Raw genomic sequence first — 123,996 nt, 5'->3', positions numbered from 1 at the left:
GCTGCTTATGCTGACCAGGGCCCCGTCGTGCCAGCAGCCTCGTGCCACGGTGTCCCCATGGCAGGGGAGGCTGAGCCCCATGGTCTCACACGCCCAGGTGCTCTGCCATGCCCACGGTGACGGGCTGTGCCATGGGCAGGGCTGCGGACCGCGGTGCATCGCTCCATCTTTGCAGGCAGTGACACGCAGGTGAGTGGTGTCCCAGTGGGAGGACGCCCGGCAGCGAGCGGCGGTGCCGGCACAGCACAGGGCGAGCCGCGGCTCCGTGTGGAGCGCGGTGCCAGATCCCAGCCTTCGGGAACATTCAGTGATGGATTAAATGCAATCTGACTACCACTGTGGGAGGTTGGAGAGAATTACTTCATACAAATGCACTTCGGAAAGTATTTAGAGTCAAATTTTCAAAAGCCCCTGAACGATTTAGGAGCCAAAATCCCATTTTCCAAAGTCACTTAAATGAGCAAGGAAAGATCAGTAAAGAAAACACACCAGCCAGCCGGGGCCGGGGGGTGGCTGCGGTGGCCATGGGCACAGCACTGCGGGGCGGTGGGTCACAAGGTGCCGGGTCAGACAGTGGCACAGTCGGCCACTGCAGCCTTCACCTGGGAGGCAAGAGGATGCCTTGGCCTCCAAAAGCATTCCCTGCGTTTGTGCTCCCCCAGCAGCCATGGGGATGCTGTGGCCACTGCTGGCACCAATACTCCAAGCACAGATCCTGCCAGGGCAGGAGGGGTCCCTGGCTGTAACGGGAAAAGGCAGAGCTGCAGCTGGGAACCGCGCAGCTCCTTCCCTCACCCCACAACCGCTGCAGCTCCTCAAAGCATCTCTGGTTCCCCGTTCAGCATCCTAATGAACCGCAAGGGCAGCTGGGACCCTCTGAGGCAGCGGCCACAGAGACTCGACCCCCCCAAAGAGTAAATCCCAAAGCAATTAGCTTTGCAAGCTTCGGCCAGGCTGGTGGAGGTTCCACATTCCTCGGTGGCTATAAAGCTCTTTACTGGGATTGTTTTTCTGCGAAAGCCCTGCCCGGGGTACACATGGCCATGGCTCCGGCTCCCAGCGCCTTTGGTGCATGTCATTAAAAAAACACTCTCAGCACGTTGACTTTGCTAGAGCTAAAAAGAAGTGAGTTTATACACTTCCCCTGATAGAAAGCATAAAGGATCTGAGACAGAATTCTTGCTCCAGGATCCTTTACAATTCCTGGAGGACATTTTTGGAAAGGGAAGGGTAGTATTTACTTTGGCAGCTGCGGCTGCTCCTATATACATACACATGGAAAAACTGCACTCACCTAACATTTCCACGGCTCCCTTTTCGGCGGAGCCAGCCCAGGTGGGAGCTGGCGGCTCGAGACCTCTGTTTGGAAATGGCACAGAGAAGCCAAAGGTGGCTCCGGAGGCTGTTGGCCCTTGCCGGGCAAGTGCTTGCCCAGAGAAAGCTGGTTCCACCCCTTGGACATGGGGCTCATGTCCTGTCGGGGCATATGAGGAGGTGGCGAAACACAGCTCCCCAGCGAACAGCAGCGCTTGCCAGCGTGAAATCAGCTGCAAAACACGCTCTTCTCCCGGTTTCACCTGACCCAAACCAGCAACTCGAGGCAGCAGCACGATGGGAGTGCTGGGGGAGATTTGGCAGCCCCAGGGCTCACTGCGGGCACAAACGGGGCCAGGCACCATCCCCACGTGCCCAACGTGTCCCCCGCCACCCTGCTCCCCAGGTGCCTCTCCCTGTGCTTTTCTGTGGCTGCTGTGATTAATTCACTGACAGTGGGTTGGGAATAAATCCACTCATTGGCACGTTGTAAATTAGTCACGTGCTGGAGACGCTCATTCCAGCCCACCATAAACACCCCTGGCTACGAGCTGGTAAATCTGCCTCCAGAGCCGAGGGGGAGCGGGGTCCCTGAGTCCCGGGTGCTGCTCCGTCCCGGGGTGACCCCTGGATGGGGGTGGCTCAGGAGAGGAGCTGTCAGGACCAGGTTTGTCCAGCTGCTATCACTCCCCAGTTTGCATCCCTCCTCTCCACACCATTCCCGCACCAGTGCTGCAGTCTGCACACTGCTCCCATGGGTGCCAGGGACCCATCCCATGGGACGAGGGTCCTGCAGGTCCCGTGACCCACCTGGAGCATGCAGCAGCATGAGAGGCGGTTTGCTGCTCCTGGTGCTCTGCTGTGCTGCTGAAACATTTATGCAGTAAACTAGCTGTAAAAGAGAAAAAAAAATAATGTTTTATTATCCACCAAACAGCTGCTGCTTCGTTTTATGGGGGTCATTCTCTGAGGAGGTCTGGCCGGCGGAGCAGAGGCACAAAGCTCAGGTCCTGGTGGGCTCCAGGCTCCTGGCACCCCCCAGCTTGGCTCCCACCCCCAGCCAGCCCCAGGCTGGGCGCTCAGGGTCAGGCAGGCACCGTGGGGCACAGCCCAGGGAAGTGCACTTGTTGCTTTATGATTTTTATCCGCCACGCTATTGTTGGGGCTGTCAGCAGGTCGCTCTGGGGGAGGGCCATGCTCAATGGGTGCCAGCACGGGGCTGCATCCTGCGGCACCCCGAGAACCGGCTGCCAGGCCAGACAGTGCATGAGCAGCTCCGGAGGGCAGGGCAGGGGAGCGGGGGCCTGGGCTGGTTCCCAGCGCCTTCCCCAGCAGGGAAGCGGGGGCACAGCGCAGGAAGCCAGGCGCCCGGGGAGGTGGCATTGCTGGGCAGGCAGGGCTGCAGGATGCAGATGCCAGCCCGGAGTGCCAGGGGCCAGGGCTGCTGCAGCCCCCAGCACCGCATGGAGCCTGTCCCCCACCCAGAGAGTCAGCTGTGGGGCTGGGGGTCCCCGAGCATGGCCAGGGAATGGGGTCCCCATGGCAAGAGCGAGCACCAGCAGGGACAGGTGACTGTAGGGACATGGCAGCCCTTGTCCCTGGTGCTCCCCTTCCTCCTTCTCCATCACTTGTGCCCCTTTGCCTATGCTGGTGGGAACCGTGGGGGCACAGCTTGGGGACCCCCAGGCACGTGCCAGCACTGGGGGTGCAGGAGCTGTGCCGCACCACGACTGGCCTGAGAGCTCCCGGCAGCTCCAGCCCTCTATGAAATAATTTGTTATTTTAGTTGTAAAACAGTAAGTGGCCCCTTTCCAGGCGGCGCAAGGGAAACGCCAAACGAGCCCCACTCCGGTAATGACTGAACCATTCAGCCAGCGGGCAGGGATGGGCAGGAGAGTGGGCGCCCACCTCCCCCTCACCGCCCTGGCCAGGCTGCCAGAAGGACCGAGGTAATGACTAATTACCCAATTACCGGGGCTGCCACCTCTCTGAGCAGCTTTTGTCCCAGGTGAGCGTGCCAAGGCCACGTGTACATGTGCAGGGCAGTAGCACACAGATTGGGAACGCTCACCACCGTGGGCAACCCAAGGGGCAAGCACTGGGCACTGGGGAGGAAGAGGAAGAGGTTTAAGCCTTTCCATGCCCAGGGGTAAAATCCCCCTCCACATCGGCGCATGAAGGCTGGTGTCAGGGGGTGGGACAAGGCTCTGGGGGTGCTGTGCTGGCCAGGGCAGGGTGCAGGCAGATCAATCATGGGCAGGGTACAGGCAGGGCACAGCTGGGGCTGACAGCCCTCCTCAGCTGGGGGCTATTTGGGGAGCCAAAGGCCCAGCCTAGAGCTCTTTGCATGGCTCAGGCTGCTGCTGAGCAAGGTGGGGATATTGCTGCTGGGGTCTCTCCTTGGGCCACTGGGGGTTCTTTGCCTGTTTCTCTGCAGGGCTGTCGTGATGCTGCCTTCCAGCCCGGCTCAGAGCTGGTGCCTGGCGCAGGAGCAGCCCTGGGCTCCCGCGGGCAGGCAGGGCTGAGCCTGGGCTAGGCAGCGGCCGCAGCAGCATTGGGCTCTGCCCGCAGCCGAGGATCCAGCCTGCTGGAAAACCCTCGGGGCCCCTGTCCCAGCAGGGACCCCCACCCTGTTCACAAAGCCAGGTGCTCTGCCGTGACCCCCCAGCTTTGAGCAAGTTGACGCAACAGTCAGCGCAGCTTGACTTTTATCCCAGCCCAAAATCAACACCGAGACTTTTCTGCAGACACTTGGGGCCAGGTGGGGGAAGTGTGGGGTGGAAAAGGGTCTTTTCCTTCATCTGCTCTTACAACAATAAAGCTGAGAGCCTGCCAGCTTGTTTGAGGGCAGGCTGCCCCAGGCAGGACACCGTGCCAGCTGGGGCTCTGCTGACGCATCTGCCTGTGCCTGCTGCGGGATGTGCAGGGCTGAGCCTCGCCCAATTAACGTAGGTTAGTTAATGTGGACTTTCTGCTGCTGCCCCCTGATACCTGTCATTTACCCATTGCAGACACAGAGATGTGGCTGCTGCCTCCCTTGGCTCTGGGGCTGGACAGACCCACGGACACAGGTGGGTGCTGACGGCGGTTTTGGGCATGTTTGCTTCATCCTCTGATTGCTGGGGGAACTGGAGCAGCTGGAAACTTTGGGCCAGGGTGAGACGGAGCCCCTTGTGACGCTGGGGTGGACGAACGGCCAGGTCCAGCCATGCCATGGGGCACCTGAAGCCCCAATGGCGTTGCTGTGGGCAGGCGCGGGTGCTGATCACTTCCTGGTGTCTTCCTTGGCCCCAGGGATGGCAAGACCTGAAATGTCCCCTCCTGTCATTGCAAGCAGGAGACCCGGGGTGCCGCAGGGCCCTGCTCAGGGATCTTGTCCCCCCTCCAGCAGAAAGGGGGCTGGCTCTGTGTACTGGGTACAAAGGACCAGCGGAGCGTTTCCTTGGGGCTGTTCCCTGGGGTCCCACAGCGATGCCAGGAGTCTGGCAGTGCCGCAAATGCTCCTGGGCTGCGCAGCAACACCCCTCCCCGCTGTCAGGTTTTAGAGTCGAGTCCTCAAAAATGCAAAAAATGCAATGGGAATCAAGGTTGGCCTGAAGATTTTTGATCTTTTCGCAATTGCTGCAGTATTGCTGTAAGTACATCCAGATGGCTGCAGACCACACAGAGGCAGCGCGTCCCGCTGCCGCCAGCACGGCCACCTCCGGGCCACCCCATCCCACCTCACCTGTGGTGCTCGGGGACTTCAGGGGCCTTTGGGACGTGCCAAGGGGCAACGCTCAAGGATGTGGCAGGTCGAGCTATGTGTCATTAGGTTTCACCCTAACAGGTGACTGCATAGTGACCTGTCCCTTGGTGCTGGTGGCTTGTTGCGCAGCTCTGAGGGATGCTGCCCAGGTTCATACCTGGGGCGAGGACGCAACCGCACACAAAGCCTTGCTAAATGTAACAGGGAGCTGAGCATCGGGTCACTGAAACTACAGATCAGCTGCTGGGAAGTGATGCTAAACTGTGTCCCCAAACCACTGGCTCTGTCCCCTTGGCTTTGGTGTGATGAGCTCCTCAGTACGACAGGTCTCAGCCTGGCTCTGGGAGCTGGTTTGCTCTTTATTCAGCCTGAGCGTTGTTCTTGTGAAACTTCAAACCAAAGGGAAAAGGGTCGGTGTGATTTATGACAGGTTAGCGGCTGTGTTGCAGACCTGGGCTTGTTTTGGTGTTTTTCCTGATCTCGGAGCTGGGGATGGAGGGTGCGATGGCTGCCTGGTCTGGCTGATGCAGCAGCGTGCTTACCCAGAGCTCCATCCCCAGGGAATAAACCCGTGGTGGCTTTGTCGAAGAACAAGAGCATTTCTAGGGAGACCAGAATTTCCTTTTCCAAAAGCCAGTTCCCATTAAGGAAAACATGTTTTGACCAAAAACTGATGCCCAGTTCTCTTCTCTATGGTCTAGCCTGGAGCAGAAGATAAAGCGCTGGTGCTGCAAGGCGGGTGCCTTGCCCGCTCTGGTGGTCCCCAGCGCAGCTGAGCCCATGGGGGCAAGAGGCTGCTCCCCACAAGCCAGCATCACCCCAAACCCCCGGCTGCCAGCACAGGGCTCACGTGGTACCTGGCAGGGATGTTCCTGGCACTCAGCATGTTCCTCCCCACCACCCAGGGGAAGGACCCGGTCCTATCCCAGTTCCCCCATCACCTCTGGTCTCAGCTGAGCACCGGGGGCCGGTGGCCGTGCTCTCCCTCCCCTCCACTGCCCACCAAACCGAGGAAGTCGCAACCGCAGAGCTCTTGAAAGCATTTTTTTGGTGGAGACCACCGGTACTGAGAGATTAAAATTGCTGTTGTTTCTTCCATTACTCAGCTTTCCTGAATTATGGGGTGTAATACTCGGGGAGTGGGAATAATTAGGGGAGAACAATGGCAGACTTGAAGGCTTAAATGCGCCTGTGTGGTACTCCCAGCCCGGCCAGCCTGCTGTCACATCTCTCTAGGCCTCCATTTTCCACAGCCTGTGCCAAGCCCTTTCCACTCCGGGTACCCACTCCTCGGCTTCCTCATTCCTTGGGCTCCGCTCCCCAGCCCAGCTGCCCCGGTTAACGCTCCGTTCCCCGGCACCCGCGGCACGAGACCTGCACCCTGCCCGGCCAGGATGCTGCAGCCTGGGGATTCAGGAGGGCAGGGGATGCAGGAGCCTGGGGTAAGGGGATGCAGGAGCACAGGGGATGCTGGAGAGAGGGGCACGGGGATGCTGCAGCCCAGGGCAGCCCTGTTGCCTCTTTGCTCCCTCCAGGCTCCTCTGCGCCGGACAGGCAGAGGTCCCACCGGGTTGTTTCGGTTCTCTGTGCTCGAGGAAGCTGCTGGGTTTCTCTCCTCCACGGGGGATGTCCCTCCGGCTCCTTGGTGGCATCTTGCTCAAGTGCCTTCCCAGCAATGGCTCGCCGCTGCGGGACTGGGGGAGCAATAACACTGTGGCCGGGGAGCTTGGGCAAGAGGCCGTGGTGCTGGCGCTGGCCCTGGGGCAGGCGCTGGCTCCAGCCGGGGCACGGGGGTGGCCCTGGGGAGCTCCCTGCCCGGCGCTGGGATGGGGACGTGGAGCCACAGCCTGGGACAGAGCCGGCCCTGTGCCCAGCAACTTCTCTCTGAGCTGTTGGATGTCAGCGCTAGCACTAATTAAAACAAAATCAATATTTTTTTGCTGAAAAAAGAGACATTGTTCTGGTGAACACTTTCCCCAAGTGAGCTCCCCCGTCTCCTCTGCCCACGCGTGATGGGCAGGGATGGCCAACGGGATCCCAGAGCTGAGATGAACGTCTGGGGCTTTGATTCGTTCGGGCATGGGATTGGTTTTAAACTTTCAAATCATTATGCTCCTCTCTCCATCAACTGAACCACTTGGAAAAATCGACTGCAGCCAATTCCTGGCCATCCAGGCACCTGGTTCTGTCCTGCTCGTGACAAGCTGCTCACCACAGTGGGGACAGGGCTGGGGATGGGCTGTGACCTGGGAGACCCTTGGAAATCTTGTACCTTTGGCAGAAAGTCAGAAAGGCTGGGCTGGTGCTCCTCTGCTCTCCCCAGGGTCTTTGTTTCTGGCTTCAGTGTTCAGTGTGTAAAAGGGCTGCACGGGCTGTATCCCATCCGGCGGGACCCCAGCACCATTTCGGATGGAGCCCGGCCCCACAGGGGCTGTGTCCCCGTGCCGCATCCCGCACCGCCGGGCACAGAGCACGGCTTTGGAGAGGACGGGGCTGCTGCTGGTGGGACCAGAGCAGCTGTGGTTTTAATTATTGGGGTTTTGTTGTGTGAAGCGGAATGAGAAACCAAGAGCAGCAAAAGCACAGGGAGAAAGGTGGAAAGGATGGTCACACCATCACCCGGGGCTGTTCCCATCACAGTTTGGCATGATCTGCTGCATATGGAAATGAAGCGCTGTGAGCACGGACCTGGATGGGTGCGGAGGGAAGGAGCACACAGAGATGAGCTGAGGCCAGTCTGTGTCTGGGAATGGGGATGTTTCTGCATTTCCATCGCCCAGCACTTTAACAGAATCCTTCAGTGTGGAGCTGACTTTCAAAGGGCTGGACCAGCTCTGCAGCGGGGCAGAGCAAGGGAGGAGGGTGCCTGTCCCACTTAGGAAACACAAAACAATACAAGAGGAACAATGGAGCCTCCTTCCCTTCACCCAAAATATCAAATGCCGCCAAAGTGTGGCAGAGTTCCAAGCAGCGCTGCTGGGGCAGCTCTCGTGTGCTGCAGCCAAGCGGCAGACGCCTCCTCCTCTTCCTTGGCCTTGGCAAGGGATGCTGCAGGAGCATCACCAAAGGGCTGCCCTGACCTGACACTGCTGCCAGTGGGCAGTCCCGGCTTTGGAAACCATGTTTGGGCCAGGGCAGTGGTTGTGCAGCGTGGCGGTGCCTTGGGGAAGGGTTTTGCAAGCTGCCTGGATCAGCTGAACATGCTTTGCAGCCTGGGAAGGTTTATAAAAGCATCCATGCTCCCAAATTTGTCATGACTTATCAGGCAGAGGACACATTCATGTGGTGTCAAGTGTGGGGAGATACTCAGCTGGGTTTGCCAGAGCTGGCAGTCCTGATGTAGGGACAGATCTGTTCCCCACCCCAAGCATCCTCACCTGGCCCCAGTGCTGCTGGTGGTCAACAGCTCTTCAATGTGGGGCTGGAGCACCCCGAGGGGCTGGGGCTGAGCATCCTGGGCATGTGGGGCTCTGGGGGGACCGTTTGTTGAGCTGTGAGCGGGTGGTGCCAGCCTGTCCTGAGGAGCTGCTGTCCCTGGCGCACAAGCCCTGGTGGGTGAAACATCCTCCGCACGGCCCCAGCAAGCACCCGGCACCCCGGCCAAGCACATCTGGCTGAAAGCTGTGGGAGCTGCCCCGGCAATGAGGACACCGGTCCGGAAACGCTCCCTCCAGGAGAGATTCCCCCGTCCCGGCTCCTCTCCTGGCACCGTCCCTGCCCCTCAGTGGGTGCTGGGCCAGGGGGCCTGCAAAGGGACAGAGGGATGGTGCCCAGGGCTGCCACTCGCTCACAGTTTAGGTGGCAGGAGCAGGTGCTTCCCACCGGTGAGGGGAGAAGATGCTGTGGGCAGACACGAGAGTGTGAGCAACGGGGAGCAGGAGCACTGTGGGGGTGAACAGGTTTATCCCTCAAGCTAGACCCTGGCAAGTCACACGTGGGGCTCAGCTCCCACCAGTGTGCACCCTCATGACAGCAGACAAAGCCCCACTGTCCCGTGGGAGGAACCGGTGCTGGAGGAAGGCGAGGGCTGGAAAAGCTCCTTCCACCCACCGTGGGCACCGCGGCAGCTAAAGCTGCTGTAACGCGTTGCTCTGGGAGCCCGGATGGGGTTGGGATGCGGCACCATGGCTGGAACCCCGGTCTGGGCGATGCAGGGTCCCTCTGCTGCTGTCAAGGTGGGGCCAGGCTGGCCGGGCACCCAATATGGGTGGGGGGTCACCCCATGCACCGCCAGGTTCTGCGGCATCGCTCCCCGGCAGCGATCCCACCCCGTGTCCCCCCCTTGACTTGTCGCTATTGTCATCTCCAATATCGCGCGGAGATATGAAAGGCTGGAAGTCGCCTCTTTCCCTGCCAGGTTCAATCGCTCCCCAGGAATGTCTATTATTCCCACAAGTCAACTTTCCCCTGCGCGGTATGTGTCCAGGGGTCAGGCCTGGCGCCACATGAAAGCAGAGGGTATTCAATAACCTCGAGCCGTGGAAAGGCTGGAGTCCAACTCCAACCATGTTGGCTTTATTGATGCAGCATGCCTTTCCCCATTTGTTTCCCATAAACAGCACATGGTAATATTTAGTAGGTCTCAAACAGAGCTTTTTGCATATTCTCCCTTGTCTACAATGAGCTGCTCGGTAGTAGACAGTTTTAATTTACTTAATGTAATTTTTGCTTTTTGTTCTTCCAAAGGGTCTGGGCTGGTTTTGACTGAGTTGCCCCAGCAAATGACTGCACAGCACTGTCACTCCTGGGGGGCAGCAGTGGGACCTGCTCCCCGTGGGGACACACGTTCCCTTGGTCACCAGAGGAGGGAAAAGGCCCCGGTGTGAGCTGACCATTGCAAAATAACCCCTTTTATTTGCAGCATCAGCAAGGACACGGGGCCTCTCTCCCCCAGGGACACAGTCCTGGGGCAGCCGCTGCACAGAGCCCGTCCCAGGAGCCAGAGGGTGTCAGCGCTGTTTGGGGACATTCTGTGGGGACGAGCTTGGCTCTTGCTGCCAGCCGGGCACGTGATGCTCACCAGCTCCAGCCAGAGAAAACACCACTTCACTGCAAAAGCCGCTGCTCCCCCGTCCTCTGCCTTGGGCTGGGGTAGCAAGTCCCTGCTCGTGTCAACGCACAGGGCAGCAAAAGGCCAGTCCCCAACCAGACATGGCCAGCTGCTGTCCCAGCGTGCCCGTCAGCCCCGAGTCCCACCGTGCGCTGAATGTGGGGCACATTTCCCCCAGGCTTTCACCCGCGCCGGGAGCCGCATTCCTGGTGCGGTGCTGCCGTCGCCCTGCCAGCCCGCGCAGCCGCTGCTCGCGCCAGCACCCGCGTCACCAAACAAGAAAAGGCAAGAGGAAATCAAAGAGTTGACACCGGGATTCCTTTAATGCAATTGCTTTTAAAATGCAGCCTTAGGATGACTTGTAATGGCCAAGAACGAGAAACAACAGATCTTTTTCACCTCTGCAATGTGACCGTGCGACACCTCTGCCTGCAACACCCACCAGCCACCGCTGTTCCTCTGGCGTTCCCCGGCTGCTTCGGCAGCAGCTCTGCCCCTTCCCAGGACACACCGCACACGGGGCATCCAAACCCACCAAAGGGCGAAAGAACGGGATGGTGTGAGCTATGCAGCGTTCCGATGAGCAACATTCACCCGGAGAACCTAAACAAGCGGCAGTTCTCTCTCTCACTTCACGCTCCAGCACAAACCTACAAAGGTACCTGAGTCCCGGCTCCGGGGAAGACAGCAAGAGCCGTCGGCTCTAAGCTCCTGATAATCTCTGCAGGTCTGAGCCTTCATGCTATGTAAAGTGATCTGAGAAACAAACATCTGGCTGCATTTTCTGGCTGAATGGGATGGTAGAGGAAGTTGATTTTCCAGCATCTTGCTTTTTGAGATACATTACTTGGTGTATTTATTTTACAGAGCAGCAGGTGCTACAGCCTGCCGCAGCCTGCCAGTTCCAGTAACGGGAAATTCTGTTGCAGCCTAAACATCTGTGAGAACACCCCCCAGCACCACCTCCACGCTGCGCAGCGTTTACACACCCTAACGGAACAGACTCGACTTACTGAAACGCATTTAACACCTCCCAGGCATTACTCTGAGCTCTGTTTCTCATTCCGTGGACTCACCCCTTGGCTGTACGCACTGTAGAACACCGATGGTACTTTATCCGCTCTTTCCTTCTCTCCACTTAAAATATTTACTGCTGCTCCTTTGCGATTTAACGGTCCCTTCCAAGCGGGGAGTCGTGAGGCTGCTGGGGAAGAGAATCTGCGGAAAGGCCCAGGGTGCTGGGACCTCGGGAACCTGCCGGTGCTGTGCGATGCCGCTGCTCTCCAGCAAAAAGAGCCTCCCCAAACAGGCACCAGCGCTCACACCGCCCTCCCAAGTCACCCCTGTGTATCAAGCTTGTATTTTACAAGTAACTTCAGAATCAAATACGGGAAGCCAGTTTGGTCTAGAGAAATACTACATGAATGAATCTTAAACGCCTCTCCTTAAGGACAGCATTTAAATCAGTGGGGTCTCATAGCTTGGTCTCCAATTCTAGTGATAAAAGAAAAATTCAGATCTGAACAGACGGGAGCTCTGTTTGAGCAGTTTGAGCAGTAGATCTTGCACAACCAAATGTCACAACTAGAAACTGAGTGTTGAAAGAGTCCCCAGGGGAATACGAAAAAGACATTACCTTATGAAAAAGCTTCAGAATGAACCTGTGAAATAAACAGCAACCGGACAATCGTCTTCTACAGAAGACGGAAATAACAATAGAAGAATATAATAACATCTTAGTGAGTCAGTCTGCATGTACAGGGGCACTAGATCCCTATAGATCTGTGAGGAAAGCTAACGGCCAAACCCAGCTGGTCCCCTCCAGTCCCAAAAGGAGAAACGATTCACTCTTCACCAGCGGGAAGATTGTCTTCGATCCGCCTGATGAACTTCATTCTGATTTCTGTGACACTGTCACCCTTCAGCGTGTCCTGGACGAACTTCACATCGACAGCCATCTGAACCTGGGGGAGGGAAGAGGAAAGAGCCGTTATTCCCCTTATAATAGAATCAGCTGAAGGACTCTGAGGGCGACAGGCAATGGGGAAGCTCTCATTTTCACGATTACATCCTCCTTGCACACAGATATTCCTGTATCTATCCCGCTGGAAGAGCGACATGGGCTCACCATTTCCAGGGCGCCTCGCAGCACTCCACACAGCAGGTTGGAATAGATGAGAGACGAGTGGTTGTCCGGGAGCTCAACAAAGTCCACCAAGGGGTTATTCTCCAAGATCAGGGAGAACTCATCGCCTCCAGGACTCCAGTTGGTGATGCTCGGAGTGATGCCCAGGTACATCTTAAACGCTATCTGGTATGTCAAGCAGAGTAGGAACAAGAACACGTCCCATGAAGCAACAGCACAGCTTTGATCTTTGCATAATTACAAGGGGTTTTGCAAACACCGCTCCTTTCTCCCGCTTCCCACCAGTCAGCAGTAGTCAGGCACCTAATTCTCTCTTTTTCTTCCCCAAAATCTCCGTCAAACTCTCAGAACAGTCCTGTGAGCAGCAAACCATGACAAAACCCTTTGAGAATTACCTTTGCAATGACATCCGCAGTTTCACGGAAATCGTGGCATCTTCCCACGTTGGACCGGGCCAGGAAGTCTTCGATGAGCCGAACGCCGATGTTGTAACCCCTGTGAACGTACCAAAGAGCAACGGCTACAGAGGGGGATGAGCACAGCTTTCAAAAGACAGCTCATGCTTATAAAAGAAGACAGTGGAGGAGGAAAAAAAAATAATCTGAGAAATATCAGTATTAAAATTCAGCCTACAAGGCTCCAGAGCAGCAGATTCACTTACATTTTGTCAAGCTGCTTGTTGACGTCCTCGTCGTTCTCATAGTCCTTGCACAGCTGGGTGACCAGAGCGCCGTACGTCAGCGTGAAGAGCTCCGAGTTCTGCACAGAGGCAAAAGGGATTCAGCACAAGGCAAAGAGAAAACTGAGCACTGCTGCATCTGTCCAGCGCTGCTTCCATTGGCACGGAGCGGGGACAGAAACCTGCTGGCCCAAAGGAATTTGCTGCTTAAGAAGGAGAATCCCAACCCGTATTTTGGCAAAGCAGCTTCGCTCTCCTTGGAAAGTGGAATCCTCTCCAACCAGGAAGGACCGAGCGCTTTCTTTCTGTCCCTCTCTCCGCACACACAGCAAGAGGCTGCTCACACTCTGTAGCCATTCTTAGCAACTCTCATCAGCTGCCAATTAGCATCTCTCTGCTTTAACGAGGACATCCCCAGTTACCTGGAATGACACCTCCAGGTCACTTTGTGTGCCACTGGCCACAACGTGCGGTTGCCAGGGACCTGAATTCACCTCAACCACTGACCTCGAGGTGCAGAGTGGGCCAAGTGTGTTCTCTGTGCTTCACTGATACACTGCAAACGAGCAACACTTGTCAGGCTCCATTTCTGGTCCTTTCAACAGGACAAAAAGCGCTTCTCCATTCACAGATGTGTCCCTAGAAAGTTCTCCAGGCAGAGGATTGGCGCCCTGCATTACAATCAGCTCTCAGACCCCGCAGAGGAACGGCACATCTGCTGCTTTCTGTGCCTGGCTCGGATCGGAGTTACTTGGCTTCCCTCTGCACAGCTGATTCGCAGAAAACAGGGAGGGAAGAGTCTCCTCTCCCAGCCACCACCTCCCCCGAGCCTCAGCCTGAAGTCAACACATGTTTTCTGGGGAGCTGTTATGCCAGACCTGTGATTAACGTGGTCATCAATGGCTGCGGAACAACAATCTACAATCGGCTTTAGCTTTTCACGGAACCCGAAGGAGGTGTTTTCAGGAACAACTAAACCATCATAATTTATTTCTGCTTTCAGTTTTAGCATTCAGAAACGTTACAGAGAGTCTAATCTCAGATTAAAAGCCTATCACCTACCATGAGATGCATAGATGCGGAAGGTGAAATGAATGGCAAATACCAGTACTACAGAATGAGAGCAGGAGGCAGGAAGGAAGGGAAAAGAGACAACATACATCAGAGTTAAGTGACAGCACCCATCACACTTCATTCCGAGCAAGTTTACACAAAGCCAAGACAAACACGGGGAGGAACCACTCCCAAACGGCAGCATTCAACAAATACAAATTGGGTTTGTTAGAAGACAGAGGGAATTCCGCCTTGTCCTAATTCATGAGGTCAACAGCAACCAGCTACCGAAAGGCTTTAAACACGTGGGAAGAACCAGTCAGGCTCCTTGGGGCTTTTGCCCAATTTCACATCTAAAGAATTGACCCATTCTTTGGGTTTTTTTTACTTCAATTCTGCTTTTATCTTGGAAAGACAAAGGTTGTGCAAGTTCACATCATTCGAGAGCGAAAGGCAAGGCAGAAGTCTCCTTCAGCTCAACAGGCAGAGAGTTTAACGTGCAAAAAAGTGCTATTTTTGAGGATTTCAGTCATTTTAGTAAAGACAGGGCTTGGCAGCTGGGGAGAATGGGGGGAATGGATGGAGGAAACCCAGCTGCTCCCAGGCAAGGACGGTGACTGGGAAACGAAGCCGTCACCTCCCATTATCAGCCCAAAAGTCTGCAAAGCCAGCGCTGGTCATCGTTATTGCTGCTACTTGGGGAACTTTAAAGCGTTATAACAAAGCAAACTTCTAAATTGGTATTTGTAAACAAACTGTTCATTTTCAGTCCACCTAATGGAATTAAAATGTCCTGTACTTTTCCCACTATTGATATTTTTTTGTCTTACAGACTAGTGTATAGCCTCAACACTATAGCACCGTTCTGTGGCTAAAAGATGTCAGAATACTAATGAAGTGATATGAATTTGTTAAATAAAAATCACTGCATCGAAGGAGCTGAATCCCTCGCGGTGCAGGGGCGAAGCAGGAGCCACCGCTCAGCCCAAACCAGCCCATCCGCACGGCCAAGTGGGGCGAGAAAACAGTTTTATCTTTATTATTTGCTTTCAAGTACTGATATAGCACCAAAAATGAATTAATCCGAACAGTTTGAACCCAGGCTGAGGCCGCAGTTCTGCAGTTTGGTTCTTCATCCCTTTCCTCGGTTCAGCCGGGCTGATAACGCGGGATCGGGTTAGAGGGACGCGAGAGAAGCTCCGCGTCCTGACGGTGAGTTCCCGTGACCCGCCCCGGTCCCCCAGCCCGGCCCTGCCCGCCCCGCGCCGCCCGGAGCTCCGGTAGAGCCGCCGCGGGGCCCGGACGCCCCAGGCCGAACCGACCGCGGGAAGGGGCGGCCCGTGTCCCCCTGCAGCGCCCGGGGAGCGCGGGCGGTGCTGGCGGAGGGGCCGGTCCCGCCGATCCCACCCGTGACGAGGCGGCAGCGCGGCCCAGCGGCGGGCGGGCACGGTCGGGCCCGGGGCCTCCGCCTGCCAGCTCGGGCCGGCGCCTCCTCCGGCACCCCCCGCCCCGGGCCCGCGCCCTGCGATCGCCGGGGCCCGCCCGGCCGCTCAGGCTCCGCGGCGCCGCCGTTACCATTTTCTTGCTCTCGGTGCCGCGGCCGGCCTGGCGCGACATCCTGCCCGGCGCGCTGCTCCCCGGCCCGGCGCCTCCCGCACCGCGCCGCGCCGCGGGGCACCACGGGACTCGCAGTCCGCTCCTCGCTGCCGGCCCCGCCGCGCCCGCGCCGCCGAACTACAAGCCCCAGAGCGCACCGCGGCTTCCCCAGTGCGCATGTGCGCGCTCATGACAGAAAGGGGCGGGGCCGCGCTTCCCGGCGTGCCTGCGTCACGTGACGAGGAGGCGCCTACAAATCCCGGCGGGCGAAGCGCGTCCCCTGACCGCCGCTCCCGGTAGGTGGGGCTATGCGGGGCGGGAACACGCGTGCGCGGACACACGTGCGTGCCGCCAGGGGGCGCGCCCGCCCGACGGGCTGCTCTCCCCGACCGGTACCGGCTCCGGGGCCGCCGTGAGCGCTTCTCCCGGTCCTGGCTTCCCCCCGGGAGGCCACCGGGAGCGGCGTCTCAAAGCGAGAGTTCCCGAACCGGCGGGTTCTGCCGCCGGTTCGGCCCCGTGCTGCCCTTTCCTGCCCAGTCCCGGTTCCCGGGGCAGCAACGACTGAGCCCCCGGCCTCCCAGTCAGTGCGACCGGCAGTGCACCGGGCTCTGCTCCCCGCTGGGCGCTGCCTCGCGGTGGTTGATTTATTTGGTTTCTCTGTTCTAGGCACGTCGCTGAGCCAGCTCCGGTTGCTGCCCCGCCATGTGGCGCAGCCATTACCGGGACCTCCACGCCAGCTGCTCGGGAATCCAGCAGCTGGGCCATCGCCGTCACCGCTGAGCGGCAGCGCTGGGAGCTCAGGGGCCGGCCAGGCTCCCGCTGGCTGCAGCCATCCTGCTGCCATCTCCTTACATGGCTGCAACCCCTGCTCGCTGCGCTGTGAGCCCCTAGGCCTGATACCAGAATTTGGTGAAGCTGATCCAGGCTGGGGACCCGCCAGCATCACCTCCATCCCCGGCAGGAGCAGGACACGGTGCCAGCGAGAGGCTGAGTTATCTGTGCTCCCCCATGTTCCAGCCCTAAAGCTCAGGGGAGCAGCCTGCGAGTGCCAGTGCACAAATGGCTGTTTTATGCTCTTCTCTCACCTCCTGTGCGTGTCCCAGCTGTGAAGCTACATCCAGGCAATGGCACATGGTGCACAGCCCTGTGGCCATGATGCTGGAGGGGGCACGAGCCCCCTGAGCAGGGGTGTGAGCCCAACCACGTGCAGATGCAGCAGGTAACGGGCCCGGGCTGCCCGGTGCCAGACCAAACCCTGGCCGCCACCACACGGTTTGTCTTATGGGAGTGACCGTGTGAAAAAGCCACAGAGCAAACATTGCCACGTGCCCGGCGGCTTCCTGAGCCGCACATGCTGCTCCGGGACACACAGCGCTGGCCCTCACTGGCTGGGGAGTCACCTGGCCAGGTGCCGGGACACGTGCCAGCTCCAGCCACAGCCCTGCCGGCATCCTCACACCAGAGCCACTGCCCAGCCCTGTGCTGTGTCCCCAGGCTGCACATGTGGGACTAGGGCAGCATGGCTGCAGGGACAAAGAGCCTCAGCCCCCAGGCACTGAGAGTGTCACCGTGGCCACTGCGGCTGCTCCTGTGTGTGGGTGCCCACTGGAGGTACCAGGTCTCTGATCACCACATGGGTCCCTGTCCCATCCTGCTGAACTGGCTGGACACCGAAGGGCACACAGGGGACCTGTGCTGGCACTATGCTCTGTGGCTCTCGTTAAAGCAGAGCATGCTGATGAAGGACCTTCCCCTTGTTGCCCTGGGTCTCAGATCCTGGACAGGAGCAGCGACGGGGCAACTTCTGTCCCCAGCCCCAAGTGGGAACCGTGTCCCCCGGCCCTGCCAGCCCCGCTGCAGCCAGGGTGATCCTGGGAGCCGGTTTGGCTGCACCGAGCAGTTCTGCCACTTCCCACTCCCAGCCGTGCCCACGCCGGGAGGTCCCAGGGTTGAGAACCAAAACTCTGCGACCTCCCCCTGCGGGGAGCCCGGGGACGGGAGCTGGGGCCCTGCCGCACGGTGCTCCGGTGCTGCCGCTTTCTGGTGTGTTCCCGGGACAGCGGGGAGTGCGGCTGGACCCTCGCATCCCCCCGGCACCGGGATCGCCCGCCCCGCCCCGTCCGGCGGGCTCAGGATCGAGCCCCGCCCCGCTGCGCGCATCGCCCGTGGCCGCGGAGCGGGGTGCCGGGACGCCAGCCGTGCCATGCCACGCCGAGCCGGGCCGGGAGCGGCGGGGCCGGGGCTGGCGGGGCTCCGGGCCGCCGCCGTGCTGCTGTGCGCGGCGCTGGGACCCGCCTGCCCGCAGCCCTTCCCGTTCCGGGACCCGACGCTGCCCTGGTCCCGCCGCCTGGACGACCTGCTGGGCCGGCTGAGCCCCGCCGAGATGGTGCTGCAGGTGAGGGGCGGCGGGGACGGCCCCGGGACCCCACCGGGACCCCCCGCTCAGCAGCGCCGCTGGCCCGCAGGTGGCGAGGGGGGGAGCGATGGGGAACGGCCCCGCGCCCCCCATCCCGCGGCTGGGGATCGGGCCCTACAACTGGAACACCGAATGCCTGCGGGGCGATGCGGAGGCTCCTGGCTGGGCCACGGCTTTTCCCCAGGCGCTGGGGCTTGCTGCCGCCTTCAGGTACCAGCACTGGCACCCCACAGGGTGCGGGACACGGACCCCCACATCCCCTGACACCCCCGTGCTTCACCCTGCAGCCCTGAGCTCATTTACCGGGTGGCCAATGCCACTGCCACCGAGGTGCGAGCCAAGCACAACGACTTCACCGCCTCTGGCCACTACGATGACCACACAGGGCTCAGCTGCTTCAGCCCCGTCCTGAATATCATGAGGCACCCGCTGTGGGGCAGGAACCAGGTGCCAGCACGGGGGGGAGTCCCTGGGCCAGGATCAGGCCACGCAGCACTGTGGCTGACCGGCTGGAGGGTGGCAGCAGCTCCCTGGGGTGCTGGCTGCAGGGGTGGGGGTCCCAGCAGTGACCCGTTGGCGCCTCGGCCAGGAGACCTACGGGGAGGACCCGTTCCTGAGCGGGGAGCTGGCCCGCAGCTTCGTGCAGGGGCTGCAGGGCCAGCACCCCCGCTACATCAAGGCCAGTGCCGGCTGCAAGCACTTCAGCGTGCATGGGGGCCCTGAGAACATCCCTGTCTCCAGGCTCAGCTTTGATGCCAAGGTGAGCGCCATGGGGTGCCGTGGGGCCACGGGACAGCAGGTGGCCCTCTGGGCACGGACCTCTCTGCTGTGACACTTGCAGGTGCTGGAGCGGGACTGGCACACAACCTTCCTGCCCCAGTTCCAGGCGTGCGTGCGTGCCGGCTCCTACAGCTTCATGTGCAGCTACAACAGGTACCGAGCGTGGCGGTGGCTGCGCTGCCCGCGGGGTGGCTGGTGCCCGGCTGGCCAGGCTGCCCCATCCGCTCTCCAACAGGATCAACGGTGTTCCTGCCTGCGCCAACAAGAAGCTGTTGACGGACATCCTGCGTGGCGAGTGGGGGTTTGAGGGTTACGTGGTGAGCGACGAGGGGGCCCTGGAGCTCATCATGCTGGGGCACCACTACACGCGCACCTTTCTGGAGACGGCGGTCGGTGAGCTCATGGGATGGGCACAGGGTCCCCAGGAACCATACAGGCATGATGGGTGGTTTCCCTTCTCTCTGGCACGGCAGCCTCCATGGACGCTGGCTGCAACCTGGAGCTTTCCTACGGTATGAGGAAGAACGTCTTCATGCACATCCCCCAGGCTCTGGCCATGGGCAACATCACGCTGCAGGTGAGCGGGGGGCAGCAGGGCCAGGGGTGCGGGCAGGGAGCCAGGGCTGCCCCCGCCAAGCACAGCCGAGGTGTCAGTGTTGGGGTCTTTGCAGATGCTGCGTGACCGGGTCCGGCCCCTTTTCTACACACGGATGCGTTTGGGGGAGTTCGACCCCCCAGCTATGAATCCCTACAGCACCCTGGACCTGAGCGTCGTGCAGAGCCCCGAACATCGCAACCTCTCGCTGGAAGCTGCTGTCAAGAGCTTCGTGCTGCTGAAGAACGTGCGGGGGACGCTGCCCCTCCGGGCCCGAGACCTGCGTGGCCAGCGCCTTGCGGTGAGTACCGTACACAGAGGTGGGCAGGGGACACGGTGACCCAGGAGTGCCCACCCTCACCCCTCTGCCCTCCGCAGGTAGTGGGTCCCTTCGCTGACAACCCCCGAGTGCTGTTTGGGGACTATGCGCCAGTGCCAGAGCCGCGGTACATCTACACTCCCTGGTGAGACAGCGCGGTGCTTCCGTCCATCCCCCAGTCCTGGGCATTGCCCAGGGCTACTGCTGGAGCCACTCGACCCTTCGCTGGGGACTGGGGCAACTTGGGGTGTCCCCAAGGTGCCTGTACCCTGGGGCTCAGCAGCCCCTGTGCTCTCTGCTCTCCCCTGCTGCAGGAGGGGGCTGGAGACACTGGCAGCCAACGTCAGCGTGGCGGCGGGCTGCCGGGAGCCACAGTGCCATTGGTACTCGCAGGCAGACGTGGTGAGGGCGGTGGGGGCAGCCGATGTGGTGGTGGTCTGCCTGGGGACAGGTAGGTGGGAGTGGGGAGGGTCCTCATCCATCCTCCCTCATCCATCCACGGTGCTCTGGTGGGTGCAAGGGCCTGTCCTCTCCCTGTCCCCATGCAGGGATAGATGTGGAGACTGAGGGGAAGGACCGGAGTGACCTGTCCCTGCCAGGCCACCAGCTGGAGCTGCTGCAGGACGCGGTGCAGGCAGGTAGGGGCTGTGTGGGGCTCAGCTCCACCAGCACCTGGGGGCTGGCTGGGGTCCTAGGGGTCAGCGCCAGCCCAGAGGGGTGGTGATGGGCTGGGGCTCAGGGCCACAACTCCCCCAGGTGTTCCCCGTCCACAGAGCCCCCCTGAGCTGTCTGAGCAGCGCTGGTGAGGGGTTCTTGGTGACAACTGTGTCCCTGCAGCCGCCGGGCGCCCCGTCATCCTGCTGCTGTTCAACGCGGGGCCCCTGGACGTGAGCTGGGCGCAGGCACACGAGGGTGTGGGGGCCATCCTGGCGTGCTTCTTCCCTGCGCAGGCCACCGGCCTCGCCATCGCCAGGGTGCTGCTGGGCGAGGCAGGGGCCAACCCGGCTGGCAGGCTACCGGCCACATGGCCCGCAGGCATGCAGCAGGTAAGGCCAGGGCAGCTGGCAGCACCCGGAGCCCTTCCCTGCCTCAGTGGCCGTGGGAGCCGCAGGACATGGGGCTGATGCTTGGCTGTGCCCACCCAGCCTGCTCCACATCCTGCAGGTGCCACCGATGGAGAACTACACCATGGAGGGGCGGACGTACCGGTACTATGGGCAGGAGGCCCCACTGTACCCCTTTGGGTACGGGCTGTCCTACACCACCTTCCAGTACCGGGACCTGGTGCTGAGCCCCCCGGCACTGCCCATCTGTGCCAACCTCTCCGTGTCCGTGGTGCTGCAGAACACAGGGCAGCGAGATGGCGAGGAGGTGATGTGGCTGTGGGGGTATGGGTGCAACCAGGGTCCCCCCCTGCCAGGGGGACAGCAGGGGAGTCCTGTTGGTGCTGACTCCCATCTTTCCGGGCAGGTGGTGCAGCTGTACCTGCGGTGGGAAGAGTCGTCCGTGCCAGTGCCCCGCTGGCAGCTGGTGGCTTTCCGCCGCGTGGCTGTGCCGGCTGGCCGAGAGACCAAGCTGTTCTTCCAGGTGACAGCAGAGCAGCGCGCTATCTGGGCACAGGGCTGGCACCTGGAGCCTGGTGCCTTCACCCTCTTTGCCGGCGGGCAGCAGCCAGGCCAGCAGACGCGGGTGCCCTCGGAGGTGCTGAGCGCACGGTTCAGCGTCACCGGTGCAGCCCGGCCCCTGCGCGGGTGCTAGAGATGGGGGTGATGGCAGAAGGGAAGGGGTGTGTGGTGGCTGCATGCGCTGTGGGGAGCACGGTAGTTCGCCTTGCAATAAAGTGCCAGGTGCTGCTCCACAGTGGCTGTGTCACCAGGCTGGCTCGCCTGCCATGGGGCCCAGGCCTGCCCACCCTCCTGGGGATAAGGCAGCGCTGCTGGTCCCCTGCCCCCAGCACGGGAATGCGCTGGAGCAGCCCAGCAGCTATAAATAGAGCGGGAGCCACAGGCGTCACTGGCCCGCACACGTGGAGCTTGAGTGGGGTGTGGGGCTGCAGCAGATGGGGACAAGGGCAAAAGCCCTGGGCAGGGCAGTGCTGTCCATCCATGGGGAGGCACCCAGCCCTGGGCTGAGGGGACAGGAGGGAGACCCATGTGCACCCCAGTGTGCACGAGTGCTGCCGTATCTGCTCCCCTGACGTCATCCCAGGGTCCCCTCCTGCCACCAGCGCTCGGGGTTTGAGAGCCGCCTGCCCAGGACTGTGCTCAGCCCCTTGGCAGGAGCCGCAGGGACCCCTCTGTCCCTCCCTGCCCTGGGACAGGGATCTGGCAGCGATGCTGGCAGGGGATGTGGGGAGTTGAAAGTCAGCAGTAGCTCCAGCCCTGTGGGGCTGGGGCTGCCCAGGCCTGACACCATGACATCAGGCACTAATTACAGATGCGGCCTGGGATAATTACAGAGCAGGCGAGGGCTGCGGCAGGACAGGGCAGGGCAGGGCTGAGCCCATCGCTGGCCTCTTTGTCACCTGCCCCCATGGGGAATCGTCCTCCAGCAGCAGGGCTTTGCGGTTGGCCGTGATGCCAGCCCCCATGGCAAGATATTTGGGGGCTGGTGGCTGCCCCAATGTGTCACCAGTGATGGGCTGGTACCGCACCCCTGAGCTCTGGGGCAGGATGCATGGACAGATTGTCACCCCCGGCTTCCTGCTGGGTCACTGTCCCATGGCTAGTGGGGGTCAGCTGGAGCATTTTGAGGGGATGGGGTTCAGATCAGCCCTCCTGGCCACGGTACCGTGCTCAGTGCTGGCCCTGCGTGGACACTGAAACTGCACACGTGGAGCCTGGGGCAGGGGCAAAGTCCTGGGGATGGAGGAGGGAGGTGTGGGGCAGAGGGGTGGGGAGCAGGTGGGATGGGGTGTCCCCTGCGGTACTTTGCCCAGAGATGTCGGCAGGGTTTGTTTGCCGTCCTCATCCCTTTGCACTCAGCCTCCCGCAGTGCCGGCTCGTGCTGACAGGGCAGTGGCCACGCCGCGGCTGTAATCATGCGTCACTTTTGGGGTGCTCGGCCCCCGTTGGCTCCCCCCCAGCATTTGGGTGAGGCACTGGGCACACTGCAGGGGTTAGAGCCACTGCTGGGCCCCAACCCATTGGGTACAGCCCCTCCCCTGGCTGTGGTGGCGTTGCCCCGTGTGCGAGGGCCTGAGGAGCGCGGGGAGCTCTGGGCGCGCAGCTGCTGGGGCCGGGCAGCATGATCGTCATGAGCTCATCGGATTTTCCATCAGTGCAGGAAGGCGGCTGTTCTCAGGAACCCCGACGCGGCGGGGCTCTGCCTGCAGCAGAACGATCGATTGATGCTCTGTGTGTTGTATAAGCCCATCGACTTGGGCTGGCAGGAGCCCCCAGCATCACTGCCCACACTGGGGGTGCTGCAGGAGCAGCCACCCTGCAGTGGCACAGAGCGGGGCCACCTCATCTGCAGGGGAGCCCGCTCCCCTTCCCCTGAGTCAGAGGAACACGCTTCTGCAGGAGAGGGCTGGGATTTCGGGAGACCTGTTTGCCTGGTAGGCGAGGGAGAAGGGATGTCAGGGGATCTCCTGGCCCTGCGGTGACATCATCCCATAACCAGGCATCTCTGATGGGCGCTGCTGGAGCAGACAGACACCCGTGCACGGGGTGCGTTTGCTCCAGGATGCTGCACGGGGCAGGGACCGCAGCCGCTCTCCTGGCCCACTCCTGTTTCTTGCAAGGCCAAGAGGACTTTCATCCCCCAGCAGGGCTGAGCCAAGGCCTCTGCCCCTACCCGGGGAGTGGGGGAGGCCTATTGTTATCTGCCTGTTATCGAGGCAGGGTGGGATGTGTGGGAGCGAAACCCTCGCCCCAGCAACGGGGGCGGCTGCTGGCGGTGACTAAGGCTCACGTGTGACCGGTGGGTGGTGGGGAAAGCAGCTGCGAAGCCTCACGAGCAGCCGAGGTGGGGCTCTGGGACGGAAATCAATGTCTCTTTGGGGTGTCTGGGAATCGGGCAGCTGATCTGAGTGGTGCTGGCTGTGGCTCTGGCTGCAGGGCCATCAGGGGGTGTCTGCTGCAGGGCCAGCACCTCGCAGGTGACCAAAACATCGTGAAATGTGGGGAGAGGGAAGGGTGGGTGCAAGCCCCAAAATGTGGGTGAGGAGAGGCTGGCACGCAAGGCTGGGGGATGCTGGGCATGGCAGGGATGGGCAGCAGGGCAGGCCTGAGGCCGGGGTGATGGGCGTGGGGTCCCACCCTGGCTGCGGGAGGATGACCAAGACCCTGGAGCTGGAGCTTGCGTTTGGGGCAGGGGAGAGGCAAGCCCGGGCAGAGCATCCTCTGCCCGCCCGCTCCCCCCAGCTCGGGCCCGCGGTGCCGGGCGGGATGCGCAGCCGGGGCCGGGGCGGGGAGCGCAGAGCGTCCTCCCCCGCCGGTCCGGGGGGAGCGGGGCGGCGCGGCTCGGCTCGGCTGGGCCAGCCCTCTGCGCCTCCCCGCCACGCCATGGAGAGGAGCCGCGCCGGGCGGGAGCCGCAGCCCCGGCCCCAGCCGGCCCAGGGTAAGGCTTCGCCGCGGGGACCGGCTCCGGCGGCCGCCCGGGGACCTTCCCGCACCGCGGGGCTGCGCCGGAGTCCGTGCTGCGGGATGCGGCCGTGGGGGAGGCGGGAGCCGGGCCGCGGCGGGGAGCGGGAGCCGGCCGTGGGGGTGCCGGATCCAGCCGTGGCGGGTACCGGACCCGACCGCGGGGGTACGGGATACCGCCGTGGGGGATGCTGACGGGGATGCCGCGGCGGTCGGGCGCAGGGAGCGGAGCGCTGCGCCGGGCCCGGGGAATGCGGCAGGGCCGCCCGCGGAGCCGTTCGGGCGGCAGCGCGGGGCGGGGGCCTGGGGAAGCGGTGGAGGAGCCGGGAGGATGCGTTACCGGGGCCGGGGGCTCTTTCCGGGAGGGACAAAGCCCGGGCACGGCCCCTCCATCTTGGAGTGGGACGGAGCCGCGCAGCCCCCGGCGCCGCCGCCGGCGGGGGTGCAGGGGGAGCTGCATTTGTGGAGCCTTCCGGGGGCGGCCCCGCCATGGCGGCGGGGTCCGGGGCGGTGGCGCCTGCCCCTGCCCAGGCTTTTTCCCGGCAGCCGGTCGGAGATGCTGGCTGGACCCCCCCCAAGTGGCGCTGCCGGGGGTCCGCTGCCACATGTGGTAGCGGCTGCTCTGGGGCGTGGGTGGCCCCGAGGTCTGTGCCCCGGTTGTACCGGGACCCCGCCACGGCCCGTCCCGCTGCCTGCACCCAGAGCCGGCTGGCGCGGCCCGGGGCAGCAGCCGGTGCCGGCGGGTCGGGGGCTGCAGGCGCTGCCCCCCGCCACGGGGACTCGGGGCACGTCCCGGCTGGTCCGGTCCCGGCGCTGCCCCGGGATGAACTCGGCAAACCGGGAGGGCGGCGGCCGGGGGGGGGTTTGTTTTGGCTCTGCCCCGCAGGGCTCCAGCCAAGGGCTCTCTGTCCCGCCGGGCGCTGCGCGGGGCTGTGACTAAGCAGTGAGGGCTCCGTGGTGGAGCCGCTTCCCACCGATGGAGGAAGAGGAGATGGAGGAAGAGGAGCTGCGGCTCTGCTCCCATCCCCCTCGCTCCCGGTGCCGCCGTGATTCACCGCCCGGGCCCTGGCAGGGGGGCAGCGATTGCTGCCGGCTCCCGGCGAGGCCCAGATGCCACTTGTCCTTTATCAGCGCCTCAAGAACAAACTGGCTGCAGGTCCCCGGCTGTGCCGCCCGCACGGCGCGTCCTCGCTGCGGACATGTTGTCTGTGTCCCCTCGCTGCCTCCACAGCCCAACGGGGCCTTCCCCGTCTCTCTCGAGGCCATTGCTGCCCGGGGAGGAGGGATGGCGGCTCCCGGTCACGCTGACCCCCTGCACCCCTGGCTGGTTTGGTTCCCCGGTGCAGGGGGATTCTTGGCTCTATCGCCAGTGGAGGATGGCACTGGGAGAGCGTGGGTGGCTCTGCAGCACATCCTGCTCTGGGGACCATCCCTGGTCCTTCTCATTTGGGAGACCCACATAGCTGTGCAGCCCAGGCTGCTCCACGTCTCACTGCCCAGTGCTGGTCAGAGCCCCCGGTTCCCTGCGATGTGCTGTGTGCTGGGTGCTGGTGGGGCAGGGTTGTCCTCCAGGGACCAGACACACCGCGATGTGGGGCAGCCGGTGGTACTGGTGGGGCAGGAGCTCATGGAGCCGCCCGTGTGGAATGATGCCCCATGGGCAGGCAGGGGGGTGAGGACCAAGGCAGGGAACAGGCAGAGGTTCATTCTTATCTGGGTTTCTGCCAGCTTCTCCTGCCATTCTGCCACTGGGACGGCAGGGAGGGAGGGTGCAGGGTGAGCTGGTTGCCAGTCAGTGCCTGTGTTTGGGCACCGGCAGCTTGGGAGCTCTCCCCGTACAGGGACACCCACAGAGTCGCTGCTGCGAAGCTGTCAGAGCAACGTGACGCGATGTGTGGAGCAGTGATGTGACAGTCCCGTGGTGCCATGTCCAAAATAGTGCAGCTCTCGCTCGTTGGAGGGCTCGGAGCAGGGACGGGCGGCAGCACAGGCAGCCGGCTGGGAGCAGCGCCGGATCCTGCATGGCCCCAGCCCTGGTAGGTGCCACATCCGCGTCATGAGGCTTAGGACCCATTTTGGAGGTGTTGGAGGCTGGATCCCAGCAGATGCAGAGCCCGGTGCCCTGCCTTCGAGCCGGGTTTCTGTTTTCCTGGTGTGATGCTAGCAGACAGGTTTTTGGGAGTGTGGCTGGGCCAGCTGCCCTCGGTGTTGGTGGCTCCGTGTGGGTCGCCCCAAGGACGAGGGCACCTCCTGTCGCCACTGCCAGCGCTGCCCAGATGGATGGCAGGCAGGTGCTGCCTGCCCCTGCCCTCGCTGTGTTTGGGGCTGTGCCATCACTGCAGCCAAATGGAAAGTTTGCCGTGGGGGTGCTGAGGTGCAGCAGCAGCTCAGGCTCTTTCCTCCATGTGTGTTTTAAACCCTGGAAAACCCCCAGCTCTGGCCCCGCTCTGGCCACGAGATCCCATCTCCCAAGTTCCTCTTGTTGCTTTCTGGCTTGGCATGTCAACGCCGGCTCGGTGCTGAGCCACAGGAGCTCGGTGACCTCTGCGAGGGACAGCACGGTTCCTGTGTGGCTGCCCCACACCCCCCGTCCCAATACCTCAGGGCAGGTACAGACCCTGAGAAGGGCAGCAGCAGCACCATGAGATCCCTTCCACTGGGATGGGGTGTCATTGCTGTTGCATTGCTGTGCACTGGCCATCCCATGGTGTAGGGCTGCGGGTGCTTGCGTTGTGTATCAACCTGCCCATGCACATGAGCCAGGGCCGAGGATGTGCGTCAATGCTGCGCCCATGGCTGGGACGTGCTGGGACTGTGCCGGGGGTGCTTGCTCACCGTCCGTCTCATCCAGGTGTGCGGGTGTTGCGGAGCGGGGGAATCCCGGGAGCTGGGTGGGACTGGGCAGACTCAGCGGTGAAGCACATCTGAGACATGGCAAGGCGGGGTGAGATCAGGGACAGTGCCAGGGCTCCGAGCACCCCAGGGCTCTAAGCACTCCTGTACACCCCATGGCACTGCGGTGGCTTCAGGCAGCTGCTCTCCCTGCCAGACACCAGCACCCACAGAGCAATCCTGACCTCGGGGTGCAGCTGCTTCCCTGCTCAGAGATGGTACCTGGTGATGATGAGGAGAGGCCCTGGGGACGCATCCTTCGGGCACTGCCATCAAGGTGAAGAAGGGTGGCAGCTGGTAACCAGCCACACCAGGAAAGGCCCAAGGGCGCACTGGGTACGCGGGTGTCCCCATGAGTGGTGGGGACCTGCCCTACAGAGCTGGTGGTGGCTCTGGGGGCTGTGGTTCCCCTTGGGACCTCATCCCTGGGCATCACAGGGACTTGTGCAATGACCGGGGTTCCACTAGCCGGGCGCTGTGACACCAGCCCTTTCAGGTGGCTTTGCAGTGACCACCAACAGGTCCCTGCTGCACCGGCCAGCTCTGCTCTCCTTTCCTCATGGGGCAGGGATGGGCCCTGTCCAGTGTCCCGTGCGCAGGCACCGCATGCGGAGCAGCCCATGGTGGTTCCAGCCGTGCCACAGAGCGGGAACATGAGGATATGGCGGACGAGGGGAGCTGAGGTTAAAGCGTGGTGGGTGCCCCCCCGCCCTCGTGGGAAGTGCCCCGCGGGGATGTGCAGCGGACGGTTAACGATGGCTGCTGGTTAACGATGGCCGCTCCTTCCGACTGGAGCACCCGCGGGGCCTCGATGTGCTCTCGCTTCACAGCACCAGGAAATTGGCCTCTGCCTGGCTGAGCATCCCCAGCCATGTGCCGGCCACGGAGCCGTGCCGCACCGGGCAGTGCTGGGCTGGAGGTGGCAGTGGTGCTTGGTGGTGCAGGTGCTGGTGCCACACGGAACACAGGAGGAGCCGGGATGGGCTGGGTGACGCGGCGTCGAGGGGCAGCGCCGTGCCAACCTGGTGCCAGCAGCAGGGTCAGTGCCGCGCAGGCTCGCCTGGGCTGGGGCTTCAGGGGAGCCATGCCTGCACGTCTGGGGGGCTGGGGAGCTAATCCCCTGCGGAATGCCCTGTCCAAAGGGAGAGGGGACGCCCGCACCGCCTGGGCGCAGGCAGCGTTGGGTTTCAGGGCAGCTGCCGCGCTGGAGCAACGACAGGGACAGATGGCGGCAGGGCCGGCCCCAGCCGCGTGCAGGAGTTTTGGCCGTGCCCGTCAGCCCTGCCCTGGCCGCGGGCGCTGCCGTCCCCTGGCACCACTCCACACACACCCAAGGCTCCCAGAGGTGGTGCCACCATGGGTCTTGTCCTCAGAGCTGGCACCTGGGGGCTGCCAAGTGCCCAGCCTGTGGGTGCCAATCTGGGGGGATGGGGCAGGGGAGCCCCCAGCTGCAGCCCCAACATCTTCCCAGCTGCACATCAGACTCATGGCTGCCCTGTGGGGTGCAGCGACAGGGACGCGGGATGTGCAGGATCGGGCCAGAGGATGGGCTGGCTTCCTGCGGCAGAAAATACCCGGAAAGCTGTGCGGGTGTGCAGGGGGGCTGGGGCTGGCTGTGTCCCACAGCGAGGGCTTGGCGTGGGGCGGGGGAGCGGCGCCAGCGCCTGTTTGCAAAGCCCACACTTTGCCCCTCTCTGAGGACTGTGGAGAGCTCGGCAAACATGGCTGAGCCGGCACGTGATGTCACCCCTCGGCAAGAGCCGCGCATGGGGCCGGTGGCTGCCAGTCGCTGGTGTCCTTGCCGTCCCTGGTCACTAGAGCTGGGGCCATGCGCTGCAGCGGTGTCTGTGGGGCTGGAGCCAGGTGCCCAGAGCCCTGGTGTGGGTCAGGCATCCTTCCTGGGGCAGGAGTGATGGCCATGCCACTGCATGGGGCTCGGGCTCTGATCCCGGTGGGTGCTCAAAGCTGTGTTTGCAAAGGTCTGGTTGCCACGGGGGGGTCACCACTGCTGGCCACCGCAGGTGGTCCCAGCACATCCACTTCTGCAGAGGGCACGTGCTGCGGCTTCGCAGGGCGGGAGGCACCGTGTCTCTGTCCCCAGCGCTAGGGCATGCAGCAGGCACCCCCCATGGCCCCTGGGGGTGCCCATGGTGGGAGGTGATTCGCCAGGCACAGAGCACCGTGTCCCCTGCCAGCCCCACGGCGGGGCAGCGAGCGGCCGGGCCTCGCATGGGGAGGGGGCTGTTTGCTGGCGCAGCCTCGTGTGCATTCCTGGGCCATGAGTTCATGGCTGCGGCGCAGCGCGGTGCTGGGGGACATGGGCCGGAGCGGTGACGTCAGGCCGTGGGGCCCGCGCCCATCCTGCTTGTGGCTGTGCCGAGAGTGCCGGCGGAAGCGGCCGCGCATCCTCCAGGGACGGCAGTGGGGACACATGTGGGTCCCCATGCCTGCGTGGGGCCTTGGTGCCCACGTTCCCCCATGGCGGGGCTGGCGTGGCAGCTGCTGGGGGAAGAAGGGTGGCTTTGTGGCAGTGGTGCCTGGCAGAGCCCCGGCCGGTCCCTCTGTGCATTGTGCACCCAGTGCCTGGCACCCGCGTGGGTGCCCCCTGAGACAGGGGCAGCAGGAGAGCTTGGGTAGGGGTCCCGCTGCCTTCCCCAGGGGACATGGGGACTGTCCCCAGCTCCTTGTTCCTATGGGCTGTGTTTGGGGAAATCGGGCTGCTCCCGGCTCACCTGCTGAGTGACTGTTTGTTCTGCTCTTCCTGTGTTGCAGGGAAGCCACCGTCCCTGATGGGAGACAGCGTGCCCCCCCCCACCCCACCGCCCCCATCACCTGGGGGTGTCCTGCAGGGAGAGCGCACTGCCCCCCAGCATGACCAACCCATCCCTCCAGCCACTGTTCCCTCCGAAAAGACCGTCTCGCCCGTCCCTCCAGCCATCACTGCCTCCGAAAAGAACATCTCGCCTGTCCCTGCAGCCGTGACCCCCTCCAGGCAGCCCGTCTGTCCCCCAGCTGCGGCGTCCCCCGCCAAGAGCAGTACTCCACAGCATGACCGACCCATCCCTCCAGCCGTGGCACCATCAGGACAGCCCGCGTCCCACACCCCTACAGCCATGGCCCCCTCAGCAGAGAGCGTCCCCCCCTGGTGTGACAGTTCCACCCCTGGGCCCCCCCAGCCCCCCACCATGGAGCACCCCAAAGAAGAGGCGTCTCCCCACGCTGCCGGCCAGCCGGTCCCCGTCCTTGCTGCCCCGTGTCCGGCAGAGACGGTGCCCCATGGGAGTGATTCCCCAGCCCCGGCTGCCGGGAAAGGGGTCCCCTCTGATGCCAAGAGTCCCCTGGGCGGCGCAGCTGGGCCATCAAAGGACGTGCCCCCCCGGAGTGACCGCAGCACCCCAGCCGCAGCCTCGCCAGCTCCTGCTGCCAGCCCCCGGCCCAAGCAAGGTGGGTGCCCGCGGGGGCGAGGGTGCTCCGGGGATGCTGGTGCCAACGTGGCACAGGATGAGGGTCTGGGGGCTGCTCTCATGGGATCTCCCCCCACAGATGCCCAGAAAGCCCAAGCGAGGCACAAGCAGGCAAAGGAGCGGCGTGAGGAACGGGCCAAGTACCTGGGTATGGGCTGGGGGGATCTGGAGGGATGCGGGGCTGGGGGGATCAGGACACGGGGCCGGTGAACCCAGGGCGCGAGCCAAGAGGGAAAGTGGCCGGAGGGAGGCAGGAGCTAAGGAGCTTTGCTGGGTCGCGGGCAATCCCATTAGCTGCCATGAGCTGAGCCCGGGCAGGAGCTGCTGTGCCGGTGGCTCTGCCCCCCCAGCATGGCTCTGCCCCCCCGGCATGCCCCTGCCATGCTCCCCCGGCTGCTCCCTGCCGTCTGGATGCCCCCTGGTCTGTGCAGGTGCCACCAGCGCAGCGCCCAGCTCTGTCCCATGTGCAGGCAGCAGCAGGCAGCCCCGCAGCAGCTCGGGGTGGCGGGCGAGCGGGGCCCTTGCGCCGCGCATGGGGCCTCCTGGTCCCCGCGCTCTTTCCACCCTCATTCCCCCATTGTTTGCCGGCGCGCTCGGCGGGCTCCCGGCCTCCCTTTTGTCCTGGCCCAAACCCCTCCCTCGCCGACCGGCCGCGATGCCGCCTGCCCCGCGCGCCCAGCGAGCCCGGCTGCCTGCCCCGGCCAGCCCACAACCCTGTGCCACCACCGGGGACACGCGTCCCCATGGCGGGGCTCCCCGGGGCTGTGCTGCGGGTGTGACCCCACCGCCCCCACTCCCCCCTGCAGCCGCCAAGCGGGTGCTGTGGCTGGAGAAAGAGGAGAAGGCCCGGTTGCTGCGGGAGAAGCAGCTGGAGGAGCGGCGCAAGCGGCTGGAGGAGCAGCGGCTGAAGGCGGAGAAGCGCCGAGCCGTGCTGGAGGAGCGGCAGAGGCAGAAGCTGGAGAAGAACAAGGTGGGGATGGGCAATCTGTGAGCGCAGCAGGCGGGGGGCTGGGGACGCGCTCGCTGGGGTGACCCTCTGGCTCCAGCAGCCCCTGGGAGCTGCCCTTATGCCCGTCCTTCGTGGTGTGGAGCCCCCGCTGTACCCAGCTCCTTGGGCACACATGCCCTGGCCAGGCTGGCATCACTGCCCTGTCTCTCTCCAAGCATCCCCATCTCTGTGATAGCCTCATGCCGATGGCACCAGTCGCTCCCAACCCCCTTCCCCAGGCCGCTGGCCTCACCCATCCCTCTCCCTCGGCAGGAGCGCTACGAGGCGGCGATCCAGCGCTCAGCCAAGAAGACGTGGGCAGAGATCCGGCAGCAGCGGTGGTCCTGGGCAGGGGCCCTGCACCACGGCTCCCCCGCACACAAGGACGGTGAGTGCTGAGCTGGGCGCTGGGCCCTGCGGCTCTGCCGGCGGTGGGGATGGCTGGGCACGGCTCTGCAGGGCTCTGTGCGAGGGGGGTGAGACCCCCTAAACCTGGCGCAGCCCCGCTCTGCTCTGAGGTCACGCTGCTGGGCTGTGCTGGGCCAGGGCCCAGGCGGGTTCTTTGGCTTTTCCCTGCTCTCGTGGGGCTGGGTGTCAGCTGGGACTGTGCGTCACGGTCACCACTCTGCAGGGATGTGCCTGGGGACAGCCCTGGCTGCCTCTGCGGAGCCATGGCCGCGGTGCCCGGGGCTCTGCAGTCAGCTGTGGGCTGTGGAGCCACGCGAGGTTGTTGCGGTCTCTCGTTAGGGTCTGTGCTGTAGTGTGTCCCCTTGTCCCCTGGCTGGGTGGGGGCAGCACTTGGCCCCTCCAGCCTCAGCATGGGGGTGACTGTGGCTGGGTGTGCGTGGCTGTACCGTGCCTCGCAGTGCTGTGTCCCGTAGCAGAAGCACTGAGCCCAGCTGGACCCTCAGGGGCTTCTCAGGGACACCCCACAGGGTTCATCACCGTGGCTGGGTGTGTGGGGGTCTCCCGTGTCCCCTGACCACCAAGGGGACAGGGCTGCACTGGCAGGCACTGGCACTGCTTGGTGTGGCGGATGACAGCCGGTGGTGTAGAGGGGAGCGCTGTGCCCAGGGTGCGTCTGCCCGCCATGTGCTGTGTCCTGGCTGTGCCTGGCTGGGCTGTGTGTGCCAGCACCGTGTGCCCAGCTGTACCTGTTGGGGCTGTTCATGCTGGTGCAGAGTGTCCGGCTGTGCCAGGCACTGTGTGTGTACGGGCAACGCGTGTGTACGGTCACCACGTGTCGTGTTGTGCTGCACTGTGCATCCAGGTGTTTTCTGGCCAGCTGTGCCCAGACAGGCTCTGTGTGTGGGCACCGTGCAGCTGGCTGTGGCTTGTGGCACGTTCAGGTGCAGTGCTGCGGTGCAGCACCCAGCAGGGACTGGCAAGGGGACACTTTCCCCTGCAACTTCCAACACGGGACGTGCTACTGGAGCTGCTGCTGATGCTCTTGCTCACCGATCTCCCGGCTGCCGCCTCTGCCGGCAGCGATCTCCTCTGGTTGTTCTCTCCAGAGGAGCCTGGCCAGGGCAGGGCGGTCCTGGCACCCCATGGAGGCACTGCCAGCCACCAGCACCCTCCTGGCACTGCCATAGGGACCCAGCACCTGTGTGAGCATTGTCTCGTGTCTGTCTGGACCTGCTGCCCTCAACCTGCTCCCTGGGCTGGCGGCTGGCCCGGTGCTGCCGGGGTCCTTGGCCACCTGGCTCCTGTTTCCCAGGACTGCATTTGGGGGACCGGCATGGTGGGGCTCCCCGAGGATGAGATCCCTGCATGATCCCAGCATGACCCCCAGCTGGGGCACTGTGCCATGCTGGATGCCAGCGCAGTGTGTTGCGTCCCCAGACACCAGCACCTCCCAGCTCCGCTCTCTGTGCCACGTCCTCCTGCCCCGTGCCCCTATCGGCCGTGCATGCTGCATGCGGGGGCCCGGCCCCAGCCCTGGGACCTTAATGCCCTTGTGTCTTTTCCCTCCTCCAGGTGCGAGCCGCTGCTCGGTGTCCGCTGTAAACCTCCCCAAACACGTCGACTCTATAATCAACAAGCGGCTCTCCAAATCCTCTGCCACCCTCTGGAACTCTCCCAGTAGAAGTAAGAGCCCTTTGCATTTGCCCCAGCGCAGGGGGCACAGCCCAGCTCCTGCCCCGCGCTGGGGACCCCCAGGCCAGGGTCCCCCACCCCCAGGCCCTGCCTTGCAGCACGGTGCCCGCAGAGAGAGGAGAAGCCGTTTGCTGTTTGCGGGAGGAGGCTGGAGCCGGCCGGCAGCTCCTTGAGGCTGTGTGCAGGCTGGGATGAAGAGGAGGAGGAGCAGCTGGGTTGTGGCAGCCCCATGGGGCGCCAGGACAGGGACTGGGAGCCCTGGCTCCCTGCCCCAGGGCAGCTTCGGCAGGTGCAGCTGCAGCCGCAGAGCAGGGCTGTGTGTCACCGGACCCTCCTTGGGGCTGGGCACGGTGCTGGTGCCACCGCTGCAACGCCTGTCCCCACCGGCACTCGGGGCTTGGTGGCACCGAGCACCGTGGGCACGGTGCTGCGTCGTGTGCTGCAAGGTCATCCTGGTCCTGGGCGAGCTGCCTGAGGCTGCTGGCCGCGCCGGAGGGCTGCGTCCAGCACCGGGGCTGCTGTTGTGTTTCGGGGTTGCCTGGCGATGGGCGCGCGCCTTCCCGGCTGGGTATAAATAGCCGGAGCAGCTGACGTGGGCGGCTGCGGGGCCGTGGTGACGCAGGCGGCTCCTGCCAGCCCCGCACCGGGGGCTCAGCCTGGGGAGCGGCACCTGGGGCTCTTGGCACTGCCTGAGTGGGAGCAGCATCTCCCTGGGCTGGTGCCAGCCTGGTGACCTGTCCCCCCTGCTGCACCCAAGGCTCTGTTTGCTCCTCTCCTGGCAGCAGGTGCTGCTCCTGGCCTGACTGGGGGCCACAGTGCAGAGGGACAGAGGGGCTCTGTCTCTGCAGGTGCTTCCCATGTGTCTGTGGGGTGTTTGGTACCAGTGACATGCACTGGAGGGCAGCCACTGGCAGCCCCGTGCCCAGCCAAGCTGGCAGCATGGCCAGGAACCTCCATTCCTTGGGTGCCTTGAGCCTGGCCTGGCTCCCGCGGCATGCTCGGCAGCTTTGGTGCAGCTCCCTTGGGGTGAGGGCACGCTGCAGTGTCCTCGTGGCAGCTGCAGCATGCTGGAGGCTCGATCACAGCACAACAGGGGACAGGGAGGGCACACGCCGATGTTGGGCACAAGGAGAGGGCGAGTGGAGGGGCTGCATGGCTGCATCCTGGCGCTGCTCACCATGGTGCTGCACCGTGGGTGCCGCTCGCTGTGGGTTCATGGTGGTTGGGGTGTCCGTAGGGCATGGGGACACCGTCGTCATTGTGCCACAGCACCGTCGCACTGGCACGCAGCCGCCCCCACACCTGCGCCCTCACAGCCCCCCGTACTCCTCAGCCGCCGTGCAGGGCGGTGGAGGCCCCTCCCCAGCGTGGCTGAGCTCTGGGTGCCCACAGGGCCGTGCATGTGCCCAGGCTTTGCTGAAACTGCACGGCTGCTCCTCCCGGTGTGGCCATGGGACTGGGGGCAAGGCTGATGTTTGGGGGCTCGGGGACACACTAAGGGCCCCTCTCCCCCCACAGACCGGAGCTTGCAGCTGAGCCCATGGGAGAGCAGCATCGTGGACCGGCTGATGACGCCCACCCTGTCCTTCCTGGCGCGCAGCCGGAGTGCAGTGACGCTGTCTGGGAATGGCAAGGAGCAGGGTGAGCACCCGGGGGACAACTGGGTCCTGGCACAGGCAGGGGACTGGGACGAGGGAGCCTGAAGCCAGCAGAGAGCTGGTGCCAGTGCCATGCCAGCTCTGTCCTGACGGCGCGGTCACTCCTCCCGCAGTGCCTGTGTGTCCCCGCTCAGCCTCCGCCAGCCCCCTCAGCCCCTGCCACAACCACCGCCTGCAGCACCGCTGCCGTGACAGGCGGAAGGTGGCCACTGGCAGCCCCGACGTGACGCCACGCCGTAGGACCGAGTCCTCGCCTGTGAGTGCCACCTCCTGCGGGGACCCCGTGGTGCCAGGGTGGCCGTTGGGCACAGTGTGGCTCCTGGCCGAGCCAAGCACCTGGTGCTCATGCTGCCTCTGTCTCTCCCTGGCCGGAGCAGAAGAAGAAGGAGAAGAAGGAGAAGGAGCGGGAGAACGCCAAGGAGCGCAGCGCCCTGTCCCGCGAGCGCAGCCTCAAGAAGCGGCAGTCACTGCCGGCGGCGCAGTCCCGGCTCCTGCCCGCAGCGGACAGCAGGTCGGGACCCATCACCACGGGGGCTGCAGGTCCCTGCCTTGTCACCATGGGGGCTGCCAGTCCCTGGCCCATCACTGCGACCATCACTGCGGGGGCTGTCTTGGCCCCGCTAATGCCATCTCTCGCTCTGTTTGCAGCCCCGGCCCCAAGAACCGTCCCTCATCTCCTGCCACCCCCAAAGCCCGTCCGGCGTCCCCCAGCCCGGCCCCCGGCTCCCCCCACAAGCCGCCCCTGCCCCGCAGCGCCCACTCCTCTCCCAAGGTGCGGGTGAGGGCGCGGGAGGAGCCGGGGGAGCAGGAGAGCAAGGTGAAGGTGCGTGAGAGGAAGGAGGAGGAGCGGGGCCCAGCTCCCCCAGCACCCCCCGAGTCCCCCAAGGTGCCCACAGAACCAGCAACAGGTGGGTAGGGGGTGGCTGGGGGGGCGGTGGGGCTGGGGGCAGCAGGAGCAGCTCTCATCCTGTGTGCGCGCTGCAGCCGCCCCCGCAGCCCCCAGCCCCGCGCCCGCCACCCCCCCGGGCAGAGCCCCCGCCGGCACCACGGACCGGGAGGAGGCCGCGCGGCTGCTGGCGGAGAAGCGGCGCCAGGCCCGTGAGCAGCGGGAGCGCGAGGAGCGGGAGCGCCGGGAGCAGGAGGAGCAGGAGAGGTGGGTGCTGCCCCCTTGGTCCCCCGCCCTGGCCTCCCCACCGTGCTTAGGGACCCTCCCTGCAGGCGAATGCAGGAAGAACGGGCGCAGCGGGCGGCGGAGGAGCAGAGCCGCAGGGATGCCCTGGCGCGGCAGCGGGAGGAGGAACGGCGGCTGCAGGAGGAACGCGAGGCCCAGGAGAAGGCACGGGCTGAGCGGGAGGAGACGGAGCGGCTGCAGAGACAGGTATGCCGTGGCGGGTGTGGGGACAAAGCAAGGGTGGCAGGGACAGGGGAGGAAGAGGTGGGATGGGGGATGAAGGCAGAGATGGAGGGGAAGGCAGGGATGCTCTCCTGTGGTCCTCACCCTTGTGGGATGCAGGGCTGAGGACCAGCCCAGCCCCTTGATGCCCAGGGGATGTGGGGCTGTGCTGAGCCACCCGGGCAGCCTGTCCCCACTGTCCCTGCCCCATCTCATCTGTCCCCGCTGTGCCACAGAGGGAAGAGGCCGAGGCAAGGGCGCGTGAAGAGGCTGAGCGGCAGCGCCTGGAGCGGGAGAAGCATTTCCAGCGGGAGGAGCAGGAGCGGCTGGAGAGGAAGAAGGTGAGGGCTTGGGGCACCCATGGGCATGGGGCATGGCACGGGGGGCCCTGCACGGGGTCCTGCTGGCGAGGGCTGTGCACAAGCCCCTCTCTGCCCCACAGCGCCTGGAGGAGATCATGAAGAGAACACGCAAGTCGGACGCAGCAGATGCCAAGGTGGGTGCCTGTCCTTGTGTCCCCCTTCCTGGGGACATGGGGTCCATTGCAGAGCCCTCACGGCACTGCTGCTGTCCCTCATGGCTCTTGTCTCCCTGCAGAAGAAGGAGGACAAGAAGGTGGTGAATGGGAAAGCGGCCGAGCAGGAGGATGTTCCAGGTATGCAACCTGCCACGGCTCTGGGGTGCCCGCAGAGACATGGTCCTGTCCTGCCCCCCAGCCGTGCTGGTACAGGGGCCGTGGCTGAGCGGGGACTCTGCTGGTGTCCCCAGGCCGTGAGAAGCGCACAGGGCCGATGCCAAAGGAGGAGGAACTCCCCGAGACAGAGACACCGAGCGCAGGGACACCGGGGGGGCTGAAGGGCCCGGCGGGCGAGGCGCTGCAGCAGAGGTGAGCACGGGGGCGGCTGGGGGGGCTGGGGGTGGCAGGACCCTGGCTGATCCCAGCCCTCCCACCCCACAGCTCCCCGGCCAAGGAGGTGGCATCTCTGGTGAACGGCGTGCAGCCCGGCAAGCACGAGAACGGCTTCTCTGGCACGGGGGGGCCGCCAGAGCTGCTGGAGCTCTCCCATCACGGCACCAGCCCCGGCAGCATCATCCCCTTCGGCGACAAGGAGCCGTTCCTCAAACAGGCCGTGGTCAAACCCCCCCAGGTGACAGGTGAGAGATCGGGGGTGTGCAGGGGGGGAACAGGGGTGCTGTGCCACTGTGGTCTCACTGCTGCCCCCTCCTCCTCTGCAGAGGTGCTGTGAGGGCCAGGCCCCGGCTGACGTCCCCGCGGTGCCACCGCACACGTCCCGACTCCGGACGCCCGCGCAGAACCGTAGCTTTGTCACAAGAACCTCGCTGCTCCCCCCTGCCCGGCCCTGCCACGGGGCGCCGGGGGGGGTGTGGGACCCCGGCGGGGGGGAAACCTGGTTTCTCTCTTCGTTCTTGTTTTTATTTTGTTTTTTTAAATATGCACCTTATCAGACTGACACCCCCACCCTAGCCGCCCGCCAGAGCCGCCCCAGATGTGTGGTGTAATACTGTAGTTATTTAACTCGCTGGGTACAATGTATGTGAATACTGTAAATAGAGCTCGGCCGGACACGAGGGACACCGGCCTGGCCCCGCGCGGGACGGGAGGATTCGGGGCTGCTGGGGGCCACAGCCCGTCCCCACATCCCCGTGTGTGCACTGGGGGCCCCCGGCCGGCACCACGCTGCTCCCCGTGCCCTTGTGACAGTGTTATGCACCCGGACAACCTTTGCGAACAATAAAAGTGGACAAGTGCCCTCGTCTTGCCGTGTCCCCGAGACTGGAACCGCGCTGCCTGCGGGCAGAGCCCGTGCCCGGGGTCTCGGCCGCGGGGCCGGGCTGGCAGCTCCGGGGAGGGGGCAGTCATCCCCGGCCCGGCCCCGAGCCGGCAGCTGGACCCGCCGGAGCCACCACCGGCCCGGGGCAGGCGGGAAATCCCGGCAGCTGGACCCGCCGGAGCCACCACCGGCCCGGGGCAGGCGGGAAATCCCGGCAGCTGGACCCGCCGGAGCCACCACCGGCCCGGGGCAGGCGGGAAATCCCGGCAGCTGGACCCGCCGGAGCCACCACCGGCCCGGGGCAGGCGGGAAATCCCGGCAGCTGGACCCTCCAGAACCACCACCGGCCCGGGGCAGGCGGGAAATCCCGGCAGCCGCCGCCAGGCTCCTGAGGCCGCGGCCTGAGAAGCGGCGGCCGCTCACACACGGTCCTTGCTCCGCGGCCTCACTGTCCGGCAGCGCGGGGGCAGCAGCCGGGAGCGGGCGGTGCGGAGGAGGCCGGGCGGGGAGCGGCAGGCGCAGGGAGGCCGGTCCCGCACCGGGGGGGTGACCCACGACCCCGCCGCCATTTCCCGCCGCGCCCGCCCCATGGCCCCGCCCCTCTCCACCGAGGCCACGCCCCCTCCGTGGCGCCAGGGGCGGAGAGGGAGGAGACGGAAATGACGTAACCCCAGCCCCGAGCCTGCTGGGAGCCGCAGTCAGCCTGGCGCTGCCAGCCAATCAGCGTGGAGGAAGGGCCGACTGCGGCTCCCAGCAGCCCCCGCGGGCGGGCAGCGGGCGGGCGCGGAGCGGAAGTGCGTGAGGAGGAGGTGGAGGCGCTCGGCCGCTGGGGAGGCCGCGGGCGGAGCGCGGTCCGGTGAGTGCGAGTAGGCCCGGCCTGGCGGGGCCTGGCTCTGCCCTCCGCCAGCGGAGCTCTTCTCTTCCCCTTCTCTTCTCCCGCCTCGCACCGAGGGTCCTCTGCGGCCGCGCCGCTCGCCGCGGCCGGGCCTTCTCCGCCTCTCCCTGGGCCTCGGCGCGGCGCTGCTCCCCCGCCCCCCGGCGGCCGCCACGTGCTGGGCGCGGCCCCACGGCCCCCCCGGGGGGGCTCGAGCGCGGCGCGGCGCCCTCCCGGCGCCGGTTGGGCCCGGCCCGAGTGGAGCCTCGTGGCTGGGCCTCACCCGGGCCTGGCCCCGGAGGCTCATCCCCGGCCCAGCCCGTTCCGCCATTCCCGCTTTACGCCCGGGCCTCTGGGCCCCGGCCTCGGAGATTCCTCCCCCGTTCCGGACCTTGGACCTGTCCCCGGTTCCCTCCCTCCGCCGGGGTCACGGGGCGGTGTCCGGCTGCGGGGCGGGGGGAGCGGCGCTTTGCGGGGTAGGAGCGTGTCCGGGCCGCAGCGTGAGCCGGGGCTGGAGCCCGGTGGCGTGTGGCTCTCACCGGATCCGTGGCGGCTGCTGAGCACTGCTCGGTGCAGCTGGATGGATTTGTTCTTTCCACACCCTGTGCCTTGTTTAAAAGTGAAGTTTGGTAGAACCTCAGGCGGTGTGCTGCAGTGGGCTGCGCAGAGACACCTGTGAGCCCTGAATCTTCATTTTCACCAGGCTGACGACAGCTTGTTTCCCCAACTCTTGTTGGTTTGGGGAAGTTAATATGTTTGAGATTTCTATAAGTGTGTTTCAAAGTCTGCACAAGGCAGTTGTCACTGTAATTGCCTCCTGAATGACTTTTGGAGTGTGTTTCTACGCCAGGAGGTGTTGCGGTGAGTTTGGGATAAACAAACCCCGCGGAGCAGCCGTGGGAGGCGCAGGTTCACTCGCCTGCTGGCGGGTGTGAGGACTCCGTGGACGCGGAGTGGGTGGTGGTGCGTGTACAGCAGCGTTTCCACAGGACGCGTTAGCACTGGAGTGCTCAGTCCTGGTTTTGAGTACGCGGGGATGTGTCTGATGCTGCTGCGTAAGGACAGCTCTGTTCACTGAAAAACGATACACAAAACAGTTTGGAAAATATTGTACATTGTCTAACAGCTGAGTGGGGAAGAAGAGTCTTCATCTGCTGCTCTTGCATCAGCACAGAGTGTGTGAGAGGCTGCAGGGTCACATCAGCAAATAGGCATTGTCAGGATGCCCTTTCCTCAGAGCACAGACAATTAAATCATCCGGTTACTCTCTGCAAAGGGCTCCTGGGGTGTTCCTTCCCGCTAGCGGCAAGGGCGGGTGGTTATGTCAGGTTACGCCGAGGCCCATGGGACGATTTAGGTGTGTTTTTAATGTGCCCTTTGTGTGGCCGCTGCCCTCCAGTGCAGTGGCTGCAGAGATCTGTTCTTTGGGTTGGTGTTGTGTAACCTGACTTCCAGTCATTGCAAAAGATACATGTTGAAGCTCAGCCCCTCTGATTGCCTCGAAGGGAGTGTGTTGCAGAGACAGAAAAAAAGAGCATTTAGATGCAGCAGTGCCTTCTCCTGGAGCATTTAGTGGCTGGTCTGGATGTTTGCTCTGGCACTTTGCAGGAGTCCAGCTCAGAGCGAGGAAGTGGCTGACTTTGTCAACTGCGTTATTAGTTACACAATCCAACAGCAGATAAGAGGATAAAATAAGGCAGTTATTGTAGAGAGCTGTCTAAAATGCATGGTGTTGTGACACAGGATCCTCTGTGACTGTCTAAATGTTCTTTGGATCCCACTGTATGCTTTTGTTTTGCATCTTCCCTACTGTGGATTTAGCGGAACAGGAATGGGCACCTATGGCAAGTCAGTGTTAGGAATTATCACTGAAGTCTTTCAGTCCGTTCTGAGTGAAAATGAGAATTCTGCTGCTAGGGTTGTGAGAGTGTAACTTAGCTGTCAGCTGGTTTCTCCAGCTTATTTGAGCCAGGAACCTTTGTAAACTATTTAAGAAAATAGCCAAGCCAGGTCTGTGCCCTCGGGGTTCACGAGTGAGGTGTTTGGCATTGATGTGCTGCAGAAAAGCTGGTGAACACCTTCTCACATGGCTGGTGCTGTTAGAAAACAGAAACATTATATGCGTAAAACACCAGGGTATCAAATAGGTGACAAACCATGCAAGCCAGCAGGTGTTTTGTTTTGTTGTTACCTGGTCTTCCTTTCTCTACTGTAAAAGAAATCTTGTTTTGAGAGGCTTTGGAAGTCCTGGGTGGGACTGGTTAAGTCCGAGGATGCTTTTAATTTTAAAATCATGGTGTTCCTTTTGTAGTATCACTAACTACTTAAAAGAATAGCACAGTTTTGCCAAAGCTTGATTATTTTTTTTTAGCTCACTTGGCTTTGTCTTTGCAAAATGACAGTTTGCCGTGTCAGAGCTCGTTAATTGTTTAAGCAGCTATGTAGCCCTTGAACTTTCTTCCATATCTGGAAAAGTTTACAATATACTGAGCTGTGTTTAGTGGCTGCGTGTGCCAGTACAGCAACGTGGGGTTTGGGCTGTATGGTTTCCTCTGAATGACGGTGGTACAGAGAGTTCCTCTGCGTGGCAGGATTCCTGCTGCGTGTTTGACCACAGAGTTCAGGGCAGGGGCACCGAGGGAGCAGTGCTGGGTGTCTGTAACGGGGCCCAGGCTGAGGACAAGGTGTTAGGTTTAGCGCAAGAGCTCATGTCTCCTCTGTTCCTGCTGGACTAACGCCCAAGCGGCGCCTGGGAGCAAGTAGGTGCCATTTTGTTTCTGGGTGACGCGCTGGGTTTGTAGGTCTGGAGTCTCTTACTGTAAATGAAAATATCCTTCCCCTCTGCACAGCGAACCAGAGCATTAGCAGAGGCTGAGTCTTTGCTGTTAGGCTTGAGAAAGTTAAGAGCTCCTGCTTAATTTAGCTTTATCATGTCAGAGCTATGAATAGTGAAATCATGGGATCACATTTCATGCCAGCTGAGAATTGTGTTTGCGCTGTTTCACTCCATGGTAACCGGAAGCTGTCGCGTCCATTAAAAACCAGAGGCACAGAGAGATGCCACCCAGCCTCGCCGCGGGAGCGCTGGCTCCTTGGGGGGTAGTTTCCTACCCGAGGAAGGGTGTTTCTGTCAGCTCCCCTCTTTTCCTGTCACATATGAAAATACTTGGTACGTTTATCCCCTTTTGTAGGGGAATGGGGCCTTTGCAAAGCCCTGCTCGTAGCTACTCCTTTGATACCGGAGCAAATGGACTGCTCCTAAGTTCATCTCCAGATTTGTCATCTGGCCATTTTTAGCCTGTCGTGATGTACAGTGTAAGGTAGCTGCACAAACCCCGAAAAAGCCCCTGCTGTCATACGAGGGGTGCTGGAGCTGCGCAGCCGGCCTGCGTCCTCCCGCCCGCCTGCCTTTCGCTTCTGGTTTTGCTTCGGTGGAAGGAGGAAAGGGAGCTTGGCCACTGACCTGCAGGTTTCTCTGCTCTGGGAGCACAAAAGGTGGTGGCTCAGGGGGCATGGCGGGGGTTAAGCTGAAATTATTTTCTCAAGAGTATTAGGTTCAGTATTAACGATGTTAACTTGTGCCTTAATAGAGGGCTATACACATAATACCCTATGTGGGCTGTGTACCTGATTATTTCAAGCTGTGGGTATCTGGGTACGTTATTGCAGTTAATTGCTCCTGTAGGGCTGTGGATGAGGTTGGTTTCCTGCGTTAAGGATCTGTGTATGTACTCGTTTTAATGGGGAACAGTGCCGGAATGAATGGCCAAAATCAGAATCCTTTTCAGTGCTTGCAAAATGTGAGGATTTGCCTGTATCTTGATTGGTTTAAATTTGATTTTCCTTTTTTTTTTTTACTTAGGTGAGAGCTCAATCGCTTCTAATAAAGCAGTATTCAGACACATAATTGATGGGAGACTTATACAAGGTATGTAAACACAGCACTGAAAACTGTCTGTTCAAATAAGCTTGTTCCATACATACGAGATTTCTGTGGACAAGCATTTGCCTCTGTTGGTAGCCAGGCAGAGTGTCGGGATAACCTGTCCTGATGGCTTGTGCTTACAGTAACTCCATGATTTTTACTTTTTTTTAAAATGACTTTTACTGTTACATCAAGTGCTTTTCCTTGTTTTCCCCTGTGCTAATGAGGTTCAAGTTAAGGTAGAGATAAATAAGGTGCTGGCTTGAGAATAGACATATGAATGGGTTTGCTTTTTGCTTGTATTTTCATAGTTAAATGTAAGAAGTGTAGTTCATTCTTTAGGACAGATTCAGTTTTGGCTGCAAGTGTACCATGAATTTTGGAAAATATTCCAAAGTGCCCCGGATTCAATTGTTTTTTTTCCATTATTTGCTGTTTCTTTGGAAGCAGAACTTCCCCATTTTTGTAAGTGCATTGTGGTCACTAATGAAGGAAATACTGGTGTGCAGAGTGTGCGGGTTTCCAGACTGCAGTGACCTGAAGACTTCACTGGAGGTCACAGTTTATTCTTGTGGGGAGTAGCACAATAACTCCCATTATGCACAAGTTTGAATTCTTTTGATTAAATGATTTGTGAATAGTTTTCTTACATAAATCGGACTGTTTCTTGTTTCTCTTGGGGGTTCTTAAACTACAGGCACACGGATTCAGAGACCCCCAATGGTTTTGACAAGGGTTCAGTTCACATCCAAAAACTGCCCCAAATAGTAAGGCTCGCAAACACTAAACGGATGACAAGACGCCCAGGCAGGAATGTGTTCTCTAATGAGGTGCTGTCTTGTTTGCTTTGGGTCTTACAGTGAAATAAACTGTAACAGTTTCATTAAATGCTGGCCAGAAAAGAACAAGTACATTTTTGTTTTCCTACCACAATTATATAGAGCTTTCTACAAATCCTTTTTCAAAATAGTTAGTAATTGCAGGTTCGTGTTTTGTAAACACTGCAATAAACTGAAACTACTGTAACAAGGTTTGCAGTGTTGTGCACGCTTCTAAGGCATGGACATAAGCCATTTCACTTGTTTCCAAATGTTCTTAGTGTTTGTGCTCAGTGTATTATAGACAGATATGAAGACAAATTAACTGCTTCTTCTGGCAGGGACGTATCTGCTGTGTTTTCCTCTCAAAGCTGGCGAATTGTGGTGCTACATGGTATAGCGATCCCCGATGACATGCTTGAGATGGAGTGATTGCTGCTGTAACGTTTTGTTAGATGGCTTTTTTCGCACAGGGCTGTGGTGGTTCTGTTCTGCTTTAACATCTGTGAAAGGTCTGAAATAATGATGAGTACTGCTTGAAAGACTTCAAACCATGGAGTGGAAGATGGAAAGAGACAGTCGTAAAGTAACGCAGGCCAGTTGGAAATAGGAAACAAATTCCTGGAAAAAGGCCTTGTGAAAACTAGAAGTGTTCTTCATTTGACCCATGTCTTGGCGTATAGAAATGTTATTTACAGTGTTTTGGAATAAGAAACTCCTGGACTATGATTTCTGCTTCAGCAGAGAGCTCTGAGCATGTTTCCTACTTTCCATATCTGGAAGAAAGGTTAGCTGTTCTTGCTTGTTGTGTCTTGTCTTGGTTGTTATTTTTTGTAGTACTACTCTGAATATGAGAACAGTATTCTAAAGAAGAGAATTCAGTGAGCTGGATCACACCTCTGGAGATGGCGATATGCTGGTGGATGAATCTGTCAGGAAAACAATTGTTTCTGTCGGCTTGTGGATTCTCTTTAACAATACGGGAAAATCCTTAGTCCTGAGTCCAGTAAGACCACGCAGATGAGCTGCTTCAGTGTGTTTTCTTCTAATTTCAGGTTTGCTTCCTGATTTCATAATTGACAAATCTGAGACGGTGAAACCTGACTGTTGAAGGGTGCAAGGTGTGAACCTGCTCAAGCAGGTAGGCACAAAGACAAGATAAAAACCTCCAAAGTGGTGAAACTGCCTACCTTGGGATTTGTAATATACCTCCTTATATCCCTTCCATCCGTGTCATATTGCGAGTAAAACTATCGGTTGAATTATTTTTTCCACCGTTGCTGTGCCAAAAGGACAGTACAGGATTTGAAGAAAAAACGCAGCCTTACCTCTTGGAATGTTTTGGCTGGTAAATAGGAGGGTAAAATAGAGCAATTTTGTGACGTAATCTTGCGTGTCCAGAACAACCACCTGCTTTAGGGGGTTTTTTAATGCTGTGTTGAGTGATATTTAGATTTACACCCTGGTGTCTTTAGTGACAAAAGCAACGCTTCCCCTGTATACCTGACAGGGGCTTTTTATTTCATTGCTGTGCAGGAGAGTTGAGCTGTTCTTTTCAGTTCTCTCAGGAGATTTAAACAGGTAAAACATTAACTTTCCTGTCACTGTTTCATGACAAAATGTGTCTTCTGGGCAAAGTACATTGTGGTGGCTTAGCAGGAGCCTTCACTCCTCCCTTGTTCTCACCCTTGTGAGTGGTGTGATGGGTTCCGGGAGGATTTAGACATGGAGAAGGCAAACTTGGCTTGCAACAGCCTCTGGATTTTAGGAAACTTATTTTATATTAAAATACTTCAGTTGAATTGATATAGCACCTTTAGTATAATGAAAGGGAAGAATGGGAACATGTAACAATTTTAAAAATACAAGCCAGCTTCCCATTTTTGGAAAGCACCAGCTCTCCCGAAGAAGAATGACCCACTTTTCCAGCAGTTGCTCCTGTGACAAGTGTTGTGCTGTTCCTGAAAGTGCCCTGGCAGCAGTTGGAGTGTCTGGTAACCATATATGTAATTTGGCTTTGGAGAGCAACTGAAAGTGAAGCCATTGCAAGTCAGTCCACTGGAATTTGCTTAAAATGGATACAGCAGCAGAAGTACTTGATCAGTTGTATTTACGTACCTAAATGTCTCTATTTTTAATCAGTAGGTGAAAAAAGGGATAAAATGATACTAACATAGTTACCTGGATAGATGCCTGAAAATAGCCCAGGTAATTCATTATTATAGCTATTTAATGCTACAGCGTAATCCCTCTGTCTTCAGCATTTAAATAGCTCTGTGAATATTTGGAAGGACGTCTGAATTATTTTGGCTGCAACAGAACTCCTCACTGGCCGCTCTGCTTGTAACTGATCACAGCAACTGCACAAACTGCCCGGGCTGACAGGACACGTACGTCCAGGATTTAACCCGAGCGTTCACAGCGAGCCAGAGCTCTGCAAATGGGCTCATATTCATGTACCTTGGATTATAATTTTGGTTCCTAATTACTTCTGAAAATTGAGAGAGGAGTTTAAAGGGGTGGGGTTTTGTTTTGTGGGTGTTTTTTTTGACAGTAAGCCTCTTTTTTCATTGTTCTTTAAAGCAGTGACAGCTGGCTGTGTTGATAGTGATGTGACTGAGATGAAATGGTTTATCTCTTTAAAGGGATTCTTGCTTAAGCGAGTGGTGTGGCCTCTGTTTCTTCTGGCTTTTGCATTAACTTGCTGCTTTCACCTGTAGTGCTCAAATTTGGAATTACTCTGGGTTGACAGGCTTGTATTATTTTTGCAGATTTTGACCTTAGACCGAAATAAGCCTTGTATTCTGAGCCCAACACCATTCATCTGTTGTTAGGCACCACTTCAAACACTCCTGTTTCCAGTTTTACCAAGTTCCATGTCGCTGTAGTTTGTCAGGCTGCCGGGTGTTGCCTGTTCTCTCAGATCTCCCGCATTGCTTCATTTTTTAAATACTTTTATTTCCATTTCCTTCAGGTACAACAGCCAGGTGCTTGCAAAGATGTCTAAAACTAACAAATCCAAATCTGGATCCCGTTCTTCCCGTTCGAGGTCTGGATCGAGGTCTCGCTCACGCTCCTTCTCCAAGTCTCGCTCCCGTTCTCGTTCTGTCTCACGGTCAAGAAAGCGCAGGCTTAGGTAAGTGCGTGCAGCTCCGGAGCCCAAGGGTGTAACTGTTCTTCCTCTCTGTCCTGTTCAGATGGTTTCTCACTTAATTATTTTCCAAGGAAAGACTTTGTTTAGATTCCAGGGCCCCTCCCCTCAACATACAGGAATCAGTTAACAGAAATGATTGCTCTGGATGGAGAAAGTTAATTTCACTGTAGTTAGTTTAGAGACATAATTAACATGCATAATAGTGGTTCTTACCTCCCTGAATTGCTTCTGATCAGGCCCGTTAAAGGCTCATGTCTTCCCTGGGTGTCAGGATATCTGTTTTTTCCCTTTTCTTTTGGCTAAGCATTTTGTATCTGGCAAACGCATTCCAGTTAGGCTGGGTATAATGATGTTCAGCTGCATTTTCACTCATCTTAGATTTATAACACATATTCTGAAAATCATTAGACTGTAAACACATGCAACTGTTAACAATTAAAGAGACTTTTAAAATGCAGAGGTTCTAATAAATGTACAGTTGGAGAGAGAAGGACATGACGAAACTAAATTAGAGGTGGAGACTTGAGTCAAACAGAGTTCTTCGCAGAAGGAAACTGGATTGCTGGAAGATTCATGATCATTTGGGGATATCTGCCTCGCTATGAAGGACATTTGACAGCTGAAATCAAAGGCGCCCTATGCAAACATGGTCGTTTCTCCTGTGCTGCTGCTGAACCTGCTTGTGTGTTGTAAATAACTCATTTTTTAAAACAGAATCAAAATGGAGAGGGTTAGTACAGACAAGCCATCTTGCGTGGCGTTAGGATATTCTCCGAGGTAGGTCTCATGTGGTGTCTTGGCATAAAAATCCATTATTGTGTATTTCAGCATACACAGCAGAAATGGCTGTGTTGCCACGTTGGAGTCTGCCTAATATTTGTTGCTTTCTTTATGACTTTATTTCTCCTTTTTACCTATTGTAGGTGCTTTAGAACTGGAGCAGGGTATATTAGCTGGTTAGCTGCAGGGGCCGGGAGAATTAGTACTCGCGGTTGCTCTTTTGCGTAATTTTTACTATATTGTTGTAAAAACATTTCTTGTAAATAGTCTCTGCAACTTTCAGAGTGAAGTTTTCCTGCTGCAAGCCCCTCTGAAAGGATAGAGCAGATCTTGGAAGCAGTGCTCAGTAGGTCCCTTGCTGGTGATTCACCACAAACACAGCAGTTGCCTGAAAACAGGAGCGTGTGTGTTCGTGGTGTTTTGAGGAGGGCTCCTTAGCGCCGGTTCCTGCCGACTACCTCTCTGCTTTTCCTTCTCATTGCTGTTCGAATGAGAAAGCGCCTCAGACAAGCTGCGTAGGTTTTTTTATGGTTTGAAGTACAGGATGAAGCATTTGTTAAAATTATCACTAGCAATGACTATAGTATGAATAGACTGTTTTCCTGCCACACTGTCATGTGTTTGGTAGGTGGAAAAATGAAAACAGAACTGGAGTATGGCTGTACGCTAATCCTGTAGGGATTCTAGCAGCACTTGTATTCCCATATGTGCTGGGGTTTGAGGTGTGAGCGGAGGGGTGTGTATTGCTGGTCTGTAAAGAAGTACCCGGCTCTGGGAGAGCGAGCAGAGAGCGTGCAGGAGCTGCCTGGCTCTCTCTTAACGTACAAAGGGGCTGTGGGAATGGCTTCAATTAATATTATTTATGAAGTTTCCACTTGGAAAAGATCTCTTGTGTTTAAACGTACTAGTTTGGATGCTTTCTCTGTTATACTAATGCAAAGTTGCTAAAATCTCCGACTGTTCTTTTTTTTCCAGCAGCTGTGAAATACTCACTGCAAAGCTGGTGTTTAACACTGAGCTACAGTGGAGCTTTTAAACAGTTACACAACTGCAGCTCCAAAAGTTTAATGGAAGAAGCCAGTGAAACAATTAGCCCATAATGTTTTGCCATTTCAATCTATATTCGTACAGGCTTTGTGCTTGGACTCGGCTCTGTTCTTTGTGAGGTTGTGGCAGGCACGGGATGAGCAGAGGGACACTGCACAGTGCCATCTCGCGGCATGGCGCTGGGAGCCAGCGCGGCCCGCTGCCTGTTCCGTGGAGCTCCGGCTTCCCAGCTACGCCAAGGGCTGCGCCCTGGTGAAACCCAAACCACAGGCTTCAATTGAAGTTGTGACAGAAGAATAAACTTTACAAGGTTTGTGTAATTTTTTCTTTTATCAGTTCTAGGTCTCGTTCGAGGTCCTATTCTCCATCTCATAACAGAGAAAGGAACCATCCGAGAGTCTACCAGAACCGGGATTTCAGAGGTCATAATCGAGGATACAGGAGACCGTATTACTTCCGTGGCCGAAATCGAGGGTTTTATCCATGGGGCCAGTATAACCGAGGAGGATATGGAAATTACAGGTCAAACTGGCAAAACTATCGCCAGGCGTATAGCCCTCGTAGGGGAAGGTCACGCTCCCGGTCACCCAAGAGAAGGTCTCCTTCACCAAGGTCTAGAAGTCATTCTAGAAATTCTGATAAGTCATCTTCTGATCGGTCAAGGAGGTCTTCCTCTTCCCGGTCTTCCTCAAATCATAGCCGAGTCGAGTCTTCCAAGCGTAAATCTGGAAAGGAGAAGAAATCATCTTCCAAGGACACCCGGGCATCTCAGGCTGCAGGAGAGAATCAAGGCGATGAGTCTAAGGAGCAGCCGTTTTCAGGAGGAGCGGCTCAAGACGCAAAGGCATCCGAGGGATCAAAACCATGGCAAGATGTGACCACCTATGGCACGAGTTCAGCGTCAAGAGCTTCTGTGTCCGAGCTCAGCCCGAGGGAGCGCAGTCCTGCGCTAAAAAGCCCTCTCCAGTCGGTTGTGGTGAGGCGTCGCTCTCCTCGGCCAAGTCCCTTGCAAAAGTCGAGCCCTCCGCTGTCCAGCCCGTCCCCGATGAGCTCTGCTTTACAAAGCAGCAGCACCTCCTTTCAGGCGGGCTCTCACCAGAGTCCCTTTGACCACAGCTCGGCAGGTTTGAGCCCAACCAGGAAGAGCCCTGTGTGCAAAAGCCCAACACCCATTGGTTCCATGTATGGTACATCTCAGAAGGAGGAAAGCGCAGCTCCCGGTGGAGGAGCCTTCTCCAAAAGGCAAGTGATGCGTTTCGTTGTGCTGGGTTTTGAGCAGCTGCATGTGTGTGTTCTCCAGGAACACCGGGAGGGTTCTCAGCGTGTGTGCCTAAGTTATTTGCTTTTCAGTTAAAGACATTTTTTTAGTATTGCATTAGATATTACAGATCAGCAAAATTGAAGACACGCAAGCAGCCTGAGGCAGGTGTAGTTCCGGTGCTTGTGCTTGTCTATGGGTAGTATGAGAAACTAGAACACCCGGATCATCGCTGAACTTAAGACATCCTTCCTACAGCAGACAGCAGCTTCTGTTTGCTGGGTTAGTCCACTCTGGATTAGTGCCTGAAGGCGACACTTTGTTTTAGAAGACAGGGTGGCACTCACAAGTGCTTTTAAATCTCTTGATTTATTATTTTTAAGTTATTTTGGCCTGATTCTGTATCAAGGATGTCTGAAACTTAAAAAGGAGGAAAAAAGAAAAGGTTATAACTCTTGTTTGGGCTTTTCAAAGCACTGAACTGGTGTCTGTGGGCTTGACTGCTGGTCCTCAAAGCCAGGGTTCTGCTAAATGAATGCTTTAAAACATAGTTCTGATGCTTTAAACTAGGTTAATAGAAATAGTTGTTCTCACTAGAAGTGTTTTGTCTTCTCCCAGCAAAATAAATATTCTCCTCTGTTAACCTTCTTGCTTTTATTTGTATTTACAGTCGGTCATGAAATATTTAGCTTACCTATGAAACTTGCATCCAAAATTTGAAGTAGCTTTTGGGGCTTTTATTTCCAGTGTGTTGTTTAAAGCAGAACAGCCCAGTTTGAAAGTTTTGATGTGTTGTTCTCCTGAACCAGGTTTGTAAGTAAATAAACCGATTGGGTAAGATGTTACTATTTTCCTTAAAATGAATCTGTGCCTAAGTTGTTTTTTACTTCTTCCTAAGCCTCATGTCATCAGTTCTGCATATCCATTTTCTTCTCCATTTGCTGAATATATTGAGAACTAAAAGTCTAAATCCAGGCTGAGCAATCTGCTTTACATTTCAGCTGTGTTAGAGCAGCTTTCTGTACATGGATAGCTTGGTGTTCTCTAAGCTATGACTGCTTTCAACTGAAGTATCAACCTGTTTTAATACGGGAACTTCTGTGATGTCTGTTTTCTGAACAGGTATCTGGAAGAGCAGAAGACTGAGAATGGGAAAGACAAAGAACAGAAAGTAACAAATGTTGAAAAAGAGAAAAATAAAGAAAAAGGGAGTTTCTCGGAGTTGGGATCCACAGATGGAAAGGCAAAATCTGACTCCTATGCATCCAAAGCCGACTCTGAGAAGGGATATCGTGGCAGCCAGTCGCCCAAGCGCTACAAGTTCCGGGATGACTTTGACAAGCTAAAGACCCCGGAGTTCCACAAGGAAAGTCATTATGGCAAAGAGGAAACAGATGAGCAGGAAAAGAAAGACAAGGCAAAGGGCCGAAAAGATTCGGAATTTGATGATGAGCCCAAATTTATGTCTAAAGTCGTAGCAACCTCAAGTAAAAGTCAAGAGGAGGATAGGTCAGGAAAATGGGAAGGCGTGGTGTTCTTGCCACCTGGAAAGGAGAAACAAAGAAAAGGTGATGAAACGGAGGAGGAAAGCTATTCTGAAAGATCAAAAAAAGAAGAGAGACCAGCATCCAAGAGAGCCGAACCAGCTCACAGGGGCTTTGTTCCTGAAAAGAATTTCAGAGTGACCGCTTACAAATCAAGCCAGGAAAAAAGCTCGTCCCCCCCGCCAAGGAAGACTTCTGAGGTAAAGGAGAAAGCAGGCACCAAAGGAGAGGGGCTGGCCCCTGGCAAGTCCTCCTTTTCCATTACTCGTGAGGCCCAGGTCAATATTCGAATGGATTCCTTTGATGAAGATCTTGCACGGTAACTATTTGCTATTTTTTGAGAAGTCTAAATAGTGGGTTTTGTCTGTTTTTCTGCTTCAGACCCTCATACACATGCCAAGTGTAAGGAAGGCTAAATAATATTCCATCACAATTGGCATTTTTAAGAGATGGGGATTAATTTTTTTCTGGTGTTATAATGCTTGTGTGACCCATTTTTTTGTGGTGGGGGGTTAGACAGGTTACTGGTTTGTGATGGTGGTAGTGTGATGGTTACACAACTTTTCCTAATCTTTTCTGTGACTAGATGTAAGGTCAGTTCAGAATGTAAATGCTACTGAGTCAGGTTCTATGCTACACCGCACGCTGGAAAGAGTTGGGTGCTCAGTGGCTGCTTTGTGCTAAAATCGTGGTAGAGTTTGAAAAGCAGTCACCTTCCAGTTTCTGAAACATTCATCATCTCAAACTGCTTCCCTCTACCCCGTTCTTCTATTTCATGTGCTCTCTTCTTTTTCTAGTCCAAGTGGCATATTGGCTCAGGAACGTAAGCTGTGTCGTGACCTTGTGCACAGCAACAAGAAAGAGACGGAATTTCGTTCCATTTTCCATCATATTCAGTCTGCTCAGTCTCAGCGGAGTCCTTCTGAACTGTTTGCTCAACATATAGTGACTATAGTCCATCATGTAAGAGGTAGGTCAGATGTGTGTGTATCCTCAGGTGAGGGTTCACTCCTCCCTTGCCCAAATAAGTGGGTTTCCTGCACTCTAGTTAATGCTCAAGGAGTCATTTTCCAGCAGATATGACCATGACCAGCACTGGGCCCTTGTGGCCAGGAAGCCAATGGTACCTGGGGTGGGTTAGAAGGGGGTGGTCAGTAGGTCAGAGAGGTTCTCCTGCCCCTCTGCTCTGCCCTGGGGAGACCACACCTGGAATCTTGTGTCCAGTTGTGGCCCCTCAGTTCCAGCAGGACAGGGAACTGCTGGAGAGAGTCCAGCGCAGCCACCAAGATGCTGGAGGGAGTGGAGCATCTCCCGTGTGAGGAAAGGCTGAGGGAGCTGGGGCTCTGGAGCTGGACAAGAGGACACTGAGGGGGGACTCATTCATGTTTACAGATATCTAAAGGGGGGGTGTCACGAGGATGGAGCCAGGCTCTTCTGGGTGACAACCAGTGATAGGACATGTGGTAATGGGTTCAAACTGGAACACAAAAGGTTCCACTTAAAGATGAGAAGAAACTTGTTGGGGTGAGGGTGGCAGAGCCTGGCCCAGGCTGCCCAGGGGGTTGTGGAGTCTCCTTCTCTGCAGACATTCCAACCCGCCTGGACACCTTCCTGTGTAACCTCATCTGGGTGTTCCTGCTCCATGGGGGGATTGCACTGCATGAGCTTTCCAGGGCCCTTCAACCCCTGACATTCTGGGATTCTGTGACTGATGTGCTTTATCTTTTTACAAAAATGGTATTAATATTTTGGCCTTTTTTACTCAAACTCCCAACAGAGCATCACTTTGGGTCTTCAGCAATGACACTGAATGAACGCTTTACCAAATATCTAAAGAAAGGAATGGAACAAGATGCAGCTAAAAACAAAAAGAGCCCTGAAATCCACAGGTTGGTGCTGTTAGACTCTGTCTAACATTTCAGGGGTATTTCAGATTTCCTTCTCTTAACCTCTGGGATAATAAACTTCAAGTTTATTATTAGCTTCAGCAAAAAAAAAGGAAAAATATTGTACCTTTGGAAATATTGGTCTGTTTTAAATAGCATTCGATCTAAAACCTTTGGATCCTTCTTATGAGCAAGACTATATCTATGTGCTTTCTTTCCTTTTAGGAGGATAGATATATCTCCCAGTACTTTTAGAAAACATGGATTGTCTCAAGAGGAAACAAAAAGCTCCCGAGATCCTGGCTTCAAGGTGAACTGTTACTCTGATTAGTTTAATTCAAGAAAATGAGTGCATTGGGCATGAACTTAACAGTGATGTTTTTGTTTAAATTACTCTCTACTTAAGTTTGTGTTTTTCTTTTAAGGATGGGCATAATTCTAAAAATGAACTACAAAGGGTTAATTTTTATTAAAAATGTATCAACAACCTTTGTGAAGTGGTTAGACTATGGTAAATGACCCCAAAGTCAATTGAGGTGAGCTTGAGAAAAAAGAGAGGATTTTTGGAACAAGTGCCCATGATGAGAGAAGAGACTTTTTGTGATATTTTTCTGCTTGTAAGTATTATTAAATCAATTGTATACATGCGATATTTCCAACCATGTTTTCAAAAAGACATGCATGTCAAAGGGAGGAGAGTAAAACTAAATACTTATCTAAACCGAATACACTATTAAGCAGATTATAAATTTTGTTCTAACAACTTACTGTACCGTTTCTGTTGATTGCTGTTACTTTAACATTCAGCACTTGTTTGAGTAGATCCAGACCATTTGGAATTTAGTGTATTAGATTTTCTGAGTCGTAAGTTTTCTGAGTAAGCCGTTGCGCTCACTGTAAACAATCCTAAAAATGGCTTAATGTAAAATGTTTGGGATTTTAACCTTTGTTTATTCACCTTCATACATATTTACGTTGAACGTTGAAGAGATTTTAAACAGTCCTGCTGAAACCTTACTTGTTTCATATTTGTTTTCGATCTTTTCCAAACACACTTGTGGCTTGACATGGACGATGGTGAGATGGATTTGATGGGCCTGAACTCTGAGCATCAGCTTGGCAGAGTGTATTATAAACGTGGTTTCCAAACAGCTCGCCAGCCTTCCGTGAAACAGACCTGCCCTCCCAAACCCAAATAGTGTTTGCTGTACCACATAAGGGAGCTGCTGCTGATTTGGTCACTTATCTGTCATCCATCGTGTTGGGAGCAGTTTTATTCTCAGAGTAGAAATTAAAGCTCTTTGCCTGGGGAAAGTAGAAGAGCAAAATACCAAAACAAAACGCCTGCTCTCACTCCTGCGTTATTTGACATATTTATTTAAACAAAAAAGTGTTTAGAAACTCATGTAAGTAAAAAATTTAATAGCTAGAGAATTACTAATCCTTTTGTATAATATTTCATTCAAGACGATTAATATGATGTATGTTGCATATAGAGTCATACAGTTCCCAGGATGAGTGGTGTGTAAACCAAGTAGCGATCGCTGAGCGCAGCCGGGGAGGCTGCACGGTGGTGTTTGCGACGCCACAGCTGTTAACGTTGATCAGAACCACAGCCCTGTCGCTGCTGCTCCCCTGTGTGCAGCCAGCAGAGTCTCAGCCAGGTGCCACAGCCTTCCAGGTGTGCGCAGGTCACACAGCTGCCCCTTTGCCGAAGGAGCTATCTTAATCCATTAGTGCAGTCGCAATTTAAACAGAACTCAAAGCAAGCATTACCAGATTAAAGAAAAAATAATAGTGTAAAAAGAAATAAGCTAGTTGAGTGTTCTCCATGCGGCTGGTTTGGTTTTGCTTTGTGGAACACCAGGCGTAGCTTGTGTTAGGCTTGCTAGGATCATGTGGAGAAACACAACCTTCTGTCTCTGGCTTCCTGGCATCGTCCGCATGGTGCCTTCCAGTCCAGGGGACGCAGGGCTGTAGGTGACGTCTGCCACAGAGTAAATCCTGACGCACGTGTTAAAGGCTGCGCACCAGTGGGGTGATTCTCCGAGATGCACTTGGCCGCTGCATTTCAGCGGCCTCCGTCACTTACCCCTTTGATCAGTAATCACTGTCTCAGGTACCTCCAAGCAGCAAACAGCTTTTGCTTCTCCTAATGTGCTGTTTCCAGACCTGGTGGTTCAGATTCCTTCCTCCTTGCTAGATGATGTCTGTGAGCAGAATAGCGAGCTTGCTGCTGGCCAGTGACAAATGTCCAGGGGCTGTTAGGTGTTTTTGACACGCTGTAGTTCCAATCCCTAGTCAGCTGGATGGGATTTCCAAGTTGTTTTAATCTCTCACTGGCTGTGGTTAACAATAAGTGTGAGCTTCCATGTCTCCCCCTCCTCTATTACTGGTCTATTTATTCTAATGCTGTTTAAGAGAGGAGAATAAAAGTTAAAAAGCAGTAGGAAAGTTGAAGTCTGACAAATAAAAACTTATTTTAATAGTGCATTATTTTACATCTTAAAATGTCTCCAGAAGTCTGTGCAGTTAATAGCAAAGTAATGGTGTGAACTATTGTGCCATAAACCTTGGTGTTAAACTCTCCCCTCTTCCCTGCATTTGTAGGCTGAAGGGAAATATAAGGATGACCCTGTTGACCTGCGCCTTGATATTGAACGCCGTAAAAAACATAAGGAAAGAGATCTTAAACGCGATAAATCCAGAGAGTCGGTGGACTCGAGAGATTCAAGTCACTCAAGGGAAAGATCAACTGAGAAAACGGAGAAAAGTCACAAAAGCTCAAAGAAAAAGTATGTAGGAAACCTAATAGCCATTTCCTTCTGCCTTTCATGTTTCTGCTGTTAAGGCTGGAGACGACACCGTGTACGTGTAGTTGTACACCTGTGACATAGACTCCTCCAGTGGCATCAGTTATTCCTCTGCGTGTCCTCTTGATTGCCACTATATCTATCTGAAACGCTAAATAAGTGTTAAAGGTAAATGCGAAGGCTCCATGTGTCAGGATGGGTGAGTCACTTTTCCTTGTTCCTGTTGTGTTGTAGAGAGCAGGTTTAAATGACTTAGCGTTCATGTTAATTTAGTCTTGCTCTGTTAGCTTAACTTTCCATTTGACTAACGCTCTGTAGATGCGTGTTTATCTAACAGAAGATGGTGTAAACACCGTAAGCAGAAGCAATGAGTTCTTGCTGGAGAAGGCTTGGGGCCTATGTTAGATCTGTGCGTTGTAGCTGACCCTGAGCTTTTACTATGGCTCTTCCTTTTCATAGTAGGAAAAGGAGATCATTGCATTGATAGGGAGTGATAAAGAAGTGGTTCTGTAGCAAACAGGTCACAACTGAGTTATTAACCCCGTCGGTGTCCCCCTGACCTCCATTTCCTATCACTGAAACAGGAAACACCGAAGGGTGCGTGAGAGATCCAGATCCAGCTCTTCATCTTCACGGTCCTCTCATTCTGTCAAAGCGGAGGAGTATCCAGAGGAGACTGAGGAGCGGGAGGAAAGCACCACAGGCTTCGACAAGTCCCGGCTTGGGACTAAAGAATTCACCGGTCCGAATGAGAGAGGAAGAGCTAGAGGGACCTTTGTAAGTGTTCTCCAAAGAGTCAAAAAGTGGCTGTTACGTATTGTGCTTGCACAGTTCAAGCATCCTGTGAAGAAGAAACCCCAGAGATGTTGTCTGGTTGTGGGTGATGAGCCAGAACATGATCCCTCCAGGTCTGGAGCACAAACCAGGATGCTGAGAATACAGTCTGGGCAGCTGAGCTCAAGATATGTGGTGCAGAATCAAGCCTGGAAAGTTTAGTGCGTTACTAATTGCTGAGCAGCCCTGATGGGCAGCACGATGTGCATCGGTCAGTTGGGGTTAGGCTGAGTGATTCGTCTGCTCATAACCACGCTGGTTGTTTGCCGTTCTTACACCTTAGTTACACAGATGTGTATGTTGTATGTGTCAGACGCTTTCTCGTGGGTGCTCCGGAAATGCCTCCGCAGGGTCTTAAACAGCTTTATAGAAACTGGTGCACTGTGTGATGAGATGAGCTAGAAAACCCTAAAATGTCCTGAACCCGTATTTTCCTGGTAGGTTAAGGGTGTTCTTGGATGGTTAGAGAAGCGATGTTGGATCTCCTGGGTGCCCTGGAAGCCCTCTGGGGGGTGGGAGGGCACTACCGCTGCAACCATTTGATTTTCTTTCTGTGTTTTGTTGTTGCAGCAGTTCAGAGCAAGAGGGAGAGGATGGGGCAGAGGCAACTTTTCAGGCAACAATAACAGCAACAGTGGTGGCAACAACGACTTCCAGAAGCGAAACAGAGATGAAGAGTGGGATCCTGAGTACACACCTAAGAGCAAGAAGTACTACTTGGTATGTGTCTGAAGTACTGAAAGGTAGATATATACACTCCAGGTATTTCTGGTCTTAAATGCTTTAGGGCATAAACTCTTCCTGATTTGGGGTACTTGAGATCCCTGATCTTCTCATTACATAGTGCAGTATTTCAGTCTTGTACCTCAAACAAGAAAGCCGTGGTTACTTTTTTACTCCATTATTCTCTGATCTTGTTGAAGGCAGAGTGTATTTTTTGGGGTATCCAGTCTCTACACTGAACTTCAGGTACAAAAGTGGGTCAGTTTGAGCTCAGTGACGTGGTCTATGTTGTCTTGAACTGGCTGCGTCTGCCTCACCTCACACAAAACATTCCTGAAAGCAACACGTTATTAAACTCCCTGAGTACCCTGCAATAATGACTGAAGCTGCCAAAGTGATTTGATTGGCAAAGAAATAAAGGGGAAATGTGTAGAATATCTAAATTGTATAGTGGCAGAACCAGCAACGGGCCTCCAGGCCCAAACACTCATCCCCTATCCACTCCTAAATATTCTCTTGAGACTTTCCCGCCAGCGAGGACGGGTCGCTGTGTGTACGATGGTGCGTTCCTGCAATGGCTGCTGGTTTTGTCCCCCCAAACAAGGCCGTGTTTCCCTTGAGACGGCAGGACACAGCAGTGGGGTTGGTGCTGCAGGGCTGTGCTGGGAGCCAGGGTTTTCCTGCTCGTGTTTGAGCAGTCAGGCTGTTCCAGCTGATGTTGCTTCCTCCCGTGCAGCACGACGACCGCGAGGGCGAAGGTGCGGACAAGTGGGTGAACAGAGGCCGCGGTCGGGGCGCTTTCCCCCGAGGAAGAGGTCGCTTCATGTTCCGAAAGTCAAGCACCAGCCCCAAGTGGGCGCACGACAAATTCAGCGGGGAAGAGGGAGAAATCGAAGACGACGAAAGCGGAGCGGAAAACAGGGAGGAGAAGGACAACATGCAGACGACGGCTGAGTAGCCGCGGAGCGCGCGGTTCCGAGCGGGCTGGCAGGAGGGAGGGGGCTCAGCACAGTCCTGGTGTGAGATCCTGGAGCACGGAGCTCGGAAACACCCCCAGTGTCACCCGCCTTTCCAGAGCTCAGCCCCAACGTGGACTAGAACTGGGGAATCATTAAACCTGGATCCACTCGTGGAGTTTTATCTTCCCAAAGACTTACCTGCTGGACTGAACAAGGTCAAGTACTGGGTGAGATCCTAGATATTTTTGTCTGTGACCTTATTGAATGGTCGATTATTATGGGTTTTTTTCGGTAACAGGCTTTGAAGGCAATGTGGATTTTGGTTTGTGCCCATCTTAACCCAGTAGTCTTGACAGTTTTGTTTCTCTTTTATAATTTGAAATAGTAAAGGTCGGGATTAACTCGCCAGTTCAAATTTCTCTCCCCTATTGTGTATTCAGTTTTTAAAATCCGTACTCGTTTTAGGCCTTTACGTATGTAGTAACATCAATTAAAATGATAATTTTGGAAACTTTTTGGTTCGTATAAATAAGAAAAGAATGAAGCATGTGAATAAACATCTAAATGTTAACTCGTTGGGACCAAACTGCTATTTTTTTTTAAAAGAAACCTTTTCTTTTTTTAATGTAACAGTTGAGTTTAGGGCCTTTTAAAAGCGATTGTTTTCCTTTTATGTTGAAAGTTAACCAAATTAGCATGGTTTAAAAAAGAGTACACCCTCCTTTTCACCACTGTTCGTGTCCACCGTTAGGCCTGGTGTGTGCTGGAGCCCCAACCGCTTGTAGGCATTTTGTGTATCCTCTTTGCAGCTGGTTGTGAACCTGAGTGCTCTTTCCAAGGTAACATAGTTTTCTAAGACACTTCGGAATTCTACTAGGTGAAAAATATAAAAGGAGATGAGAATTTTTCAATATTTTTTATTAATCTTTTTATAAAAACAAAAGGCAGATCCCTCCTGTGCTGGTTAAGGACGCCCGGTATGATGTATTTCTTTTTATCTTGTACGTAACAAACTCTTGTGGAGCCGTTTGCAGGTGGTTCCTGCCCCGCAGGAGACGCCGGTCCCGGCGCCGAGTGCACGCGCTGTAGAGACACCGCTCGCCCCGTCCCCTCCCCGCGTCCCCAGGATTGCTGTGCTGTCCCCACACACCGACTAGAGTTTGGTTTGTTTTGACTTGAACAGTTCTCGTTTAGCAAAGCCCTGAAGTTTGTTTATGCAAATAAAATACAATAAAATAAGTAGTAGGTGTTAACTCTGCTTTGTTTTGTGTTCTGAGTCCGGGGCTCCGTCTGTCACCAGGCGCCCTCAGAATTAACCGGGGAGGCCAGCAGAACCGCGCGGCCCGGCCGGCCCCAGCGCGCGGCATTTTGGGAGTTGCCGGCACGGGAAGCTTTGGAACAGCCCGGACGTGGGAGCAGGTCCTGCTGGTGCGATGCACAAGACGCTCCCGTCTGCTCTGGCTCTGCAGGTGGGGAACACCACGCTTGGCCAACAGGAGCTGCCGTCGCGGCACGGGGGTGGCTGTTCTTGGGTGACGTTACTGCGGGCGCAAGAACCGCGCAGCACGGGTGTTTGTGTTGCGGTGAGCCTCATGTGTTAAGTTAGTTACTATAAATCATTAACTGCTGGTTTTTAAGTAGCTACAAGACCATTTAGCCCATAGTGTTACAGTGGTTGCAGGTGGGGTGGCACAGCCCCAGCCATGCTGCCAGGAGGGATTGTGTCACTTGTGAGTGGGGACACAGCTCCATCCTCGCCGCACATCGGGGCTGCGGGCAGCCCGGTTTGATGCTGGCGCTAAACCCAGGTTCTTGTCCCCGGCAGCTCCTCGCTGCCTTAGGGGCCAGGCAGTAATGCTGCTCATCGCTCCCTCGACGAGGAGGAGGATCGCTCCTCGCTGTGTGGCAGCCATGGGCTGTGCGGCCTTTGCGGTGACGTTGGGCATCTGCCGGTGCTGCAGAGCGGTGTTCCTGGCCGCTGGTTGTCCCTGGTGTTGGCCAACAGCCGTTGAGACAGCGATGTGGGTTAACGGTTCGTGTTTCCCTTCGTGCTTGGCTTTGAGCCCTTGAGCCAGGTTGAAATAAAGGGCGCCCAGTGTTCCCAGCTCAGCCTGACCAGCCAAACCCTGGGGAGAGCGGAGAGTGGAGAGCACCCTCCCTAGCGGAACCTTTGCCCGGTGCTGTGGGTCAGTGTTGCAGAGTCAAAAGCGTTTGGTCTAAAGGAATATTCATGCTGTTGGCCTGGCGCAGGTGCTGGCCAGGGCCACCCCGGCAGCCCTCGGCCACACTGGCCCCTCTGGCTGCTGCGCTCAGCGGGGCGCTTCAGCGACACGGTCACACCGGCCCCTTGCGCTCGCGGTTTGTGGCTTTCGGTCCCGCTGTGGTTTGGGTTTCACTTCCCGCTTGCACTGAAGGTGACGGGCACAGTGAGACCCAGTGGCTTCGAGCTGCCTCCCAGGGCTGGCTGCGAGTCCGGCCTCGGTGCTTCACTCCCCAGATCCGCACCTGTCCCCAACAACCTCGCGGAGCTCCTGCTGGCATCGGTGCCAATGGTGAGTGGGGGCTGCACCAGAGCCACCTTCCCTGTGCCACCCTGGGGCTTGTGCGGCCAGACCTTGCGCCCTGGTGGGCTCCATGGGGTCTGGGCTGCGTGGGCTGTGCTGTGCCAGCGGTCCCTGCCTGACGTCCCAGCTCTGGCCGTGCTCCAGTGCCCCATTCTTGCTGAACCTTGTTCTCCTGTAGCTGAAGCCGGTGATGCCATCCTGGGATGCAGAATCCAGTGAGTCCAGCCACAGTGACTGTCCTGCCCCGGTGTCCCGCCAGGATGGCCGGGCAGCCCCACGGCCATGTGCGAGGTGGGTTGGGGCAGCCGGGGAACCACCGGTGCTGGGGGGCAGGAGGAGCCCCGTGGGTCGCGAGGATGCGGCGTGGACCAGCACCGAGGTGCTCGCTGCTTCGACTTCCTTCCCAGCACGGAGCCCATTTCCTCTGGTATCACGTGTGCAGTGTGGGGCTGTGGCGGCCGGGGGCGCCTGGCACAGCACCGCTCCGCACGGCCTCGTGGGCAGCCCTGTGCCGGCAGGTAGGATGGAGTGACTGTGGTTCTGGGGGTCCTGTGTCCAGGGACCATCCTGGTGGCAGCACCTGGGGGGCTGTGCTGCTGTTGGGCTGTGCTGGTGCCATGAGAGCAGGGGGTGGCGGCACACGGGCAGCTCCGGGCACCATCAACCCGGTGAGCGATGGAGCCCCAGAGCCTGGAGAGCAGGTCCCCATGCCCTTGGGCCTGGGCACCATTGTCCCCATAGCCATCATGGCTGCAACTGCCTCTTTGGGTGGATCAGCCCCACGGGCGTTCTTGGTGCCTGCGAGGCCGCCATGGCGCGGGCCGTGCTGGCGGTGGTAGGGAGCAGGTGGCAGTTCCAGCCTTGGGGCCAGGGTGGCCTGTCATGGGAACAATGTGACCCACCACAGGCACAGGGTGGTCCATGGGCGCACACCTGTGGCCTGATGGCCCATATGTTCCTCTACTGGGAGGTTCACACCCGTGTGGCCCTGGGGCTCGGCGGCAGAGGGATGCTGCTGTGGCGGGACAGCATCCTGCCCGTGCCGCGGTGCTGCCGCGCTGGGGGAGGTTTGCAGCCGCCTGCACCGCTGTGCACAGAGGAAGCACCAACCGCAACGGGGATGGGTGCAGGATGGGTGCGGGGATGGGTGCAGGCTGGGTGTGGGGCTGGCAGGAGGGGCAGCTGCCCCCAAACCAGCAGACACTGGGACATGTCACGCAGGAAGCATTTCCTGCCCTGGCCGTGCCGTGCGGTGCTGGCAGCGCCGGTCCCAGCCCTGGTTCTGCCTCCTCTCCCAGAGCTCCTGGCACCGGTGAGGATGGAGCCGACCAGGCTGCCCCCCAGCAAGAGGATGGCGCCTGCTCCCCCCGTCCCTGCTAAGGCCAAACCGGCCCCTGTGCTGGCGAGCAAGTAAGACACACACAGCCGTGCCGCGGTGTCTGGGGTCCCCGTCATGCTCCCGGGGCTGTGCTGATGTCCCCGCTTGGTCCCTGGCGTGGGGCCGGAAGCTCCTTGGGAGCACCAAGCGTGGCCCAGCAGTGCTGCTTGACCATCGCTGCCCTCCCCAGGCCCAGCGACCCCCAGCCCTGTGCCCTGGCCGACATGGAGCGGGGCAGATCCGGCGACCCAGGTAGGAGCTGGGTGCCAGCACCGCAGTCGTTGTGGGGCTGTGCCAACACCGGGATCTGACACCTTCCCTTCGGCAGATGCCGATGGCTTCAATGTGGCACCAGTCACCACGGCCAAGCTGAGCCACCCCACGGCTGCGCGCCCACGGGTGCCGGGCCAGCGGCCACCCAGCCTGGCCCTGGGGAGCACGGGGCGTCCCTGTTGGGGGGACGAGCCCCACGCTGGGCTCGGTGTCCCCCTCCCCAGCGCAGCGCCTGGGCCACCATGGGGAGCAGAGGTGCCGGTGGCGCCGCGGCCAGAGGAGAAGCTGGCGCTGGAGGACCTGAAGGCTGAGGTGCGGACCCTGCACATCCTTGTGGACCTGATGCGAGTCCAGCACCTGTGAGTGGGGACGAGGGGGGGGGCGGGGGGTGCCCAGCAGCTCCTGGCCACTGGGTCTGGCCCTGGTTGAGCCAACCCGGTGTTCTGCAGGCGAGACCTGGAGGACATGAGGCTGGAGCTGGGCCAGGAGCGAGCCAAGCGCCAGGCGCTGCAGGTGAGTCCCGGGCACGGGGCTGCCCCCGTGTCCCCGCTGCCCCCACCCCTCACAGCCTCTCCCCGCAGGCAGAGATCGAGCAGGTGAGGAAGGTGCTGCCCTGGTAGTGCGGCTGGGGGCCGTGCCCACCCCTCCGCCACCGCGGGGCACACGCAGCTGCGATGGGGCCGTGTCCCCCAGCTCCGCTCTGCACCAGTTGCGCACAAACGCTGCCCCGGCCCCTGCGCGGCTCCCTGCCCTGTGCTGTGACCCTGTGGCCACACAGCAGTCCTGGGGGACAGATACTGTTTAAAATAAACTATTTTGGGTATGGAGCGCTGCTGGGCTGCGTGAGAGCTGCAGTGGGCAGAGCCCTGGGAGTGGGGGTGGGCAGGGCTGGGCTTGTCCCGTCAGGCACAGGGGGTCCTGTGGGGCACAGGGGGTCCCCCCATGCACAGGGTGTCCCCCCGGGTCTGGCTCACAGCACAGCCTGGGGCAGGAGCCCCCAGGTCTCAGTGCCAGGAGCAGAAGTGCCAGTGTGGAGGGCAGAGCTGCAGCCTCTGCCGGGTGGTGCTGGGGGGCTGAGTGCCCCTGCGCCCCCTCCCAGGCTGCTGTGCGGAGCCAGGGCTGGGGCAGCGCTGCCTCCTCCATCTCCAGCCCCCGCACCGTTTCCCAGCCCCAGCACATCCTGGCCTCTGGCCACCAGTGAGGGTCTGGGAGAACATCTGGAAAACATCTGGATCCTGCTGGCGCTGGCGGCGCGGGGGACGGGCCTGGGAAGGAGCTATTTTTATGAATCTGTGGGGAGGGGGCAGTGGGAGCGGGGGCAGGATGCGGCCCAGCCCTGTGGGGAGCAGCCGTGTCCCCGGGGAGCCCCCACCGCCCCGAGAGCCCGGTGGGAACATCCGCCCGGGCGGTGCCGGAAAGGACCCGGCTAATTTTAGTGGGAGCGGGGCGGGGAGGGAATTGGCGGGGGAGGCAGCCATGGCCGGACCCCCCTGCACCGCTCGCGGCCCCCCCGGCGTGCAGGACTCCAGGCTGGGTGTAACAGCACCATGTTTGTGGGGCAGAACCCCACAGCTTACACGGCCGTACAGAGCCGCTCTGCCCCACGGGATGGGCCTCCCTCCCGCGCCGAGCCCGGCGAGCTCTGCCCTGGCCTTGGCCTTGTCCCTGCAGCGTCCAGGGCTGCTCGGCTGGTGCCAGCAATCGTACCGATGGCTCAAAGTGCATCATGTCCCGCAGCGGTGGGGGCCGGTCTGTCCCCAGGGGTGTCCCGGGATAGCGAGTAGCACCCCCATCCTCCCATCTGCGCCCCCCAAGCAGGTCCTGGGGCGGCAGAGCGCTGTCTGAGCTACCGCGGGGAGCCGGGCACGGCGCCGGGGTCAGTAGTAGTGGACACGGCCCAGGGTGCCGGTGCCCAGGATGTCGGGCTGCCCGTTGCGCCAGATCTCGCGGATGATGCGCTCGCGCTCCTCCAGCCGCTGCGCCCGCTCCAGCTCCTCCGCCGAGGCAAAGACGTTGACGGCCAGCGCTCCGTCCCCGGCGACGTGGGGCTCCAGCGGGATCTCGGTCACCGGCAGCAGCGACTCAGATGCTGCGCGGTCAACAGTGTCCTCCTCTTCCTCGTCCTCATCGTCGTCATCCTCTTCGTCCTCGCTCAGGTCCCTCGGGGGGCGCGCGAGGGGCCGGCAGGAGAGGCGCAGCACCAGCAGGCACAGGGTCAGCACCAGCCCGAAGCAGACGCCCAGCACGAAGTAGAGCCCGAAGCTCTCCGGGTTGGCTGTGGGGAGAGCAGCGTGGTGAGGGATCCCGTGTCCGCCGGGACGCGTCCCTCCCAGCACGGGCACTGGTGCTCACCTCGGATGTGCGCGTACGCGGCCATGCTGTTGCTCAGGAGCTCCATGTCCCGCCTGCGGCTCTCCATCCCACTCAGCGGCTGCGGGGACAGTGAGTGCTCGGCATCTGCGGGACACGGGGACTGAGCGAAGTGCTGCTGGGGCTGCCCCTCCCGGCCAGCGGCCCCCCCGCCCGCTGCTCCCAGACCAGTTCCAGCCTCGGCTGTTTGCTGTGGGGCCCTGTGGCGTGGGGACAAGGACGGTGACTTGGTGCAAAGGCCACCAGGTCAGCGGGGAACATGACTGAGCTGGGGCTGACCCCACAACTCCCAGGTCCCCAGGTGCCTGAGCTGCCATGGGGTGCAGGGACGAGCACCCACCTCCTCCTCCCCAGAGAGCCCAGTGGTCCCAAGCAGCTGAATGCCAGTCACAGCCCCTCGCTGTCCCCAGTGCTGCTGTGGGGCCAGGACCCCTTGGCTGTGGCGTGCCGGGGCCCTGAGGCGTGGGGCAGGGTGTGGGGCAGGGCGGGAGCGATGCAGCGCTCAGCCCTGCCAGGGGACGAGCTCATTTCCCAGAAACGGCTGCACGGAGGGAGGAATGAGGAAAGAAATGCAGAAAATGTGACACATCAGCAGAACCATCCCCGGACAGTCCAGCACTGCACGTCCTGGGGCCGAGCAGCCCCTCGCCATGGGACACCCCGAAACATGGTCAGCAGCATCCCTGGGGGGCCCTGGTACCGTCCCCATGGAGCAGCCCCACTGCCCACCCCTGCAAGGGCGATGGCCAGGAGCTGCACGGCCCCGCCGTGGGGCTGGAGGGACAGAGCCTGGTGTGGGGGTGCAGGGACCCCCGCAGCTCTGCCGGTGACAGGGTGGGGGTCCGGGGCTGTAGCGGCCACAGGGTGTGAGTGAGCTGGGACAGCGGGGACAGGCGGAGGTGCTGGGAGCCGAACTCCCCAGGCACCCAACCCTGCATCCCAACCACCGTGTCCGCGAGCGCTGAACTCTGCGTCTCCATGCACCGAGCCCCGTGTCCCCACGCACTGGTCCCCATGTCCCCAGGCACTGGTCCCTGTGCCCCAAGCCCCATGTCCCCAGGCACAACCCTGCCGTGAGCAGGGGACAGGGCAGAGCTGTGTCACCCCACTCTGGCTGTCGGCGCTGGGTGATCCAGGGCGCTGGGTGTCCCGCGGCCCCGATCCCCGCGCTGGTACTCACCGGGAAGGCGAGCGGCGGCGGGAGCTGCACTTTGGCTGGAGCGAGGGAAGAGAGAGCAAGGTCTGTTTAGCATTAACGCCGCAGCAACAGGAAATAGTTTGGAGGCGGCTGGCGGTCAGCGCTCCCGCCCGAGCCAATGGCAGCCCCGACGCCAGCGCGGCCGCGGCTCGTCCCGCTCCCCCGGGACCCCGCGCTCTGAGCCACAGGGAACGGGGCCGTGGGGCCGCAGGGGCTCCAGCCCCATCCGGCCACCCCAGCGCCTCCCCGGGGCCGGATCCTGGCCCAGCCACCTGGGGCGGTCACAGACTCGGCCGCACCAAGCCTCGTGTGGCACCGGGGCGGGTGTGCGGGGGCTGTGACACTGAGCAAAGGGACCGGGGTGCATTTAGGGGCATCCCCAGCACTATGGACTTCTGCGGGAATGCCAGTCAGAATAAAATACTCCCATTTTGCCAGCAAAGAAGCCACATGGAATACCGGTTGGTATAAGACTTGAGAGCCATTAATCAGATTGTGACAAATGTGCACCCGGTACTGCCAACCCTTACACTCTTTTGACAAACACAGTGGACAACAGCATTTATTTAATTGTCTTAGACTTGACTTGAAAGATGCTTTTCTGCGTCTACCAGCAGATTCAGAGACCAGAAGCTTTTTGCCCGTGGCAAAGCGCGACCGCTGGAACAAAGATGCAGCTTTGCCGGCCTGTATTGCCACAAGGTCTTAGCAACAGTCCTGCGTTGTTTGGTAACGTACTGGGGGAATAATTGTTTGGCAATTAGCTGTGACCATGGTGGTGTTTCCAGAGGCAAAGAACCGTACCTGGGGACAGCAGGTGACTGTGTTTGTGCCACAGCACCAACAAGGACACAGGCGTCTGTCACCTTGCTGAGCGGTGCGGTACCGAACAGCTTAAAAACAGCAACAGACTTGTCACCAGGTAAGCAAGTTTATATATAATGTGTGTGTGTATATATATATACATATATATATATATATACACACATATAAGACATATATATAATATTTTATATATACAATGTATAATATATAATACACAATATATAATGTATATATTTTATATACATTATATATAAAATATATAACATATATTATATATGTATATATAATATATAACATATAACATATAAAACATATATATTATATATGTTATATATAATATATATAATATATATATTATATATATATCTACAGACTCTGAATGTGCTCTTGGAAGAGATTCTGGCTTCATGAGGGTCACCTATCAAATGCAGGCAAGAAATACTGCAGCTGTGGAAGCCGTCCGAAAACCCGGAGAGGTGTCAGCACTGCACCGTAAGGCTCAGTGACTGCACAACCTGAATTTGTACCGGGAATTTGTCAACCTGCTGAAACTGCAAAGGGCCGGTGTGCCCTGATCGCACAAACCCACAGGACAGCAAACGTGAGACGGTGCGCGCTTGTCATCTCCTCCTCTAACAGCTGGAAAAGGGACATGCAAAGCACCCACTGTGACTCCAGCCACTGCTGCCCGTGCAGCTTTAGACCCTTGGAAGCCGCACAGGCACTTGAGTCTGGCTTTAAAATACATCTCAGACTGTTGGGTCAAGTGTCCTTCAGCTGAAGGTTGCTCGTGATACGCTAAAAAGATTATCTAAATGCTTTATACAAATGTCTAAGCAGCGATGAGGTTTCCTGTAGAACGGCTGTTCCTTTCCTTTCCTTTCCCGCATCCAGGCTTGTGCACCCCTGTAATAAACACTATCTCGTCCCTGTGTGCTACCATTTGGAACAGCCCCCAGCGCCCCCGTCCCCACACGCCCCCCACCACTCCCGCAGGCTCTCGGTATGAAGTTTTATTGCCAACATGCAGGAGTAGTTTGGATGTAGTACAAAAATAATGTCTTTATACAAATTTTTTTCCTTTTTTTTTTTTTTTTTTTCCTCTTTTTCTATTTTCTTACAACAGGCTCCTTCCCGCCACGCGGCCCCTCCCCCACACCGCCCCCCTTCCAGTTCGCTTTAATACACGGGTGAGTTACTGGCGATGAGCGGTGCGCAGGAATACTGGGTATGATACAGCCTTGCAGAGTCCCCCGAATATTGCTTTAACTTTGGGAAAACAAACAAACCAACCAACCACCCCCCACACAATAAAGAGGTGGGAGCGAGACAGGAGAAAAGCAGATGGAGATGGTGCTCAGGGCTGCTCTGGTGGCACGGGGGGCGATGGGGACACAGGACAGACCTACCGTCTTCCAAATAAATAAGGCTAAGATTAGGCTATTGGCTCAGCTGGCTGGGGGTGCGACTGTTCTGGTCTGTATTAGTGTTCACAATTCCCTGCCCGCGGCCACGGGGAGTTTGCAGGCAGGACTAATGCCCAACGCTGCCCAGGAGTTTCAGGTCAATCCCTGCATCCCCACAAAGTCACCAGGAGCGTGGCCCAGGCTGGAACCGGCCCCAGCGCGGGGCAAGAGACGGCAAATGCTACAAATGGATCCGCTATCGCTCCCTGCCCTCCCGCCCCCAAAAAGCCGAGGCTACAGCAGCTTTTCCCAGCCCCGCTCACATCTCCTCGTGCCCGAGTGATGCTGGAGCTGCCGCGGCGCTGGGGCACCGCGAGCCCTGGGACGCTGCGCGAGAACAGTTCATCTGGCAAGACAGGCATCCAGTTCAGAAAATGAGGCTCAGAAACAATCGTTCCTGTTCTCAGCGCAGGCAAACGCTCTCCCAGGCGCATCGGGTGACGAACCGGGACATCCTTCTCCCGCCTCAGCGCCGCACGAGGTTGGGATGGCAAGAAAAGCTGGGGAACAAATACAGTAGAGACTTCAGCCAGCCCCTTCCTAATTCTAGGCAGATTATTTTGGGAAGCTTTTTCACATTATAAATCATATATTATGTCTGTACCACAACTGAAGTGTGAAAAGGCTAAAAATCAGAATTAATGCAATTTTAACTGCACCTTAGATAAGCTACTGAAAAAATAAGATTAAATCATATATCCTTACGAAACTAAAAAGAATCAGTGAAAGGTGGGAAAGAGGTCAGAGGCCGCGCTGGGCCGAGTCCTGCAAAATCTTTGAACTGTGGACCAGACGTGACCTTTGCAGCGAGTGCAAGGACGGCCCTGGCCCGAGGGGGCGGCCGGGCTCTCTGGGCGGCTGTTTGTGCCACAGACAAAGGCCCCGGAGCACTGCAGCCCACGCGAGGCCACCACGGGTTGGCCAACACAGCCAAACCAGGTGGTACGTTAAGGACAGAAAAAGATTCGATACGGATGAAGGGAAGTGGGAGGTTTCAGGAAATTCTTCCTTTCGAGAAACCCTGATAAATCTAAGCTTATTCAAACCATATGGAGCAAACGCAATCAGCCGACTCCGTACGGCACAGCCGCGACTCCTGTGCCAGCAAACCAGCTTCACCCCGGGTAGTCTTCTCCTTTCCCACAGGCTTTGCTCGATCCAGAGAACAGCATGGTTAAAAAGACAAGAGAGGTAGATTACAGTCATGATTAAAAGCAGATTAGTCATCTAGGCTTCGATTTAAAAAACAGATTCCAGAAGATGCCAAGAGGCTGCTGCTTCCAAAACTAGCTTTTTCAAAAGTCTTCTCCCTCCAGAGCGAGTGTGAGTGCGTGTCCCAGGACAGAGCTCAGAAGAATTGCTACATTAATCTCCACCACAGGACACGGGTATTGCTGTTGGGCTGTAGTAGGTGACGTGAAGGCAGGCTGCAGGACAGTGCTTGTGCTCTCGGGTGCGTGGGCAGCTACTTCCGAAGGTACCTCTGGGCCAGGATGGCCGCGTCCAGCGGGTTCATGGGCTGCGCGTCGTGGCCCAGGCGTCGCACGGGGGGGATGTTCCCAAACTGCCGCTTCTGTAGGAAGCTCTTGGCCTCATGCAAGGTGTTCTTCTCCTCAGCCAAGAGCAGCTGCTGCCTCATGTAGTTCTCGAACTCGTACTGCGAGCACTCCTCCGTCACCTTCACCTGCCAGAGAACCACGTCAGAGCCACAGCAAAAGCCCCGCAACTCCCCTCCGATGGTCCTGAGCTACCGCGGGATAACCACAGGCTTAACACAAGAACTGGACCTGCTGCCAGATGTACAGGCAGGACTCCCCGTGAGCCACCAGGAACTGCAAACCTCAGTGGCTCTGTCCTGATGTGCCTCATCCCAACCCTGTCAGATATTCCAGGGCTGCAGCTGTTTGACCCCACATCTCACCCCCCCCAGCCCAGCGGGGGGATTTCTGACGGCAACACGGGCTGCGGCGTCGCAGCAGATGCTTCTCCAAGGCTGTCCCCAGGCAGTGAGGTCACCGGGCACCACTTCCAACACTGGCAAGAAAACAGGATGTTTGCTCCCACCGTAGAGCTCAGGGGGGGCCCGAGCCAACGCCGCTCCCTTCTCCCAGCACATGGGACATCCCGGCTGCTCACAGAGGAGCGAGCGGCTCCTCAGCCTGCCCAGGGCCACAAGGAGCTGCCATCGCTTTCCATTACAAGACAGACTTGGCACAGCAGCACAGAAAAGCCTTTCCGTGGATAGGAAGCAAACCTACCTCCTGAGGGTTTTCAGGGTTAGCCACTTGGTCGTCAATGTCCGGCACGACTTGCAAAGGGCCGCTCAGCGAGGACATGGATTGCCTGGGAGAGAGGACAGCGTCACGGAACGGAGCACAGCCCCTGCTCCCCACCCTCACCATGTTAAAATCCCCAAAAGCTGCTTTCTTCTTTTTAATTATTTTTTTTAAACAGGATGTGGAACTCTTAACTCTTGCATAGGTAGGAGAGAAAACAGCTGCAGCTCCAAAAATCCCAGAGCTCGCTGCTGACTCGACAGGCAGCAGACGTTTGCCCAGGCACACTGCGCAGCACAGACAGAAGGTCACGGGGCTGACACGAGAGGGGCTGCACCGAGCAAACACCACCAGGATCCGTTCCTGCTGGAGCCTGCTACTGGGATCTCAGCCCAGTTGGTTTACGTCAGCCCTGGTCAGATTTACTCTCAAAAAGACATCCCCCACCCTACACGTGTAGCGTTCCCACCTGTGATGGCACCTCCTGCTCTTCCCCCCTAGAGAGCTCATGCCCGCTTTTACCTAATGAATGATGCAGCACTAACTACAAGCTTGCAGGAAGTGTCTGCATATGGCTGTGTCTGTTTGTACATGTGAGTTATTCCTGATCGGCTGCCTTTCTTTAAAAATCAAATCTGGGGAGCAGGAGGGGGGCACAAAGACCCTCCTCTACCCCAGGCCTGTCTTGTGATGTTATTACTCTCCAGACTCCAACCCTGGTCACAATGACAAGCACTCTGGCTGCATCCATCAGCAGACATCAACGGTCGAGACACAGGATTTAAAGACTGTTTTGCAGTTCTCCCTCTGGTGTCCTGTTTGGCAGCAGGCTGCTGGCTGCAGCTGGAACAACACAGCCTGCGGCCAGAGACGCCCTGTCCTGTCCCTCCTGCACATACCACGAGGCTATGATGGAGCTGAGAGAATCCAGCACTTCCGACGCCGTCAGACGCTGCTGTGGGTCCAGGACCAGCAGTTTTCGGATCAAGCACACAGTGTTTTCTGAGACCCGTCCATCCCTGGGAGAGAGAGCGCGTGGTGAGGCAATGCCCGAGGTAGCAGCAGGAGGACACGCGGGCAGCACAGTCAGGAGCCAGAGGAGCCACCATCACCCTGACCCAGAGAGCCCAGGATTAACTGAGGGCTGGTCCCCTGTCCCTGCAGCACGGGGCCCTTCTCACCTTTGTCCCAGCTCCACTACGGCTTCCTTGGTGTCTACTGCACACTGTCTCTGTTCTCATTACGGCTGCGACACTCAGGGGCTTGGACTGAGCCCCTCCAGCTCCGGCTGCCCCGGTAAGACCCAGAACACCACCCACGCATGCACCAAGAGAAGGGGCTCCCTGGGACGGGCTGTACTCACTCAGGGATGGTGTACTCGGCAGCCTTGATCTTGCGGAAGAGCTCCTGAGGTATGCTGTCGTAGAAGGGGAACTGGCCGTAGAGCATGGTGAACAGCACTACGCCCAGCGCCCACATGTCACTGGGCTTTCCGCGGTACGGCCGTCCTGCGGGAAGACAAAAGCAACTGCCTTTAGGACACTGCTCACCCCCGCAGCCCGCCAGCAATAAAGGCACTGATACAACGATCTTTTTTTCTAAACGTTAATCAAAACCACCCAAGACTTCCTATTGCAGGACACTAAGAACCTCTTTCAAAGGCAGATTGTTCATCTCCACACAGTTGTCCTCCCTTCCCCTCTGGAGCAGGGCTATCCCTGCTGAATGGCTCGGATGGGATCTAGAGCATCGAGTAAGCAGAACACCTCGCTGCAGCTTCAGCACGACCTGGGATCTGCTCGATGGAGACGCTGCTTTAAAGTCCCTTCAAACACGTGATAAGTCAGCAAACAGCGGCGTACACAAGGGTCAAAAAATTAAACTCCAGTGCTGTACCACGGCATAGGGCTGGGGGAATGACTTCCTCTGACTCACACAGTGAGTCACTGCTGCAGCATTTGTTATTTGTACTAATCATTCTTTGCTCTATATGCTTAAAAAAAAGGCACCTCTCTCTCCTCCTCCAGCTTTTCCTGCGGTGACATTTCAGCAGCCATAAAATGCAAGCCACCTCTTAGCACAAGACAGCCTCTCCTAGAGACCTAAAACAATGATTAATTCTTCAGGCGTTTTAGCTTCCTCGTGCACCGGAGCATCAGCAAACAGACAGAGGGATGCTCAGAGTCTGAGGGTGGTGGTGAAGCCTGGTATGGCCTCAAGTAACTTTCCCCTCGATGCTTGGAGGGGAACTGCAGACTGAGTCATTTTGGAAGAGCGTTTTCGAGCGCACAGATCGGGTGCAGACGCCCCACGGGGAAGGGCTGTTCACAGAGATGTCAGAGCCACAGTGACTGCACCCGAAGGTGCGTGCGGATGGTGCTGCCGCAGGACACGGAGCTGTGACCATGGCTGCTCCATGCAGGGTCTCCAGCAGCCTCAGCTGTCAGAGTGAGAGCCTGTTCAGTGCCCTGCAGTGTGCGGCTGACAGGCTGGTCCATCCAGCAACAAGGGAGCCCTTAGAAGCAAAGTGGGCACCTGTGGCTGAGCTGTGCCGGGTGACAGGGCTGACATCCAGCACAGAGCGGCATCCTGGACAGGAGCAGCGCCGTGCAGCCCTCACCACACAGCAGCCACTCGAGCTGCAGCTGCTCCAAGCTCCTGCAAAGCAGTTGGCTTGTATCATCCAACTGGTTGCAGGGGCCTCAGGATATCCTGCAGAACAGGAAAAGCCTGCAAAAAAACACACGTTCCACCTCCCCGCCTGCCCCTGCTCCCTTCCTGGCTCAGTCCTGCCCAGAGGGAAGCAGCCTCAAACCTGCCTGGCACATCAGGACAGCAGAGCTCAGCTGCATGTATCGCTGCTGCCTGTAAACCTGACAACAAACGCACTGAGGGGAGCCCGCAAGGTCTGGAACTTTCAAGACTGGCTCCATCTGAGAGCACTTCTCAAATACAACAGCTTGGGAGACCAAAACCAACAACTCAGATACCCAGCAGGTGTTGTCAGTATTCCAGATGTTATCCTCGCACAAACAAATGCGATATGCACATCAGCAAGTGGTGCTGCCCAGTGAACTGATGGCTCATCCAGAGAAGTTGGTGCCGGTGACCTGCTGTGCAGTTTTTGGCAGTTCCCACCGTCCAAACGCTAGCTGGGCCTGCGGATGATGACCCTCGGCAGGCAGGAAGCACTGAGATGAGCCTGGAGTGTGTCCTGCGGTTCAGCTCCATCCACAGGGAATTTAATCCGTGCTCACCAGGAGCACTCTGCAAGGTGAGCTAATATACAGGGACTACAGTCTATGCAGACTTACAGAGATGCTTCACATGCACCATCCCAACTCTAAACGTACCTTTCAACACTCTTGTCAAGCTCCCCTGGATGAGAGCAAAAAAACCCTCCAAAACACTCCCAAAACAATGTCCTGGTCATTGCCCGCTGCCTGCTCAGCTACTGCCAGCACAACAGCTCACGCAGTAGCAGACGGTGTTCATTGAAGAGAAACCTCCTGAAGCAACTGGACACAAACCATGTCTGTTTCTGAAAGCCCCATGCACTGGAAACAGTTAAAAGGTGGGAGAGCATTAGAAAAAGCTGCTGTTTGCCAGACTTCTGCTTAAGGCCTCTCCTGGAGACAAGGTACAGCCCGGACTGCTGCTCTGGCCTGCTGGGACCATCCCGTTATTGTTCAGTAGCTCTTCTCAGTCAGCCCAGAGGGTCAACATCTCCCTTCTGGAATCAAAGAGCAGCTGCAGCAATTGCTCCTTCAAGTGTACGGCCTCAAATAAACTGACATTATGGTGGGATTTGGACTGGCTGCCTCTTAGGCCCAGGGATTTACCTGCAGCTTAAGTGAAGCCTCAGGAACAAGATTCAAACGTGGGAAATGGAACATTTTTGTCTGCAGTCAGAGTTATTTAGGAACAAGCCGGGAGTTTTTAATTAGCTTTGAAGTTGAGAGTAGCCTTAAGAAAAAAGTTACACTCACTTGTTTCCTCCATACTTTCCCAGTTGGAAAAAAAAACAGGCCAAGTCTCATAATTGGACCCTAATTAAGAGGCTCTCACAGAAGGCAAGTTACATATGGGAACAGAACTAGGTGGTTTTCATTTAATGTCAAGAGGCACAAATAAATGAAGCAAGTGTTAAGTGTGGGGGCTGTGAAGACCCCGAGGGGATCACCTACCGCTGAGCACGTCGGGGCTGATGTAGGCAGGGCTCCCGCGCTGGTCTTTCAGCAGGTCGTCTTCACTCACCAGGTGCTTCCCCAGACAGAAGTTTGTTATGGTTATTCGATGAGTCCTGGGGAGAATCAGACCACACCAGTGAACACGGGCCATCCCACGGGCACCACACAGCACCAACAGAGCAAGTCAGCACCAAAACGGAGGTGTGCGTCTACGGGGCTTTTCAGGAAAGCTTGAAGCGCTGGGCGAAGACAAGTGGAGCTGTAAGATCAACTCCATCCCCACAGGGAGGGATGCCACACCTGCCACACTCGTATGGGAGAAATAAGGGACTATTTTACAGCTATGAGAACATGAATTCAGTCAGTCAAAATAACCAAGAAGTATTTCCAGCAAATCTAACAGACAAGTGAAATAAAACCAAGTGTGAGTTGGCAATGGAGGGTTGATTATTAAGACAGACTTGTGTTTAATAAGTGTTAGATTCAACTGTCAAGAGACTTCCCAGGCTGAATAACAATCTGTAGGATTTGGTAGAGATTTAAAAGACTAAGCGTTCTGAAGGACACAAAAATGTTCGGGGTTGCTCGGTTTTATTTAGTCACTGCAATTTGATCTAATCTGTAATCATCCAACTTCTGCACTGGCTAACTGGAAACATGCAAGGCTTTTAACGGCCGCATCTCGCAGGGGACAATGAGGGATACTGGTCAGCCCAGGGTGCACCATGTCAGGCTGGACCCTGCAGTGGTAAGCAGTGATCTCCACTCCCCCGCCAACAGGAGAGATCTGGCAGGGCTGGAACAGAACAAACATTTCTGATCAGCCCAACTGGCTGCTCCTCTCCATGGTGATCTATTCTTACGCCTCACCCACCCTTTCACATGACTCACTGCTGTAGAGGCTACAGTTTTCCCTCAAAGTTGATGGTCTTGCTAGTAAAAAGTAAAAACATTGCACATAATGCATTCCCAAAGCTTCAAATCCCTCCCTGTCCTGCTGGTGGGGGACGGAAGGGAAGCTCTGGCTGGAGCTTTTAAAGCAACCACCTTTGTCTGCCTCTTCCTAGCAAGGAGAGTCCAAGAGGCAAGCGGAAGAGATTGATCTTAAAGCAGCTTGATAGAAATGTCTTAAAGCAATGTACAGGTGGCCCTGCAAGGCTCTAGCTGTTGCGGGCATGTGTTGGGGAACCAAGAAGTTCAACCTCTGGAGGTAAAATGTTTGTTTTCAAACAGGATTAAGGAGGAGAATAAAGCAAGCTGTGACCAGAGTGAACCTGCACGTGTCGTACAGACTCTGGAAGCCTGCAGACCTAAAGCCTTCCAGTTCTTTATTCGCTTTACACAAGACCAGACCAGGGTGAAAAGAGAATGAATTCCACCCATTCTTACAATCAGTGCAAAATGTTTGGCCAGAAACGCAACACTGGACACAGCAGAGCATCTGAACTGGAGCTGGCGTGCCAACCAGGTAACTGCATAACCCAAGAGGACTAAAAACCTCCAGGGAGCCCCAAGGGGAGCGCAGGCGACCACCCGCTGCCCCTGCCCCACTGCGCCGGGGGCTGGTCCCCCATCCCACACAGACAGAGGAGACAGTGGACATGGGTACTGCGGGAACTGCGGCTTGCACCAAACCAGCTACTGGGAACAAGGAACTGTTTGAAGCACAAATACAGACCAGACAGAAGAACTTTTGTTTAGACAAGTAAATATTTTACTGCTAGTAAAAACACAGCAGTGCAACAGGCAAGGGTTTAACACTGCTGTGATTATAGTACACACTGCAGCGCTGGGAATTCCTCTGGCACAGCGGAAAGTGAATTATGTGAACAGAACTACTCACCACGCTTTAATTCTTTTAAAGTATTTTCTCTGGCAGGTTTCTGAATTACCATAAAATGCCATTTTATGGCATGAGAACCCCAAAAGAAGTGCTGGCATGGGGTCATTAGCTTGGTGGAAGACTGAACTATTTAGGTTGGGCTTAACTAATTTCTGGAGATTCACTCATATAACTTTGAACTGGATTTGTATTTTTGCGCAGCCTGCTTCCATTTCCCTCGCCCTTCTCACACGAGAGCGCTCTCACCAAGCGCTGCCTCCCATTGTGTTTCTAACAGAAATCTGCTTCGGGGAAGAAGCAGAAGACAACAGCCAGACCAGCAGCTCTCCAGCACTTACCTTTTGTTTAGCACCATGTTTCCTAGTTTCAAGTCTCTGTGCACAATATTTTTCTGCAAAATAGATAATAGTATAATATGAGAAAAAGCGTATATGTTATACAAGTATAAATTTGATTCTTGGACAAAGGCACTAAGTATCTTTTGAAATTGCGTCATCTTCATTCTCAGAAATAACCTCGATCACGGGTTCAGGTCAGGCTGCATCCTGGGCACTTGGTGCGCTTCATTTTTGGTTCTGGGCAGAAGGACAGAACGAGCAGATTCGCTCCTTTGAACACAAAGACAGACTTGACTGAAACTAAGAGACCTGAAACTCAAGTGTCCAGGCTCAGCCGGACCAATACGACGAGTGTTCCCTCAACAGACAGACGTGTCGCTGCTCTGCCAAGGGCAGGTGTCCCTTGTCACAGGTTAAGAAGTCAAACATCAGCAGAATCTATTTTTGCTACAATAATTTCTAGCTTATTGATCTCAAACTTGTAGTTTGAGGTTCTGATCTCAGAAATCAATTGTTAGGTTGCCATTTATTTGGCTTCAAAAGGAAAGAGCCTCAAGTGTTTCCTGCATTTGATTAGCCTCTGCTCCCCACCAGCCCTTTCCGAGGCCGGGAACGCTGCGGTTCACCTGACCCGCGTTCCGTCCAGCTGGCCCCTCTCCACAGTCAACAAATGCCACGTTATCAACGCAAAACTTGAGGGGAGGGAACACTTTTGTATGGCTTGGGCATGAGGTCTAATGTAGAGCACTGTCACGGGGACACAGCTGAATTACATCCTCTGTAACTTCGCCGCTGCCTGCACAAGGCAGCTCTAAAACATCCGCTCTGCTAACGGGGGAAACCGAGCCTTCCAGCACCGAAAGGATCACAAAGATCTTACCTTATGTAATGCTTCTACCACTCGTACCACATCATAAAATATCACTACCGTCTCCCGCTCGCTCAGTCTCTTCTCTTTAATGACATAATGCTGCAGATTGATCAGATCTGCTGTTTTGTCACTGAAATCATGAGCACAGAGACAGTCCAACACAAGACAAATGCGCTTCTTCATTTTCCTGACCATTCTGTTGGCTTCTAGATCTTCTATAATTTCACAAGCTCGGTCCTACCAGGAGGCAAACAAATGAGCAATAGTTCAGGGAAGCTATCTGGGCACATGTACTTACACACAGAGCACTAGAGAATAAATAACTACCTGGTGATCTCAAAATAAGCAAAGGCAATCATAGCGCTTGATCTTTGCCCCGAGTTGGGATTTCAAAAAGAAATTACCTGATCTCTACTTAAAGCAGAGAGAGAAAGTCTGTGCTGTTTGGCTATACGTGCCTGTCAGCACTGGTACTGTTCACACACACACAGACACCTTGAGATAGAACCCAGTTCTTCCGTAACATTAAACAAGACATGGCTGAGCTGGACATTTGGCTTATTTAAGATATAGTACAGATGGCTTCAAGTGAAAAGCCTGCCAAGAAAATTTAACCAGACAGAAAGGAAACCCTGACATCCAAACAAGTAATTCCCATCAGCCCATCACACCTGTGAACAGCTCTGAAGGTGTTAACGGAGACACTGATGCACACACTGATGAGTTTAACTTGCTGAAATAGTGTCTCGGGCATTAGTCCCCTCTTACAAGTCACCATAAAACAGCAGAGAGACTAGAAAGCACAAATTCCATTCTAAAGGGTGCTCTATAGGCACAAATTCATTTTCCAGAGGTACCTGGAAGAGCCCGTGATGGTGAACCACTCCCTCCTGGTTGTGGAGCAGGGAAAGGAGAGAATACTCCGTGTGCAGCAGCATCTTGCCCTGTCGCTCCTCCTGGGTCTCTATGCCTTTATCACCCCTTTCTTCTAAGGTGAGAATCTTCAGGAAAAGGAAAAGACCTTTACAGCTCCCAGAAGAAAACCAAATGCCCCCCAAGCTCTCTCATGGGAGGGTTTCACATGTGTTTAAGAGCTGATGTAACTGCTCTGATGTTTGCAAGCCTGACACAAGCCTGTCTGAGCCGACCCCTGCGCCGAACGCGCAGCACGAGCTCGGGAACACACTACAGCGGCTCGGGTGGCTTTGTGCAAATACCCAGGTGATTTTTCTCGGTGCATCCACCTCCATTTCGGGCACCACAGCAGATCAGAGGGCTCAGCTTAGGGCTAATCTCCAGACCAGATCTACGGCTGGCAGAACTGCCCCCGCCGAGGGGAAGTTCCAGCAGCCGTTTCCGACAGCGCAGCGGTTCAGCTGCAGCACACGCCACCGCGAGTGCTCCGTCCCGACAGCCAAAGAGCCCTGAAGATCTGGAAGCCCGGCAGTTCGCTTACCTTCAGCTGGTAAAAGTCATCTGTCCCATCCTTTCTTGCCAAACACTGAACAATACTTGGCACGGGGGAGTTACCTAAACGTGGACCTAACAGCACAAAGCAAAACCAGACTTGTTTTCCTTTAAGCAGCAATGACTAATTCAGTGTTACATCAGTATGCAAGTGTCACGCAGTTTACATTAGTTTAAACCAAGTTCCTTTTTTTCAGGAGACTAAGTGCATTTCCACAAATTACGATCCAAAGGAAAAAATGGTATTGAACCCTGAAACCTTTTTGGACAACGTTTCATTTGTTCACCGGGAAAACACTTAAAAGCCCACACACGGCACAGCTGTTTTCAGAAATGGGAATTTCTGCATGCCTGAACCATGGAGCTTTGCCATTTACCAGCAACACCCGTGGCAACTGCCACCAGCACACCTCTGAACCCAGCTGTCACCTCCGCAGGGACCACCCAGGTACACACGTTGGTCCAAATTCCAAGCGAACATACAGTCTCTGCTCTTCAGTTTAAATCAATCAGGTTCCAAACCCACCCCTGAATGAATCTGCTCTTTAATAAAGAATGTTGTTAACAAAAAATAAAATGGTAAAAGCAAAGGTTCCTATTTATCCTAAAAGCTGCGCCTGCCTGCTCTGGTAGTACTGCACATCTCCTGGGTTTGAGGGCTGCCACATCAAGCGAGTCGCACTCCGAGCTAAGACGCTAAATTACACATCTGCTTTGCCTCGTTTTATACTGCCTTTTATTTTCAGTTTTGCAATCAGTAGCTACCTCAAAAACTGAAGAAGAAGAAAACGCTCCCTGCTTACCTAGGATAAAAGGGCCCGCTCTCTTGGCATTAGTTCCAGAAATCCCAGTACAAAGAGCTTTTGCCTTAGCAGATGTTTCCCCAGCTCCTCTGTCTGATGCTCGCCGCTTCATCTTGGGCTCTTGAAAGAGAAAGAAGATCACATTTGATGAGCAACAGAGTTAATTTCTTGTGCTATCCCCTGCTTTGTACTGGAAGGCTTTCACCCACTGATGCACTCGTGTCTCTGCCTACTTGTGTTTCTCCAAAAATCTACGGCTCATTACTGATAGACCAGTTGTGGGCTGGAGGCTTAATGCGTTATTGAAGGTATAAATCAGCCTCATTATTCAAAGCAACATTTCCTAGAACAGCTGAGACAAACAGTGGGAACAAGTCAAAATAATTAAAGCTCGTTTTACAGCAAAAACAAGTTTGCAAATCAACATATTCCAAAAAACTCAAAGAAAATGCCCAAGTTACCCTTCTGTACGGGTGTCTGCTGCTGGTTCAGCCTACGGACTCTCGTGGTTCTTCACCGGGCACCACAACCGGCTGAGCTGCTCAGAAGGCTCAAGTCTGTTCCTCAAACAGCCAAGAATGCACAGAACTAACTGACCATAACGATGAGCAATATCTTTCACCCTTTCCAGCAGGGGCATTTTTACCTTTTTCCGAGGGGGCGGGGGAGAGGAGGAACCAAGCACAGATCCACTTTCTCTCTCCGAGCAAGTCAAAACCAAACCCTGCTGGCCTTCCCTACGAGGTTACTACAGCAGACTGGGAAAATATTTGGGGTTGTACTTATTTGTTTTTAAAAAAGTGCCCGTGTTTCACCACAGAAGAGGCTGATAAATCACGGGCTTTGAATGAAGCTCAGCCTCTGGCAGTCCCACCCTCTCCGTGGACGCGGAGTGATCTCACTGCGTTAATCCAGCCGGCAGTACCTGTCACCGCCATCAGAGATAGCGAGAGCGGTACGGCGAGAAGTCTCGCGCGTTCTGCATCCCTGCGCTGCCGCCTTCCCCCGGCCGTTCACATCTCAGTGGAGGAGCATCACCAGGCCCGGCCAGCGCAACAGAACCAGGGCCTGAGCCCCACACACTCCTCGTTCTGTTCATTCCGCATCCCTGATCTAATATCTGACTGTGCCTTACAAAATTCTCCGTTCCTTGCGACACCATCATCCCTGCTGGAAACGTATGAGTAAGATTTCCACTGGAGAAACCCCACTGCACAGAAACTCGGAGATAATGACTGTTGTGCAATCCGAGCTGGCTGGGAATCCCTGGTGCAAACGGCGTTATCGTAAACAACATAATCTGAGGACTCACGTAGTTCAGCATCAACTGTATCTTTACTCTTCTTCCAAACTAGGTTTTCCAACGTCTCAGGAGACAGGAGGCGTCACCTTGGAGAAGGCTGGATGGTCGAAAGGTCGAGGACTCTGTAATGCGAAACAAGATACACTTGATGCTGTGCTTCTGGATTATTCTTGATTACGATAACGTGGTATGCACCAAAACTTCTGCAGCGTGAATCATCCGTGTTTATTTTGGCTTAGAAAAGGCCTGAAGCTCCTGACATCACATGAGAGAATAAAAGGGCTCCTGAAGTTCAGTCCCCAAAGAGTCACGGGCCCTGCACAGCAAGACAAATACAAGCGTCAACGATCTCAAAAGGCAGTTTGTGACGCGAGACAGACCTTCAGAGCAGAAACAAACACATTCTCCACTGCAGCCTCCACCACGTGGTACCAGCCTGCCTGTTTTTAACAGGATCTTAAATACACCCAGTTAGCAATAGTGCCACAACAGAATCCTCACCACTAGAAGCAATTTTTAATCAGAGTTAATGCTTAAAGTTTGGACTTGAACAGAACAACTTCTGCAAAAGGCAAAGATGAATACATTGAGTTTTATTCTCATCAAATCTCCACTGTGAGTTAATTCCTCTTTACAATTCATATTTGGCCTCTTAAAAATATAACTCAATTAATTTAACTCAAATTCAGTGCTGCTTAATAGCTCATCTGGTCCCAACGCTGCCCGAACCCAACAGAGTCTCCTGCCCTGCTTGGGGCATCAGCACCAGCAGAGCCCACGGGTGAGAGCAACAGCACCACCAGTCTGAATGGGTACCCGGCTATCAAAGGCAATCAGTGCCACCCACAGCACTTTCCACCCGACCTCCCTGTTCCGTACTCGGCTCCTGCTGCTGGGGCTGCACGGCGAGGGCAGCAGAGCCCACCAAAACCCAGCTGCACCCGCGGGGTTCACGCGTGAGCACGTCGGGTGCTCTGAGCCTGGAACAAGGGACGGTCAGGTGGAAGGAAGGTCCCAGAGGAAAAGGAATAACACGGGGCAGCTGCTGCGAAAAGCAGGAAGACTCTTCCCTTTTCTGCACATTGTGTAACCCCGATCAGAGCAAGGAAATGGGTGAAAAGGGCACCCTTGTGCAAGGCTCCCGCAGAATGAGCGGCCGTCGCCAGGCACGGCACTAAGAACAAGCAGTAAGCGCAGTCCCACATACGAACTGAAGCACAGCGGACATTGAAAACAGCCCTAAGCTGGGAATTTCCAACATGTCCAGGAGAGCCGGTGAGCATCGTGAGGGTGAAGAGCGTCCTTCCAGCCCCTGCAGCGATGCCTCTGTCTACGGGCGGCCCCACAAACAGCCGGGACTTCCCAATTCTTAAAGACTGAAAAACCAAATCATTTTAACATCAGCAGGATCAGTCTGGAGAGAGCACCCAACACTGTGCAAAGAACCAGAACAAAGCCATTTATCTTTTCAAACGCCCCATGCAAAGGACAGGACTGGTAGATACTGATGTGTATCAAACTGCACAAACCGAATGAAACCACCCCCGGTCCCACCATCCGCAACACAAACAGTTTCTCTCACGCAGATAATGAAGTTACAGGTCTAGCACAAAAATCCATTACTTAATTTTTATGTGATGCATGCGATACATCAAACATCTTACTGGGGAAGTTTCTAAAGCTTCTTACAGTGTTAGCTATGACTTTAATAGAATTATTAATCAAATAATTTGGAGACCCAGATGTAATGTCATTTAATTATGTAGCTTAAGGAAACCGTCTAATTCCCAAATTACTACATGATGTTCCAGAGCCCAGCATAACAGCAAAGGAAAACAAGAGGAGGAAACTGCCCTTTTCGTCTCAGATTAAAGAACAAAGCAGGTCCCACAGTCCAGCAGCCACAGCTCATAGCTGGGGCAGGGTAAAAAAGGCACCTCTGGGGAGTTACCAGGATTACTCAGCAGCACAGGAACTAGTTTAAGACACCGGAGCAGCTGATACAACCTCTGTGACACTTTCTGTTGTTTTATCTCACAACAAGAGGACAAAACCTATTAGTTGGTGCTGACACTTCCTAGAGTGATGACTGGCAACCTGAAGGTGTCCGACCCCCGTGCTGCACGTGGCTGGTCCCCGCGAGCCGGGCAGAGGGACGAGCTGGCACTGGGGAGCAGCAGCAGGTGATGGAGCTCACCAGCATCTGCTCAAGTTCAGGGCTGCCGAGGACACGGTCCTTCTGCAGGAGCTCATACCCATTGCGGGACACCTGCCCTGGGAGCCCAGCTGCTGCCAGCTCCCCACACCTGCCATCACTTCCCACCTGGAAACACCACAGGTGGAAACGCGGCAGGGCCGGGCAGGACAGGGAATCACCACCGGCTTCCTCCCCAGGCTGGAAAGCTCTCCGGCGGAGAGGAGGCGCTGCAGCGGGCCACCCGGGGAAGTGTGGTATTGCTCCATACTTGTGAGTTATCCATCCTAAAAACCTACAGGAACACTAATATTAAACGAGTAAAACCTTGATTATGGTCTGGCTTCCCAACACACAAATAAGAAGGTTGGTATCGCTGCAAGAAGCAGCAATCCCGGAGCGCTGCCACACGCCTTCCCCGGGTGGGACAGCTCAGAGGAGAGTCACCAGCACCCGGTTCCATTGGAAACGGCTCCCGAGAACCGGCGAGCTGGGAGCAGCGAGGCCTGCGGAGCGTCGCTGGCTGTGGCTACAGGGAACATCTGCCGGGCAGACCCCAAGCAAAGCAACCAGGTGGGCTCCCCTCTCTCCGCAAAGTGCCTCAGGAGGTTCACTGTACAAGAGCATTTACTTCACCAAGGGCTTTGGAAGTTTAACTGTTCTGTAACAGAGGAGAAATAATTTTTAAACAAGTTCATCAGATGACTCAGAGCCACCAGCGCAGCCCATGCACCGCGGTGCGAGCCCTTCCGGGAAGGGAAGCCTTCTCCAGAAACAGAGCAGCCCTGACTCACAGATTTCTTGGAAACGTGCAGAGACTCACTTGAGCTTCTTCCCTAAGTGAGAAGTTTGCTCAAAACCAGACGCAGAGTTTCTCTGACCAAGGGAGAAGGAAGAATCCTGAGAGGCCAGCACAGCACAAGGGGCACCTGGTGAAGTATGAACCCCCGAGCGAGCCGGGAGACACGAACAGCTGCGGCAGCCCCTGCTGAACCACCGCTGATAAAACCTCCTTCCTCAGCCCAGACTGACAATTAATCCCAGGTATGTGAGCAAGGCGCAGCCGGCCCAGGAGAGGCCATGGTGCTAGAAGGGATCCCATCCACCTTGCCCGCACCCCAGTAGCCCAAATCCAACTTCTCAGGGACTAAAAAGGCATCCACAGGCCAAGTCATACATCACGGAAAGCAAATTCCTTCCTGGCGCCCCCCACACACATCCGAGGAAACTCTGAAGCACAGGATTCCAGCAACGTAATTACAGTGCAAGGAAGCAACAAGCTGGGCTTTCTTCAAACCCTTCTGATGCATCAGCGCATGAGATAACCAAGGACTCATCTCTGGGAGTTCCCTGCTTGGTTACACAAACACCAGCTCCAGTTTAACCCTTTCACGCTGAAGCACGGGCCACGTCGAGCAGGAAAAGCGCCGGCTGCAGCCCAACATCCGCGTGGCGGGGCACCCGCAGCCGGCACGGTGCGGCAGAGGAGCCGGGAACCCCAACCGCAGCGCAGCGAGAGCGCCCAACCCGCACCCCTCCCGGCAAGTCAGGCAGACGGTACCTTTAAAATCACCATCGGGCGAGATGCGTGTTGTATTACGTGATGCTGTTTTTCGTTTATAGCTTACGTTACTACACACACTTAATATCCCATAAATCCACCGCAGCAGGACTTTCCTCATGTGCGCAAAGATTATCGCATGACTCACACGTGCTGACACTTTCTTTACAGTGAGGTGTGGCAGCTGGTTTTAAATGACAATCTACTCATCCAGCCCTAACTGGGTAGAAAGAAATATATTTAAGTTATCTACGTGTACTGCCATGCTAATATTACTATAATTTGTAGCATGACAGCACACTGACAGTTACCGTAAGCTCACAAACGTGTCCTTGACTAACAAAAAAAAGACTGTTTCATGTCGAAAACTTCAACAGGCATGGAACATTCTCCGGTCTAGCAAGAGCTCCTGGCTGGGAGCTCCAGGAGCCCAGAGCAGCACGAGGCTCTGCAGACACGGAGCTCATCCCTTCCTTGGGCCGAGCACAGTGGGCAGTCCTGGCAAAATCAATAGGGTTGTCCTTAATCAAAGAGCAGCTCAGTACCTACAAGGCTCCCCTCTGTGCGGTTTCAGAAGGAGGTGATTCTGTAACATCCTGAGGATAAAAAGCAGCTGAACACGAGGGTGCTCTTAAGTAATATGATTATGGGACCAAACCATCACGATGCCAGAGAGAAACAATGGAAGGATGCAGCACAAACACTCCAGTGCTGGGGGAACACATCCTGCACCCTGAGCACTGCCGGCCACAGCGGCAGGTGACAAGCCCAGGGGCTCTCAGAGCGGCAGGTGACAAGCCCAGGGGCTCTCAGAGCGGCAGGTGACAAGCCCAGGGGCTCTCAGAGCGGCAGGTGACAAGCCCAGGGGCTCTCAGAGCGGCAGGTGACAAGCCCAGGGGCTCTCAGAGCGGCAGGTGACAAGCCCAGGGGCTCTCAGAGCGGCAGGTGACAAGCCCAGGGGCTCTCACAGCGGCAGGCGACAGCCCAGGGGCTCCTGCTGCCTACTCCTCCTGTCCAGGTGAGCTTGCAGGGAGGACCGGGCAGGTCTCTGCAGCAGCTCCACGGTAACACTTCACGGTCTTACTCATCCCCACTTAGAGGAACAACCTTCGGCGACTCACCGCTGAGCCACACGGGGCTCCTCCTCAGCGCACAGCTCCGAAACTACTAAATTAAGAAATCCCTGCCCGGACCGAAAGCAAAATCAGCAGCAAACACGAGCGTCTTGCTCCCCGGCAAGCCCCGGACCCGCCGGCACGCTGCGAACACCGCCGCGCCGCCAGCAACCCCAGCCCCAGCGGCACCCCACGGGGGCGAGAAACACCAAGGAGTTTTCCTCAGCGATCCGTGAGCCGATCCCCCCGCGCCCCGAGCGGCCTGCGCGCCGGCACGGCGGCCGGAACCCCCGGGAAACGCTCCGCAGAGCGGGCAGCAGCTCCGCGCTGACGCGGCCGAGGCCTCACGGCGCCCCGAGACCACCCAAGAGCCGCGGGGAGCGGCGCCGGGAGCGCCGGCCGGGCCCCCCCCGAGCTGCCGGCAGCGGGCGAGCTCCGCCGGCCCGACCCCTCCCGCCACCCTCACCCGGCGGGACGGGGACCGACCCCCCAGGCCCCGGCTCACCCGGCCCCGCTCACCCATGGCCCCGGGGCCGGCGCGGCCGCCGCCGCCTCCCGCAGCCCCACGCCCGCCCGCGGCCTCCGCTCCGCTCCGCGGCGCCAGCCACCTGACAACGGAAGTGACGCACACACCCTCCGCCTCCCCCCCACCGCCGCCATCCCGCCTCCTGGCGGCCGCCGCAGATATGGCGGCGGGGAAGAGGGCGGCGCTGATTGGCCAGCTGAGCCAACGCTGGCTCTGATTGGGAGAGAGCCCGGCGGCTGGCAGCGGATGTTTGCAACACCTTTTGATTGGTTGACGAGAGGGAGGCAAGAAGCGAATGCCGATTGGCTGGGGCGGGATCACTCTTTCGCTGATTGGCTTCCGCTCCGGCCGGAGCCGGATGCCAAAGCTGGTTGGTGGGCAGGCGGGAGATTCGAACGCGCTGTGATTGGCGGAGAGGCGGGTCCTTTCCCGCAGTCGGGACACCGGGACTGGGCTCGGCTCTGAGCGGGAGGGGAGCCCGTGGGACCCTTGTGCCCCCCAAACAGCACCCCGAGCTGCTCCCAGCACTGCAGGTGTCCCAGCTCCCCCCGGCTGCGGTGGGGACACGTGGTCCTTGTCACACGCAGCTTCTTACATGTGACCTCTTGCAGATCAGCCTGATCTCCACCCGAGCGGCTCCCAGGGCGGCCCCAGAGCTGCTGGTGCCTCCAGAAAGGCGCCCAGACCCACCGAGCTGCATCCCAGAGCCTGGGGAAGGGTGACAGAGGAGCCAGCAGCAGCGCTCCGTGTCTTGGGTGAAGAATACAAGTGCTGCTCCTTCCCCTTCTGCTCTGAGCAGGGGTTCATCTCACCCTGTTCTCATTGAGCACTTCCAGAAGTGCGGTTGTCCAGCTGGGAGGACAGACCATGAGCAGCATCTCCAACTCCCGCAGGCAGCGATGCCGCAGTAGCCGGGCCTTGGGCGCTGTGAGCAGCAGGCTGGCTACGGGAACCTGCGGCCGTGGCCAAAAGGGCTTTGTTTGCCCATCAGAGGAGAGACATGAGCAGACACCAACGGAACAGGAAACCAGCTGAGAGATCTCAAAACCTTTTTAGTGGGACTATTCATTAACAAAAATAAACCTGCTCCCCACCAGGTACCGGCCAGGGGAGCAGCAGAGCCCCAGGTTCCTGGGCAGATGTCCAGGGCAAGGTGCGGAGGTGGTGGCAGTTCAGCCAAAGGCACAGGCCTGTCCTGGGACTCACTTGTGCTTGGTGCGAGGAAACTCCTTCCTGCCCTTGTCACGGCCCCCAAAGTAGCGGACCCTGTGGATGATCTGCAGCTGCCGCTCGATGGTGGCCCTGATGTCCACCTCGTCGGGGATGTGGACGTAGCGGACGTTCCTGCCGGTCACAAAGAGCTCGTCCAGGTGCGACACCGCGCCCTGCCTGTCCGTGTACGTCACCTCCGCCAGCCGCACGTTCATGAAGGCGTCCACGTTGGTGACGCGCCCCGTGGCCGTGCTCTCGTCGCGGAGGTCCACAGTGGTGACGAGGCCACGCAGGCCCTGCAGCAGGATGACCAGGCTGTTCTCGGCGATGGTGCGCTCCTTGACGGAGTGGCTGACCTCCATGGCGCGGCTGTGGCGGGGCAGAGGGAAAGCCGTGCTGCCAGGGACACCCCCCGCCCCGCTCTGCACGCTCGTGTGCTACCCACTGCCCCTCGCACACCCACCCACACGCTGCCGCTCCCCAGGCCGCCCACACTCTCCACGCGTGCCCCCCGCACAGTGGGGTCCTCCCTGCCGCCTCCCCTCCCACCGCTCACTCGCGTTCTCCATGTGCCGCCCTTGCACGCACACACGGCCCGTCTTCCCACCCTTGCACACTCACCCACACGCCGCCCTCTCCTTTTGCACGGCCGTGAGGCGGGGCCGCTCCTCCCCTTGCACGCCCACCCGTCCGCAGGAAGGGGCGGCCCCTCCTGCGCTCTGCGCCCGCCCGCCCCGCTCCGCTCCGCCTGCGCTCTGCGCCCGCCCGCCCCGCTCCGCCCGCCCCGCTCCGCCTGTGCTCTGCGCCCGCCCGCCCCGCTCCGCTCCGCCTGCGCTCTGCGCCCGCCCGCCCGCCCGCGCTCTGCGCCCGCCCGCCCCGCTCCTCTCCGCCTGCGCTCTGCGCCCGCCCGCTCCGCTCCGCCTGCGCTCTGCGCCCGCCCGCCTCGCTCCGCTCCGGCCGCGCACTGCGCCCGCCCTGCCGGCCCCGCCACGTCCCGGTCCGTCCCCGCCGGGCTCCGCGCAGCCTTTCCCGTGGCTCAGAGCGCGTCCATCAGCGCCAGCAGGTCCTCGCCCTTCCCGGCGCTCTCCGGGCGCGGCTCCGCCACCTCCAGCTCCCCCAAGATGCGGGAGAGCTCGGCCCGCCGGCCCGGCTCCTGCGGAGACAACGCGCTCAGCCGGCGGTACCGGGATGTGCCCCACTGCCTGCTAACACCGGCCTTTGCTGGGATGTACTGGGGAATACTGGGACATGCCCCACGGCCCGCTGATGCCCGTGAACCCCTTTAAGAATCTCCATCCTACGCAGCTAAAAACTTACTCTAATATTTGTCAGGTTTTGAGTTCTCTTACTAAATAGTCACCAAGTCCACAGGCTTGGCAGAAAATACTGCCACTACTGCTGAGGTTAAATTAAATAGGGAAAAATGTATATTTTTAAGTTGCTACTTTGGGTTAAACTCTGTTCTCAGCAAGGCAGGAGTGATGAGAATCAAAGATCTGAAACGCACTGTACGTACCTGCACGGCTTCGATGTTGATAACCTTGTACGATAACTCCTCTGGTCTAGTCAAAGCAGCATGTCTTGATTAAAAACATGAAAAACAGGCTTAATCCCATGAAAACATACAAGTGAATTATAAAAAACAGATTTCATGAGGCTTCTGCAGGCATAAAGTTTGGACAGTGTCCCTATTCCTACAAGGCAACTTAATGTATTGACCCCAGTTTGGAGAATTTTCCCTGTCTTGGATTTTTTTATGCTGTATGTAGAACAGCGGGAACATCTCTCTAACTGGGATTAAAAGCCGGTAAAAATATTCGGCAGAAATCGCGTAACAAAAAGTCTCGTTGCACATGTGCTCCCTGCCAGAAGGGGGTTCAAGGCTTTAAGACCCATCACCTCCAGCGCTTATATTCTTATCTGTGAAATACGCACATGTATTTGGGGGAGAGGAGAGAGAAACGTGCTGGGGGGATGTCCCTGTTCTGCAGGAAAGAACCCAGCACAGATTGTCACCTGCTGCTGACCACCAGTGTCACCTGGAGGGAACGCAAGGCCGGCGATGGAAATGGCTCTCCTGGCCGACAGCCAGGAAAACGAAACGCTAAAAACCTGCTGTTCTGTCCCTAAAGCTGTCACGGTGTCCCCAGGGATGCACACGTGGCACGGCATCACAAACCCCAGAAAACAAGGACTTGACCATACTCTTCCTCCTCGTCGGTTGTGAACAAATTCAGGCGGAATCCTGTCTCGCTGCCTCCAGGTTTCTTGATGTCCAGCCCTCCCAGCAGCCTCGCCAAGAAGTTCAGTTCTTCTTTGGCCAGAGGGCTGGGGACTGTGCTCTCCTGCAGAAACAGCAACGGGCTCATCGCTCAGGTTACCAGGGAGATGAGGACTGCAATAATTTCCCTGTTTTCTGATATGACACAAATGTTCTTCAGAGTGATATAAATAAATTTCTGTATTGTTAATGATACAGAATGTGCAGATAACTAGTAATTATCAGCTATATATTTAAAATGGTTGCTTGAATTTATAGATGCAGGACAAGATGATTTTCCAGCTAAATGGGACAGCTGAGAAATCTGTAATACCAGCTTTTCTGTTTTCTGAAGAGATTAAAATAGGCAGCAAGTACAACATTGCATAAGCCTGTGTGTAAGATTCTTCAGGAAAACGTGCCCTTCCCCTAGCTCAGAATGGACTGTGGAGGAGTGGATGGGGCTCCAAGAACTAAATAGTTTTCCCCAAATTTATCCCCTAAGTGTAGACTAAAAAGACGGTTATTGTTTCCCTGAGAAAGGAGATGAACAAAGGGAAAGATAATTCAACTGTACAGTAAAGGATGTGGAGGTGACGGATGCGGGTGTTTCATTCAGTGTGCCCATCCATTCAAGTAACAGAATGTCAAATCTGGTGGTTGTGGTGAAACTGCTCAAAGGAAACGCTCTAACCGTGTGTGACCGGCTGCAGGACCCGCTGGCACAGAGCAGTTAACCAGTTAACCAGTTAACCAGGGACAAGGACCGAACAACACTGACCTTTGCATGGGATGCCGTGTTTTTGGATGATCCCGCCATGTGTGTCTCTACTGGCCGACTAACGCTGTACCTGGAGAGAAGAAAGCACGAGGAAGAGCAGCTCGTTACTGCATGTGAGACAGGAACTGGAGGGAGCAGCACACGATCAAATACGATGGTTTTGTAGGACAAAAAATGACTTACATATTTGTTCCAAGTTTGAGGACTCTGTCACCATAAAGATCAAAAGATCCTTCCCTTTGCAGAGTAACGTAATTTCCATCAGTGGTGAACTCGGTTCTTTTAACTTCCTCTCCATTGCGATTAAACATCCTTAAAAACAAGACATTATTGAAAAATATTTAGTAGTTTTATTACTGATTTTCTGTACTTCCTCTGCTTACTGCACATGAGAAATGGGAATAAAACCCTTATTCTGTATGTTGGTAAATGGATAAATGACAAGTAGCTCATTTACCAGAATAGAGAATGTCAGAAACAGTTCAGTATTTCCTTGCTGGGTGACTTAGTCCCCAATCCAGCCCTTTAATTGGTACCTACTGGCAGTTCAGCTATCCCTGCACCATGAGTGACAACCCAAGCTTGATTCCTGAGCTCTCTGGGACCAACTGCTCCTCTGTGAGCTTGCAGGCACTGCAGACAGTATAAACGGCAGTTCAGAACTCACCTGATGAGTCCTGGAACTTCTGTACCCCAGGGAACAGGGCCCGATATTGGCAGCACAAAGCGACCGTTAGAATTTTGCACTTTGTCCTTCAGAAAGATGGAGACCTGCAAAAGAATATTCCACCTTCTAGAAAATCAGTTCCATATCTTCTCATCCAAATTCTTTGAAGTCTGACCTTGCAGCTTTCCTGCCTAGACTGGGGTTGGTTTCCTAAACATTTAGATGCACGGAGACTCTGACACAGGCCAAAGCCAGTAACGCAGAATTGTGGTCCAGAGCACACTGATCTAACGTTAAAAAAAAAGGTACTCTTTATGGACTTCAGTGTGACATTTTATTTAGAGAGCATCAAGCCCTATGACTTCAAGGTCACATTCTCAGTTTCATATCAAGTTTCTACTAAAAGGAAAAATGTATTTATCAACTAACAAATCCATACGAGTGGGTATTCCTTTTCTCATGACACTTTAGAATGAGTATTATTGTAGTAAACGTGCTCAATTTGTAAAATTTTGAAGATCAAAAATGCAAGCACCCCAAGATGACTGAAAAGCGCGAGTAACAAACCCAAACTTGCAGTGTAATTATAACAAGATACCTTTGTGTTCCAGCCACAAACTCCCTTCATTCTTACTGACTACTTGTATTGGGCTCTTACCCTTATGTGCATGTCCTGAAAAAAAATGAGGAGTGTTTGCCTGATGAGCTGAAGTTCACCCGCAGAGAGACCACCGTACGTCTGCAAGAGAAAACCCACCACGTAAGGCTCTGCAAGTGTGCCGTGTCCCACCCAGGCAGGTGCGATATATCAGTATATCAGAATTCTGCTGGGCAAAAGCGGTACGTGTGTGGCAGGGGAAGCGGAAATTGTATAAGGGGGGGACTGCTGGTCATTATCAGTAATTATTATCCATGACTAAGCATCTGATTTAATCTCTGTGCTGAAGTCAGAGGAGACTTTGATCAGGCTGAATAACCAATGTATTGATTTAAACTGGGCCAGTAGAAAAATAACACTTGACTTGTAGACACCCCCACTCCAGAAGCCCTTTGGAAACATTTCATGACTTCCCAGGACTTCTAACGTTTTATGAAACCAGTTCCCTTCCTCTGGAATGCTCATTCTTTATCCAAAGGATTACAGCAGTTACAAGAGCAGTTTGTTTCCCTCAGATTAAAAAGAGGGGAAGGTTATTTGGATGGTTCTCTGAGGTGCAGAAGATATCAAGCTCCACGCTTGATACGGCATTTACTGATGCAGTATTTAGTTTCTATTATCAGCTTCAAAGAGAAATCTCAAACCCCAGCGTATCCCACCATTATTCTAAGGATTCTTACGTCAATCAGCTGTCGGAAAGTTTCATCCACCTGGTTCAGAATGCCAGGAGATTCATGTACAAAATCCTTGATCGTGTCCAGGTGGTTGAATGTGACCAGCAGAATGTCTTTGGGCCGCGGGCACAGCAGCACTTGGTATTTGAAAGCCATGGTCATAAGGTCATACAGCTGCAAAATAACACCGGGAAATGGTGGTTCCATCACAACCCAGAGCGACACAGCTTAGGTAACTTCACGTGGATGTACCTGACGTAAAGCCAGGTACTAATTATCGCAATCAGAACCTCATGAAGGGGAGCACGAGGCCCAGCAGGCAGGACGGGTGGGTGGTCTCTTTTACCTTGTCCATGCTCGCCTGGTTCAGCCTCATGATGGACGCGTGAGCTAGCCGGTCGTACACCGTTCGCAGCGCTTTCTTGGAATAGAGTTCCTGCGGTTTAAACAGCTCTTCCATAAATTTTTTATTGAACATGGTTGTGATGATGTCATTCATAACTGCAAAGACAAAGAGCCTCTGGTTTTTGCTTCAGAAACAACACACTGATGTGACTCACTCCCCACTGGGAACCCGGACACCGACAGCTGTGGGGATTGACAGGAACGCGTACCTGGGAAAACTTACATGTCACAAAGGAAAAAGGAGGAGGAACGTCACTGCTTAATGTCAACATTCTCCTCAACCCCACCTTGGCGTCAGCGAGCAGCACAACTCCTGCTGACCGGCCCCAGGGGCAGAATAGCTGCTGGAGCTGCAGACAACAAACCCTGGTTTCCAGTGGGAATAAGGCTGGGTTTGCCGCCTTGTTTTTACAGCCATGGCCAGCACTTTTTACTTTGTAAATCATCTTGTTTATAGCTACTCTGACATGTATTATTTATAAAAGGTACAGTTCTGCTTCCTAAGTCAACTGGTTTGCATCACTCTAGATTTTTGCAAACTACAGCTCGCTGACTCTGCCTGTTCTCCCTTTAGCCTTTGACACTACTAGTCTATTCTTCCTTCTAAACAGAAGCTCTTGAATGATTCAAGGCTCCTTAAAGTATTTATTTCAAAGGGATTAACACTGACAAGTATTTAAGGAAGCATTTATAACACTGGAATCGGTGTCAGGCCATTCAGGGCTCTTACTCAGCAACATCCACAGGTAGTCCCTAGGGAGACGTTTATGCCATTCTAAGGATGGAAAATAACAAAGAGGAGCGGAGGGAAACGGCACAGCAAGCAACAGAGCATCAAAGCGGCTGAGCAGAGAGGGGTTTCACCAGCTGGGATGGGGAGAGGGAAACCGGGGAGAGACAATGCGATGGACAGAAGGAAGCTGAGGATTTACGGTGGTTTTCGCCTACATCTGCCATGTCACTGGTGACAGACACGTTCAACGGCCTGTGCCGTCACGTCACATGGTGGGGATGCATGACATGAGAACGGAGTCTTTACGCCTGGGTTACGCTCGTGCTTCTCGGAGGACATTCAAGGCAGCAGAGGGGATGTTATGAGTCCAAAACAGTCACACAGTCTACTTGCAATAGGTTTATGGTTCCTAACAAGGTGGAAGGCAGATGAAGCCACCTCCTCGTGGCTTCAGCAGCAACGGGTTCGGCTGGTTGCTCTAGGTCACCCTTCGGAGATGCCCCAAGGGCAGTCGCTGTTCACAGGCAAATATTGTCTTTCACAAGAGCGTGCTTGGTCTGCATGGGATCTGCATCTGTGCATCTACCATCTCTATATGATAAAGTGGCCTTTATACAGCTCGTCATCATTTTGGACGTGGCAAAAGAAGAATATGGAATCTTTTAGACTTCTGAGATATTAAATACTGGGAAAAAAGTGTTCTTGGAAGCAGAAAAAAAGCTGGGGCAAACACCAGGATATCAATATTTACCTTCTTTAAATATCCAAAACCTACAAGCGATGCTTATTTTGAAAAACATGAATCATAGCCCCGACGTTTCTTAAAAAAAAGCTGCTCAAAAAGACACTGAAAGTTCTACTCATGTCCACCGAGCAAAAAACCTGAGGCTGTTGAAGAGATTTATTTCCTCCTCCAGGTCCCCAGCACGGCCCTTTGCTGGAAGGAAACACACGCTCACACCTCGGCTGGGTCTCAGCTCAACCCCCGAGGGATCATTTCAGCCAAGACCAGCGTGAGCACCCGCTGCCTTGTGTTCGCTGCGGGGTGGTGGCCGCCAGCAGAGAGGGGTGAGCTGGAAATGCCTTAATCCTTCCTGCGGTTCACCTGCCAAAACCCTAAGCAATGCGTTAGAAAAAACCCTAGAAAAATGCAGTATAACATAATATTCCTGCACTTAAGCAGAAAAACAACCTTCACAATGCTCACACAACTATATGCTTCCAGCAATATGGTACCAGAAAAATACAAATATCATTTTGGCTAGAAAAACTGCTAGGATGAAAAGTTTTGATCTATTTTTAGTCTTGGTTAAATTAGCAACTTATTTTAGAAGCCATATGATTTTGAGTTATTGTCTATTTTTTCTAAGATCTATAGTTAAAATGCATTTTAATGAACAGGTGAGTGTTATTATTCGTCTTTGACACTACGACTAGAAGGCTGCAGGACCAGCAAACGGTGTGTTCACGTACGATGAGCCTCGTGTGCATGTAGTGGTGTTTGTCTACTGCATGCAGCTAGCAGATTACAGTACCTCGTTTCCTGTCCACATCTGTCCATTCATCTACACGAAGCATATAAAACAAAAACACCAGTTCAAGAAGTAAGAACAATAGTTTCAAGGAGACGGAAAGAAATAAGCTAAAAATACCAAAAAAAAATCTAATGGACTTTGGTTTTTGTCATTGGCATTCAGAGCTTAACAAGAGCAAACTCCTCCATCAGCTTTCAATGAGCACACAAAAAAGGAAACCTTGCTGTGCCCCTGGAAAAAATCACGTTGCTTCAATGGAGATAAAGCTTTACCCTTGAGTGAATCTTGGCATGTTTCGCGTTTAGCTTGGGAAGTTTTCAGCTGTTTCTTGCACTTACAAGTGAACAATACGGGGGAACATTTTCAAGCATTAAGAAACACCTCAGTGTGGGTGAAATCACCTCACAGGGACAGGCCCCGCCCGGCACGGAGAAGCCGCGGCTGCCTCGACGAGGCCTCCCCCGGCGTGGGAGCGGCTCCGGGAGGGGCCCCGGCCGGCCGGCGCTCACCTTTGCGGGCCTTCTCTCCGGGGATGCTCTGTGCGCGGAGCCGCTGGTCCAGGATATAGAGCATCTCCCCGCCCAGGTTCAGGAACAGCAGCGGCAGCGTCCGCGCCGACATGTCTACCGCCGGCCTCCACCGCCGCCAGCGTTGCCAGGCAACCCATAGACCAATCGGGACGCGCCGTCTTGGCCCCTGGCAACCCAAGGACCAATCGGGAGGCGCCGTCTTGGCCAGCGCGGGTGCCAAGGCCCCGCCCATCGTCCCGTCCAGTCACCTCAGCCCTGGAGCGTGAGGAAAAGTGAAGAGTTTGCACGGAAATGACGCAAATAAAGGAATTTTAACAGAAAAGAGCCGCTCTGGTTGAGGTTTTAACAGAAAGGAGCCGCTCTGCTTGAGGTTCTGCTGCAATCCAGGGGCTGCCGGCCAGCAGGCGCCACTGCCACATCGGTAATTCCCCTCCAGTCACCAATGGCATTTTCAGTCTAACACACAAAATCAGCAGGTTTGCGAGTGACAGCAGGATGACTGCCAGAGAATGAATATAAATGTGCGAGCCGGCTGGGAAATCACCCGCTGATAAACACGATTTGTGCAGCCGCAGAGCTCCGCATCAACCCGCCGTTCCTGACAGGAGGAACAGCGCTTTGAGCTGCTGTCAGGGCTGCTCAGTGTCCAAATCAGCAGCATTTCGCCTCATTTTCTCACCTCGTTTGTCATCCCGCTGCACAAATCCCACCCAGACGCTGCACAGTGTGATCCTGCAGCCTCAGGAGACATGGGGACTGGGGGGCTGTTCACATCCAGACACCCCTCTCCATGGGTGAACCCCCCAACCTGACCCTCGCATCCACTGAACCGCTCGCAACGCAGCCTGGAGCACCAGCCTCAAATTTAACCTCTAAAATGCTTAAACCACCCGTTGCGCTTCTCCGGGTGCTCGCCACAGAATCATTTTGGTTGGAAGACACCCTCCAGATCACCCGGTCCAACCGTTAACCCAACGCTGCCACCACTGTCCCCAGGAACCTCGGCCATGGCGCAGAGCACTCACACATGAGCAAAGCAGCTTCATGGTGTTGTTTATTGTCAGAGACCGGTCGCCATGCGTCACTATACAGGTGTCCCCTCGCACCGCGCCGCTTCCTCCCTGGCAGCCCTGGCTCTCTCTTGCCGCTCTCTCCTCTGCTTCAGCCTCTCGGGTGCTTTCAGCTTCTGAACCTCCTGGAAAACCTGCGGGAGGAGCAGGAGGGGAGAAAGGGAGAGATGAAGCGGATCCATGGCCAGCAGACGACATGCAGCAGGATCAGCCCCTTCCCAGGCACTGCCCTGGGACTCCAGCCAGCCCTGTTTTCAGGGACTGTTCCATTACAGCTGCCCTGTCTTCAGTTATCTTTAATCACACTGAAATTCAGTATTTACAGACTGAAGGCACTTCCAGCTTTTTGATCCTGCTCAGTTACACCAAAGCATATCACACACAGCTCCTACACCAATGTAGACAGTGGCCATGCCCATGTTTCTGTTGCAAAGCTGCCACCTAATTTAATTGTCTCACATATTAGTTCCCATACCAGGCTCTGGAAAAAATAGCTGTTTTGAACGATACATTTCTGAGCAAAGTGGCAGCAGAATCTGAAGTCCTCACGCTCAGCACAGCACAGGTGTCACTGCCTGCTGTCGTGCATGGAGATCTTTGTCAACCTTACGCATGTGTCTACAAACATTATCACTGTCTCCTCAAATTCAAAGCATGCATTAAAAGGATTCTGTGTCTTAATCCTGCCCTTCTATGAAGAGGTTTTTTCCTCCTCCAGCTTTGTGGCTCTCTCCGGACTCTCCGTACCTTCAGACAGAAAGCTTTCTTCACCAGCCAGCGCTTGGTGATCCTCCTGGTGTACTCCGGCGGGGGGATGTACTCGATGTTCAACTGCTTGCAAGTGTTCTCAAAAATATCATAGCGGGAGCGGCGCAGATACGCCAGTAGCTTCCTCCGGCGATCTACAGCCATCAGCATGCGGCGGCGGTTACTTTTATCCTGCAAAGGACTCAGTGTTCAATAGATTGCAGACAGATTATTCTTCCATTACAGTAAATTGCTTAGAATAGACCAGATTGTGGCTGAAGGGAAACAATCAGGTTAAGGACAGTATCTCAGAACAATTTTTCTTGGCAGACACTGCAAGCACATTAGGTCACTACAAGGAGATCTGAGAAGACTTAATTTACTTTTCACTGAAATTGCTTTCTTCATTGTGTCTGCACCGTCCTCCCCCAGCCCTGAAGTCTGTTTTGAACTCGCGTGTGGTTTCAGGCGGCCGTTACCTTGGGATGCCTCTGCAGATGCTCCTCGTAAGTGCGTATCTTGGCAGTCAATACAGCAACTATAAAGGACAAAAGAAGCCACGTGAGAGCAGCAGCTCTCCAGCAGCATTTACATTCCCCTCAAACTGTTACAGGCACCCACGGCACCACAGCAAACACCACCGCACAGCCCCGAGCGAGCGCAAAACAAACCATGAAATACAATCGACATAAACCAGAGGCAGGACTGTTACTATTATGAAGCTGCTTAACCAGAGGTTAACGCTTTAGCAACAGATCATGAATTCATCTGTAAAATGTCTCTTGCACTCAGTTACTGGTGGCTTCACATTCATTTTGCCTCACTTGGATTAAGCTTTGGAGGAACAGACACAAACGAAGAGGTTCTTTCAAAGAACAGCAGCCAGTGCTCTGGGATTCTCCTCCCTGATGCAGGAAACTTGAAGTGCCGGGGCGGGAACAGCAGAATAAAACCAGAGATGTATCATCTGCAAACAATACGCTTCTACTTTTCCACTTACCTTGCACCTCAAAGGAGCCATTGTCACTGGGAGACCTCCTGACCTTCTCCACCAGCTGCTGTATCTTTATTTTCATCTTCTCTTTCTGTGGATAACAGAAAAGACTTTGTCAGTCAGGAACACAATAGGTCCGAGACACCCCAGTTCTCTCCACAAATGCCCAGAGATAAAAGCTTTGTAATTAATAGCTTTGCTTAATGTCCACCACAAAATGCCTAAGAAGTGCTGCAGAAAAGGACCTACCGCTTGCAGGACAGCGCTCAGGGTACAGAGAAGTGGCACAAAAAGACCTCAGCAGAACAGGGAATTGTCACTGTTCAAACCAGGAGTGCAGGCACAGCCCCCTCCCGAGGTTACACGGGGTGCTGCAGCGGCCCCGCTGCTCACTAATGGAAGACAGAACTGAAGCCTTTGCTTTTTGCATCTTTTTAAGCTTAAGTGCTAAGAAATGTAAGATCTTTGTGCTACCTAATGACACGCTTGCTGTGTTTTCCAAAAGCAAATGTAACATGAAGCCCATGTGCTGCCCAGGGTACTGTTTTCTGGAACACAGGCCAAGCCGCAGCAGTAAGAGCGCACAGCTCGTCCCTCTGCCACTGCCCCACGCTTTCTTCCCTCCTTTTAGCACGCAACTATTATAAAGAAGACTGCATGATAAATTTTAAGAGCGTACAAGACTTATCACCCTCACGTATTTAACAGCCCCAGATCTGCGGTCACCAAGCGACACGTCAAGGGCATTTCTGAGTACAGATGTCTACACAAATGTGCTCACTAAATCTTGTAGGTTTTTATGCAGGTAGAATGAAACTAACCTGGCTGGCCATCTCCAGAGACAACAGTCTTTTCACCACATCGTCAACACTGCAAAGAGATTGCACATTAGTTTATAAGCTGGAAATAAAGAATATTTAACAACAGAAATGAGGGTAGGTTTTCAGAACACAATAACTTTTCTCGGCTTTTAGTCCACAAATTTCCAGCAACTCTCCTCCCTTCCAAACCTGTCAGCCATCGACTGTTTCTTGCATTCCTCCCAAAAAATCGTGGCTGAGATTGCAAAGCGTCAAGTAGTTTTGCTGCTGTGGGCTGCACAGTTATTTCAAATCACAATGACATTTTACCCAATCCGAAAACAACATCACGTGCAAACCGGGTGCTGAAGATCAACCCCCAGGCAAGTGCACAAGGACAAAATAACTCATTTTAAGACCGGCTGCTGCAGAGATCTCTGAAAGTCTCAGATATGCCACTGGGGGCCCTCAATGCACCAGCTCTGGAGTCAAAGCATAAAAATGCTGAACTCCCTTTGGAAGCAGACACTCATTTTGAGTTAACGACACATCCACCAGCACCTGAGTTCAAGACAGGCAAGGATTATTTCTAGGAGCTTATTTCTAGTATTGCAAGATTATTTCTTTTCTCTATGGACTACAAAGTCCACAGAGGATGTGGGTAACGAGCACTCAATCTCACACTAAGCAAACAAAAACATTCCATACCCCTAACCAGTGGCTGCTTTTGCTAATTTGACTTTCAAAACGACTCTGCGGTTCCTGTGCTAAATTACATACCAGAGACCACAGAACATTAATTAATTACTGAGCAGGTGACAGCTTCCACGTAGTGTGGCTGTGTTCTCTCAAGAGACCCGTCATTCCCTTTCCCTGTATCATACCTGTCTATTATTGGGACATTGGCATAATCTTTCCTGATCATTGTGGGCGGAAGATCATCCAAATGGCTGGGGATTTCTGCAAGGAGAAGATGTAACATTTGAGGAAGAGCTGTACAAAGCCAGAGCTCTGAACTGCAGCACTAGAGTGCAGCTCTGGCAATGTAAATGCGAAACATTTTGCCCCATGGTCCCGTTAATCCTGACATACCTTTCCTCTTTCTTCTCACGGGTCTGGCGTAACATCTGGCTGTCTGAATAAATGGACTGCAAGCTTCATTGAAGAAAACAAAGACTTATCAGACTTGTGTGCACTTTTTTACCAATGTACACATTAATACTGTCCAGTCTGTACTAGAACACTGGTCGGAGTACTTAGACTCCAAGGTGATCAGTGGCCAGCCCAGGACTTTTGTGTGGAATGGTTCGGCGCAGTTATCACACGAGTGTGAAAACAAACACTGTGTCACCTCAGGGTGAGCTGAGCCTATATGGTGAGAACTGAGCAGCAGGAAGAGATGCCAGGAACCGCACAGAGTGCGAGGGCTCCCCAGCCGAACTGCGTTCATTTGGTGGGCTTCAGCGGATGAACTGAAGTAAATCCATGTGTTAGGCGGGCTGCTCTGGACTGTCCCAGGGCTGAGCGCAGAGGCAGCGAGACCCAGAGACCCTGAGACTGCACAGGTCAGTACAGATGCAAATATTCACCAGCAGCCCGAATGGAGCTGTTCGACCTTTCAAGAACAAGCTCTTCCCACTGCTCTTTCAGGGTCCCTGCTGCTGGAATCAGAACCTGCTTCACATTGTTCACCAGCACCTCAGACATGGTTTTATACCACAGACTCATAGAATGTCAGGGATGGGAAGGGCCCTGGAAAGCTCACCCAGTGCAATCCCCCCATGGAGCAGGAACACCCAGATGAGGTTACACAGGAAGGTGTCCAGGCGGGTTGGAATGTCTGCACAGAAGGAGACTCCACAACCCCCTGGGCAGCCTGGGCCAGGCTCTGCCACCCTCACTGGGAAGAAGTTTCTTCTCATCTTTAAGTGGAACCTCCTGTGTTTCAGTTTGCACCCATTGCCCCTTGTCCTGTCACTGGTTGTCACCCAGAAGAGCCTGGCTCCATCCTCCTGACACTCCCCCTTTAGATATCTGTAAACATGAATGAGTCCCCCCTCAGTGTCCTCTTGTCCAGCTCCAGAGCCCCAGCTCCCTCAGCCTTTCCTCACACGGGAGATGCTCCACTCCCTCCAGCATCTTGGTGGCTGCGCTGGACTCTCTCCAGCAGTTCCCTGTCCTGCTGGAACTGAGGGGCCACAACTGGACACAATATTCCAGGTGTGGTCTCCCCAGGGCAGAGCAGAGGGGCAGGAGAACCTCTCTCGACCTAAACCTATACCATGCCATGCCATGCCATGCCAGCCAGTACCGGCCTGCAAACGGAGCTGGCTGAGGAGCAGGCGCGCTCAGCTCCGATCTGTGCGGCCCCGGAGCCGTGTGCGGGCTCCTACCCACCCCGAGACCGGCCCTTCTCCCTTCCCCGGGCCCCGCTACCGCCTCCACCCGCGCTCCCAGCGGGCTCTCCAGCGTGGCCCGAGCTGCCCGCGCTGCTCACCGGCCCCGGGGCGGGCCGGCCCCGCCAGGCAGCGGCCCAGCGCCGTCCGCAGCGCCAGCATCGCCGCTCCCGGCCCCGCCGCCTCACAGCCCCACCGCGCCCGCCGCCATCTTCACCAGGCGCGGCGGCTGAGCGCCGAGCGCGAGGGCGAAGGAGCCGAGCGCCGAGCGCGTCGATGGGCGGGCCACGTGTTGGGCGCCCTCCACCGCCACCCGGAGCCCTAGCCGCGGGTTCGCGTCCCGCCGCCACCCTGAGCGGTGCCCACAGTGTTCTCAGCGCGTCCCTGTTTATTGCTGGGGGGAAAAGGAGCACACAGCACCGGCGGAGGGAGGGGCTGGGTCTGTTAGCGCTGCCCGGACCCCGCGGCACTAAAACACCCGGCAGTCCTGGAGCTCCTCGGCCCCGCCGATGCGGAGGCCCTGCAGCAGCGGGAAGGTGGCGGGGAGCTCCTCGGCGCACCCCCCGTCTCCCGGGCAGCCCTGGGGAGCAGCCCCGTGGAACCAGAGGTTCTCGTAGGGCTGGGGGCTGGGGCTGGGGTCGCTGAGCAGGGGCTGGCTGGAGCTGGAGCCGCAGCGCAGGTAGAGGCGCGGGGGGACATGCTGCTGCCCCTTGTACCCCGCGCCCACCACCCGCGCGTACTGCACGGGCTCCCCGCTCCCGCCGCGGCCCCGCTGCGGCTCCACCGCAGCCCAGGCAGTGCCAGGACGCTCCTGCCGCACGTAGGGCTGGGGCGGCATGGGGAAGGTGCCGGTGGGCTCGGCGGTGGGCTCCTTGCTCCGGCTGGGCGGCTGCTTGCCCGCTGCCCTTTCAAGCACAGTGACGGTAGAAATGGTGGCCAGGCTGGGCTCTCTCACGCCGGGGACCTGCAGAGGCTCCTGGAGGAACAGTGTGTGGTCACAGCCTGTGCGGTGCAGCCCCTCCTGCCCACTCTGCCCAGCATCGCACCAGTGCTCCCAGTGCCCCCTGTTCCCGTCCCAGTGCAGCCTTGCACCCCCGTGGCCAGGGGGAGCAGCCGCCCAGGTCTCACCTGCGGGAGCTCTGCTGGCACCCACTTGCCCAGGCTGCTGTTGGCGGGGTCGGGGACGCTGGGCCAGAACTGCTGCTTCACCCTGGGGACCACAAGACAAGGGAACCTGAGACTGGCAGCTTTGGGGCTGGCCTTGCTCCCGCCGAGCTCGCAGTGGGATGTCACCTCTCCCCACGGCCAAGGCCACCACGACCACTGGGGACTGGGAGTCCCAGGGCAGCCCAGCCCAGCGCGAGGCCAGTCCAGCCCGCAGCGGTTCTCGGTACTCACCGCCCGTTCTTCTGGAAGCAGATGAGCAGAAGTATGAGCAGGACAAAGACCAGCCCCAGGGTCAGGAAGAGGAACTGGATTTCAACGTCGTCTGGAAAGCAGGGAGGGGAAAGAGTCATGGGGGTCCATGGTGGGGCACCTCTGGCCATGTGTGCTGCAAGGCCGGGGAAGGACCTGGGGTCAGGCGGGTCCCCTCCCATCCCTGCACCCCCTCACCTAGTGCCATGGTCACCAGGGTCAGGCTGGTGCCGTTGGTGCTGCCAGCAGCCGTGGATGCCATGATGTGCACTTTGTACAGGGTCGAGGGCTTCAGCTCCTGGATGACAAAGGAGCTGAGAGAGGGACCCACGGCGGCACCTGGGAAACGCAGGGGCTGTTGGCGCAGCGTGGGCTGCTTGGTGGGTGCCCCTCACCTGCACGGCCCCTTGGGTCTCTGCTGGCACGGACCTTACGGGACCCACACACACCCCCAACCCTGTCTGACGAAGACATGGACTCTGCTGATGTTCCCACCCAACAGGCAGGACTCACTGGACACCTCTGCGGTGCTGTTGGCCCAGAAGATGGTGTAGCCAGTGATAAAGCCGTTCTGCATCTCCACCGGCAGCAGCTCCCAGCACAGCTCGGCGTCAGACTTGCTGATGCTCTTCAGGTGGAGCTTTGGGGCGAAGGACGGGGCTGGAACAGAACAGGACAAGTGACCAGGTGCCGTGCAGAACCGCTGACTTGGGGTGGGGGATGGATGGGAGGATCCACGGCGTGGTGAGTCCCACTTCTGAGGTGGGAGAGACCTTCAGAGAGGAGCCAAGGTCCAGCCCAGAGGTCTGAGCTCCTTTGCACAGCCCCTGAACTGGCCGGCTCTCCTTTTGGAAAGGCAAAGGCTCGCTCGTGCAGGGGGAGGCCCTGGGGCCCCACGGGCGCTGCTGGGCACACACGTACCCTTCTGCTTGGAGTAGGCTGTGGTGTGGACAGGCACCCCAATGGCATCTGAGTAGAGGGGGTACACTGAGATGTTGTACCGCTGGAAAGGCTCAATACCATCTGCAACAGAGCAGAGCGGGGATTGGGGACAGCCCCTGTTGCCCCATGGTGCCACCCGCCTGCCCCAAGCCATGCAGGGACCCCCAGCAGCCCCCTTTACCATGGATGAGGGCTGCGGTGGTGGCCCCGTCACGCTCCATCTTCCAGCAGGTGCTGCAGGCGCCGGGCTCCACGGGCACCCGCTGCCACTCCAGGACGTAGGCGGCTGGTGGGGCCGGGGGGGACTCCCAGCGCACCCAGAGGCTGCGCTCACCCCCCGGCACAGCATGGAGCCCAGCCAGGGGCTGACCTGCATGGGGACAAGCAACCGCAGCCCCCCAGTCACACACGCAGGGAGGGCCGATGGAGCAGCACCCAGTCTGAGAGCTCATGGAGCTGGGCAGGGGGAGCGGAGGCCAGGGGGCACACGGAGGGTTCGGGCGTGGAGGTTTATGCTGCCCTCACCTTTCCTCTCCAGCAGCACGACCTCGGTGGCTGCCGACTCGCCGGCGGCGTTGTAGGCTGAGAGATAGACCCTCGTGGTCCCCGCCGGCGCTGAGAAGTTGCACTGGGTCCGGGTGGTGTTGCAGACGGTGGGGGGGTCCCTGCCCCTCCTCCTGGGGCTCAGGGTGACGCGGTACCCCAGCACTTGCCCGTTTGCCTCCCTCCGCCCGGGGGCCTGTGCGCAGACAGGATGTGCAGGGGTGCTCGGTCCCCACGTGGACACTCGGTCCCCAGGGTGATGCCCGGCAGCCCCCATGTCCCCCCTGCCCGTGCTCACCTTCCAGCGCAGCTGCACCTCCAGCTGCCCGCCCGCCCCGGCTGGCCGAGTGCTCCACCACACATCCAGCGTCCCTGTGGGGGCTGCAATGGGACAGGGAGCTGAGAGGGGCCAGCGTGGCTGTGCCACCGCGGCTGTGCTGCCTGGCGGGGCAAAGGGGACCCCATGGTGCCCCCACAACCACCTTTCTCATGGGTGGTGTAGTTCCTGCCCGGGCTCCAGTCACTCCAGTAGCCCTGTGCCGAGCTCCGCCGGCAGCGCATCTGGAAGCAGTACGGCGTGCCGAAGAGGAAGCCACAGTGCTGCGCGGTGCGGGCCTGGCCGGGGATGCCGGTGACCTGGCAGGAGAGAGCGGGCTGGAGGCTCCAAAACACACCTGGAGCTGCCCGGGGTGTGGAAGGCAGGTGGGAAACCCGGCAGAGCTCAAGGCGGAGGGTCCCGGCTCCCACTCGTCCTCCCAGGTCCCGCTGCCCGGTGTCACTCACCAGAGCCCAGGCAGCGTCCTCGGGCGCCCGGTAGCGCAGCTCGCACAGCAGCTCCATGTGCGCGTGGCTGCGGGCCACCTCCCAGGCCACGGTGACACAGTCGCTCTGGAAGGGGACGGACTGGATGCTCTGCAGGGCCGGGGGGTCCAGCTCGGCTGGAGGAAGATCCAGGGGAGAGCTGGAGAGGTGCCGCAGTGCAGGGGCCACGGCCGCGCACAGGGCTGTTGGTAATGCCACAAGTTGTGGCACCAGCCTGCTTGGACCCCGAGGCAAGGATGGGGAGAAACCACTTCAAAACCTTGAGAAAGGCTCATGGAAGGGGATGGGAGCTGGTTTGTGCTGCTGCCTGGGACACGGGACAACACTCCCAGTGGGAGCAGGGAAAACAGATCCCACAGGATCCAGGTCTGATACATGGCCGGGGTAGCCGCACATTTGGGTCTGCCAGGGCTGAGAGCCCAGCATGGCCATGGGAGGGCTCAGCCGGTTCCTGGGTACAGAGCAGGGAGGATGAGGCGCACCATCTGGGAAGGTTCTTTTCATAAATAGTTTATAAGAGCTGGATATATTATTAATAGACCTGCTGAATAAATGGGTAATCAATTGCTGGAGAGTGCAGCAGGTCAACCGGCGGCTCATAACCCACTGGCACATGCTGCTCAGTCTGTAATGCGGCTTTGGCACCTATTCATCCTGGCAACCCATTCATCATGGGAACCTGCCTGTAAAATATCACCTGCAAGCCCGAGGTGCTGCTAACAGCACATTAATACCCTCGCTCACCGCCGAGGGGCTTCGCTGCTCCGACCGTCACTCACCCACATCCATGGGGTCGATGCAGAGATGCTCGGACTCGGCCGTGCCCAGCGCGTTGGTGGCCGACACCCAGAGCTCCATTTGCCGGTAGAGCTGGAGCAGCCGGCGCGGCACCGTGCAGCGGTTGTACCCGCCTTGTGGGGTGCAGCCCGTCTCTGCCAGGGCTCTGCTCCTGCAGCAGCAACAGGGGTGGCTCGGGGACCCTCCAGCGGTGACAAGGCTTGCCAGGTGGGTTGGAAGAGGGCAAGGGTCTGTGTCACACCCTGAGGTTTACCTGGCAAACTTCAGCGTGACACTGGTGGGGAGGTGGCTGTCAGCTCCCGGCTCCCACTGGCATGTCAGCCCGTAGTCGCTGAGGTTCAGGACGCAGCTGAGGTTGAAGGGCTTCGCAGGAGGGTCTGGGAGAGAATGGCCAGGAAGAACCCAAGCAAAGCACCTGTCCCAGCTGCACAGAAGCCAGAGCCCCCTCCATGCCCCGCTGCCACGCCACCCTCCCCAAACCTGCCCTGCCCCGCAGCCAGACACCCGTGCGCCAGGACATGGCTGAGCACAGCGCCGAAACAGCCTCCACCAGCCATCAGCCATCAGCCACAGCTGTGGCTTTGCCCAGGGCAGACATGCGTCTCAAGGAAGACACACAGGAACCCAGCGCCAGGTTGCGCCGCTTGTGCACACAATGGTGACCTGTGGCAGCAGCAGACTTACAGCCCGCCCTGATCTCAGCCATGCCGACGCGCTGCTTGGTCCCGTTCCACTCCACCCAGCACCACAGCCTGGCCTGCGTGCGGTTGAACTGGGGCAGGGTGAGGTTGGACACCTCTGAGCCCCCCGCGCCCCGGTGCTGGCTCCCGGCCATGGGCTCGTTGTCCAGCATCCAGGTGATCCGGACCTTCCCCTGCTCCAAGCCGCGGCACAGCTCGCTCCGGACGGTGCAGGATGCCCTGACGGCCGAGCCCAGGGCCACAATGGGTGAGGCCACGGCCACTGAGGCACAGCCCAGGGTCCCTGCAGGCAGGAAAGATGTGTCAGATCCACGGCACTGCTGTGACAAAGCCAGGACAGAGGGATGAGTGCCTCTGCCCTTAGATGGGCCCCCAGCCGCTGGGGAGGAAGAGCTGGGCGTTGGGCAAGGCTGCCAGCTTGCACCGGGCCCCATCCTGCCAGCCCCATGATGCCTGCAGAGCCCCGGCGTGCCACGGCGCTGGGGACAGGCGAGAGGTGCACGAGGATGGCACCGGGTATGCAGCTGTGGGACAGGACAGACCCCACTCACCACCCGGGCGCAGGAGCAGGAGCAGGGAGAGCTGCAGCAGGAAGGGTGTCCTGGCACCGTGCCTGGCCATGGCCTCCACCGTGGCTTGGGCATCACCTGCAACAGAGAGAGCGGCGTTGGGAAGGGGCTGGGGATGAGGCGGGCTGGAGGAGCCGTGTTGCCACCGTCACCAACGTTTCCTGGAGCAAAATGTCCTTTTGCCGTCAGAGGCAGCCTCTCCCCGCAGCCCTTCTGCAGCGCTGACACCTCCGCCCCCGGCTCGGCCGCCCTTGCTGCCGCGGGCACCAGCAGGGACAGACAGCGGTGACACCGGTGAGGTCCCTCAGCACAGCCTGCCACCAGCTCTCAGCTCCACACACCCCAGTCCCGGGGCACAGCACCCCGTGTCTGCAACAGGCACCGGCTGATTTTATCTCAGGTATCTGCAGCCTCTGCCCGGCAGAGATTTGCGGTTTCGGGGAGGGCTTGTGGCGGCAGAGCTGATAAGCTGAACGAGCTCATGAATGAACGAGGGGCTGGGCAGAGCAGCCACCCCCGAGCACCTGGCACATGTGGCTGTCCCAGGCTGGGGACAGGGCAGAGCAGCTCACGGGCAAGGTGCTCAGCTGAAGCCAAGCACCCTGTTCCCCACCCTATCTCACTCCATCCCTACCTCACTCCATCCCCACCTCCCGTCCATCCCCACCTCACCTCCGTGCCCCCTGTGTCCGGCCGCTGCTCACCGCTCGCCCCGAGCGCTGGCCTTTGGCTGTTGGCAGCTCGCTGTGCTCATCCCGGTTGCCAGCATGCTGCTTTCACCGTTAGTTCCTCAAAACCAGTGCTGTTAATTGCTGTGACTCTCTCAAGAAGGTGATTGCAAAACACTTCCCTGCAGGCTGCAGCCGCAGGAAGGAAACCCAGCGGCATGCACGGTCCTTGGCCTCCCACCCCGCTCCAGCAGCCGGGACGTGGCACAGCCAGGAACTGGCTGCAGCTGCCCCAGGCCATGGGGCTGGGGGACACAGCAGGGGGACATGGCTGGGGGACACGGCATGGGGACACGGGCTTGGGGACATGGCAGGGAAACGTGGGACTCTGAGACAGGAGGCAAACCCAGCCGCGGCTGCCAGCACACTGTGGTGCCGCCCGAGCGCTCTTCGCACTCCCCAGCCTGCCCAGGTGTCTTCAGCACAGGGCACCGGGTCGTCCTTGTCCCTCTGAGCTCCATCCCTCTCTTGGGACATGTTCCCCAGTCTCCCCTCCCCATTCCTGAGGACAGCACCACTGCCCTTTGCTGTGTCCTAAATCCCAGCCCCAGAGCTGCCCTGCAAAGCCCCATTTGCCCCAGCTTGTCCATGTGCACACAGTCCAGCTCATCCCAGAGCAAGAGGACCCATGAGATGGGCCAAGGGCGACGCAAGACCTTCCCACTGCCACCTCCCCATGCCGACCATTAACCCAGGGTTTTCCAGCAGCCCCTCCAGCTCTACCCACCCCGCCAGGCTGGCACTGCAGCCCAGCGGGGAAACCCGTGTCCCGCGGGACGGGACGGGAGCAGTGGGGTAAACAGGGGATTGCCCAACCCACGGACTTGCAGCTTCGCAACGGCGGCTGTTGTGCAAACAGCTGTTTACTACGAGACTTCCAGCACGCGTTTCACCTCCAGCAGCGTGTTACTCAGCGCTCACGCAACCCCACGCTGCAAACACCTGCAGGGCCGGCGCAGCCCCCACCCAACGGCTCCCAGAGGAAGGGTGTCCGGGCCACGGGAGAGCAGCCTGGGGGGACACGCTCCAGTGTCACCTCTCCCCGAGTTGGCCTGCGGCTGTGGCCATGCAGCCCCAACAGCCCAAGCGAAGGTTTTCTCCCCCAGATCTCCCTGCCCAGAGCGGGCTGGGCTGCTCACGGGGCTGTGGGGATCACAGATCCCCAGGGGCGCACGGGGCCGATTCCCACAGCCGCTGGCCTGGGCAGAGTAGCTGCCCTTGCGACATTTCCCGGGGCTGTAGCAACGCCCGTGTTTTGGGATGGAAGTGAGCAGTGTGCGGGCTGTTTACCAGCAGGGATGCCCGCGGGTAGCCATGGCGACATGGGCATCTCCGTGGGAACCGGCGAGCAGGCGGAGCTGCAAACACCGCCTGGACACAAACAACACTGCCCTCCCGCACCCACCCATGGGGCCCTGCCATGGGGTACGTGTGCTGGGACCGCGTGTCCCAGAGTGCAGAGGGGACCCTGTGTCCCCCAGGCTCGCTTTGGCCATGATCTGCAGGGACGCGGTTTGTACCCAGAGAGGCTCTGAGAGTGACAATCTCTCAGGGCATGGCTCCCTGTGCTGCACCCGCAGCAGCCCCTTCCCCAAACACGGATGGAGCAGACGTGTCCCCATGACAGTGCTCTCAGTTCCCCTTCATCTCTGAGTCACTCTCACAAGCCTGTGGATCCTGTCCCCGGGATGGACAGGGGACAAGAGGCAGGGTGACACCCCCGCAGCCTGAGGGTCCCTGCCAGCCCAGCAGGGGTCCCAGGAGGGCTGGGGCAGGAGGACACGTGGGGAGGAGCTGCTGGTGTACGAGAGCCCACTGTGTGACAGAGGGTCCCACAGCCGGCAGTGGCAGAACAGAGACGGGGGTGACATGGGGACATGGTGCAGGACAGAGCGGGGAGCACAGTTTGGAGGGGATATGGTGCAGGACAGAGCGGGGAGCACAGTTTGGAGGGACAGGAGTGCTGGTGGCCCAAACGGGCAGGTTTTGGGGTGAGCGGCAGGGCAGTGGGCTCCCAGCCCGGGGCGCAGGGGCTGCCCGAGGGGGAAGGCGGAAAGGGGAAGCGGCCGTGGGGCTTTTCGTGGGTTGCAGCGCGTGGGATGGTGACCAATGGCTGCGGGCAGCAGCTCGCCGGCACGGCCAGAGCCCTCGGGCAGTGCTGGAGGTGACAGGGACAGATCCAGACCCTCCCAGCAGCACGGAGCCACCCATGCCCGGAGCACCGCGCTCCCACCGGTGCCCGTGTTCAGTGCCGGGGGTTCCCAGCTGCTCCATTTCTCAGGTGCATTATCAGCACCTCTGATTTCATCCCTACCGGGCAGATCTTTGCTATTAAGCAGAGTAAAGCACATTACCAGGTTGTATCAGCTCAGCTGCCAGCAGGAACCAGCCTCCCTAAAGAGATTTTCTCTTTCTTCTTTTCATTCCCTAAAAATATAAAATATTGCCAGTCATGTAAGATGCAAGATCTATTACAAGTGCAGAATCTGCTGCAGTCTCTAATAGATGAGGAGAGACGTTTAATTGCTGCCCAATGTGATTAATTCAAACAAACCACCTTGTCTGGGCGTCAGCAGTGGGGAGGGAGCTGAGCCACAGCCAGGGGTGCTGGGGAGGGGACCCTCGTCTCGGGAGGACACGGGGGACACGAGGGGACATGAGGAGCCCAGGCTGCCAGCATGGAGCCACCCCGGGGAGGGGAGCTGGCCAGGACCCTCCACGTGCACCGGCTCCAGTCACCTGGTCCCCAAGCACTGGGGACAACCACGGTGCTCGTCCCCACCGTGTGCCACCACCCGGCTGCTGCAAATTGGAGAGAATTGATTACAGGGGTCCAAGAGGCTGACCTTGAGCAAGGCTCCTGCCATGCTGCTGTAATTAATGAAGCAGAAGGATTAATTTTCCGTGTTGCAGGGATGTGGGGAGTCCCTGGAGGGCGCAGGGAGGGGGATGACGGGGCAGGGGCTGCTCCTTCTCCCTGAGACACTCAGAACTCCGAGGTGCGGAGCATCTCCTCCCTCTGCCGCTGCTGAGAAGAAATTTCCCTTGGTGCTGCCCCCAAACCAACAAAGCAGGGGGAATTTTTCCCCCCCCGCACCCTCCACCCCCACGACCGCGGTGCCAAGCAGCAGGTTCGATCCCGCTGCCGGGTCCGTGCGTCCAACGCCTGACACTTCCCGGCAATCAGGCTGCAAGCACAGCGCCATTAGTTTTCTGCTCTAATAAACACCCCTGACAATAATAGAAAAAAATCAGCTTTTATCGGAAGAAAAAATATATCTGGAGATGATTTACTCAGAGTCAATAGTTGCAAGCGGAGGCTGATAGCCCAGGCGGCTGGGCCATCGCATGGAAACAGAAACACGCTCCCAGCAGATCCCAGCTCAGTCCTGCTGTACAAACACAGGACCTTGCTGAGCTCTGCAGGACCCTCTGCACCCCCGTCCCTTTTACCCCAGGAGAGCTGTGAGGGGTGGGCCCCGAATTGCCCGGGAGGGCTTTGGGTGCCCCTCTCATCAGCCACAGGCTCAGGTCTGCGAGAGCAAGAAATTCACGGTCAATTGAGTTGCAGCTAATCACAAAAGGCAATTAAATGACTGCTTCTCGAGGGCTATAAACATCACCGATTTAAATCCAGTGACACACGGAAATGGGAATCCAACCAAGCAGCCTCCAAAAGTGCTTTATTCCCCATTATTTTCATTAGCTGGCTTGTAATTTGATTTGTCCCTCTCCAGCTGCTGGCTTTTTCCGCAGCCAAGAGGAGTGACGAATGAAACACCCTCAGACTTGCGAACCCCGACGGTGTCCTCGTGGGTCAGGAGTGACACAGCTCATCCTGCTCACAACAAGCGGCCGTGTTTGTTCCCATGAGAGGGGACAGAGGGGTCAGGGTGCCTGGACTGTTCCCACCGGGGCTCCCCCGGCACTGAGCCCCCACTGCCGGGGTCACTGCAGCCAAGTGCTCCGGGCACGGGGACACAGCAGGGACACCATCCCCGCCACAGGCACAGCCAGCCTGGTCCCAGGGGCAGCGTGCCAGGGACCTCCAGGTCCTCCAGCGTGCCAGGTCACCTCCATTGCTTTTGTCACACGTCCGGGCTGCCTCGTTTTCTGCAAATTCCAATTAATTTCACTGGGCTTTCCTGACAAGACAGATTAAGGTCTTTCCCCATCAATCCCCTCTGCCAGGAGGCTGCAACCGAGGCAGCCGGGGGCGATGCCGGGCTGATCTCCCTGCGGATCTCTCTTTGCTCTCTGCCAGGGTTATGGTGCTGTGGCTGGGACGGTGCTGTCCTGGCCAGGATGGTGCTGCCACTGTGGTTCTTTGCTCACCAGTGGGGAGCTCAGGGCAAGGGCCCCAGGGCTGGCACCGCCATCAGCACCACCCACCTCCGGGTGCTCCTGTGCGCCCCGCTCCTGTGCACCCCGCACCTGTGCGCCCTACTCCTGTGCACCCTGCACCTGTGCGCCCTGCTCCTGTGCACCCCGCTCCTGTGCACCCCGCACCTGTGCACCCCGCACCTGTGCGCCCTGCTCCTGTGCACCCCGCACCTGTGCACCCCGCACCTGTGTGCCCTGCTCCTGTGCACCCCGCACCTGTGCGCCCCGCACCTGTGCGCCCCGCTCCTGTGTGCCCTGCTCCTGTGCACCCCGCACCTGTGCGCCCTGCTCCTGTGCGCCCTGCTCCTGTGCACCCCGCACCTGTGCGCCCTGCACCTGTGCGCCCCGCTCCCGTGCGCCCTGCTCCCGTGCGCCCTGCTCCTGTGCGCCCCGCTCCCGTGCGCCCTGCTCCTGTGCGCCCTGCTCCTATGCACCCCGCTCCTGTGCACCCCGCACCTGTGCGCCCCGCTCCCGTGCGCCCTGCTCCTGTGCGCCCCGCTCCCGTGCGCCCTGCACCTGTGCGCCCCGCTCCCGTGCGCCCTGCACCGCACCAACGGCTTCCCCCCTGCAATTTCCTTGAGAGCTGTCAGGCTTGGCCGGGGCACCTTTGCAAATGAAGAGAGAAGAAAACAACCAGGTCTGCATTTATTCCACTAGAAATTAATCCCCCCCCTTCTAATTTAAAGGTATCAGTGAATGAGGCCAAGTTGTTAAGTGACAAAAGAAAAATGATTCTTGCCTTCCAGGGTTATTAAAATCATGTTCTACAATTTTAGCAGCCACAAGGAAGCCCAGATAATGACAGATGATGATAATACATCTCCAGCACAGCCTGGTCTATAATGATACTGCCCATATCTCTTGTATTACCACCAATTACTCAGCATATAAGTATAATGAAAATGTACATCCATTCTGGGGAACTGCATTTGCCGCCTCTGGTTCCAATTTCTCCCTCTCCCAGCCGGTGCAGGAGGCAGCAGCAGCTCGGTGCTGGTCTGAGCCACCGCCGTGCCCGGCTCTGCCATGGGCTGCGGGAGCCACCGCTGTCCCCAGCAGGGACGGTGACCGATGGGGACAGCTCTGCGCAGGCGGATGCTGTGAAATGCACAGTGCCGGAGGAACACGAGAAGATGCAAAGCTACGTGAATCCTCCCTCCTGAGCTGCCATCAAACCCCCAGTGCCACCTTTGGGTGGCTGGAGGTGCCGGGTCACACACATCCCCATGTGTTGGTGAAAAGGCTCCCTTGAGTTCTGATCTCATCCCAGCCGGCCGGGCTGACGTGCTCCCCGCTGCACCGGGCTCAGCATCCCACAGCAGCACCTAATCCTGCTACAGCCGAGTGGAAATGGCTTGGATAAAGGTGCTGTTTTACTACACGCCCAATCCACTCCTGCTGCAGCCCCTGGCAGCTCTGAAAAGGCTCTCTCTGTGTAAGATTAATACACATACATATTTCATCTGGATTCTATTAGCTTCCATTTGATTCAGGTCAAAAAGCAGGAGACAACATCTTTTAAGATGAAAACATAATCTTTTGGAAAATTGAAAATATAGATCAGTGTTTGTGTAGAAGTACGTGTGCGTTTGCGCTGCCGGCAGCTCCCGCGCTCGGCCCACGCGCGGCGACGGCTCCACGCGGGTCCCCAGACTGATGGAGCATCTCGTGGTGACAGAGAGGAGCTTTGTGTGTGTGTGTGTGCCCGGCTGGTGCTGGGCAGAGCCCCACCTGCCCTCCCCATACCCACCCAGACACACCCACGAGAAGAAAAACCCACCACGACAGGGCCAGCCCCCCATGAAAGTTTATCCTGGGAGCAGAGCTCCAGAGCCAGTCGGCTCTTGAAAACAGGTCTGCATGGAGCAGAACTTGCCTCATCCTTTCTTAAATTAAATGCCTTTATTTTTTCATAACTCATTGTAATATGTATGTGTATGTTTAATACATAATTAACAGCCCCTCCATGCTCTAAGCTGCTCTGTCACAGAACGTCCGTTACCTCCTCCGAACAGATTGCATTTCACAGCGCAGTTCTAAATGAGTTATTAAAGAACAGAGGTGCATCTATTAATTATTTCATAAATATTAACAAGCCCTTAATGGCTGGAATCCTGGAGTAACAGGTTCCCAGGGAGTTAGTTTTTATGACGGTTGTTAACTGCACTGACCGCCGGGCTGGTGGCAGCGACACAAGTGCACCCTGCGGCGATGCTGCGGGCGGGCGGCTCCTCCGGGAGCACCCAGCGAGGTCCTGGCTCCCTCCCCGGGGCAGGTCAGCACCTTCCAGACAGCACAGCACAAGGGCAGCCCCTTCCCGGCTCCTTAAATCACCCCGGGCTCCTCTCACTCGTTAACCAACCCGGCTGCAGCAGCAAGCAGAGTTATGGAATAATTATCTGGTATTAGCAGCCTCCCAGCAGCCGGCAATGTATCTGTCTTCTCCCTGGGGTGTATTTAGTCTGTGCTTCCTTTTCATGGAGATAGATGGAGACGCTGCTGTGAGGTCCAAGAGAAGTTACGGCCTTGAACCGTGCACAGCTGAGCAATGCGCAATGTGGACAATGGCTGTGCCGGGGCTGCCAGGGGCTGGGGGAGTTACAGCCCCTTCTTCCCGGGGAGAAATACAGAGCTATGAACTCTGCAAACCTCCATGGAGCACGATTATGTTCTTACACAAAGCAGGAGACCCAAATTGCAGCTCCCACCTGCAGGGGGTGTGTGGTGGGTGAGCTCCACGCAGGGGGTTTCCAGCCAGGGACCCCCAGTGGTTCCCCCAGGCTTGGGCTTGCGGAAGCGAGAAGCACAGAGTCAAAACTCTTGGGTTTGGTGTGTTTTCATTCCATCCTGCAAATTGCCTTTCGCTGCATCTCTGCGGGAGGAGCTGGTGAACGGAGCAGGGTCCCCGCGGAGCGTCGCCCCGGGCAGCCCCGAGGTGCAGGGCTGGGGATGCTCCCACGCAGCAGCTCCTGGATCTGCTCCTGCATCCCATCCCTGAGACTGCTGCAGCTCCCACTGGCGTTTTATCTCTGCGACCAGGCAGGAGCAGCCTTGGCCTGGCAGCGCACCCCAGAGCGGCTCCGCCATGAATATTGATGGGGCAGCTGGATGGGGGGAAGACACACGCTAATTTAATCAGGGTGACAGGAGCGGGACTCCCCGGGGCCACCGCGCTGCCATTTCCTGACATTAATGTTACTCTGTGTCACAAGGCATTTTTTAATGTAGCTTGCCAGTAAAATAATCAGCCTTCTCTGGGGGTAAAGAGGAATTTGTTTCTCATCTATTATGATACAGATGTCGCTCCTCAGCTGTCATTAGCGTATAAGAGGAAAGCCGGGGCAACACGTCTGGTATTTTTAGAAGTATGACATGGATGGGAAACATATTCTTGCCTTTCAAAGGCAATAAACAACCTCTGTTGTGCAACATCCCTCTGGGGACACAGGGGTGATGGGTTCCATGGAGCCCGCCCAGCCCCACATGGGATGCTCTGGGCTCTGTCCCCAGCTCTTCCCTGGTTGGGATGTCTTGGATCAGAGTGACCTGGCTCCCAACAGCATCTCAGGGTCCCGGGACACCTTGCAAGCCCTAGGGGGTGACACAAGCCGGGGCCCTGGGCTGGGGGGCAGTTCAAAGCACCCCCAGATTTAGCGGCTTTTGAAGCTCTCTGCCTTTTCTGCTCCCGACCAGAGATCTGACGCAGTTTATCAATTTATTTAGTGAGCTCTGCCGCTCACCTTCAAAGCCTCTTGACTTCGCGGTGAGCAGCCCTGCTCAATTCTGCTCATGCATCTTTAATCTCAAGTGAAAAATGAGGTTTTTTTTTTCCCTTTTGCTGTTTGGTTTCAGAGACTGATGGCAAAACCAAACCTCCACCTCCAGCGGTGCAGAGGGGCCGCTGCAGCTCCTCTCACCCAGAGCAGCCGATCCCCCGCGGCACCACCGCCCGTGCCGAGGGGTGCGCGAGCCATCGGCGCCGAGGGGGCAGGAACCGGCCTGGACCCTGCGCAGGAGCGTGAGGATCTTCCCCTTCACAGCCATTTAGGCAACAAGCACCAAGAGGAGCTGAACAAGCACTGGAAGAGCCATAAATCCACTGCTCTGTCAAAATCCACCTTCACCTTCTGCTCTAAGGGGTCTGAACGGGGGGTGGCAGGTGAAGCCCCAGCACTCAGGTGGGAGCATGAGGATGTGCTGTTTTGGTTTGCTTTTATTTTATTATCATTTTTTTTTCCAAGAAGAAAAAATTGCTATGGCAACTTGTGCAACAGCCAAGCTCCTGGGAGAGTGGCTGCAAGTGAGACTTGCCACTCATCAGCTGACAATGTTAATCTGCCAGATTTACATAGTAATTAATGTCAAGAGGCAATCTACAATTTGAGCAATCAGAGTTCCTGAGCATAGAGTCAGACAGCAATTTGTAACTGTAAGAAAGGCAGTTAACCCCTTGTGGGTTTTCCCTGGGGAGCAGACGGGCCCGTACACCCTGACGCCAACGGGTGCATGGAAAACCCTGAACACCCGAACAGCACCACTGAGCGCTGGGCTCTGCGCGGCAGCACCAGCTGCAGCTCCCGCCGCTCGCGCCACCTCCAGCTCCCCGATTCCTGCTCGTTCCTCTTCGCCCCAAACCCCATCAGCTGTTCCCTGAGCAGAAACCCGCTCAGGTCTGGCTGTGGCTGCGCAGAGACATCGTGTGTTTCCCCGATGCGATCACTAACTCGGCAAATTGCAGGATCCATGGCTAACGAGGCTGCCGTGAGCCCCACCGTGGGGGTCACTCTGTACTCCCAGAAACACCAGAATCCCCCCAATTTGGAGCCGAGCGGCCCCTCCGCTGTGCCCGGACAGGGTTCAGTGTCTGCTTCCCAGGAAACCCTGCAAAGCCCTGCACTAACCTCCTCTGTAGAGAATAAAGCTGCTGAATCCCAGCATCCTTTATTCCTCCATCCTGTCGCTGGAGCCAAAAACTTCAGAGGAGGAAAAAAAGCCCAACCTAATTGATTTCTTCCGTATTAACAAGTCAATCACCAGGGTGTGTTTTTTTTTTTTAAATGACTCATAAGCAAGCTTGACGTGTCTGTTAATTAAATAGCCATCCTAGCTCTAATCCGCTGAGAGTTAATCATTTGGGGAATTAAAAGGTGTCAGTGCTGAATACCTCATTATGATGAGTGCTGCCTGCCCTTGCTGGCGGGAGGAGCCGGCGCTGCTGGGAGCGCAGCCTGGGGGACGGGGCTGAGCCCCAAACACCCCCCAGTGCCCCAAACCACTCGCAGTGTTTCCTTATTGTGGGTCAAGACCTTCAGGTCTAGAAAAATCCTTCTGCAGGGTGTCAGCAGGCACAGGCTGTGCCCGTGATGCAGAAAGAGGGTCAGAGGAATTTACAAGCCAATTAGAGGCTCCTGTATATTAAATCTTTATTATATATTCCTCAACGACAATTCTCCTGCCCCCCAAACATCCCGCCCCAGCCCTTGTGCTCCCTTCCCTTCCCAGGGGCTCGCCCAACAGCAGTCACTGATTTCTTGCCTTTATTAAGCTCAATAACAAGAGGGCAAATAAGCTAATTCTGGTGGTGAATGAAGGATGCAGTTTTGTGTTGCTGTGTGCATTGTATTAATCATTCAGTGACATGCTGGCTACTGGCCTGATGCAAGATAACGAGAGGTAATTAGTTACCAAAATCAGGAGGTGGGCAGATTGCCAATTGTTGACGGGGGCAGCCAGGAGAATTGCCTTTTCTGAGAGATCAAAGCTTCTTTTAAAACACCTGATTCAATTATGGACCACAGGCTGAGCCCTGAGCAGCCACAGGAGACAGACCGAATGTCCCCAGGGTCCCCATCCCAGCTGCAGTTGGGGCGCAGAAGGTACCTGACCCCCCTGCAGCCTCGGGGCAGCCCCTGGGGTGAGTTATCCCTGCAGAATGAATCCCTCTGTGCCCAACAGCCTCTCCCTGCACCCCAAACCCTTTCCTACTGCTGCAGCATCCCACGGCCAGGGCAGTAGGAGCACAAGGCAACACCAAGCAGCTCAGGGGGAACACTGTGCCCAGTAGTGGCACAATTTAAAGGTATTTCCCCCCACCCATTCAGTGGCAGCAGCTGCAGCACCGTGCACATGTGAAATCAGTTGCTGAGTGAGTGGTCGCTGCTGTGGGTGCTCCCGTCCCGGCTCCCCAGTAAAGTCCCATTTCTTGCCATGCTCTGCCACACGTGGCAGGTTGCACTGGGTGTCAGCGCAAACTGGTGGGCAAAGGGCAAGGAAAGCTGTGACCTGCGCAGAGCTCGGTTTTGCTTCTCGGAGGCACAGTCCTGGCAGCTGCAGCTGAGGGAGAAAAGCGTGTTTGACACGGCAGCGTGGGGCGGCTGCGATGTCCCATGCAATGGTGTGTGACCACAGCGGGGACACTGGGTTTTGGCTGAACCAGCATGGGTGTGCATGGGTGTGCATGCAGGCAAAACCAGCATGTGTGTGCACACAGGCTGAACCAGCACGGGTGTGCATGGGTGTGCACACAGGCAGAACCAGCACGGGTGTGCATGTGTGTGCACACAGGCAGAACCAGCACGGGTGTGCATGTGTGTGCACACAGGCTGAACCAGCACGGGTGTGCATGCGTGTGCACACAGGCAGAACCAGCACGGGTGTGCATGTGTGTGCACACAGGCAGAACCAGCACGGGTGTGCATGCGTGTGCACACAGGCAGAACCAGCACGGGTGTGCATGTGTGTGCACACAGGCAGAACCAGCACGGGTGTGCATGTGTGTGCACACAGGCTGAACCAGCACGGGTGTGCATGCGTGTGCACATAGGTAGAACCAGCACGGGTGTGCATGTGTGTGCACATAGGTAGAACCAACACAGGTGTGCATGTGTGTGCACACAGGCAGAACCAGCACGGGTGTGCATGTGTGTGCACACAGGCTGAACCAGCACGGGTGTGCATGCGTGTGCACATAGGTAGAACCAGCACGGGTGTGCGCACATGCACATGTGGCATACGTGGCGTCACGTCGCCGGCAGCACACACAGGAAACCCCCCCGCCCTGTAACGCACTTGGAACAACAGCCACAGGGAGCACTCGGCTTTATTCCCTCGTAGATACAACTGATGTGGGCAGAAAATATCAGCTGCCACTTGGAGAGGGCCGCAGAGGCCAACTCCATTAAAGCTGCTGGAATTGGTATATTTGACACAAACAGCAGCTATAACTTAAAGCCAGAGTATGAATAATAGAGCTCTGTACTCAGACCCACAAGTGAAATATATCTGATTGTTATATTGCCTTCTGCACAGAAACACAACCCCAAATCAATTCCCTACGTGCCTGGCGAGCAGCAGCTGTCCGGCCAGTTCACAGCTTCTGCTCCCCTCCGGCATTTCTTAGGCCAAAGAGCTAGGCTGATCCTCTCATTACCGCGGTGCTTAAGCACAGCTTAATGCGTTGGGCTGGTGACGGTGCCTGGGTGAGGAGTTCCCTGTGCCACCGGCACTGTGTGCCACCCTCTGTCATTGTCACTGCCATGCCAGTTTTTACAGCAGGAGACAGGACGTATCCATATTGTAAAACACCTTTGTCGGAGGAGCTGGGGAAAGCGTTAGGAGGTGGAAGGGGTGGAATTGTAAAGGGCCAGGTGAAGGTGAAAAGCACATGACGTTTATTAACTACAGTGAGAAGTTAAAGCTTGACAACCATCCCCTCCACTCAGACTCGGGGAGTCCCGGGGGAGCCGGCAGCAAAGCAAGGGGAGCAGGAACGTTTCCACGGCCTCCGGGCCAGCTCCGGCTTGTGGCACCGCTGAAGGCAGAGGAATAAGCACAGGCTGATCTGAAACCAATACTGCTCAAAAAACGGATTTCAAACCATCCCCAAACACCCGATTTTTCAGCTTAGCAGCTGAACTGCCAAAATCCATGAAATGACAGCTCCCGAATTCGTTGTCCCTCGCCTTGAGGACCGGGAGCCTGTGAGGGACACTTGGCTTGGGCAGCCCCTTCCCCACCGCCAGCGGGGCGAGAGACACTCTTGAACCTGAAATTCGCAGTTCATTCCTTCATTTAATGGTTTGTTTACATTGTTTAGTCTGCTTGCTGACATTGTCTGATTTGTTTGCTCACATCTCTCTCTTTCTTTGATTCTATCTGTGTATTTAGTACTGCCAACCCCAGCCCAGCAGTGCAGATCTGCTGGCGAAGCTGCTCAGTCCGGCCACAGCCCCAGGGTGGCCGGTGGCCCCGTGTCCCCTCCCCGCGGTCCCCAATCCCTGATACCCCAACACCCCCGCCATGATGTAGAAAGTACAGCGTGCTGGCAGAAAATCTATGCTGAAATATATCAGCTTTACTTCATCCTTTAAACAGCTCTTTTAAGAAATTATTTAAGGCAGGGAAGTTAAGCACACAGTGTAATGCTGTTGAAAATTTCCCTGTGAGCTGTTTTGCCCCAGTGACGGAGCCTTGATCCACAAACTGGCTCACCCCAAATGCAGGAGAATCCAGGGTTCTCCTACCTGAGCTCTGAAACATGAAATACGACATAGAAAACGGCAACACTTGCGGTAAACCCACGAGAGGTGGCAGTGCTGGCAGCGGGATTTGGCCCCTGCTTCACAGGAGTAAATACATCAGCTGGGTAGAAACAATAATCTTACCAAAACACAGGCTTTGCTTCATAAATATGTCCAGGCTGGAGTGAAACACGGCACTGCGGGAGGAGGGCGAGCAGTCAGCAGAATATCCCATTGATTGAGATGCCAATCACAGCGGGGCCGCCGTCACCCCGTGACGCACCAACAGCAACAGGTCCCGGCTCCTGCGGTGCGAGTGCAAACCCTCCAGCAACCACATCTGCGGCAGATGAATCTCCAAGCGCTTCCCCGTCAGCTGTGGACACCCCCCGAAACACCCGCAGCCGGGAGGGACTGAGTCCCTGGGACTGGCCGGGGACACTGAGCATCACCCATGGAGCACAGGGCAGAGCAGAGTCGGGCCTGGGTGCTCAGAACAGCAGGTAAACGTATCCAGCTTGGAGAGAACAAACCCTGGAACACACCTGGAAACAACCACGTTATTGGAAGAAAATTGATACCAAGGTAGCACAGAAAGTGACGCTGTTCGGTTCATTCACAAACCAGCCCTCAGCAACAAGTCTGGCTGGCCACACTGACAGCAAATTGAAGCAGCAGGTTTATTTTGAGTCTATTAATTTTTTTTTAATATATAGAAAGGGATGTTGCCAAGATAACATGTTCTTCCTCCCACTAAAATAATAAAATGCATATTCAGAAAGTTTGGAATCGGGAGTTGGTGGCTGTTCTGTGGGGGATGAGCTGCACCAGGCAGCGCCCATCACTCCTCGTCACCAGAAACAAGCTAATGACCTGAATTAATTTTCCATCAGACCCAACAAAAACTTGCAAGAACGAGAATTAATTATTCACTAAGCTCTAAAGATAATAAAGATAAAAATTAAGCTTGGATTTCGAGACAGAAAATAGTTCCTCTGCTGTTCAAATATAAATTAGGAGTGCGCATAAATGCTACACAGCTCAACATTCATTTTAATTCCTAAGCAGCCATACAATATTCATAGTCACATAAGTGATTTCATGTCTCGCCCAGCAGGTAAATAGCTCCGGGGTTGGGCACATGGAGCAGCCCAGAGCTGCGCGGCCCCTTCTGGAGCTTTTGCTGAACGGATCAATCGCCCCTTCAAAGCTGCTTTTGGTTCTGAGCTTTACTCCCCAAATCAGCCCCTTCAGGCCAAGGCGAAGGAGGAAAAGCCACGTGTTCCAGCGCACGGTGCTCGACCTCCATCTGTCCCTCCCCAGCACGTCCTGCCGCGGGGACTCCACCGTTTGTCCCCTGGTCCTGG

General features: G+C 56.6%; 11 protein-coding genes and 1 long non-coding RNA gene across 28 annotated transcripts; 5 read left to right on the top strand and 7 right to left on the bottom strand.

The window, feature by feature from the left end:
* Window positions 1-10,416: 10,416 nt before the first annotated feature.
* On the bottom strand, window positions 10,417-15,725 carry TRAPPC3 (trafficking protein particle complex subunit 3). 2 transcript variants are annotated; one of them, XM_065041505.1, is made up of 6 exons: window positions 15,566-15,632; window positions 14,000-14,047; window positions 12,920-13,017; window positions 12,654-12,753; window positions 12,241-12,423; window positions 10,417-12,076 (listed from the first exon to the last, which is right to left on the bottom strand). In XM_065041505.1, the coding sequence occupies exons 1-6, from the start codon at window positions 15,605-15,607 to the stop codon at window positions 11,957-11,959; spliced, it is 591 nt and encodes a 196-aa protein (XP_064897577.1). In that variant the 5' UTR covers window positions 15,608-15,632; the 3' UTR covers window positions 10,417-11,956. The 2 variants fall into 2 exon arrangements, with proteins under 2 accessions (XP_064897577.1, XP_064897578.1); XM_065041506.1 differs by lacking the exon at window positions 14,000-14,047 and having other exon boundaries at window positions 15,566-15,725.
* Window positions 15,726-17,536: 1,811 nt separating this feature from the next.
* On the top strand, window positions 17,537-21,556 carry LOC102087234 (xylan 1,4-beta-xylosidase-like). The gene is made up of 14 exons (XM_065041474.1): window positions 17,537-17,981; window positions 18,052-18,212; window positions 18,290-18,449; window positions 18,592-18,762; window positions 18,844-18,935; window positions 19,018-19,175; window positions 19,256-19,359; window positions 19,454-19,678; window positions 19,756-19,841; window positions 20,011-20,147; window positions 20,245-20,334; window positions 20,534-20,742; window positions 20,861-21,067; window positions 21,167-21,556. Exons 1-14 carry the CDS (start codon window positions 17,790-17,792, stop codon window positions 21,452-21,454), a joined length of 2,280 nt encoding a protein of 759 aa, XP_064897546.1. The 5' UTR covers window positions 17,537-17,789; the 3' UTR covers window positions 21,455-21,556.
* Window positions 21,557-23,635: 2,079 nt separating this feature from the next.
* On the top strand, window positions 23,636-38,554 carry MAP7D1 (MAP7 domain containing 1). 4 transcript variants are annotated; one of them, XM_065041473.1, is made up of 18 exons: window positions 23,636-23,798; window positions 29,947-30,618; window positions 30,718-30,786; window positions 31,445-31,608; window positions 31,900-32,014; window positions 33,607-33,717; window positions 35,245-35,367; window positions 35,498-35,640; window positions 35,762-35,895; window positions 36,033-36,292; window positions 36,369-36,537; window positions 36,603-36,762; window positions 37,014-37,118; window positions 37,220-37,273; window positions 37,375-37,432; window positions 37,546-37,663; window positions 37,736-37,932; window positions 38,014-38,554. In XM_065041473.1, the coding sequence occupies exons 2-18, from the start codon at window positions 29,964-29,966 to the stop codon at window positions 38,022-38,024; spliced, it is 2,646 nt and encodes an 881-aa protein (XP_064897545.1). In that variant the 5' UTR covers window positions 23,636-23,798; window positions 29,947-29,963; the 3' UTR covers window positions 38,025-38,554. The 4 variants fall into 4 exon arrangements, with proteins under 4 accessions (XP_064897545.1, XP_064897541.1, XP_064897543.1 ...); XM_065041469.1 differs by lacking the exon at window positions 23,636-23,798 and adding an exon at window positions 23,959-24,259; XM_065041472.1 differs by lacking the exon at window positions 23,636-23,798 and adding an exon at window positions 26,161-26,318.
* A 701-nt stretch (window positions 38,555-39,255) lies between these two features.
* On the top strand, window positions 39,256-60,438 carry THRAP3 (thyroid hormone receptor associated protein 3). 3 transcript variants are annotated; one of them, XM_065041477.1, is made up of 13 exons: window positions 39,256-39,426; window positions 43,307-43,372; window positions 45,243-45,328; window positions 47,162-47,323; window positions 49,505-50,410; window positions 51,549-52,289; window positions 52,768-52,940; window positions 53,748-53,859; window positions 54,082-54,166; window positions 56,467-56,651; window positions 57,254-57,446; window positions 58,077-58,223; window positions 58,963-60,438. In XM_065041477.1, the coding sequence occupies exons 4-13, from the start codon at window positions 47,187-47,189 to the stop codon at window positions 59,182-59,184; spliced, it is 2,901 nt and encodes a 966-aa protein (XP_064897549.1). In that variant the 5' UTR covers window positions 39,256-39,426; window positions 43,307-43,372; window positions 45,243-45,328; window positions 47,162-47,186; the 3' UTR covers window positions 59,185-60,438. The 3 variants fall into 3 exon arrangements, with proteins under 3 accessions (XP_064897549.1, XP_064897547.1, XP_064897548.1); XM_065041475.1 differs by having other exon boundaries at window positions 58,074-58,223; XM_065041476.1 differs by lacking the exon at window positions 39,256-39,426 and adding an exon at window positions 40,153-40,305 and having other exon boundaries at window positions 58,074-58,223.
* Window positions 60,439-60,503: 65 nt separating this feature from the next.
* Window positions 60,504-64,227, top strand: LOC135576416 (SH3 domain-containing kinase-binding protein 1-like). 4 transcript variants are annotated; one of them, XM_065041501.1, is made up of 6 exons: window positions 60,504-61,737; window positions 61,928-62,267; window positions 63,048-63,159; window positions 63,318-63,379; window positions 63,456-63,759; window positions 63,850-64,227. In XM_065041501.1, exons 1-6 carry the CDS (start codon window positions 61,735-61,737, stop codon window positions 63,998-64,000), a joined length of 972 nt encoding a protein of 323 aa, XP_064897573.1. In that variant the 5' UTR covers window positions 60,504-61,734; the 3' UTR covers window positions 64,001-64,227. The 4 variants fall into 4 exon arrangements, with proteins under 4 accessions (XP_064897573.1, XP_064897574.1, XP_064897572.1 ...); XM_065041502.1 differs by having other exon boundaries at window positions 61,733-62,267; XM_065041500.1 differs by lacking the exon at window positions 60,504-61,737 and having other exon boundaries at window positions 62,126-63,159; window positions 63,850-63,913; window positions 63,982-64,227.
* Window positions 64,228-64,931: 704 nt separating this feature from the next.
* EVA1B (eva-1 homolog B) lies at window positions 64,932-67,197 on the bottom strand. The gene is made up of 3 exons (XM_005509643.3): window positions 66,951-67,197; window positions 65,753-65,857; window positions 64,932-65,675 (listed from the first exon to the last, which is right to left on the bottom strand). Exons 1-3 carry the CDS (start codon window positions 67,021-67,023, stop codon window positions 65,278-65,280), a joined length of 576 nt encoding a protein of 191 aa, XP_005509700.1. The 5' UTR covers window positions 67,024-67,197; the 3' UTR covers window positions 64,932-65,277.
* Window positions 66,311-68,636, top strand: LOC135576418 (uncharacterized). Its single transcript, XR_010468140.1, has 3 exons — window positions 66,311-66,440; window positions 67,586-67,890; window positions 68,166-68,636. It is a non-coding gene; the product is annotated as an uncharacterized LOC135576418 (long non-coding RNA).
* Window positions 68,637-68,791: 155 nt separating this feature from the next.
* Window positions 68,792-87,875, bottom strand: STK40 (serine/threonine kinase 40). Of its 3 annotated transcripts, none has more exons than XM_065041492.1 (12): window positions 87,740-87,875; window positions 82,360-82,472; window positions 81,048-81,167; window positions 80,234-80,319; window positions 79,635-79,778; window positions 78,787-79,014; window positions 77,907-77,959; window positions 75,723-75,838; window positions 72,899-73,043; window positions 72,435-72,554; window positions 71,518-71,602; window positions 68,792-70,943 (listed from the first exon to the last, which is right to left on the bottom strand). In XM_065041492.1, the coding sequence occupies exons 3-12, from the start codon at window positions 81,157-81,159 to the stop codon at window positions 70,725-70,727; spliced, it is 1,308 nt and encodes a 435-aa protein (XP_064897564.1). In that variant the 5' UTR covers window positions 81,160-81,167; window positions 82,360-82,472; window positions 87,740-87,875; the 3' UTR covers window positions 68,792-70,724. The 3 variants fall into 3 exon arrangements, with proteins under 3 accessions (XP_064897564.1, XP_064897565.1, XP_064897563.1); XM_065041493.1 differs by having other exon boundaries at window positions 87,726-87,828; XM_065041491.1 differs by lacking the exon at window positions 82,360-82,472 and having other exon boundaries at window positions 87,740-87,844.
* Window positions 87,876-88,778: 903 nt separating this feature from the next.
* LSM10 (LSM10, U7 small nuclear RNA associated) lies at window positions 88,779-89,738 on the bottom strand. Of its 2 annotated transcripts, none has more exons than XM_065041508.1 (2): window positions 89,580-89,738; window positions 88,779-89,327 (listed from the first exon to the last, which is right to left on the bottom strand). In XM_065041508.1, the coding sequence occupies exon 2, from the start codon at window positions 89,318-89,320 to the stop codon at window positions 88,949-88,951; it is 372 nt and encodes a 123-aa protein (XP_064897580.1). In that variant the 5' UTR covers window positions 89,321-89,327; window positions 89,580-89,738; the 3' UTR covers window positions 88,779-88,948. The 2 variants fall into 2 exon arrangements, with proteins under 2 accessions (XP_064897580.1, XP_064897581.1); XM_065041509.1 differs by lacking the exon at window positions 89,580-89,738 and adding an exon at window positions 89,515-89,568.
* A 113-nt stretch (window positions 89,739-89,851) lies between these two features.
* Window positions 89,852-98,384, bottom strand: OSCP1 (organic solute carrier partner 1). 2 transcript variants are annotated; one of them, XM_065041494.1, is made up of 12 exons: window positions 98,227-98,384; window positions 97,181-97,456; window positions 96,672-96,701; window positions 94,345-94,499; window positions 94,005-94,172; window positions 93,325-93,405; window positions 92,667-92,770; window positions 92,183-92,311; window positions 92,000-92,069; window positions 91,164-91,303; window positions 90,475-90,538; window positions 89,852-90,111 (listed from the first exon to the last, which is right to left on the bottom strand). In XM_065041494.1, the coding sequence occupies exons 2-12, from the start codon at window positions 97,431-97,433 to the stop codon at window positions 89,995-89,997; spliced, it is 1,311 nt and encodes a 436-aa protein (XP_064897566.1). In that variant the 5' UTR covers window positions 97,434-97,456; window positions 98,227-98,384; the 3' UTR covers window positions 89,852-89,994. The 2 variants fall into 2 exon arrangements, with proteins under 2 accessions (XP_064897566.1, XP_064897567.1); XM_065041495.1 differs by lacking the exon at window positions 96,672-96,701.
* On the bottom strand, window positions 98,238-103,474 carry MRPS15 (mitochondrial ribosomal protein S15). The gene is made up of 8 exons (XM_065041504.1): window positions 103,310-103,474; window positions 101,905-101,967; window positions 101,697-101,772; window positions 100,834-100,882; window positions 100,019-100,103; window positions 99,498-99,556; window positions 99,019-99,210; window positions 98,238-98,405 (listed from the first exon to the last, which is right to left on the bottom strand). The coding sequence occupies exons 1-8, from the start codon at window positions 103,368-103,370 to the stop codon at window positions 98,286-98,288; spliced, it is 705 nt and encodes a 234-aa protein (XP_064897576.1). The 5' UTR covers window positions 103,371-103,474; the 3' UTR covers window positions 98,238-98,285.
* Window positions 103,475-103,578: 104 nt separating this feature from the next.
* CSF3R (colony stimulating factor 3 receptor) lies at window positions 103,579-109,849 on the bottom strand. 4 transcript variants are annotated; one of them, XM_065041479.1, is made up of 16 exons: window positions 109,672-109,849; window positions 108,982-109,077; window positions 108,414-108,713; window positions 107,983-108,106; window positions 107,711-107,880; window positions 106,893-107,113; window positions 106,592-106,745; window positions 106,408-106,490; window positions 106,092-106,305; window positions 105,748-105,936; window positions 105,546-105,647; window positions 105,138-105,284; window positions 104,823-104,963; window positions 104,607-104,697; window positions 104,337-104,418; window positions 103,579-104,184 (listed from the first exon to the last, which is right to left on the bottom strand). In XM_065041479.1, exons 2-16 carry the CDS (start codon window positions 109,049-109,051, stop codon window positions 103,678-103,680), a joined length of 2,595 nt encoding a protein of 864 aa, XP_064897551.1. In that variant the 5' UTR covers window positions 109,052-109,077; window positions 109,672-109,849; the 3' UTR covers window positions 103,579-103,677. The 4 variants fall into 4 exon arrangements, with proteins under 4 accessions (XP_064897551.1, XP_064897553.1, XP_021153119.2 ...); XM_065041481.1 differs by having other exon boundaries at window positions 105,751-105,936; XM_021297444.2 differs by having other exon boundaries at window positions 106,893-107,047.
* Window positions 109,850-123,996: the final 14,147 nt, after the last annotated feature.

This window comes from Columba livia, chromosome 26 (genome assembly GCF_036013475.1).
Source record: "Columba livia isolate bColLiv1 breed racing homer chromosome 26, bColLiv1.pat.W.v2, whole genome shotgun sequence".
Lineage (NCBI taxonomy): Eukaryota > Metazoa > Chordata > Aves > Columbiformes > Columbidae > Columba > Columba livia.
This window is presented reverse-complemented; position numbering and strand designations above follow the sequence as displayed.

Coding starts and splice junctions, on each gene's coding strand:
- MRPS15 (XM_065041504.1), bottom strand. CDS start 103,370: ATGCTGGCGCTGCGGACGGCGCTGGGCCGCTGCCTGGCGGGGCCGGCC. Junction 100,883..101,696: donor AATGTCCCAATAATAGACAG/GTATGATACAGG, acceptor ATCTCTTTGCAG/TGTTGACGATGTGGTGAAAA. Junction 98,406..99,018: donor AGAAAGCTTTCTGTCTGAAG/GTACGGAGAGTC, acceptor CTCCTCCCGCAG/GTTTTCCAGGAGGTTCAGAA.
- EVA1B (XM_005509643.3), bottom strand. CDS start 67,023: ATGCTAAACAGACCTTGCTCTCTCTTCCCTCGCTCCAGCCAAAGTGCA. Junction 65,858..66,950: donor CGCCGCCGCTCGCCTTCCCG/GTGAGTACCAGC, acceptor CGTGTCCCGCAG/ATGCCGAGCACTCACTGTCC. Junction 65,676..65,752: donor CGCGTACGCGCACATCCGAG/GTGAGCACCAGT, acceptor CTCTCCCCACAG/CCAACCCGGAGAGCTTCGGG.
- STK40 (XM_065041491.1), bottom strand. Junction 79,779..80,233: donor ATGACTTTTACCAGCTGAAG/GTAAGCGAACTG, acceptor CTTTTCCTGAAG/ATTCTCACCTTAGAAGAAAG. Junction 73,044..75,722: donor CAGCCCCGACGTGCTCAGCG/GTAGGTGATCCC, acceptor GTCTTCCCGCAG/GACGGCCGTACCGCGGAAAG.
- LSM10 (XM_065041508.1), bottom strand. CDS start 89,320: ATGGAGGTCAGCCACTCCGTCAAGGAGCGCACCATCGCCGAGAACAGC.
- THRAP3 (XM_065041475.1), top strand. CDS start 47,187: ATGTCTAAAACTAACAAATCCAAATCTGGATCCCGTTCTTCCCGTTCG. Junction 47,324..49,504: donor TCAAGAAAGCGCAGGCTTAG/GTAAGTGCGTGC, acceptor TTCTTTTATCAG/TTCTAGGTCTCGTTCGAGGT. Junction 58,224..58,962: donor AGAGCAAGAAGTACTACTTG/GTATGTGTCTGA, acceptor CCTCCCGTGCAG/CACGACGACCGCGAGGGCGA.
- TRAPPC3 (XM_065041505.1), bottom strand. CDS start 15,607: ATGTCGCGCCAGGCCGGCCGCGGCACCGAGAGCAAGAAAATG. Junction 14,048..15,565: donor GCACCGAGAGCAAGAAAATG/GTAACGGCGGCG, acceptor CTCATTCTGTAG/TACTGGTATTTGCCATTCAT. Junction 12,424..12,653: donor CTGCGGATGTCATTGCAAAG/GTAATTCTCAAA, acceptor TTGACATACCAG/ATAGCGTTTAAGATGTACCT.
- LOC135576416 (XM_065041499.1), top strand. CDS start 62,561: ATGGCGCGGGCCGTGCTGGCGGTGGTAGGGAGCAGGTGGCAGTTCCAG. Junction 63,380..63,455: donor GGGCAGATCCGGCGACCCAG/GTAGGAGCTGGG, acceptor TCCCTTCGGCAG/ATGCCGATGGCTTCAATGTG. Junction 63,760..63,849: donor CTGATGCGAGTCCAGCACCT/GTGAGTGGGGAC, acceptor GGTGTTCTGCAG/GCGAGACCTGGAGGACATGA.
- LOC102087234 (XM_065041474.1), top strand. CDS start 17,790: ATGCCACGCCGAGCCGGGCCGGGAGCGGCGGGGCCGGGGCTGGCGGGG. Junction 18,213..18,289: donor GGGCTTGCTGCCGCCTTCAG/GTACCAGCACTG, acceptor TTCACCCTGCAG/CCCTGAGCTCATTTACCGGG. Junction 18,450..18,591: donor CGCTGTGGGGCAGGAACCAG/GTGCCAGCACGG, acceptor CGCCTCGGCCAG/GAGACCTACGGGGAGGACCC.
- OSCP1 (XM_065041494.1), bottom strand. CDS start 97,433: ATGGGCGGGGCCTTGGCACCCGCGCTGGCCAAGACGGCGCCTCCCGAT. Junction 92,312..92,666: donor GAAGTTCCAGGACTCATCAG/GTGAGTTCTGAA, acceptor CTTGTTTTTAAG/GATGTTTAATCGCAATGGAG. Junction 91,304..91,999: donor ACACGGCATCCCATGCAAAG/GTCAGTGTTGTT, acceptor CTGTTTCTGCAG/GAGAGCACAGTCCCCAGCCC.
- MAP7D1 (XM_065041469.1), top strand. CDS start 23,974: ATGACCAAGACCCTGGAGCTGGAGCTTGCGTTTGGGGCAGGGGAGAGG. Junction 31,609..31,899: donor AGAAGCTGGAGAAGAACAAG/GTGGGGATGGGC, acceptor CTCCCTCGGCAG/GAGCGCTACGAGGCGGCGAT. Junction 36,763..37,013: donor CGGAGCGGCTGCAGAGACAG/GTATGCCGTGGC, acceptor GCTGTGCCACAG/AGGGAAGAGGCCGAGGCAAG.
- CSF3R (XM_065041479.1), bottom strand. CDS start 109,051: ATGGCCAGGCACGGTGCCAGGACACCCTTCCTGCTGCAGCTCTCCCTG. Junction 105,285..105,545: donor AGCCTACTCCAAGCAGAAGG/GTACGTGTGTGC, acceptor GTTCTGTTCCAG/CCCCGTCCTTCGCCCCAAAG. Junction 104,964..105,137: donor CAGCACCGCAGAGGTGTCCA/GTGAGTCCTGCC, acceptor TGCGTTTCCCAG/GTGCCGCCGTGGGTCCCTCT.